The 104,047-nt window shown below is 45.9% G+C and overlaps 3 protein-coding genes and 1 long non-coding RNA gene across 6 annotated transcripts; 2 read left to right on the top strand and 2 right to left on the bottom strand.

Moving 5' to 3' along the window:
* Positions 1 to 17,466: 17,466 nt before the first annotated feature.
* Positions 17,467 to 33,491, bottom strand: LRRC3C (leucine rich repeat containing 3C). The gene is made up of 2 exons (XM_053361518.1): positions 33,393 to 33,491; positions 17,467 to 21,985 (listed from the first exon to the last, which is right to left on the bottom strand). The coding sequence occupies exon 2, from the start codon at positions 21,876 to 21,878 to the stop codon at positions 21,096 to 21,098; it is 783 nt and encodes a 260-aa protein (XP_053217493.1). The 5' UTR covers positions 21,879 to 21,985; positions 33,393 to 33,491; the 3' UTR covers positions 17,467 to 21,095.
* Positions 32,664 to 37,378, top strand: LOC128399786 (uncharacterized). Its single transcript, XM_053361519.1, has 2 exons — positions 32,664 to 33,738; positions 36,406 to 37,378. Exons 1-2 carry the CDS (start codon positions 33,193 to 33,195, stop codon positions 36,418 to 36,420), a joined length of 561 nt encoding a protein of 186 aa, XP_053217494.1. The 5' UTR covers positions 32,664 to 33,192; the 3' UTR covers positions 36,421 to 37,378.
* A 9,621-nt stretch (positions 37,379 to 46,999) lies between these two features.
* On the bottom strand, positions 47,000 to 68,404 carry LOC128400190 (uncharacterized). Its single transcript, XR_008327318.1, has 2 exons — positions 68,179 to 68,404; positions 47,000 to 47,280 (listed from the first exon to the last, which is right to left on the bottom strand). It is a non-coding gene; the product is annotated as an uncharacterized LOC128400190 (long non-coding RNA).
* Positions 68,405 to 68,646: 242 nt separating this feature from the next.
* ORMDL3 (ORMDL sphingolipid biosynthesis regulator 3) lies at positions 68,647 to 91,802 on the top strand. 3 transcript variants are annotated; one of them, XM_053361053.1, is made up of 5 exons: positions 68,648 to 68,828; positions 80,220 to 80,274; positions 84,373 to 84,564; positions 88,716 to 88,867; positions 90,929 to 91,802. In XM_053361053.1, the coding sequence occupies exons 3-5, from the start codon at positions 84,391 to 84,393 to the stop codon at positions 91,062 to 91,064; spliced, it is 462 nt and encodes a 153-aa protein (XP_053217028.1). In that variant the 5' UTR covers positions 68,648 to 68,828; positions 80,220 to 80,274; positions 84,373 to 84,390; the 3' UTR covers positions 91,065 to 91,802. The 3 variants fall into 3 exon arrangements, with proteins under 3 accessions (XP_053217030.1, XP_053217028.1, XP_053217029.1); XM_053361054.1 differs by having other exon boundaries at positions 80,217 to 80,274; XM_053361055.1 differs by lacking the exon at positions 80,220 to 80,274 and having other exon boundaries at positions 68,647 to 68,828.
* Positions 91,803 to 104,047: the final 12,245 nt, after the last annotated feature.

The raw sequence follows: 104,047 nt of genomic DNA, 5'->3' as shown, positions 1-104,047 counted from the left end.
GGTGGGTTTTCAGGGGGAAAGCTCTGGAGCAAAAAGAAAAGGGGGGGCTTAACAACCCAGTTAGAAATTACTTTAGACAGTGAGAGGAGATGGAGGAAACACAGAATGGAAGCCAAAAGAAGAAGAATGAAGAACAAGGAGGAGGAGGAGGAGGAGGATGAAGAGAAGGAGAAGAAAAAGAAGGGAGAAGGAGAGGGAGGAGGAGAAGGAGGAGACGGAGATAAAAAAAATGAAAGGGGGTTCTATATTCCTCATTGTGATTGAAAGTAGAGTCTGTGTCTGGAAATGTTGAAGGTGGAAGAGAGAGGGAAATCCCTAAAAGGAGAGTCAGCAGAAAAAAATTAAAAGATCCAGCCCTACTATTAGGTAGAGGGAAGCAGTGGGTGCCTCACACCTTGTTCTGTGCCCCACTGAGCTCTCCTTGCTGCCTTGAGGTGAAGTGAAGGATACTGCCCCATCATCCCCAGTGTTGAATTACACTTCACCTTCTGTCAGGTTGGCTTCAGTACAAGGAAAGGAGCAGGCGCCATCTTGGCCTTTGCTTCAGGCAGCCAAATATGGGGCCAGCCCTGACCACCAGGTCACTGACAGCGCAGAGAAGCATTTGTCAATTAAGAAGAGGTGTGGTTTTTCTTTCAAGCTGTCCATGTGCTACAAAATGCGTACAGGCAACAGGGTTACAAAAATCTGCCTGGGCTGGCCCTGTTTATAGGCTGATGTAAACACTAATACAGTGGTACCTCGGGTTACAGATGCTTCAGGTTACAGACTCCGCTAACCCAGATATAGTACCTCGGTTTAAGAACTTTACCTCAGGGTGAGAACAGAAATCATGCGCCAGCGGTGCAGCAGCAGCAGGAGGCCCCATTAGCTAAAGTGGTACCTCAGGTTAAGAACAGTTTCAGGTTAAGAACAGGCCTCCAGAACGAATTAAGTTCTTAACCTGAGGTACCACTGTAAGATAAAGGCTGATTTGGAAGAAAGCACATGAAATTCAAAAGGAAGGTAGTCAGCTTGCCCACCCTGCCTGATGGACTCACTTGCCTTTAACAGTCCCATCAGTCAGAGAAATTCAACAGGTGTAGCTTTCCTTGTTAAATTTCTGCCCGTCAGGTAACTCTGGCAGATGCAGGAGCGCCGTCAATGAGAGAAAAGAGGAGTCTCGGCCCCAAGAGACACCATGAATTTGTTCAATCCAGCTGCCTTTTGAGTTTTTTTCTTTCTTACTTGCTTTTTTAATGCTTTAAAAATGACAGGCTAAAATGACATGCCTGCCAGCTTCACATTAAAAGCGAAAATGTGTGACTTGGCATGGGGGAATAAGGTTGGAAGTTAAAAGACAGAGAGGGACCAGAATGAAAATACACAATTACGGACGTTTTAAAAAGTTCTTTCAAACCGAGAGTGGTGAGGTAAGCTGGGAACGAGGATCGGATTGTTCTTGTTAAAAGTTTCATTTATTCAATGCACAGAGAAGCAAAAGGAAAAGGGGGAGGGAAACACTGAGGTATTTGCTAAAGATTTCCTGAGTTGCTGGATTATATCACATCAATAACTTTGTAATTAGTAATGATTTGTCTTCAACATTTTTAGAGGTGCAAAGAACCTATCTCCGTTTCGCTCTCAGCTACCTGTGCTCCTTCTGGGTGTAAAAGTGAGGTGGGAGATTCTGGGATGTCATGAAGACATCAAATCAGGATTTCTTGTTTTCTTTCAGAAAATAGTTTTTGACTTACCTGAATCCTGAAGCCTTCAGGTTTCTTCTTTTAAAAGGGGCTGGGCTTCCTTGGTTGACAAGAATAACTCTGGATTCAGCAAGGTCAACTGCAAGTTTCCTTCTCATGAGCTTGCCAACAACAGTCTTAAAGGAATTGTGAAGTGAACTGCTGGACGCTTCATTTTCTGCTAATAAAGGGAAGTTGGGCATCCTCTTTTAACCCTCCTTATGAGTCACACAAACCGCTAGGTATTGGCATGTTCAAGTAGCTAGAGATCAGATGAGTGATCAGTTGAGGTGAGAGGGTTCACATGTGCCACGACCTGCCTTGAAGTCGTGCCCTTTTACCTGTACACAGAAATCCCAAACAAGTGAGGTAGAACGTATGGGTCTTCTGTAGTGACAGGAAAAATACTCTGCACATTCTCGGTAAAACTTAATTTCTTTATCATTGATTCGGTTGCCCTAGGGCTTAGCGCTGGCAATAAGCAGAGTGGGTTCGAATTAAAATGTCAAGAACCAGCGTGGGGAAGTGGGTAACAGAGAGAACCCTACACAATTATTCCTGATTATTACAACCGCTACTAGTACAAAATGTGGCAGAGTGGCTATGCTCTGTTCCAGACCCTCCAAGTATCCCTATTTTCCAGGGACTGTCCCAGATTTACAGAAGCTGTCCCCATTTCTGATTTAATCCCGGAAAATCCCACTTTTTCTTAGAACGTCCCTATTTTCGTCAGAGAAATGTTGGAGGGTGTGGAGTTATGTAACCCCCAAAACAAGGAGATAACTATACCACCTTTAGAAGACAACTGAAGGCAGCCCTGTACAGGGAAGTTGTTTAATCTTTAATTCTTTATTATGTTATTATATATGTTGGAAGCTGCCCAGAGTGGCTGGGGCAACCCAGTCAGGTGGGCAGGGTGTTTCATTTCTCTGATGAAAATAGGGATGCCATCATTTCTCTGATGATTTCGTTCCACTGATTCCTCCCAGTGGTCAGTCAGCATTCTGAACCATAGAATTTTATTTTATTTTTGTATAATTTTTCTTAAATTTTGTTTTACATTTTTGAATATTCAATATTTAACATCCTTAAAATATCAATGATTTCCCTTCTTCTCTTTCCATGGATCATTTTGCAAAACATAAACCCCTGCATATTTTATAGAAACTAAACCGTTCAGTATTCCATTATTACATCCATCAAAACTTATTTACACTGTTGAATTTATCTTAATGCTGCCCACATTTTCAAATGTATGCAGTTTCCCCCATATATTCAAGAAACGTTTTCCAGTCTTCTTTAAACGTTATGTTCTTCTCGTTTTCTTATTCTATATGTTAGGTCCGCAAGCTGTGCATATTCCATCAGTTTAAGTTGCCATTCTTCTTTGGTTGGGACTGAACCATAGAATTTTAGAGCTGGAAGGGACCACAGGGGTCAGCTAGCCCAACCTCCTGCAATGCAGAATTCTTTTTGCCCAACATGGGACTTGAACCCACAACCTCTCTTTAGGTTTTTTGTAATTTATTGCAATTTAAAGAAAGTTGGCATTTGAAATTTAACAAAAATGTCCAAACTCCTTTTTTTTTTTTTAACACAATCCCACACAGGATAAATCGGTGGACATTGTCTCCCATCTTTGGTTTAAGGAAAGTTGACAATACCAGGCCAAGGATCAGAATAGACTATACCAATCTCATTCACATCTCTGGTCTGCCATGCATCAACTGTCTTTGTTGTCATACTTGTTCCTGCGTCATCCATTAAGGGATGCGGGTGGCGCTGTGGTCTAAACCACTGAGCCTCTTGGGCTTGCCGATCAGAAGGTCGGAGGTTCGAATCCCTGCAATGGGGTGAGCTCCCGTAGCTCTGTCCCAGCTCCTGCCAACCTAGCAGTTCAAACGCATGCCAGTGCAAGTAGATAAATAGGTACTGCTGCGGTGGGAAGGTAAATGGCATTTCCGTGCATTCTGGTTTCTGTCACGGTGTTCTGTTGCACCAGAAGTGGTTTAGTCATGCTGGCCACATGACCCGGAAAGCTGTTTGTTGACAAACACTGGCTCCCTCGCCCTGAAAGCGAGATGAGCGCCACAACCCCATAGTCGCTTTTCACTGGACGTAACTGTCCAGGGGTCCTTTACCTTTAACCTTTACCCTCCATTATATGATTATGCAGGAGCGCAGTTCTTTCAGTTTGCACCGAGTGGGGTCAGAGAGTTGGGAATGCTGCCCAAAGTTTTTGCACCAATCCAGAAGCTATGGGCAACACCTGGCAAAGATGCACATACACTGAACATCCTAAATCACTCCCCTGGAGCAGATGGAGCACGACAGAAATGGCCTGCTGCTCTTCACATGCTTCAAGTGCGCCATTTCCCCCTGGGAAGACACAGTATCAATCCTGTCTTCACAAACTGAGCGACTGTGTTTATAGTAGATCTTGGTTAGCAGACCATGCCCTACATGAGGTTTCCTGCCTGAACTTCTCCTGCCACTGGCAGCAGGTGAGCTGGGGGCTGAGGCAGGGCCAGCCCACCCATGTGGCAAGATGAGGCAGTCGCCTCGGGCGGCAGATCTAGCCTCTTCCATGCTCACTGACTTCCACCATGGCTGCCTCTGTCATGAGGGGCAGCATCAGGGGGTTGTGGAAGAGAAGAAGGCATATGGCAGCCTATGTTGGAAGTATAGAGTTTGGCGAATTTCCTCTAAAATATCTCAAAAACGTCTTCTCTCTCTCTCGATTTTGCAAAAAAAAAAAAAGCAGCTCAACTTTTATGTCCAGATTTTCACTTTTAAACTATGGCAATCCTAGTTTTGCGTGAAGTGGCCAAATGTCCTGGGCCAGCCCTGGGTTGAGGGGAAGATTTAATGTTGATTTTTTAAAAGCTAAGCTTTTCTTTCGATCCATCTGCATTCTGATCAGATGCAAACTGTACAGTACATACGAAAACATGGGGCACTACTTGCTAACACAGAAGAGCTTGTAGGGAAACCCAGGATAGTTGTTTCCATATGGGCAAGTTCTGCCCTGTGTCTGATGGTTTCTTAATCAACCCCTTATATTGTCAGGTAAGTAGAGTGGCAGGCCTGCCCCACACCCTGACCCCCAAGTGGGTCTCCAGTTCCCTAGGCTTGGCTCCTACAAAACGCAGGAAGCCCACTTGGGATCAAGTTTAAAACTTCCCTCAGGACAGGCTTTCAAAGCTATAACTGGAGAGCCTAAAAGAGCAACAGACTCCCTCGAACCAAAGCCTTGTTGGGAAATAGAGTTCCTGACTCACATTTCTATTGCATTCTAGAAAAGAGCATTGATAATGAAAAACACACAGGAATTTATTTTACGTTCCTCCTTCCATATAAATCTGAGATACCCCAAGATGATAAGGTAAGTAGCGCTCACCCTTTAAAATAACTCGACTGCCTGCAAGCTGCACATATTCTGTCAACTTAAGCTGCCAGTCTTCTTTGGTTGGGACCTCGCTCGTTTTCCATTCTGGGGCTAACAAAACACGGGCCGCAGTAGTGGCATACATAAATAACCTTTTTTTGACACCTGGGAAATTCAGTCTGAATTATCCCCAACAGAAAGAACTCTGGTTTTTTGGGAAAGTACTTTTAAACATTTTTTTCAATTCATTATTGGAAGATTTGCCAAAACTCTCTGACCCTTTTACAGACATAAAATATAGAATAAAAGAACAAGAAGAACATACGTTTAAAGAAGATTGGAAAACGTTTATTGAATATATGGGAAATAACTGTGTACAGCTGAAAACGCTGGTAGCATTAAGATAAAATCGACAGTGTAAGTAAGTTATGATGGATGTAATAATGGAATACTGAATGGTATAGTTTCTACTGTAAAATATGCAGGGATTTGTGATATGTAAAATGAACCATGGAAAGAGAAGAAGGGAAGTCATTGATATTTCAAGGATGTAAAAATGAGTATTTAAAATTGTAAAACAGAAATTTAATAAAAATATATATACAAAAAACCAACAACTCGATTGCCCTCAATTCCACACGTGCAGCTCTTGAACAAAAGCCCTGGAAGCTACTGGCAAATCCCCACACTCAGCCTCTTTTGCCCTTTACACGTTGTAACCATTCCCACACAACCTCCAAATGTAGTCAAACAACCAGTGTAGATGGGCCCCTGAAGACACTGGCGGAGGAAGGGGGGTGCGGCCCACCACGGGTGCCATCCCTGGGGGGGGGAGACATCCCTGAGGGGGGGGACTCTAGGGGGCTAGCCCCATCCTTGGGTGCACAACATGTGCGCCGTTCCAGGTGCCAGAGCAGCTAGCTCTGCCTCTGCCTGAACACGAGATCTTGAAAGTCTTGAATCCCCTTTAAGTACATGGGGGTAACCAAGGGAGGGTGCAGTGGGGACAGCTGCCCCCACAACAAATAAAACAATAGAAATACTTAACTAACTGACCAATCACGTCGGTTCTGCCCTCCCCGCTAACAAAAAATCCTGGCTATGCCCATGTTTAAGAAACAGATCTAATACAGTATAGCCATATGGATTATATATCATATTTTGCTTAAGACAGGATGGCAAATCCTAAATCACAGGCTAAAGTACCCGTGACCATTAGGTCCAGTCGCAGACGACTCTGGGGTTGCGGCGCTCATCTCAATTTATTGGCCGAGGGAGCCAGCGTACAGCTTCGGGGTCATGTGGCCAGCATGAGTAAGCCGCTTCTGGCGAACCACAGCAGTGCACGGAAACGCCGTTTACCTTCCCGCTGGAGCAGTACCTATTTATCTACTTGCACTTTGACATGCTTTCGAACTGCTAGGTTGGCAAGAGCTGGGACCGAGCAAAGGGAGCTCACCCCGTCACGGGAATTCAAACCGCCGACCTTCTGATCAGCAAACCCTAGGCTTTGTGGTTTAACCCACAGCGCCAAATCACAGTCGAGAGGGGAACAGACTCAAAAGGGCACTTCAGGCAAGGATTTTGAGTTCACCTTGGGTGGAATTTCCTCAGCACTTTACATGTTGTTGTTTTTAAATGCCCTGGAACTTGTATAACTCAGTCATGTTTACGCAAACTCCTGAGTGTAACCAGGAGCAGCAGTATGTTCGGCTCTCCTATTTCCTAGAAACAAGTCTTTCCCTTTCCATCGCTCCCTCTCCATTATACGTGCCAATATATGGCAGGGGTGGTGGTGGATAACTTTTCTTGTTCCTGTGGATATTTCTATGCTTATTGATTCTTCACGGGTGCCTTTTTTACATACCTTACAGGAGAATTGATTCTGTACTTTTGTTTTTAAGAACATGCTGCTGCTATTGGTTCTCTGGCTCCGTTCCTGGTTTTTGCACAAGTTTTCTTTTAGACCTCACGAACCTGAAAGATTTATGTTCTTTGCACATTGCCACTGCCTCCTGTGAGGAGCAGGAGGGGAGAAAAACTGGTTGTTGCCTTATTCCTAGTAATGTGTGCATCAGCTTAGGCAGCAGTCCTGTATCTAGTTGGCCATCATGCCCACGTGTCCAAAGGACCATAAAGAGGGTTCGTGATCTGCCTTCCCACTCCCTTTTCATACACAACAGCTCCCTGCCTGCTATTGCTGCTGTCTTCCAGAGAAAAGCTTTGTTTTCCCTGGAACTGTCTGTGCACTGGAAAATGTCCTCTGCTTTGACTGTTTTAAACAACTTCTGAATCTGGCAACAGGTGGTTTTAAACGGAAACTGCTGTTATTTCCGAAGTCACATTTCAGCTTATATTACGAGTAGATTCAGCGCTATTTTTCTAGAAGAAGAGGTCCAAGAACTCACCATGAACATCTTCCTTGTTCTCTTATAATGGCAATGAACTAAGTACCGGCAAGTACCGGCTGAAAAAAGCCCTGCATAGATTATTTTGAAACATTCAAGGTTCAGCTATCTTTTGCTGTTGTTGTTCTCAGCTGGAACGCTGTGTTAATTTTTGCCTTATTGCTTTATTGCTTCTTTGCTGCTATGACCCACCCTGCTGCTCTCACCTGTGCCTGTAAAAATGGTCTTAGTAAGTTGACAGCTCTAAGCAGTGTAGCACCAAGGATAACTGTGCATTTGGCAAACTGATTGTGCTTTAACTCGGTTAAATGGGGGTGGGCGGACTCGCATTCTGCTCTGCAAAGCTCAGAGTGTACCAGCCTTGGTGATAAGAAATAGTTCAGGCTTAGTAACTGCATAGCAGCCGGGACAGAACAGTCAAAAATTGTCTATGCTTCGTATCTGAATGGGTTACACACACACACACACACACACACACACACACAGAGCAGACGGGGAAGGGACAAGCTGGAGGCTGACAACTCCAGAGTACCGAGAATTCCCCCACTTTATAGGCAATCCCCTATTTGCATGAGAGTTGTGTTGCGGATCATCATGCGCGATGGTGCAGCACGCATCAGCCTGCTATGCCCTGCTATGCCCCACCCCCCATTCTGCCCCCTTTTCTGGCCACTTCTGGGTTGCCATGATCAGATGCATGTAAATCAGTTGTTGCCTATACAGTGGTACCTCGAGTTAAGAGCTTAATTCGTTCCGGAGGTCTGTTCTTAACCTGAAACTGTTCTTAACCTGAAGCACCACTTTAGCTAAAGGGGCCTCATGCTGCCGCCGCACCGCCGGAGCACAATTTCTGTTCTCATCCTGAAGCAAAGTTCTTAACCCGAGGTACTATTTCTGGGTTAGCGGAGTCTGTAACCTGAAGCGTATGTAACCCGAGGTACCACTGTATTTCATCTCTGTATTCATTTTTGCACAGTCATAGTTTTGCAGGCTGAAATCTGTGTATGAGCTTTACTAAACCTTTCTGGATAGAACAGACTCTCTTTAAGTATTGTGTTCAGAGAAGTTTTTAATGTGTGACATTTTAATGTATTTTTAAACTTTGTTGGAAGCCGCCCAGAGTGGCTGGGGAAGCCCAGCCAGATGGGCGGGGTACAAATAAATTATTATTATTATTATTATTATTATTATTATTATTATTATTATTAATGCACAAACCTGTGTTCTCTTACTTTCCCCTAGCGCAACTGAACAGAATGCCAGGAGATAAGATATGACAATACAGAACAAAACACTAGGAGATCAGCCAAGCATCGTAAGTACATTATATCCTGGGTCAGGAACATAACAAAAATATCAACACAGTGAACTGAAAGCAGACATGGGCAAGACCACTAATAACACAGAGCAATGAGTCAGAAGACAATGAAGACAGTGAAATACAGTTAGGTGTATGCACATATTATCAGAATGAAAGGATTAGAGTGGGCCAAAGGATCTCTGAGTAGCTTAAAAATGACAACAGCATGTTGGAACTGCTTAGCGGTTCATTATACAAAACATCAACAACAAACAACCTGCTCAGGATGGGAGAAGGCTAGTCAAATTTGTAACTGAAGCCATGCAAAGGTTGAGGGGAGAGTTGCTGACTCAACAGGGCTACCACAAAGGAAGGAATTGTGCAATAAAATGGAGAACAGTCATTCTGTTTCCATGATGCAAAGGCTCTCGCAATTTTCTCAGCATTGCAAGTTGGCACCCTGAATAACCCTCAAAACTCAAGAACCCTGAAACACCCTGAGAATGTGATGAACCTTGGGGCAGTGATAAAGTTAGAGAATGGTCAGGAACAGGGAACACAACCCTCTGAACCCCCAGCTCACCCCCAAACCCACTTGTCAGATACAATTTCTAGTTTGGGGAGGGGAAAATCATTTTGACCTGATTTGGGTGCTATACATCCTGAAAGACGTAATTCTTGGCTACTTTCCAACACAATTGTAGTTCTACTTCATTGAACAGAAAACTTATATTATGAAAAAAGTCGCCCTCTACCAGATCATGTGAATGAACTCATATTAACCGAAGCCCTCAAACTACCAGATGCATGAGAAGCAGTTGGGAATGACTTTCACTATACTGGTTTTTGATGGTCAGGGTTAAGCCAGCATGGGAGGAGTTGCCATCGCAGGATCTCCAGGGATAGGACTGAAGTTTCTGCTTCAGGTGGCAGAATCATGGAGGCAGGTATGATTTATGATCAGGGGTTTCAGCCTCCATCTGCAAGGATCCCGCCACATTAGAGTTTTCACCTAAATAGGCATCTGGGGTTGTACCTTTTGAGTAGCTTCTGCCCAGATTGGGTTTGTTTTGAACCCCATGCCTGGGACAAATGATAAATTTAGCCAACAGAAACTAAGGCTGTCGTTCCAACTCCAGTACTCTCATTTTAAGGTTTATACATGTCAAAATAATTCATACTTTTGTTATTGTTTACATGTGTAGCACACAATCAGTAGCCCAGAACTCGAGGCAATTCTGTGGTTTTATTTCTTATTCGTAATATACATTTCCCCCCGCCTTTTATTTTTAAACTCTCCAAGCTTTCCCTGTTAAGTCTAAGAATATGAGCCAAACTAATCATCCCCTTTACATCCTTCATTTGTTAACAGATAATGATAACCACTATTTCTGTTCCGGGCACAATAAGGATATTTGTGATAAATTCTGCATCTAAGATTTCTTCTGCTTCCCACTACCTCTAGTATTTTCCAAAATGGCTTAATTCTAGGGCAACAGGATTCCCAGGACCACACATGGCCCTGAATAACTTAAGCAGTTTTGTCCAGTATACTTGAACTTTACCAAAATAGAGGTGCTGGCCATGTTATATGCTCATATTGCAACACCCCTTTTCTTCTCATGCTACCTCAGCACACTCCTTCCTCCTCCCCCCACATTACTCATTGCTGAAGATCCTTCCCCTTCTGCAGGGTTCTGCATTTGTTTACTCTTCCACAGGGACGGTGGGTTTGTCAAATTCCACTTCACTCTGTTTTCTAATCACGACTAAACAACTAAACAACAACAACAAATTTCCATTCGTCACATGCCCACATCCATTTGCAAATTCTTCATTTAAAGCATTGTCATGAAAATTCATCAGCATTTTAGTGTGAAATTCTCCTAAAATACAATTTTTGTATGTAATTTTGCCTAACGTACACTTTAACTAGCAAATTTCCCCAATATAATGTATTTTTGTCTGTGGTTCTCACTAATATATGTGCTCCCATTTATTGATTATGATCTCATCTTTTTTTCATTATCCCTATCACTTTCCTATTCACACAAAAAAGTCCATTTTGCTTTCTTATGGAGGATTCAGCATGCCAGAGTACCAAAAGGCTTTAATCAGCTTTAATTGTACAAAGCAAAATTTATGATTTGTGACTGATTCCATTCTGCAAAATACTGAAATTCTGGAGGTTATCAGAGATCAGCTTCTTGAGATTCAGGAAAGCAACTGAAGATTGAACTGTGATACACATGTGTCCCCACTGAAAAGATTGTCAAAAGGCATTTCAGAAGTTGAAATAGGGTCAATGACTTACCACGCAGGTCTTGTTATCCAAACACAATGCATTCTCAGGAAATCATTTGTTAGGCAAACGTTCACATAACAAGTTGATAATTTCAGCTGATTCCTATGAGGAAATTTCCACATCATTCCTGATCACAGAATTTTGACCCCAAAGTGATGAAAAACCCCAGGCATAGGGTCTGAAACCTTGCAAAACCCTCTGAAACCTTGCAAAAATCTAACAAGGAGGGGGGGGAAATGCTCTCTTATTTACTGAATCTCTCACCCTTTCCCCCCTCTCACCATGGTTTCTGGTGAAACGGCTGACCAGCAGACCAGTAAAACGCACAAAGTAAGACTTGTTTAAGGTTACTTATTTGTTTACAGTAATACGCTGAGATCTGTCTGCTTGGATATCTGCGGTGTGTATAGTGAAGTTTGGGTACTAATTTATCATGTTTGGATAAGTGAATTTTGTATAACAAGCATTTGGATAGTGGGATCTGAGTGCATTTGAAAACTGGCAGTGCTGCTGATCATTAGGGTCAGTTTTGGCCATGTGCATCTATGGATAATACAAACTGCTCCCACAGCACAGCTGCAACCTCCTTGATTGAAAAGAAAACCCTCAGGTATTCCAGCCGTGTCTAGTCCACCATATTTACTTGATTTCAAGGGGGTAACATGATATATAGGTGGCTCTGAACATGACCTCGTTCACAAAAGCCCAACAAGCTTGTTGTTGTTTTATTCATTCGGGGATAAGGTTAGATTACACACTGGCACCTGAAAGTGGGATTATGGCGTCTTGTTTCTAAAAACCTCTGTCCTCCAAACTCAGCAGAAGTGGGATGCAAGGAATGGCTGTAGCTAAACAGAAGCTTTCAAAATGGTTTAGCTTCCAGGACCCACCAGGCCCCAATGAGAGCTTCTCTGAAGAGGAGGAGAAGCTGGGTCCTTCCTGAGGTGTCCTCTAGGAAAAAAAGGTGGCCCTGGGGACTCCATAGCCCTGGAGGCACAACAGTACAGTGGTACCTTGGGTGACAGACGCTTCAGGTTACAGACTCCGCCAACCCAGAAATAGTACCTCGGGTTAAGAACTTTGCTTCAGGATGAGAACAGAAATTGCGTGGTGGTGGTAGGCCCCATTAGCTAAAGTGGTACCTCAGGTTAAGAACAGTTTCAGGTTAAGAATGGACCTCCAGAACGAATTCTTAACCCGAGGTACCACTGGATACTGGATCTGCAATGCTGAGGACACATTTGCCTTTTGCTGGGGCCTCCATCCCAGCTCTGAACACACACACACACACACACACACACACACACACACCTATCGCTTCTGCCCTGTGTCCCCTAAGCTAGTCTTCTGCCCTCATGTGTAGTAGCCAGTCAGGCTAGCTTCTGCACTTAGAACGGGAAGGGGGAGCACCATTTTGGCAGCAAAACGGGCCAGCCATGCATGCACATCAGACATGACATGAGAACTCTAAATGGCCTGAAGAATGCCACCATGGGAGTTTCCAAACATCCTGTTTATGGAGCATCCCAATTTGCTGGCAAGAAGGTTAGATAATGTTGGCTATTAAGCATTCCTTCCAATTTCTCTGTGAGGCGGGTTAGATTTCTGTTCTCATCCTGAAGCAAAGTTCTTAACCTGAAGCACTATTTCTGGGTTAGTGGAGTCTGTAACCTGAAGCGTATGTAACCTGAAGCGTATGTAACCTGAGGTACCACTGTATAAGTACATTGGTACCTCGGGTTACAGACGCTTCAGGTTACAGACTCCACTACCCCAGAAATAGTACCTCAGGTTAAGAACTTTGCTTCAGGATGAGAACAGAAATTGCACAACGACGGCACGGCAGCAGTGGGAGGCCCCATTAGCTAAAGTGGTACCTCAGGTTAAGAACAGTTTCAGGTTAAGAACGGACCTCCAGAACAAATTAAATTCTTAACCCGAGGTACCACTGTAGTTATGGAAGCAGGTAGGTGCTGGCTGAGGACAGAGTTTAGTGGGGCAGTGCCCCATTTCCCACTACAGTATATTATTTTTGTTGTTGGGAAGTTGAGGAATGACGGAGAACAGAGAGGGAAGGACCAAGGGGGAGAACGATGGGCATTTACCTGAGCTCTCGGCCCTTACTTTGGAGGATAATTAGTTAGGTCTGTGGCCTCTTTTTGTGCTTAGCTTTCAGTGGGGTGGGTAGGATTTGTCCTTTTCATATGTAATTATGGACGAGCATTTTTGGTTCTTGTTTTATTGCAACTTTCCATCTAGTTATTATTATTTATTTTTTAAAGTTTCTGTTCTTTTTTGTAAAGTCACTTTGAGACACTTTGGCGTAATACAGTAAAAAATTAATTTTTTTGTCTCTGTATTGCAGGTTGCAGCTGGCTTTAAAATGTCTGAAGAAGACTACTTTAAGGAACAAAGTGGGGATAAGAACCAAGAATCTACTGGCATGCCTTTTTTTGTCCACTCTTTCTTGATTTATAATCATAGAATTGTAAAGTTAGAAGGGACCATAGGGGTCGCCTAGTATAATTCAGGCTCAAATCCACAACTCTTGAGATGGGAGAGTCTCTACCGACTGAGCTATCTCCCGCTTGAATTAGCATGAAATGTCCAAATAGACACAAGATTGCCAGCGCAATCTTCTGACCTGAAGTGTGCTTGTGGTGTGCTTGTGAATCACTGCGTGAGGAAGTGAGATGGGCTAAGAGTTGCACTGAACCTCTACAGAGATGACTGGAGATTTCTGTTAGGAGCAACCCAAGCAGCTCTTCTTCTGAAATATCGCCTCCATCAGATGCCTCCTGTCCCCGAGGTGCTTCCATTCCGGCTGGTCAGGAGAAGGACTAACATTTAACTTTTAAGAATTGGTTCCCAAGTTTGCTTTCTTCCACTTCCCAACCTCTTCCTTTCCCCTTGTGTGTCACATATCTTTTTGAGCTGTCAGCTTGCAGGCAAGGACTGTCCTGTTTTAAATTGATTGTATATTAAGTCGCACAGGGAGCCTTTTCTGCTGAAGGGAGAGGTGTGCGAAGGCTCTAAATCAGGCCTGGAGTTCAAACCTCAGGCCTGGAGTTGAAATGAATTAAAGCAGTGCTCCTCAAACTATCTGATGTGGTGGACCTCAGCCAGCCCAGAGTGCCAGGGACTGGAACCATATTTGGTCCCTGACACGTTCCACCCAACCTGGGCTGCGGTGGAGTTGCTGTGTACCAGCAGCCATTGGTACTACCCTTCCCCTAACACCCCATTGCAGAATACTCCCATAAAATGCCAATCTGGAAGGACCCTAGGTAAAACCTTCAGCCTATCCAGCTCAGCATTTATCCCAGGATGGCTTACTTGTGACCCTCCAAATGTTGGAGGGCTCCAACTCCCACCAGCCCCAGCCAGAATGCCCAATGGTCAGGGAGAACAGGAGATGGGCTTCAGCACCATCTGAGAGCCAGTGTGGTATAGTGGTTCTTCCTCCTCCTGACTTCCGGGTTGGCGCCATTGTTTAATGGCGGATTCCCTCCGAGCTCCGGAGGGAATCGGCTCCGTAGCGTCTGGGTCTGGCCGCTGTGGCGAAGCGGAGACCCTTAAAATCACAGGCGCGAAAGCCTGTGAACACAGAGACTCGGCGGGCACCATTTGCGCCCCCCCAATCCGTGAAGGAGCCTTTTTTTAAAGGCTTCGGAACGGGGACGGGGTGAGGTGTGGTGCTGAGAGTACTCCCTCGTCTACGGAGTGAAGCCGCAAGCCATTGACAGAGAGCGCCAATTTCTTCTTTGGATCGATTGGACTTTAAAATATCAACCCGTGAGTAATACGGAGATTGGAACTTAAAAAAATTTTTTTTTGGATCTGGAACGAGAGGGGAGTGGTTAAAAAGGAAGTCCACCCCCCCCTCTTTGTAAACAATCTAAAGCAAAGGACCGGGCAGCTAAGGTCGAGAGAATCTGTTTTTTGCTTTTTAATATAAGATCTTGACTTCACGGTTTTGACATTATAAGAAGATTTACTGGAGGATAAAAGAATTTTGGGAGCTGAAATTTCACACCCCCCCCTAGACCCGGGAACATCCCGTGAGAAAGCCTGCTGTATTGAAGAGTTTGACAGCTGTCAAGTTAGCTGTCAGTCAGCTAGTTGTCTGCTGGAAAAGGAGAACATTGTTTCTGTTGCTTCTGCTGGTTTATTTGTTATAACTTGCTGAAAATAAGGAGGGCTGATACAAAATAACTGGACTTTTGGTTTTGAGCTGAAAGGAATATTAAGGAACTAAAATCCCCCTAGAGGGGTCTTAGTGACATTACATTACAAAAATGGCTGGAGGATGGAAAATTCAAGTAGAATTGGACAGAGCATTTGTTCTCCTGGGAAAGTTACAAGATCAGTTCAATGTTTTGTCTACAGAGGTTTCAGTACTACGCTTGACAGTAAATAACAGGTTTGATCCTGATAAGGATTTGAAACAGGAAGCCCATTCAACTGAACAAATAAATGAAACTGAAAGTTTTGACATGATGGAGCAATATGTTGCTTTAGAAGAAAATGAAGGAGGAGCTGGAATTCTGCAGAAGTCAAAGGAGAGCTGCAATATGAGGCCTGACATGATGACAAAAAAGGATAATAAAAATTTGATGTGGAAAGCCTGGCCTGAATGGGAGTTTGAAAAATGGAGAGATCTCCTTTGGAGGAGATCTGAAGACCTGAGGATTACAAATTTGCTGAAGGTGAAAGATGGAGCTTTGGGGACATGTGGATTTGAAAGAAATATGAAACAAGAGTTGGAGTACCCCATAGGCTTTGCTTTCAAGTACGGAGGTCTGGCTGGAAGCAATATGGATCCTGTTGGGCCGGAGCCTCTCCGAGTCTTGGGGTTTAACATCAAGGACTATCAAAGAGACCGGCAGAAAGGAACTGAGAGAGATATAAGGGCCTCGGACGTGAGATCTCCAGGCTAAATAACACAAAGACTGATGGATATTGGTTGGGGACTGGAACCGGGAAAAGGGTGGGTGGAGGTTGGGAATCCAAAGGGTACATAAATATAATCTGTTTTGTTTTTTATATTTTGCTAGTTGTATGGAAACTGGGAAAATCGTGGAAGGGAAATTTCGGTCGACTTTAGGAAAAAGGTTTAAGAATAATTAATGAGGTATAAGTATTGATGTGTAAATTTAGATAAGGTAAAAATGGTTTTTTAAATTAAATAGAAATAAGGCTGGTAAAAATAAATTGAGGAAATGGAAAAAAGAAGTAAAGTAAAATAACAATATGTTAGAACAAATGTTCAGGTTAAAGTGGAGAAATAAGTTAAGGATTTGCTGAATTGACAATTTAAATTGGAATACAAGAAGGGGAGGTGTGAGGAGGTCTGAGAAATAAGGTTAAGGAAAATAAGTATCTGAAACTTTATGTGTTTTTTTTATTGTTGTTAAGTTTTGAATTTTATGTATTTCTGTGTTGTTTTTATTTTGTTTATTTTTTGTTTTTGATTGTTATATGTTTGTTGAAAATACCAATACATATTTATTTAAAAAAAAAATAGTGGTTCTTCCTCCTCCTCCTCCTCTTCTTCTCTGGAGGGAGACAAGTTCCCTTTTCCTGGGCTAAAAACTGACAGAGGGCAGCTCTTCAGGGTTTCGGACATTGTTATGGGCTGCCTGGATGCAGAAGAGAGGCACCAGCTGAGGAACTCCCTAGAGAACCCTCAGGGGAAGAAGGCTCAGAGCCAGGGGATTGGTGGTAGGATGTTGATGATGATGATGAGTGGTCAAAGGGAAAAGACTAGGGGGGGGGGGGGTTCAGAAGCTAGAAGGACAACAGGGTTTAGTGAGCAGGAAGAGTCTGTGGCAGAGAGCAGTACAGACTTTCAGACTGAAGTGGAGGCTGGAGAGAAGAGTGGGGTCAAGAGGTGGCTGAAGAATCCAGGGAGTCTCCTGCTGCTGCAACCAGCTCCCTTCCCCGCTAGTCTCTGAGAACGTGCAGAGAAATGAAAAGGACAGAACAGAGATTAGTTGTGCAGTTTGAGACTGCATGGGGAAAACCCAGGAGAGGAGTAGCGCAAGACCTGCTGGGAAGGGTTGCTGAGACCACTAGGCCTGAGCTGTATTTTGGTTTACTTGAATAGAGTTAACATCACCGGCATCAGTGACTTATTCCTTTAGTGCTGACCTGGATCTGACTCGAGCTTTGCCAGCCCTACCTGAATTGAACCCGTGGTCTCCTGCAAGCAAAACCCATGCTCTGCCCAAATGCCTTGAACCACCCCTGCACAGATCCCCCGTGCAACCCTTGCGTGGAAAAGCACATTTTCAAAGACACACACGCGGACACATAAAGCAGCCAAGCATCTTCCAATGTAGCCTGTTGAATTTTTGTTTATTTGCCTTTTTTCATGGGGAAAAACCTGAAATAAATAACATTTGGAGGGGGGGCAAAACAAAACAACAAAACAACCAGGAAAGTTTTTACTTATTACCAGAGTATTTCTTCCTTCCTTTTCTCCCCCTCTCTTCTTTGTGCGCATGTGTATAAGCTTTTTCCACGGCTGCTTTGGTTTTCCCAACGGCAGCTCCAGCCGGCTGCCGACGCTACGATGGAGGGGGGTCCTACTGCATACTGGGAATGTAGAGAAGAGGTACTGAGTTTGAAGAGGTCAAGGTATAAGGCTGCTGATCAACAGAGAAAGAGAGAGCGTGCGCATTAGAGTCTTCCTCCTCACCTCTTGGGCTCCCTCAATGCATGGTCACAGTGGAAGGTCAGTTGACTTCTGGGTCCTCTGCCGAGAAACATTCGGTGACCAGCTGCCCCTTTTAAGTCTGATGGTAGGCTATTGCAGTGCGTTCTCTCTCTTGATAAAAGAAGGCGTTTCGGCTTTTATTGGTAAAGGAAACGGAAGGAGGGACCTCTTGAAGAACAAGGGGAGTATTTTGCTACAAAGTAGGTGGGACTTGCAAAAATAATAATAATAAATGTTCCCCCCCACACACACACAGAAAGGCCTGCCCTGGAACACCAGGCTGAAAAGCTCTGGAGGAGGATGTCTCTCAATAAAGGGCACTTGAGAGAATGGCAGGTGGATGTGATCTCTATGTCTTGCCCGCGCTTGGGCCAGAACAGAGTTATCGTATGGTCTAGAAACCTGGCAGGGCGTCATTCCCCCCCAAGCAGGAACCAGGTAGGCACATGAGGAATACAGGTGGATATCCAGGTCACATCTGCAGTCTGGGGTGGTGCGCCGCAGATGTGCCCCCTTGCCCACAGCTCTTTCAACACCCTCGAGGTTTGGAGCGAGTAGAAATAACTCTCCCAAGCCCAGCATACCTCCCTAACGTCCTCCTTAATTTACTTCTTCCAGCGTTTGGAATAGTCCAGACAAAACAACCCTTTGATGTGGCACATTGGTGTTGTATAAAAGGTGATGCAGTATTGGCTAGCAGGAGACATCAGATCAGATGATGCTTTCCACTGGCCCTGCGCGATCGACCGGGGCCAGTGCAGGCAATCCCCTTTTGATGCTCTCTTCACTCACAGGAGCGGTCCTCCCCATGTGGGAACTGGCGGATCTCCGCTCCCTGTAAAGGTATTACTTCAGACCTCCACAGACCATGGAGGATGACGCAGCTGAGATCTGAGGTCTTGATGAAACAAGGAGTTAAGGAGCTGGCAGGTTTAGCGTACCAGCAAAACGATGAACAAAGCCACATTTCAATGACACTCGCTATAGAATCCCGGGCATAATTTTGTACAATGGTTTAATTCATTGGCTGTTAGTTGCCCTGAGCTTCCAGACTGGAGGAAGGGCAGGTTATAAGGATCTTGGACAAAATAAATAAAACTATTGAGTTCCACGAGTGGAGTTGGAAAAAAAGCATGTGCTCCGTTTTTATCACTGTTGTTCACAACAAGCAGGCAACTTCTGTGAGTGAAGAAATAACAAAAGGGAGACATGTGAACTGTTCCCCGCCCCCTTTTGTTTTCCCGGGTTCATAGTTCTGGTTCTGAGAAATGGAAAATAACAGTACAAGAAACCTTTGGAGCCCAGGTCGATTCTTGTCAAATTTGAGCCTAAAACTATTTTCGTTTTTTGAAAGAAAAAAAAAGTCTCAAAGAACATGACCCCGTGATTCTAGTCTATAGATGTGTCTTCTATTATCTCGTGCCTTACTACTGATCCAAGTATTTATGCTATTGATCCATAAGTCCATATGCATTTTCATTCTGATAACTGCCATGGCTCAACGTGAAGCATTCCAGCAAAATGGATATCCAGCTATTGCTACAGCACATATAAAAAAGTTGATCCGTTTGGAAAACCAGCGACGATATGCGTTCGGGTTTTTAAGATTATTATTCTTAAGTACATAAAACTTAGCAAAACAAAAATTGCAATGTTCCCTGTTTTTTGGGGGGGGATGCTGATAAGATAGTATACATTTCTTGGTAATGCGGCACTTTGCCTGTAGGTGCCAAAATAAATATTCTCAGCTACTTGTTGGTGATTCCCAGTTAGGAATTATTCTGTTTGGTGTGTGTTTTTATTATTATTAGTTTATCAAAATGGCAAAACCTCTTGTGAATCATGGGAATTTTTTGGAGTCCCTAGATGACTACAGTGATGATGCCGCCATTAGGTATAAGAGAAAACGGGTAAACACAACTACGCCTCAATCCAGGGGATGCAATCAACAGTAGAAATAGGTTTCCCTGGATGTGAATCTATCACATGGCAGGTGCGGAAAAGGCTGCTGCGGAGTCGACAGGAGGGGGATGGACAGGTGGACGACAGGCATCACCCAGCAAGGTGCTGATCCGTGCAGGTGAACCATATGCTACTCCTCAGAGGCCCCTGCAAAAAAATCAGCTTAGCTTGGAGAGCTAAACAGTGTCTTTGCCGTCACAGCCTTCTGCTGGTCTGCCATCTCCTGGATCGAGGGTGTTCATTGTGCATGTTTTCTTTGTGTTCCTTGAGAGTCGGTGTGGGTACGATTCCTGCCCCCACCCCCGAATTGCATGACTTGAGCTAGTTAAGATTTTTCCATCTCCCGGCAGGCCAGAGAAATAATCTTAACAGCAGCAAGAACTGTGAGAGAATGGCTTAAAAGTTCAAAACATTGATTCTCCCCCCCCCCCACTCCATGCTGAATGTTTTAATGGATTCCTGCAAAGAAGAAAATGATTAAAGGGGGTGGGGGGAAATCCCAATAAGAAGAATCTGACAGGGGAACTGGTGGTGCTATTAATGTGCGTTCAAAGAGAACATTCAGCATTAAGGGGATGCTGCAATTCATTTCATCCCCTCTAATCTTGCACATTAATAACAGGCTCAAAACGCCTCCCAGCACTTGGTAATTACTGTATATTGTTCAGAGCTGCTTTGCGGGGGGTGCTTTCGTACTTCAGGCCTTGAAATACCCTCTAAAGTCTGGCGCACACTTACTGAGGAGTAAACAGCACTGAACCCAGTGGCACTTACTTCTGGGCAAACGTGCACAGGATCTTAACAGCACACCTACAGAACTCCACTAAGCTTGAGCTTCGCCTAAGTCTCACTCCCAATCCTTCTGGAGCATTGCATGATGGGAATATATCCCAGGATGCAGTTCTCCAGGTTTTTGGTACTCTATATCATGAGAGAAAGAGGTGGGGTTTTTTGCAAAGTGTGTGTATGATGGAGTCTCTATGGCAGGGCTGAGAAGTAGTTGATTCAACCTGGCACTAACCCCTGCCTTGAAGTGTGCCGAGTAATTCAACCTTGACATGATTTTTGTTGCTCATTGCTCGAAAAGAAACTCTAAGGGAGGCCTTCTGTATAAGCAAGGCCCTGCCTCCCCAAGTCGTTTTCTTTGTTTGTTTAGTAACAGTCTCTTCAGCCATTGTGCATTCCAGCATCTAGTGGACATGATCCACATGAAGGAGATGTAGAATCTCTTTTATCTGCTTACGATTTTCTTGAGGATGCGGGGCAGAGGGAGGGTTTCGTTTTTGGTCACACCACAGTGCTAATCGTAGACGACTCTTCCGACTTCTTCTGCTTGCTGGGCAAGGACTTGAGATATTCTAGGTGCCTCCGGGCGTCTTCTTGGTTCTGCCGGACGTAGTAGATCAAGTACGAGATCACCATGGCGAACCAGCCGAACATGGTGACCAGCATGGCGATGTCTGTGGTCTTCTTGTAGATATTGCAAAAGTCTATGTCCCCGACCAGTTGCAGAAAGGGCTTGCCGATGTGCTCCTTCCGGGCCGAGGCGTCGCAGATGATCCCGTCGGAGGTGCCGGCCACCAACTCCACCCTCTCGATGAGCTGCTGCAGGGTGCAGTCGCAAAGCCAAGGGTTGCTGGAGAGGTTGGCTTTGGCTTTCAGCGCACTGAAGACATCCTTGTTGACAGACACCAGCTTGTTTGAGGAGAGGTCCAGAGCGTGAAGGCTTTCTGACAATCCCCGGAAGGCCCCGACCTCCACGCGGCTGATGGTGTTGTGCGACAAGTCGAGTTCCACCAGAAGGGGCAGGTTCTGAAAGGCGTCGTTAGGCAGGAAAGAAATGTGGTTGTAATCCAGGTACAATTTGTTGGTGTCGTTGGGGATATCCCTGGGGATAACGGTGAGCTGGGCCTTGCTGCAGCGGAAGGTTTTGAAGCCGTCCTCGGTAGAAGGGTAGCAGCCCTTGGGGAAGGTGGTGGCGGAGTGGAAGCAAAAGGCTATCAGGACAAAACTCTGGAGGAGCAGCCACATGGCAACCGAGTGGTAGAGGAGCCAGTCCAAAAAAGGCATGGCGGGGCATCTGGGGAGCCACGGTGAAGCCGCTCGGTCATCAGTCGCTTGGTGGGCGTCCTTTGCCTCTGGGGGAGCCTCCGAGGCTGCGGCTCGGGGATCACTAACTGAAAAGACAGAGCAAGGGCAACACTGGAGCTGAGGCAACGTTTCGTCATCACAATGAAACACCACCACCACCAAAACAAAGTACAGTCGTACTTTGGAAGTCGAACAGAATCTGTTCTGGAAGTCCGTTCGACTTCAAAACATTAGAAACCAAAGCACGGCTTCTGATTGGCTGCAGGAAGCTCCTGCAGCCAATCAGAAGCCTCGTTGGATGTTAGGGTTCCAAAGAACGTTCGCAAACTGGAACACTCACTTCCGGGTTTGTGACACTCAGGAGCCAAAACGTCCGAGTACCAAGGAGTTTGGGATCCAAGGTACAACTACATGTGGTCCTGGTTTTTTTGACATGGGTGCGGACCAGTGTTACAGTATACGAAAATGGCACAGTTTGCCCCAAATGAGCAAGCTGTGGCCCTCCAGATATTCACAGAATTGTAGAGTTGGAAGGGACCCCAGGGGTCCTCTAGTCCAAGCCCCTGCTGGACTCCAACTCCCATCAGCCCCAGCCAGCACGCCCCATGGTCAGGGATGATGGGAGCTTTAGTTTAATGGCATTTAGAATTTGTTTTTATAACACTGTATAAAGGTTAAGATTAGGTGAACTGCAATAATAATCATGTGATGTTTATAAGGTTTTTTGTTTTGGTTTTTTTACATGGGTGCTATTTTATTTTTCTTCTTCTCAAGTCTTATTTTACCCAGTGCTCTTATAATTATATACCGTATTTTTCTGTGTATAAGACGCCCCCATATATAAGTCCTCTTTTGGGGGACTCCAAATTAAGAAAACACCCCTCAGCATTACCCGTGTATAAGACGAGCTCCAATTTTAAACCTTATTTTTTGGTTTAAAAAAACCTTAGTCTTATACACAGAAAAATACAGCACTTCTTATTTTTCAATAAAGTGTTTACACACACACACACAGGGGTGCATCTCCACTGCAGACAAGATATCAGTCATTACCAGTCCTGAAGGAAACCTGAGAGCTACAATTCTGGAAGCAAGGCTAAAGATCTGAGGTTACCAGAGCACCTTCACTGAACTGCAGTTCTCATGGGACATGGCAAGAGACTGCTGGGCCAGAACAGTGATCTACCTAGTTCTGCATCCTGTTCTCTCGGTAACCAACCAAATGCCTGTGGGAAGCCCACAAACAGGAACCTGAGTGCAAAGTGCAAGAGCACTCTCCTGTCCTGTGGTTTCCAGCAATCGGTCTTCAGAAACACACTGCTTCCAGCCAAGGAGGAAGAGCGTAGCTATCGTGTCTAGCAGCCGTTGGAGAGCCTTGTCCTCCATCACACTTGGGGACCACCACTACCTTCGATGGAAGCAAATTCCATGGCTTAACTATGCATAGTGTGAAGTACTTTATCGCCCCCAACGTGCGTCATTTTACCTCAGAAGGGTAAACAGAGGACTCTCCTCTGACCGTCCCTTCAAATAGAGTATTGTCTTCTGAGAGGTAGGACACATGGCCACCTTCAAAGGTGAAATTAGAGGACAGCTTCTGCTGAAGACACCAAGGCACAGGCAGGCTGGGAGGGGAGGAGGTCTTCCCGCAAGGTCCCACACTATTTAGGGCTTTAAAGGCCAGCACTTTAAACTGGGCTCAGAACTGAATAGGAAGTCCGCCATATTGAGGCCAGAGATCTTTAGAGCACTCCCTGCTCCGGCACATCAATTGCCGGCTTGTGTCACTTTCTCATTTCCTCACCTAGTCATCTGAGCCACTGTTTCTGGATCATCAACAGCGAGGGCACTGCTTGTCATCTGCTAAGTGGTGGAATCCGACACTCTGGTGTGGAATTTAGCCTCCCTGATCTTGCAAGAGACTTGCATTCAAATACACTTGTGTTCAATAAAGATCTTTTCCTTTTTTAAAAAAAAAAAGCACACATAGGCACAATTCATTGCTGCTTGAACTTCCTTTTGTGATTAAGATCCTTGTATTTCTTTAAAAAAATGTTGGGGGTGTGCCAAGTTCTCAGGTCCAATTTCAATGTGGCACTGTTCATGCTGGGGTTTTAAAAAAATCAAAACTTGTCTGAAGTCTCATGTGTCTAGGTGTTACATTTAAACTGGGTCACACCTGAACTTATAAGGAGCATAAGCACAACAGTGGCGTGGACCATGGAGTTGTTATAAACAATGGGCTTATAGGGTGATACTTTATACAATGTGCCCCATGAGCAGCAATTGTGTTATTAAAAAAAAAAAAAATTCAGCACAGAGCTGCCCACAATAACTAGAAAATGGCCAGAAACAGTCCTGGAAGGAGAAAGCTGTTTTGGAGTTTCCCACTCCCTCGGCTGGGCATGAGATCATCAAGGTGTCTGTGTCAGAAACATAATAATAATAATAATAATAATAATAATAATAATAATAATAATAATTTATTTATACCCCGACCATCTGGCTGGGTTTCCCCAGCCACTCTGGGCAGCTCCCAACAGAATATTAAAAACACAATAAAACATCAAACATTCAAAACTTCCCTAAACTGGCCTGCCTTCAGATGTCTTCTAAAAGTCCGATAGTTGTTTATTTCCTTGATGTCTGATGGGAGGGCCTTCCACAGGGCGGGCATCACTACCAAGAAGGCCCTCTGCATGGTTCTCTGTAGCCTCACTTCTTGCAGTGAGGGAATTGCCAGAAGGCCCTCGGAGCTGGACCTCAGTGTCTGGGCTGAATGATGGGGGTGGAGACACTCTTTCAGGTATACAGGACCAAGGCAGTTTAGGGCTTTAAAGGTCAGCACCAACACTGAACTGTGCTCAGAAATGTACAGGAAGCCAATGTAGATCTTTGAGGACCGGTGTTGTGGTCTTGGCGCCCACTCCCAGTCACCAGTCTAGCTGCTGCATTCTGTTTTTCAGCGAATGGGAAACAGACAGGGGCTACGTACATACAACGTACATTGAAAGTTGAGTTGCCTCAGAAAGCATGTTGGGTTACAGGCTGTTCCCTTGGTGGTCCTGAGGTGAGCGCAGTGGACTTTGGAGAATTAAAGCTATACCTCTACCTGTGTCTGACCTGTCTATTTGTAAGGAAACGCAAATACTACAAATACCATAAACTCCCTGTGACCTTTTGCTGGAGGTAACTGGTGAACCCAGGTGATTGCTACGTCCCCAGAACTTCTCACCAGCCAGGTGAGGCGAGCATGACAACATTGCTGTGAGATTGGGGGTCTGGGCAGGGCCAGAAGGACTACCTAAAGCTGGTCAGATCTGCTGGCCAGGCTCCAGACAGACGTCTCCTTCTATTAAGGGAAGCTGCATTTTAAGGCGTCTGCATAAGAACTAACAGTCAGACAACTGCTTCCTGATATAGTGCCACTCTGGATGGTTCTGTATATGAAAAACCAATTAAAGAACGGGTCAGACTTCCCCTTCCCAAATAGGATTAAAATGTAATCCAGGAGTGTGAAGAAAGACCGCCGTTTGAGTGAGACTAAAGAGGGAAAAGAAATAGAGAGCTGAGTTTGGGCTCTGTGAGCAGAGGCAGATTTGGGGCACTGCAACCAGTTCCCCCGCACAGGGCGCCAAGAGGATGCCTTCCTGCCTCCTTCCCAAAGCCTTGTTAGCGATTGCTCGGCTTTGGGAAGAAGACAGGGGGGCTCTAAGATGCGGCCAGAGCCTGGTGCCTCCTTCCCAAAGCCTGGCACCTCGCTTAGCGGTGCAAGGGCTGGGGCGTATCAAATTTTGACCTTGCACAAGGCCTTGCCAAGATCTTCCGCTGCTGTTAAAAGGTAAAGGTACCCCTGACCATTAGGTCCAGTTGTGGATGACTCTGGGGTTGCACACTTATCTCACTCTATAGGCCGAGGGAGCCGACGTTTGTCCACAGACAGCTTCCAGGTCATGTGGCCAGCATGACTAAGCCGCTTCTGGCAAACCAGAGCAGCACATGGAAACTCTGTTTTACCTTCCCGCCAGAGTGGTACTTATTTATCTACTTGCACTTGATGTGCTTTCGAACTGCTAGGTTGGCAGGAGCTGGGACCAAGCAACGGGAGCTCACCCCATCGCCGGGATTTAAACTGCCGACCTTCAGATCGGCAAGCCCTAGGCTCTGTGGTTTAGACCACAGCGCCACCCACGTCCCTTTCCCCCCTGCTGTTAGCTAACAGCATTTAGGTATAGTGGCTGCATCTCTCTGGAAACCTACTGTGGGATGCGAGCCACAGACTTTGACCGTGTGGCATGTATATAAAATGAAATACAGTCGTACCTTGGATCCCAAACGCCTTGCGAGTCGAACCTTTTGGCTCCCAAACACCATAAATCCAGAAGTGAGTGTTCCGGTTTGTGGACGTTCTTTGGAACCTGAACATACAACATGGGTTCCGATTGGCTGCAGGACCTTCCTGCAGCCAATCAGAAGCCATGCCTTGGTTTCTGAACATTTTGAAAGACAAAAGGACTTCTGGAACAGATTCCATTCGACTTCCAAGGTATGACTGCATTACAAAGCCCCAATAAGCCTACAGTGACTGCCTCCTAAAGGGAACCAAACCTGGTCAGCACCGCTGGACATTCCCACTGCTAGCAGAAATGGGAATGTCCACAATAATATCTACAAGGAACCCCTTTCAATCCCAGCAGATGACCTGAGATTGCCCACTCAATGGAAGAGCTGCCTGCTCCTTTTGGCTATGAGAAATTGGGAGCAAATTATTTCTAGCCATCTCTCAGATAGAAGGCCATAGGCAGGACTGGCACTGAGGCATACTATATTGGGAACAAGGGTGGGAGGAGACCAGGAGACCTCTTTTTGTCAAGAGGCTGCTGTAGAGGCAGCATCGGGAGAGCTACTGAGGAGGTGCATACCCTTCAACATTTCTCCGATGCAAATAGGGACGTCCTATTCCATACCCTCCAACATTTCTCCAGTTAAAATATGGGCATCCAGGTGGCAGGTCTGGCTTCTAAGGAGCTATTGCTGTTACCGTGGCGGTGGCGGCAGCAGCAGGCAATGTGTTCCTCAGAGGCCAGATCTGCTGCCCCTGTGGATCCTCCTGCCTGAGGCAGCTGCCTCACCTTGCCTCATGTGTGGGCTGGCACTGACCCCATAGGTCACAGGCAAACAGCACCCTGAACTCAATGTCCTTTGGTGCCAGCCAAGTCACTACAAAAGCGTGCCAGTGTCAGCCGCCAGCAGTGTGCCCACGTGGTGTCAGCAAGCTGAGGTCACCAGTGTGAAGTTCTGCAATAATGTTCTCCACCCAGTGTTGTCATTTAAAAATAGACTGCAACTGGGGAGGGAAAGACGTCGGGGAGGAGGGGACTAGCCGAGAAAGGAAACCTACTAGGAGAAGGCTTCAGACATGCTGGCATCAGATAAGCCCTTTTGTGCCCACATGTCAACATCAGCTTTCGCCCTGCAATGATTATGCAATGGCTTGGCACCATGCTCAGGGTGGAAACACCGCAAGGCATATCTGATGTGGAGCTGCCTCCTAATGCAGAACTTCTTCCATACTCATCTCACATAACTACCGGGACCCAAATGGAAGTGCTTCAGAATGGGTACAGCAGCCAAGTTGCGGCTGGAGAGCAAGCTTGCACCCCCCCCCCAGCCATTGCTCTTAATGTATACAATGCTCTGCCTCAAGGGAGCAGTAGTGAGCCCAGTCGTAGAGAAGTCAAATTTGACCAAGAAGCCATTTGACCATGGACAACTATGGTCCGGTCTCTAAACAGCTTCTCAATCTCCAAGGAGTTTGGGATGATACTGATGGCTTGGGTCCTTTCCAGTCTGGGTTCTGTCCCTTGGCTACCCAGGTGGATGGCATATGTCGGCGAATGTATCAGGGCAGTTAGGCCTCTCGGATCTCTCTGTAGCTCTCAGTACCCTTGACCATGGTATCTTTCTAGGTTAAGGTTACCAGATGTCCCCGTTTCCCGGGGACAGTCTCCGGATTTACAAATCAGTCCCCGTATAAAATCCATTGAAGTTAAAAAGTGTCCCCGGATTCATTGAAAAAAATCTGGTAACCTTATTCTAGGTCAGGATTAAGTTTAAAAGGTACAGTGGTACCTCGAGTTAAGTACTTAATTCGTACCAGAGGTCCGTTCTTAACCTGAAACTGTTCTTAACCTGAAGCACCACTTTAACTAATGGGGCCTCCTGCTGCCGCCACCCCGCCGGAGCACAATTTCCTCCTGCACTCCACTTTAAGATTGTTATAAGCTACATATTTTGGGCTTCCAACACCATGCCTACATTTCACTTTCTCTCCATGTATCCCCACCCCACGGACTGTTTAGCTTAATAAGCAACCTGAAGGAAAGTTCTGGAGAACTTGCTCTGTGATGCCTAGTAGCCATCGGCAGCCGTCTCCTCCATGAATTTGTCTGATCTTTTAAAGCCATCTAAACTGGTGGCCGTCACTACCTCTTGTGGGAGGTAATGCCACAGTTTAACTCTGCACTGTGTGAAAAAGAAGTATTTTCTTTCGTCTTCCAGCATTCAGCTTCATTGGGTGGCCCCAAGTTCTAGCATTATGAGGGAGAAAAACTTGTCTCTGTCCATTTTCTCCACATAATTTTACTCTTATCATATCACCTCTTGTCTCCCTTTTCTCTAAAATTATTGTTTCTCAAACTTGGGTCTCCAGCTGTTTTCGGACTACAGTTCCCATCACCCCTGACCACTGGTCTTGCTAGCTAGGGATGATGGGAGTTGTAGTCCAAAAACCAGCTGGAGACCCAAGTTTGGGAAACACTGCTCTAAATTAAAGAACCCCTAGATGTTGTAACCTTTCCAAGGCTTTGACAAGCATTGTCTCAGATATTTCTGTGCTGTATTTTGCATTCATGGAGGTTAAAAGTATGTGGGGTTGCTCTTTTTTAAAAAAAAAAAAAGAGGGAAAGGAAGAAAATTATTATACTTAGGAAACAATTTCTCTCTCTCCAAACAGAACATGCCGTTCTTGCTGTGATCAAAACTCTGCTATCGGTGGAAGGATAGTCTTTCCAAATCTAGGATCAATAGGGCTTCTGCCTATTTCAAAAAGCCAATTATGCCTGGTGGGTTTTCTGAAAACAGTCCTCCAGCTCTGAGGAGCTATAAAAGGTCTTGAGCCTGTGTGTTTTATGAAGGTAATTTGGTCCGGATTTCCATGAAACGAGCCAAGCAAAGATGTTTGGGTCTTTCCCTCCCTTTCAAGCAAATGGGTCTTCTGCCAGGAAGGCAATCCCATTAAATGGTGAAAGGGATTCACTGAGTGTTTCCAGGCTCTGCAAATGACGAGTTGCTTTCCCTAAGAGAGAGAAGAGGGTTGGGAAAGCCCTGCTGGCAACAGATCGGCCAATTAAAGATTCAAAAGTACCGAGTTGCACTGCTTTGGAACAGAACGAGGAATGAAGTCACAAGGATGCAGCCTCAGCCATTAAGGTGGGTTTCTGTCTAGGAAATGGTACCAGTCTCCAGATATACAGCCTTGCCTATACCTGTGGGCAAGACTTGTAGGCAAGGTTTCAGATCAACATCCCACAGACCAAAAACAGGACGCTCCTTTTTCCCCCCATCCTGAGCTCTCTTGAGCAATTGTTAGTTCGTTATTTCGTTACGGTGCTTTGGTGTGAGCCAGCTGACTTGCACCAGAGAGCCGAACCGAAAAAAACCCTGGACATTTTGGGATCCAGTACAGAAGCCAAGATGGTCTTCTGTAATTCCGGGGTGTCTTGCTTAAATCGGGACTGTAGAGTGGCATGGGATCAGCCCATTCTCACAATAGCAAGGGCAGGCTTGTGATGAGTCAGAGGTCACATTGTACTTCAATGCTAGCAGAACAGTGTCGTCCATTGCCCCTGAGGGCAGTAGGCTCACTAATGGCACTGGGATAAGGCCATGTGGCACGCATAGGCCTGAGCCCACAAAGCTTTGCTACTGTTCCCTGGCCCCCAGGTTCTGCTGCCTTCCTCTGCCTAGCAATAGGGCCGGCCCTGAACTAGAAGGCCTTCTCCACTGGGGCAACTGCACACATGGAATCTCTCTGCCAGGCAGGCTTAAAGGTAAAGGTAAAGGGACCCCTGACCATTAGGTCCAGTTGTGGCCGACTCTGGGGTTGCGGCTCTCATCTCGCTTTATTGGCCGAGGGAGCTGCGTACAGCTTCCGGGTCATGTGGCCAGCATGACCAAGCCGCTTCTGGCGAACCAGAGCAGCGCATGGAAACGCCGTTTACCTTCCCGCTGGAGCGGTAACCTATTTATCTACTTGCACTTTGACATGCTTTCGAACTGCTAGGTTGGCAGGAGCAGGGACTGAGCAACGGGAGCTCACCCCGTCGCGGGGATTCGAACCACCGACCTTCTGATCGGCAAGGCCTAGGCTCAGTGGTTTAAAGGTGCCAAATTTGATATCCTTTTGACAGCAGGTAAATAATTGTGCATTCAGCCAGACTTCCTAGCACAACTCCCAAGATTATTTCACTCCTGATGGTTTCTAGCAGTGCATCTGTTGTTCTAAAAAAATCACTTTACTTGGGTTTTACTATTCTGCATGATCTCAGTCTTTGCTCCAGACTGTTGCGAGTTGTCACTCTTGAGAGTTGTCGCCTTAAATTAATGGACAAAAATATGTTTAGAATGAACAAACGAATAAATAACTGTACTGAAAAGTTCAGAACTTCCATCTTGGAAGTTAATTACAGCACGACCTTATGTATGTGTACTTAGGAGTTAAGTCCCATTAAATTAAATGGGGCTTACTCCCAGGTAAAGCTGGTGTAGGATGGCAGCTTTGACTACTGAATGAGCATCGGGTAACTTAGGTTATATCTACACCGTGCGTTTAAAGCACACAGCTACCTCACACATAAACCTGGGAACTGTAGCCTGTCAAGGGTGTTGGGAATCGTAGCTCTGTGAGGGGTCAACTGCAGTTCCTGGGATTCTTTGCGGAACACCCTCTGCTATACGGTGTAGATGTGGCCTTAAATAATAGGATGCCTAAGGTCACCATGGAGTGTCCTTTGTCTAAGGTGCAAACACACACAAAAAAGCACATTGTAACTGCAGGGTTGGCCCTGCCATTAGGCAGAGTGAGGTAACTGCCTCAGGCGGCAGCTGCTGGCGGGCAGCAGTATCAGGCCCCACCCCTCCCCATTGTTCCTCCTCTGCACACTGGAGCCCTCCTCTTCTTGGAGCCCTGCTGGATCAGACCAAAGGCCCATCTAGTTCAGCACTCTTGGCACTCTCTTCTCACAGTGGCCAACCAGTTGCCTATGGAAAGCCCGCAAGACTTGAATGCAACAGAACTCTCCCAAGCTGTGGGAAGAAGCACTTTAATTTTGCCTGCCCTGAATCTTCAGCTTCATTTGGGTTCTGTGTGTGCTGCCAACCAGGCCAGTCATGCACCCCAGACTACCCCATGGCCAGTGTTGAAGCAAGATTCAACAACCAGCCGAATCATTTTCTGAACTTGGAATGGGAGGAAGCCATCTTGTCCTTTGCCTCAGGCAGCAAAATAACTTGAGCCACCTCTACAAGCATCATGCAGGAACTGTGACATGCATGTTATTTTCCCAGCGAAGGTATGCAGTCCCAAAAGCCCGTCTAAGGAATGCCTCTATTCCCCCAGGGCATGCCAATATTTACAGGCATCTTACCACTGCAGATTGCATGCCTCTGCCATTTTTTAAAATTAAAGGAAAACCCTAACTTCAGACGACACCTTAACTGCACATTTTGGTTCTCCAGAACGGAACAGTCTTGCCACACACCCCTTTTTTTCTGTTTGCTGCTGTGGCTGCTGCCACCACACACTCTCTTAAAGACAGGCATAATCAGCAGCCGTAAAGTCCTATTCATTTTCCAGAAAAGGGAGAAAGAGGTCTATCTTATATGGCTATATGCAACCTGTGAAGGCCTATCCTTGCAAAGCAGCACATTAACAGTGAAGAGGGGATTTTTTTGTTTTTTTTGGCAGATGAGCGTGGCCAAAATTTGAATCAGAGTTGCACCATGTGATTGTACAAAATCTATCATACTAAGCTGCAATCAAGCTCTGGAGGCAGATAAAAACCATTATTTTTTTCCAGGGGGAATTTAGCAATAATTTCAGGGTTGTTCATTTCCTGCTGTTTCCTTGATTTTTAAAGAGTGTGTGTGTGAGAGGGGGGGGGGATCTTGATGCAGAGCCAGAGGAAATATCTACTACTCTAAGATCTGAAGTAAGATATACGTACTAAGAAACCAGCTAGGAAAGAAACTAATTCATTCTTCGTTTGTTAAGTGGAACTGAAACTTACAGAAGCATGAAAAATGCCATTTCCAAAATTCTTCTTGAAAAGGATGCAGAGAGGTTTCAAGTACTAAAATCCACCATGAAAAATGGCATTGTCTAGATCCAGTTGCTGCATAGATTTACATTCAAGATGATCCCAGTGGTTTTTACACGCAGGCTAAGTTTCTCCCCCAAGACCAACGTCCTTATTTCCTCACCTTTTAAAACTTGTGCTTAAGGAATTGCAACCTCTTGCTTTTTTAATATATATTTTCCATGGTTTTATATACAGATATACACGATATAATGGTATGAAACGGAGAGCCACGAGAGGGCACCAAATCAGCGGCTTCATACCTAAAGCAAAGGGTCTTTCATTTCTCCCTCTCTCTCTCTCTCTTACACACTCACGCGCATATACACGTACACACACATGCACAACCCACCCAGGCAGAATGAGAGAACCAAGCTTCAAGCTGAGTACAGAACAGGATCCTGCGTCGTGCTTGGGAGCCAAAATAAAGTGAGCTGTCGGATGCATGTCTAACCATGCACCTTGGGCAATGCAACCGAACGCCTTACCTGGGAGCCGGGGGGGGTGGCGGGGCCACCACACACACCCCTTCCCCGCCCCTTCTGAAAACCCAGCTATTATTTTTATTAGCGCCCCCCAGGCTTTCGGTTTGGAAAAGACCTTTGCAACCGAATTTGCAAGCCCGTTTTAAATTTGCAATCCCCGTGCCTCTCTCCCGCACGAACGCTGAAGCAGAAGAGGTGTAACCAGGCTTCTGCAAGGCTGCAATCTTAACCGCACACACTTTTGCCTGGGAGTAAGCCCCGCTGCACACAACGGGGCTTACTTCTGAGTAAGCATGCATACGGTGCACGTTTGCCTTCTCTCTTAAAAAAATGAATGTATAAAGATTTTGCATGGCAAGGGGGGAATGAAACCAGAGACAACTTTCCACGATGCAGGCAAAGTTGCAGCACACCATCTCTCCCTGCAACTCCGCTCCTCCTCCTCCTCCTCCGCGCGGGTCTCCGGATCTCGATCCCGCTTCGCCCTTCTCGCCGGAGGAGCCATGGCTGAGCTCTCCCGCCCCGCTTCCCGCGCTCGCCTTCCTCCCGCTTCTAACCCGGGGGGGGTGGAGGGCTGGGATCCGGCTCACCTTCCGCCGCTCGCCTCCCGCCGCTGGCCGTAGCTGCCCTCCGGAGCCCCGCAGCCCGAGGGGGGAAGCGGGAAAGGCGAGCCGCGGGGGGAGCCGACCGAATCCGCCACGATCCCCTTCCAAGCAACAGGCATTGCGGCTTTCCCCGCTCGGCTCCTCTCCCTTCTCCTCTTGCTCGCTCTCTTTTATCCCGTTAATCCGCAGCAGGCTCCGGAGCTTGCCTCCGAATCCGAAGCAGGAGACGACCCCGACCTCTCTCTCGCGCAAGAGCTCCCATCACGCCAGGGCAGGACGCGTGAAGTTTGCCAGCTTCTTGCCGCCACGCGTGCGAGCCAGGAACGGGCGTGTGAGTGGGTTGGGTGCGCGCGCGGGCGGGCGGGCGCGGGTGCACCTTGGGCACCTAGAGCAGCCTCTGGCTAGCTGGGAAGAAATCGCAGGCAAAAATGAATTAAGGGGGGGTGGGAGGGAGGGAAGTCACCGATCAGGGGCTCGATGCCCTCCCTGGTCTTTGTAATGTGCGAGTGCGTGCGCCTGCCTGCTGGTTTCCCTGCGCGCCACTGTGCGTTTGAGCCGGCGAGGGCGAGGGTGGGTTCCCCGCTTCGTCGCTGAGAATGATAGCTCTCCTTTGGGGATTGAAAACCCCGCCTGGAAAGAGGAGTGTGCATACACACACATACACGCACAGCGCTCTGTGCAACCTGGAATGTTTGTTGTTTCAAGTTGGGAGGCAAGCAAAGACGCTCCCTGCTAGTTATTGGCTATTTCTTCCCCATCTTCCCGTTTCTACTGATATCCCAAGTGGAGACACAAACCCTACTAAGTTAACAAGCAAAGCGGACCGCTTGGGAAACTCCGTACTGAAAAGGGATCCTGAGACGGCGTGGCTTGCGTCTGCTTTGCTTGCAGAATTCCCCTGGTTCAATGAGCAGCATCTGCCCGTAGGGCTAGGAAAGACCCCCTTCCTGTAACACCCCCCTCCCCGCGCGCGCGCGCAGAGCTGCTGCCTGCCCGCGTAGACAACACTGAGATAGATGGACCAGTGGGATAAGGCAGCTCCCGATGTTCCTAAAGCATGCCTTTATTGGGATTGCCCACCATAAATGACCAAACGAATCACAAGTCGCCCTTTAGTGATGCAAAGATGGTTTGAATGTGTGAAGAGAAAAGCCAAACAAAATACTAGAAAGACAGGTGGGGAGGCTGACATTTGGACGTGGGGCCTGAATAGTTGGTCTCTAGGAAGCTCCCCAACTGAGAGTGGGACTCTTGTGGACTCTGGTCAACAGGAGATCACACCCAATTCACCCACAAACCTTCAGTTTTAGGGCCTAACTGCACAAACAGTTAACCTCCCCCTCCCCAAATTGCCTTGAAGAGGTACAGTATGTTGGAGTGGGATCCAGCAGACAGATCCCAAACCAAAATGAGCACTCGGATCCCTGCAGCATTTAAAAATAGCCGCTTTCTGCAGCTTGCCATTTTGACAGGTCCTGGACTCAGATGGCATATCTTGTTTCCTTGAAGCTACCTTGAAACTAAGTACACCTCTGGGAACCATCTTGGGCTCATCTTCCAGTCTAGCTGGCGGAGGAAGGGGGCCCATCTGAAGCAAGTTGTTTTGGCAGCGGCCGCAGAAACTAATAGACATCGATCATGGGAGACAAGGTTACAGGACTTGGAGCACAGGGGACGGGGAAAGTCATTTCCCAAACATTACTTTGCTGCAGCAAGTCGTCCCCGTCCCCCAGCATCTTTGCAATATTAGGAATGTGCTCAAGCTAAAAAATAAAATAATCATTTAAACTAACCCCCACTGAGAACACGGCCCAGCTTTTGATGTCTGATGCATTGTGTGTTCTTTTATATTCTGTTGGAAGCTGCCCAGAGTGGCTGGAGTACAAGTAATTAATAATTTTATTATTTTTATTATTACTGCTATTATTATTACAACAACTGTCATGTTGTTGTGCTCTGGTGTCAACCAGTATTATAACAGTATTCTGGTGCCTGTACTGGTTTCCTGTTCCAGGCTCAAGCAATTGCTTTCAAGCCCACAGGAAAGGAATAACCCTCTTCTTTGTATGGCCACTTAGGACACAGCTTTGCATCAAACTCACATATACTAATTTGTGTTAACAGCATGGATGCAGATTTAGAAATAATGACTGTGGTATGAACAGTGAAGGCGCTGTTCCCCAAGCCTACGTCTGCCCTCAGCCAGCCCCCACTTGCTGCCTTCTTACTCGCATCCAGTCTAGGGGGAAGGGGTCCTTGTCTGCCAGCTTCTTCCTCCCGAGTCCCAGTGTTGTTGCCCTTGTAGAGACTCAGCAAGGAGGAGGATGGGGGACAGAGCTAGAATTAGTTCCACCTCTCATTGGCTCTGGGCTCTGGTTCCACTGAGCAGTCTGCATCCCTGCATTCTGCTCTGACCATCCTCAGTGGGCAGCGGCCACCGCAAAATGTGAATAGAAATAATAGGATCATAGAACTGCAGAGTTGGAAGGGACCTTGAGGGTCATTCTAGCCCATGGGTAGGCAAACTAAGGCCCGGGGGCCGGATCCGGCCCAATCTCCTTCTAAATCTGGCCCACGGACGGTGCAAGAATCAATGTGTTTTTACATGAGCAGAGTGTCCTTTTATTTAAAATGCATCTCTGGGTTATTTGTGGGGCCTGCCTGGTGTTTTTACATAAGTAGAATGTGTGCTTATATTTAAAATGCATCTCTGGGTTATTTGTGGAGCATAAGAATTTGTTCTTCCCCCCCCCCAAAAAAAAAATATAGTCCGCCCCCCCCCCAAGGTCTGAGGTACAGTGGACCGGCCCCCTGCTGATAAAGTTTGCTGACCCCTGTTCTAGCCCAACCCCCCTGCGACGCAGTTGTTCGAACCTGCAACCTTGACGTTATCAGCACCACGCTCTAACCAACTGAGCTGTCTGCGAAGCATCTCAACATAGCTGGAGAAGACTGTGGCCAGACTGTGACCTGCTGTGTTCCTTCTTTGGTTGTCCAGGTTGGGAGCAGTTGATGGGGACCCTCCAAGGTCCCTCCAGTCAGGGTTCTGGACTGGATAGCCTTTGAAACAGAGGATGCCTTCAAAGGAAGGCCCACCCTCTAACTGCCTTTCAAATGCAGGATTGTCCTCTAAAGTAGAACATGCCACCATGCTACTGCTTTTATGTACCTGACAAATAACTTGTGGGAGCATGTGATCATTGAATTGTCGACTTGGAAGAGACCCCAAGGGTCCTCTAGTCCAGCTCCCTGCAATGCAGGATCCTGCCCACGGCCATCCCTGGGTGAGCTCAAACCACCAACCTTCTGGTTAACAGCAAGACCCACTGACTCACTGTGCCACTAAAGCAATGTGGAAGCCTTTATGTTTCAAGCCCTAAAAACCGCTTGAGATTGGGCAAGCTCCAGGACAGTCTCCTCTTGCATTGAACCTGTCCGCACTCTGCACTCGTCAGGAAACTTTATTCCACCCAGTGAGATGCAGAGGATGAGGATTTGAGACGGAGCCTTTTATTTTATTTTTAGGAATGCCTGGTCTTTGGAACTCACTGCCAAGGGAGCTTCAAGCAACTGAAAAATTGGTGTCTTGCACCAGACAATGTGATATAAAAGATGGAAGAGTCACCCATGCTCATTTAAAAAAGAAGGATCCATATGTCTTGTTGTTGTTGTTGTTGTTAGAGATGTAGGTGGCAGGAGAGATGCATTTCTGATATTTCTATTTCCCGCCTTGAGAATCCCAGTAGAGGGAAAGGAGAGCAAATATAGCACTCCTGGTTTGCCTCCACTGTTAGCTTTTGCTGAACAAATAGATCAGCTTCTGTGGCAACTATTTGTGGGCCACCTTTAAGATCAATTGTGCTCATGGGCATTAGCGACAGGGCCTTCTCAGTGGTGGCTCCAACCTTATGGCACTGCTTTTCAAGAAAGATATGCATGGCTCCTTCATTTTCATTTTCAACGAAGCCTTACAATACCATCAGTTTTGCTCAGCAGGAGCATGGATAGGGAACCTATCCAATGGGCTGGACTGCAACTCCCATCATATATGATCCCTTGGACATGCCAGCTGTGGCTGATAGTAAATCCAGCAATAACCTGCTGGAGTTGCTATACAGTGGTACCTCAGGTTAAGTACTTAATTCGTTCTGGAGGTCCGTTCTTAACCTGAAGCACCACTTTAGCTAATAGGGCCTCCTGCTGCTGCCGCGCCACCGGAGCCCGATTTCTGTTCTCATCCTGAAGCAAAGTTCTTAACCCGAGGTAATATTTCTGGGTTAGCGGAGTCTGTAACCTGAAGCATATGTAACCTGAAGCGTATGTAACCTGAAGCGTATGTAACCAGAGGTACCACTATATATTGAATTTTATTGACCTGGAAACTAGTTGATTTTTGAAGTTTGTTTGTAAACGATAACGTGCATCTGTTACTAAATGCAAGCCTCCTTGGGAAGCCTATAGTCTTGAAAGACTGGGTTAAGAAAAAGCTCTAAATCAGGGAAGGCACAAAAGAGAAGCAGCCGCGCAGAATTGAGCACCGTTTCTAGATTGATAGCAAAAGTAACCAAAATGGAAAAGTGGCCGCAAGAGGCTTGGCTATCCAGGTCGGAGACATTTTTATTTGTCTGCAACTTTTTGAGAAGGAGAAAGAGCAACTCCTTCCTCCATACTCCAGAGAGCCATTAATCACTTTTGCACATTCTTAAACAGTAATGGCATATTTAACTTTTAGGGTGGCTGGTGCTGCTTGCTCTACTTCCTTTGGGTTGGTGCCCCCCCCCCACGCTGCTCTGGGAACATGTGGGCAGGTATGTGTTTCAGCCACATTTTATTTATTCTTCAATATTTATATACCCACACAAGAACAAATGTTTCTGTGGGTGGTTTAGAAGTTTAAAAAAAAATAAAATAAAATGAAACCGTAAATTACAATATCAAAAGAAAATCTAATACAACATAAAACCTGCCACTGAATAAGACCTTAAATTTAAAAAGAATTTAAAAAGAAGCAGCAGGGCAGACATCAGTACAACAGCGCTAAAAAGTACCAGATGATAGATAGATAGATAGATAGATAGATAGATAGATAGATAGATAGATGATAGATTTGTGGGATTAAGCCTGTGGCAAGTAATGTGGCATGGCCCACACTACTGTTGTAGCACATGAGGCAAAAAGGTTTACATGTTACCAGAGCATTGCGAGAGATGGCGCAAGCCACACTGAAGCAATATGGCAGGCAACCCCAGCCACACAACTGAGGCAATTGTAGATGAAGCAAACCAGGTGAAGGGTGAAGGGTGAATAGGACAATGCGAGCCTGTGCAGGTCTACTCGGAGGTAAGTCCCATTTAAATCAGTGGGGCTTACTCCCAGGTAAGTGAGTGCAGGATTGCAGCCTGAGGTTTAATAAATCTGTGAGTTATGTGTGGAGAAAATGAGGAGCAGACACACAGCACTCACCTCAGAAAACCTGCGGACAGCTGTAAAAATTCATAGGCAGTAGAATTTTTAAGAACACAAGAAACGCATAATTGGTTTATAGAACCCATAAATGGCTTTTTAAAAGGATTAAACAGATAGATGATGAGCTTACGGGCAGCTACTAGCCACAAGAGCCAAATTCTCCAGCTCCGTTTTCAGAACTGGCAGGCAGTTCTAGGTGCCAGAGACAAGCAACAGGGAATGGCTATTGATTAACACCAGTGTGTGTGAGAGAGAGAGAGAGAGACACAGAGAGAGACAGAGAGAGCGCTTCTGTTGAAAGCCTTCCCTTCAGTCTGTCTGAGTGGGAGTCTTTAGCCAAGAGAGCTCTTCCCAAACCACAATAACCTGCTGAGGGGCTTCTCTCTGGCAACTCTTCATACACAGAGTAATGCGTTCAAAAGTCTCCATGTTCAGCAAGGTGCCTCAGACAGCAAAAAGACATCTCGGCCTGCCCTGGACATAGCCAGCATGAAAGCAGGCCTGAAGGACTGCCTCTCCCCATATAAACCATCCAGGACTGTGTGTTCATTATCTAAGACTCCTTTTTCATGGGTCTGCTCCATGTGAGGTCCAGAGGGTGGCAACATGAGAACAGGCCTTTTCTGCAGTGGCCCCCCGTTTCTGGAATGCTCTCCCCAGGGAGGTTCGCCTGGTGCCTTCATTATATACTTTTAGGAGCCAGGCAAAAATGCTCCTCTTCAACCAGGCCTCTGGCAGATTCTACAGCCTTTTAAATGTGTCTGTGGTAAGGGTGGTTGTTGTTTGGCCGTTTTGTTTTACTTACTTACTTGTTTTTAATCCTGTGTTTTATTCTGTCAACCGCCCTGAGATCTTTTGATGAAGGGCAGTTTATAAATCTAACAAATAAAATAAAATAAATGATGTACCTGGGCAGCTGGTATAGCCTAGATAGAGTCCTGAGGACCGGCCACAGAAGCTTGGAAGGGTACATTCTGTTTCCCTGCCCCAGGGCCTGAGGTTCTCTACCTTGGCTTCTCTGTGATAAAGGCCATCTGGTCTAGGGACCAATGCCATCTTTTCTGGCTGGTACCTTTCACAGTTGCATAACAGACTGGGATTCAATCAATGGGGCTTTCCCCATCGCTCTCCTAAAATAGCTACTACGCCTGTTGGGTTTCTGCCTGTGGTCCATACAGGAGACAACCCTGTTTTATGCATCTGGTGTAGACACCAGTCCACAAAAAATCGATGCCATAATAAAATCTGATAGCTTTTAAGGTGGCACAAGACGTTTCATTACTCTTTGCGTAACAAGCTGGGCATGAACCCAAGGCCTGGCTCTGCCATTAGTACAATGCGAAAAAGCTTACTCTTCTTAGCGTCAGTACCTGTTCTGCTCCAATTGGCGATCTGGCCCCCGGAGATTAAGTGGGTTAGTTTTGCATTCACCTGCTGAGAGCATCTGTGCTTTAATTAAGCCTCATGTAGATGCATTGCAGAGACGGATGAGGGCTCTCACCACAAGCAGCCTCTGTTATGGCGCAAGGCATGCCTTCTTAAATTACACTGCCACATTTGTGTAGACAGCAGAATCAAGGCTCTCTCTTCAACTGGCCTCATTACCATACACATAATATATGGGCCCAGCGCTTGTGCAGGGAACACCTGATGCTGTAACATTGTCAACAGTACGACCGGATGGGAGACCACTGGAGCTCCGCATAAATCCTTCTGAGCGTTACCAAACAAAGGTGGGATACAATAATAATAAACCATACATATATACATAAGGTCATGCTTCACTAATGGGGAGTCTTTTCCCCTATCCTGCTTCTAGGCATACATCCCTAAGTATTCACAGGTCTTCTGTTAGCAGAATCAAAGCTCTTGATTAGCTTGATTCGCGTGAGAGTCATTTTGGCAGTGTCAGTGGCTTGCCCGCCCCAATCACCAGCAACCCATGCTACACCACTGGCTGTCTTGCATGTTGTGTGTATGGTGATGCAAGGTCTGTGCTGTCTCTGCATTCAGAAGTCTATTGACTGTTTCTTTCTCTCTCTCTCGATGTGCCATGTGGGTGCCTTTGTGCCAGCACATAGTGGTGGACTGTGGCAGTGTTTTAAGGGGTGTGTGTCTCTGGTTTACCTGCTGCTTTGGGGTTTTGTGGCAGTGTTTCCCCCTCTTCCCTTCCTGGCTGGCCATGTGCTGGAAACAGTGGCCAAATCTGCCTGTATAACGGTGACCAGGTCCAAGAAATAAGGCGAGCACAGGATTACTCTGGACGTACCTGGCAAAAGTAGCACAAGAGAACCATTTGAAACTGCCCATATTTCTACAGAGTGATGGGGCAAGAGGCCAGGGCTGGCCCAAGACATTTCAGCTCCTGAGGCAAACCCCAATATGGGGAGCTGTGCTTCCCACCAGGGAAGAAGGAATGAGTGAAGACTGACACCGGGAACAAGCAGTGACAGAGTGGCAGTGGGGAGAGAAAAATGAAACAAGGACCTGCTGCCCCGGGGACCTTATCGCCTGAGACCATCACCTCACCTGGCCTCATGGGTGGGCAGGGGACATTCCATGGACATTCTGCTGGCTTCTGAGGATGCTTTACACAGGCATTCCCTTGATCTTTTGACCAGAATCTCCTCTTTTTTAATTACTGTAATGTGTGTGTGCGTGCGCACACATTTTAATTATGGATTAAACTATGGCTTTTAATGGGATTACTTCATTGTGTATTTTAATTATAGATGCTCGTATTTTAACGTCTATGGAATGGGTTTTTGAACTTTGCAAACTATCTTGATCTTATATAAACAAACAAACAACAACAATAAAAATAACCCAGGCATTCTGCGGAATTGTGGGGATTTAAAAAGGCGATGACTGGTGACGTGCAAATATAGAAAGGGCTTTCTATAAAGCACTAAGCCTTAAATCTGGAGCTGGTCCTGAACTGAACCTCACCCTCTGGTACCCCTCTGCAAAGATGGAAGAAGTTCATGCAAACATCCAGCTCAGAATTCTGTCCAGATCAGAGGCTTGCACACTTCCGCCAACCTGTAAAGCTTTCCAAATATCAAAGTATCACTTTACTTATTCCGGATTTCTCATTCTTTGCTGTACAAAGAATGCGGTACAATAAACCTTGACAGGTGCTGTAGAGTCAGCATTGTTAGAATCAGTACTACAGGCAGGTGTTTGGAGCGGGGGAGAACTTAAAGGCTGTTATGACAGGTGGCAAGACAAGGGAAATGTCCTTGTTGTTTGTCCCGACTGCTTTTGGATAAAAAGGGCCAATGCAATTCACAACAAACAATGCAATTCGGCAATTGCTCCATTTAACAAAGCAGCCAAGTTCTTTGTAGGGTTCAATGGCTAGCAGCTGTTGCATTCGGAGATCAGATGTGTATTTCCACTCCTTTGTGTATCCTGAATCCAAAGTTCACAAGGAAGGGAAGCGAGTCACCTCTACCCCCAATCCATCGCCCAGTTATTTGCTGGAGCTGCCGTCCTGCAAGGAGAAGGGAGTGTAGGGTCTGCAAAATCCTCCAGGGGTCAGCATGCTTCAAGCCGCAGCTGCCTGCTGTCCCACAAGAGCCATTCTCCTGTGTCACCCTGCCTTGGGTAGCCAAGGGTAACCTTCTCCCTTCCTCCATGCATGGCAGGCTGTGAGACCAAAGACGAATCAAGTAGGATGGGGCCCATCAAACTGACCAATGAACCAAGAGGAAAATCCAATATGGCAGAGAGAAGTGGGCAGAGGTGGTGGTAGAATGAGAACCGACTGAAGAGGCCTTTGGGCACCTGCTCCTCTTCTGAGTCCAGAAACTGTCCAGAACCGGCAGTTGAATCTTACTTCAATGTTGGCAATAGACCAGCGTCCTCAACTGCACCCAAGGACAGCAGGCTTGCTTTGTGGGTTCAAGCTGTGGCACGTGCCCCATATCTGCCTGCAGCACTGGGCAGCCATGAGTCCTACCTTACAGAGGACTGTTTGAAGGAGCTCCCCATTGGAAGGGCTGTCCGGTCTGAGGCTAGTTTAAAGAACCCTAAGAAGGAAGAGCACATCGGAGGCGCTAAAGCACACTCAGCAGGTCACCTGTTTGCAGCTAATGCTGGAGATGATCTGCGATGCCGCTTTATATTGTAATAGTTATGTCTACATTTGCATTTTCTTTTCCCTATAATTGTTATTAAATTTTCTGTTTTACATTTTAGGATATTCACTTAAACCACCTTAAAATAACAATGACGTCCCTTCTTCTCTTCCCATGGTTCATTTTGCATAACATAAATCCCTGCATATTTTACGTAAACTAAACCATTCGGTGTTCCATCACGTATTACATCCATCAAAACTTACACTGTTGAATTTATCTTAATGCTGCCCACATTTTCAAATGTACACAATTTCCTCGCATATATTCAATAAAAATTTGCCAATCTTCTTCTTGTTCTCATATTCTATATGATAGGTCTGCAAGCTGCACATATTCCATCACTTTAAGTTGTCATTCTTCTTTAGTTGGGACTTTGCCCATTTTCCATTTTGGGGTTAACAAAACACGGGCCACAGTAGTGTCGTACATAAATAACCTTTATGGACACCTGGGAATTTCCATCTGAATTACCCCCAACAAAAAGGATTGTGGGTTTTTTTAAGTACTTTTAAACGTTTTTTTTCCAGTTCATTATGAATTATTTCCCAATACTCTTTTACCCTTTTACAGGTCCATCACATGTGATAGAACATACCCTCCATCTCATTGCATCTCTACATTTCCATTTACACCTCTCATCTGCACAGCTGCCTCAAGCAAAAACACATTTAAGATGGACAGGGTTTGAGTCAAGGATGACTAGGAGGTAAACCTATTGTTATGATCCCAGAGGGCAGGTCTGGGACACGTGGACTGATCACAAAGACTGCCTCACCCACGTGGGGTCACAGCCACCCCCTTCCGAATAAATGTCTCAGATGAACCTGAAACAAGGAGGCTTTCATCTAAGAGGAGATGTTTTCCAGAAAGGCTTGTATTCCTAATGCTTCTCCTATGAGAAATTAACTGCAGCAATTTCAGCTCTGCCTGTATTGTGTTACCCAACTCCTTACCTGCCCCCTTGATTCTACTCCAGGAGAGCTCCTGCTGCTGTAATTGACCTAGGTAAGGTTTCAAGAGTTTGATCTGGAGCTCCAGGTCTGCAAGGGAAGGAATTTAATTCTCAGAGGGAGACGCTGACAGAATACTTTCGGTTCAGAGTTTTCCCTGATTAATTTAGAGTGGCCACTTACATGCATTGCCCGCCCCCCACAAAAAAAAGATAAAAGAGGACACAGGTTTGCATATGTGCATTTATATGCATTGATGTGAAATTAAAAATAATTCCTGCAATTTCAATTCTTGCAGGAACAAGTCCTGTTGGGAGGTGGTGGATAAGTTTAAAAGCTCAACCTCGTTTACCACAACTATAGAATTGTAGAGTTGATAGGGAGGGACTGTGAGGATCATCAAGCACAACCCTCTGCAATTCAGGAATCTTTCATCCAGCATGGAGTTCAAATCCACAACCCTGAGATAAAGAGTCCTTTGGTCTACAGGCTGAGATATCCCTCAGGACAATGCGTGCTATATATAAGTCATTTCATAGGTAATGAAATCCACACAAGAAGAGTAGTGAGATTCTTCTTGCCTATACCACTTCAGACTGCAGGTGGGGACTTCTGTGTCCTGACGCTCCTACATGTGCATATATCCTTGAAGTTAACAAAATCAATATACTGTTACAGATCTAGAGCTGGCGAATGTTGGTAAATTAGTAAAATGGTAGAATTCAGCTGATACTTGGGGTACTGAAGGGAAAATACAGGCTGCAGCAGTTCTCCTGGACTGTGCAAAAAACACAGAAATTCTAACTAACCTGGCCCGGCTAGTTGAGTGGTCAGTCTTGAACACATCAAAGACAGATCCTTAGGTCTGTGCAAAACAAGTGGTTGCCAAGGTGACTGTGGAGGGCGTGATGTCACACAAGAAAAATGCGTCCCTTTTAAAACAGAGAAGGGGAGGGGCCCCTTAGCAAAGGTTATTGGGAAGGGTGGGAAAGGAGGTGCCAGAACTGGAGGCAAGAGGCTGTGTCGGGCAGAACCGTAGTATTGGCAGGCTGAGGCAGAGGTGTGCAGAATGCCTTGGGCTCCAATGCTGCGTTGCTGTGCGAAAAGAGCTCCCTCTTGAGATATAACGCTGCAGACTCTCTTTCTCCACCTTGGCCCAGGTGTCTAGAGGTGCAAAATAAGCCCAGTCTCTGATAGCTTCCTTCCTGTCTTCTTTCTTGCACTCTGACTAGGGGCATGTCACTGCCTGTCAGCTTCTGCCTCCTTAGTCTCAGTGTCGCTCTTGTAGAATTCAGTTGGGAGGAGGATGGAGACAAAACCAGGATTAGTTGGCTCGGCCGGTCATTGGCTCTGGCGCCACCTACTGTTCGCCTCCCTGTCTTCGGCCCTACCAGTGCCAACCCATCACTACTAAACTCTGGAAACAGGGTGATCTCAGCAAGACTGTACCACTTGCCTAATCTGACCACATAAATCAGCTTAGTCCTATCATAGTTAAAGAGCGCTCCCTCATTTCAGAGCCTTGCACTGAGGGATAATGCTGTACAGCCACAGAGAGATGGAACATGGTAATTGAATTTATTTTATGCGTTTCTAAAAAAGCACGCTGCAAGCCTGTCATATTTCCATGCCCTTTGGCTGCACTAAGACACTAACCTATTTACTGGGCAGCTGCCCGAGATCTCGCCTCAATTAAGAAGAACAAAACTTGACACTTTTGAACAAAAGACTAAAGAGCAGGTCAGTTCTGCAAAAGGAGGGGCCTGTTTGTTGATGTCTTTGCCTGCAACGGCCTCCGGTCTCTTGTCAGCTGTGTTCACTTTTCTTGCTTATTTTCAAGGTCTACAAGAGCTTACGCTCCAGAAGAAAAGGGGTGTGTATGCATGTTGTATCACCGCTGAGAAAAATGGCTCCACATTTACAAAATGTTTTGAAATGGGAGGAAGACAAGGGAGCAGAAGAGAAGGGGGAAATGGGATACCACACCTGTTTTTGGCTCTGGGCCTACCTATCAGCAGCCGCCAATACCCCCTAAATACCACCAAGGCAGCTACCTTTGACAGAAAAAAAGAGTTTCCCCCCTGTCTGTTATATATAGTTAAGTCACTAGGTGGCACTGGACTTAGTTGTATTGAGGCGTACTCAAGGATTTCCTGTGTCTGAGTTTCCTGTGTCTATCTGTTCTGGATGAAGAGTCAAAATCTGGGGGTTTTCCCAGGCATACCATTTGTAGCGCTATAGTTGCTAGGTTTGCGGTTTTCTTCCAGATTTTTCTGTATGCTTCCACATGACATTGTTATCATTCCATCACTATTCCAGAATATTGCCTTCATCATCAAACTGTTTTTTCCTCTTTTGTAAAAAAATTCTGAACCTTTGTGTGGTTCTCTTCTCACAGTGTGTGGAATATGTTTTGCGCAATTTCCCATTTTTATGTCAGGTGGGGAGGCTTGCGGTTTGAGCAACTTACGTTTTACACCATTTCCTCAACTTTTTTTTTCAAATGCGGCCTGTTATTGCATTCTCCAAAATGGTGGATAGCTCCGACTCACCCAGTGAACTCAAGGGGTTCCTGCCAGCTATTTTTTCCTAATCTTCGACTGGAACAGAATTCTGGAATTCTCCCTGCTCAAAAAAGAGACCCAAGTGAAAAGGGCTGTCAGGAACCTGTGCACATGCTCATAACTTGGACATTTGCTAGTTGCTGGAACAAGGGGGCAGAAGGGATGTAACACACCCTGTCATTGGTATGTATGGAAGAAAGTTTAATCACCCTTTGAAAAACAGCAACAAGCAGCTGATGCGGTGCTCCACTACTATTTTGCTCCAAAAAAAATCAGAACAGAGAACTCCTCCTCTCTTTCCCGACTGGGCTTCAAAAATCTTGTAGAGGTTTTTCAGCACATACTGAAAACAGAAAAGCTTATCTATAAATTACTCTAAGACCAAGATTGTGATTTTTGGCAGATACACTCCTAGGTATAGATGGTGCTTGGATCATCAGGCTATAGAACAAACTCACTCATTTAGATACGTGGGTATACTCGTTAATGAAACCCCATTGGACACTTGGCAGTATGGAGGCAGTGAAAGTCAAAGCGCATAAAACCATAGGGGCATTGATGAGGGAGGGCAGCTGATTGAACCTGCCCTTAAAATATTTGGTAGCAAAGTGCATACTCAGGTACTCTATGGTATTGAAATACAGGGCTCTGATCTCCATTACAGTTTTGGAAACTGCAGGTTTTTTCTCTCTCCAGAAGCTGTAGCCTCTATCGTCAAGAATATCAGCAGCTCTTCTTCATACAGAATCTGGGTGGACAACAATTAAAACAAGAGCAGACTGCACTCCGTTAAAGATTTTTTTTTAAACTGCTACTATGCCTAATGAGCGCATTCCTGCTCTGCGCTATATGGAATTGGGTGGAAAGCAGCTTGTCAAGATGTTTTAGACTATTATCATTTTCCAGAACTCAGCTCTGCTTTGACCTTGAAGAAGTGTCAACTAAGGGATTGTCTCTTCTGGATAGAATCCAGAAGGGACCTGCAACTAATTAGAAACACAATCCACTCCCCTTAGTATCCAGTCTTGAGAAAGAGCATTTTAGAGCTTGTTATGTGACCAAACTCTTACCAGCTTCCTTAAGAAATGCCTTTAAAAAAGGTAAAGGACCCCTGACAGTTAAGTCCAGTCGCAGACGACTCTGAGGTTGCGGGGCTCATCTCGCTTTACAGGCCGAGGGAGCCGGCGTTTGTCCGCAAACAGTTTTTCCAGGTCATGTGGCCAGCATGACTAAGCGCAACAGAACACCAAAATAAGTTCACACAAGCAAGCAGGTACACTCCAACAGAAAAGGTCCAGTTTCTTTTGAGTGACAATAATACCTTCTTAACACAGAGAGTGGCGGCCTGGGCAGGCCAGGTCGTCCTCTTATATACCTGCTGGGATTGACAAGGCATCTGACCCTCACCTGAATCTCACAACTCTTCTATAGCTGCCTCTGATTAGTTATCATTTAACTCTTGGGGGAAATAATTAGCATCACACATCATGTGCAAGGAAGTTGCCAAAGCAATTAACCAACTAGAAGGATTACTCTTAATAGCACCAGTTTTTCTATAACTTGATATTGCTGCATAGTTTTGATGAACGGCAAAAGCATTTTTAGTTGGCTTTCTGTTGCCACCCTGGAACTTTTCTTTATTAGTGCCACTTTGTTTTGTACGATTCCTTGCAAATGAAGGAAAACAACTTTTCTGCTTGTATATGTTGATAATATAATTTTGGTTACTGAGGACAAACAAGGTTTTACAAAAACAAGATTGAGTGCAGGCCTGGCCAGGACATAGGTGTCCTGACTGTGACAAAGGTGACCTGTGTGCTTGCTTGCTTAACAGCTATTGGGAACTTCAGGGTCCCTGCTCTCCCTTCTTATGGTCTTTGTACTGGGCCTGGAGACTCCAATAGAGAGCATTCCATGTCAAGAAGGAGGGCAAGTGGGCACTCTATCAAATGACAGGGCAGGAGCTACATGGAGCAGGGCCTCTTCAGTGGTGGTGCCCATTGTATGCCTCACTCTTCCCAGACCTGCTCTCTTTTGGCCTGTATTTTGGAGCTTTATAATTTAGGAAGACCATGGAAGAACTGGTTGACAAGTCTTATCAGTTGCTGACATATGAGCGGATTTTATTTGCTGCTATTCTGTGCTTCTGGTGCACCAGGGTTTACACCAGTGTAATAGAGTTGGCCAGGATGCCAGAAGGGATACAATTTATGTGCTTTCTCCATTATCTGCACAGCAGGGGGTGTTCAGTCATCAGTGCAAAGGCTGAGCTGAAGCGTTCCCTGCTGGTTACCTGCTTTCAGCAATAGGGGTCGCTATTTGGTAGTACCCAAATTCTAGAGCTCCCTATTGGTGGCTCTTAGGTAATTTAAAAAATACAGAGTCCATTCATAAAACACAGTGTTCATTCATAAAGCAGTTACATAAATCTCCATTGCTACATATTGGTTGTATATTTCAGCGGTTGAACATACAAGTTTATGGCCATGCTGTAGTGTAGTGCTTATGCGACTGTGAATAAAAGGTGGCTGGGCTCATTGTCTCAGGGTTTGGGGGGGCCATGCTGTAGTGTAGTGCTTATGCGACTGTGAATAAAAGGTGGCTGGGCTCATTGTCTCAGGGTTCGGGGGGAAGAGGTTACAAAACTGATTTCCAATAAGTGCCCCCCCTTTATTTCCATAACAATTCCTTTAGTCTATACTCTGAATGGTGACACCAAAGACCTAGAAGGTGCAGGGCTTGTCTTTTTTTTTTAATTAATATTTATTAAAGTTTTAAAGGTTACAGAAAGAAAAAGCAAAAAACACCATTTTAAACAGAAACAATACAACACATCTCAATAAAGAAAAAACAAGAATGAGAAAAAGAAATAAAAAACAAGAAAAAATAAAATCCATTAAAAAAGCAAAAAAGAAAAATACGGCGCATCTTCCCATAACTTATCTTTCATTAGCTTATTTCCTTGACCTCCTCACACCTCCCTTTTTTGTATTCTAGTTCGATTATCTGTTTCAGCAAATCCTTTCCATCTTTTCAAATTTTTGTCCTGTAATTTATCTTAATATAATGTATCTTTACTTTCCCTCCTTTCACCAATTAACAGTCAGTTTTTCCCAAATCCTTTATAACATTTCTGCTAAAGCCACATAACATCATTCCAACATCCTTCTAACATTCATTAATTTTGCAATGTTTCTGTAAATAGTCTTTAAATTTCTTCCAATCTTCCTCCACCGACTCTTCTCCCTGGTCTCGGATTCTGCCAGTCATTTCCGCCAGTTCCATGTAGTCCATCAACCTTCATCTGCCATTCTTCCCGGGTGGGTAGATCTTGTGTCTTCCAGTACTTTGCAATAAGTATTCTTGCTGCTGTTGTGGCATACATAAAGAAAGTTCTATCCTTCTTTGGCACCAATTGGCCGACCATGCCCAGGAGAAAGGCCTCTGGTTTCTTCAGAAAGGTATATTTAAATACCTTTTTCATTTCATTATAGATCATCTCCCAGAAAGTCTTAATCCTTGGGCATGTCCACCAAAGGTGAAAGAATGTACCTTCAGTCTCTTTACATTTCCAACATTTATTATCGGGCAAATGGTAGATTTTTGCAAGCTTGACTGGTGTCATGTACCACCTGTATATCATTTTCATTATATTCTCTCTTAAGACATTACATGCCGTAAACTTCATACCTGTGGTCCATAACTGTTCCCAGTCAGCCATCATAATATTATGTCCAACATCTTGTGCCCATTTAATCATAGCAGATTTCACCGTTTCATCCTGAGTATTCCATTTCAACAGCAAGTTATACATTCTTGACAAATTCTTAATTTTAGGATCTAGCAGTTCTGTTTCCAATTTTGATTTTTCCACCTGGAAGCCAATTTTTTTGTCCAAGTTATATGCCTCCATTATCTGGTAATAATAAAGCCAATCTCGCACTCTATTTTTTAATTTTTCAAAACTCTGCAGTTTTAATCTGTCTCCCTCTTGTTCCAAAATTTCCCAATATTTCGGCCATTTGGCCTCCATATTGAGCTTTTTCTGAGCCTTCGCTTCCATTGGTGACAACCACCTTGGGGTTTTATTTTCAAGAAGGGTGCAGGGCTTGTCAGTGCAACCCCTGCACAGTCTCATCAGGGCTGACCTTAAGGCAATTGGAGCAATTGGGCCAAATTGGGCCCCGCGGGCCGCTCCTAAGGGGGCCCCTGCACCAGGGGAATCTAGGTGGATTTTATTTATATCTATAAGATTTTGCAAACTTTGGCTGTGAAGTGGGGCCCTACAAAAAAAATGCAAGTTGCACCCCACTGCTTCAAATTGGGCCCCACTGGCTAATAGTTGCTGGGCCTGAGTTGCCCTGCCATTGCATGAAGTCTTGGGTTTGCAATTTTGGGAGAGGGGAGACTGCAGCACTGGGGAGCGGGTAGGCTGGTGAGGCGTGCTAGATTTAGAGGCCCTAGGCTTCAGCCTACTTAGCCTATACATAAATCCGGCACTGCCCCAACAGTATGGTATCTGCAAAAAATCTCAGTAAATATTCCCTCAAAAATCCATGGTGCACTGGCTTGACCTCTTCCACATTAAGCGCACCCTCTTAAACATGCCCAGATGTCACTGGGTGCCAGACTGGACTCCCTTCCTCTCTGAAGAGGAGAGGTGCAAAGAGCTTCTTTCTGTGTGTGTGGTAGTAGTGCTGATGTAGGTGCCATTTTCCCATTGAAGGGGAGGGTCCATTTTGTGGTCCTGTCTCTTTTTCCGTTCGTCTTGGTGTGGCGGCCATTTTGTGTTATAGCCCACACACTGCCCGGTGCTGTTTCCTGACTGGCACTCACACACTGCCCAGTAACCATTTTCTGGCTGGCACTCACGGCACCTTCCCAAAATTCAAAATGCGCCATAGCCCTAAAACGGTTTGCAACCCCTGTCTTAAAATATGTTCGGTGATTGTTTCTGCGGGCAGCATATTCCACAATCAGAGGAGGCCCTTTCTTCCCACCTAACCTCTGAAGATGGAGACACTTAAGGAGACCTTAAGGCGGGGTAGGGGTGGGGAACCCAGTCAGGTTCATATGTGAGCAGGAGACCCTTCAGAAACAGGGCTTCACAAACCAAATAATGAAAAAAGCTTATCTAGAATGGCAGCAAATTATTCTGCACACAGCGATATGCGTGTTTCCCTATCAACAAGGGATGCAGGTCGTACACTGCAGATTTATTTTTAGCTGCAACTACAGCAGAGCAATGGCAGCCCCAGGTGTTTCCTTTTCAGAGCCTTGTTAGGATTTCCCTCCATTCAGGCACTCGCACTTTCCCACCAGGAGCTATTTTTAGAATGTGCTGCCCTTTCTGGTGGTGCTGGTAGTGTGTGTGTGTGTGTGTGGTGTGTGTGTGTGTGTAGGGGAGTGCTTAACGTTGGGAGGGAGAGTAAGAAGCAAACTCATTGGGGAGAAACATGAAAAGCTTGCTTGATCTCCTCTTGGAAGAAAATCCCTCGTTTCCAGGCAACAGGGAAACACTGGGGTCGGGGAGCAGGGAGGGGGGATATTGTTCTGAGATGCTTAAACATTTCTGCAGAGTCTGAGCTTGGGAAGGTGAATCCCATTTTGCAGGGAGGGAGGAGTTGCTTGCAAAGATAAGCTTTTCAATTGGAGAGCTTAAGGGTTGTCGTTTTTAAACATATGCACAGATACACACACTCGGCGCCAGGGTTACACCCCCCCCCACCAAATAATTCCATGCCTGAGAATGGAAAGTCTAAATAGCATCATCCCCAAAACACAGCAGCTAATCCCGCAGGAAGGTCTGCTGCACAACGCTTGCTTGAAGGAACAGAAGCTGCAGAACAATACTACCACACCCCATGGGTCATGGTGTCTCCCACTCAGTGCATGAGTGTACACTCCCTTAGGTGACTGCCCCCATTACCTAATACTAAGGCAGGCTTTGTTGAATTAAGAGGACTGGAGCGGTGGGAGGCACAAGCCAAGGGAACCCCCAAGGAAACCCCCAGGGGACAAAGGCTCAGAGCCAGGGGATTGGTGGTGGGACTCCGAGGAGAGGTCAGAGGGAAGAGAGTGGGGAAGGAGGTGCTGGATGCTGAAGGGGCAGCAGGGTTTAGTGAGCAGGAAGAGACAGTGACAGGGAGCAGTTCAGAATCTGAGGCTGAAGCAGAGGAAGGGGGTTAAGAGGTTGCAGAATAATCCAAGGAGTCTCCCTTTCCTGCTGCGACAAGCTCCCCTCTCCCCTGGTCTCCAAGAACATGCAGGATAATGAGGAGGGCAGAAAAACTCGATTGACGTTTGCTCCAATTCAGCAGTAAAGAGTGTGGTTTCCCAGGGAAAGCAGCAGGACAAGTGGAAGTGTGGAGAAGCCTAGAGACAGCCTGAGATATGGTACTGTGATGGGATATATTGCCAGGTCAAAAATTATGAAATGGGTATCACAATATGGACGTCAAACTAGTTTTGGGTGATATATCAATATATCGCCCAGCCCTACACTGGACCATAGGAACATCGATAATAGGGAAATCTAGGTTTCCGTATACATCTTTAACATTCAATAAATATATTCAAGCATAATGTACGATTCAGCCTCAGTTGTTCTCCTCACAGTAAGAGAGCTGCAGCCTGTGCTTCCGGCCCCCCGTTGTTCCAGATCTCTGGGTCCCAGTAAAGGCCCCCACCGTGACACCTGAGTCCTGATAGGAAGTTTATTCCTGAGCCCAGACCACCACGTTTGGGTGGTGAACTCTGTTTGGGTTAGTGAGTCACAAATTGTGCAGGGCTGGTCAGAAAGCTCCCCTTTCTCACGAAGATGAGGGGAGAAAGCTCTTTCCCATGGTGCTTGCTCTGAATGTCATCAGTGGTTTTCCTTAGTGAGAAGTCCCTCTTCTTATGAAATAGTTCTCCAATGAGGGATTAGAACGTGCCTTCCTTCCGTGAGAAGACCGTGGTCTTTCCACTGTTGTGAGGGAAGGGGAGAAAAAGGGTAAACTGCCTCCAGAAGTCACAAGGAAAGATCTTTCCTAAACACCAAAGTTATCCCAAAGCAGAATGCCAGGAAAAGAGGGGGAGAAAATGCCATTGTGCCCTTGTTCTGGCGTGGGCTCAAATCTCCTCTTACAATAGTGATTACACGAGTCAAAAACAGTAGCTTTATGCAACTCCCAGGCTGCAGAATGGGTAACGTAGGCTGGTTATCCAAACACAAGGCGGCACAGGAAACCATGTCAAAAGGCTGTAGTCACCAAATTTCCCTTTGAAGTAATGATGCCAGTGCCATTTTCCCAAGATACCTAAAATGGCAGCCAAAGGTTTGGAGGTTAATATTAGGAAAAATCAAAGGTATAACGAAGGCACACTGTTAGATCCTTTTATCGTTTTGTTAGGGGGTTTTAAAGAAGAAATTGGACTGGAAACAAAAAAAGGGAATTAATTTATTCTCTGTTAATGGCAGCCAAAGTTTTAGCTGCTCAGATTTGGAAAAAGGAAAAAGAACTGGGAAATCTTATGTTGCATGTTAACCTGGCCAAGTTAAATTACTGGAGAAAAAGTGAAGAAAATCAAAGAGAAATATTCAAGATGGGCTATTTTGATAATTTAAAAAATTATTTTAAGAACAGTATAGATCTTAAAATAGATTGATTTAACAGAGTGTTAAGAATGAGGGGCTTGGTTTTTTTATATATGGACCAAGGAATTTTATGGATTTAAGTGGATTTTTGTGTTCGACGTGAATTTATAGGTTTTGACAGCAAGCTGAATTATCTCTTGTCTCAGAATATTCTGGATGTTGTATCTATTGCATTTATATGGTTTGTTAAAATTGAATTTAAAATAAAATAGTAAATACAATAAAATAGCAGCCATGGTTATCTCCAAAAACAAAATGGCAGCGCTGAAGTCACACCAGGTCATGAGCAGCACTGAAAAATGCCCGGCATCTTAGGAATGAGCAGGTGGAAAGCCTGCTCTAAGATGGGCCACTCAGAATTGTCTGAGGCTCAAGCCTTGAATTCAGAAGCCAGGGCTTACCAAGCAAGAGGGCTTAGGAGACTCAGCAGGCAGGAGCATGGGTCGGAGTTGATTTGAGAGCCAAGCCAGAAGGTCATGTGCTAAACAACCATCAAGCACAACTTAACCTGTGAGCAGCAAACTACTGTTGACCTGACAAGGTTCTCAGCAGCCTTTGGACCTCTTAAATTGTTTCCTACCTCAGTGAGCAAGACCCAACAAAGGAAACCTGTTCCCACTGTACATCTCCAACACCTTGGCCTTACCTGTGACTATGCCTGATTCTCCAGCTTGAGTGCTGGAGTAAACACGCCCTCCCATCAGGTGTCAAAGAAATAAACAACTATCTGACGTTTAGAAGACATCTGAAGGCAGCCCTGGTTAGGGAAGTTTTTAATGTCTGATGTTTTAATGTATTTTTAATTTTTTGTTGCAAGCTGCCCAGAGTAGCTGGGGAAACCCAGCCAGATGGGCAGGGTATACATAATAAATTATTATGTTATTATCAGAAACAAACCCATACCGAATACACCCACCCACCCCAGAGTCATATACAGAAGAAAAGCATTTCCCAGTCCCAATAGATCACAAGCAAAATATGAGAATACAAATCAAGAGGCAGTTTCACAGGTAGTAACACTTTAAAATGGGTGGGGGGGTTAAGTGTGTGTGTGTGTGTGTGTGTGTGTGTGTTTACATTTCCCATCGTGTCTGGAACTCAGACCTACATTGGCTCCCAGTACGTTTCTGAGCACAATTCAAAGTGTTGGTGCTGACCTTTAAAACCCTAAACAGCCTCTGTCCAGTATACCTGAAGGAGCGTCTCCACCCCCATCGTTCTGCCTGGACACTGAGGTCCAGTGCCGAGGGCCTTCTGGCAGTTCCCTCACTGCGAGAAGCCAAGTTACAGGGAACCAGGCAGAGGGCCTTCTTGGTAGTGGCACCCGCCCTGTGGAACACCCTCCCACCAGATGTTGAAGAGAAAAATAGCTACCAAACCTTTAGAAGACATCTGAAGGCAGCCCTGTTTAGGGAAGTTTTTAATGTTTAATAGGTTATTATAGTTTAGTGTTTTGTTGGAAGCCACCCAGAGTGGCTGGGAAAACCCAGCCAGATGGGCGGGGTATAAATAAATGTATTATTATTATTATTATTATTATTATTATTATTATTATTATTATCCAAAAATGACATTGGAGCAGACACGCACATAGATGAAAGATGGAAACGTTTACACTGAATGGTACACTCAGTTTGATATGAGTATAAAAGTCTGCATCTGTGTACAGATTGTGTAAGGGCAGCTGAGCGGGTGGAAGCTTCCAAAGTGTTTGTGATCCTTCTCAACGGAATGACAAGAGGAGGCAACTTCCCAGTTCTCCCAGCCTTTTCTCACAGGCACTGGTTCCTAATCCAGTACAGCCAAGACCTCTTGGAGATCAAGCGAACTTATTTATTTTTTCTAATGCAACTGAAGGGACCAAACTAAGACACGTGTTCCAGATGAGAACTTGGGAGATCGGGGTTCAAATCCCCCACTTGGCCATGACGAAACTCAGTGGGTGACCTTGGGCCGGCCACTGCTTCTCAGCCGAACCTGTTGCGGGGATTAAATGAGGAGGAACAGCCATCTGCATCACCTTGAGCTCCTTGCAGGGGGGGGGGGATAGGTGGGCTAGGAATGCAATAAATGAGACATTTCACTGGAACCATCTGTGTCTGCTAATGCCTGATATCTCTGGCCCTTTCCTCCAGCTGTGCATGGCATCCCAACCCCCCAAGTATTTAATCCTGCATTTCTCTCTCTCTCAAACAGCTCTGCTTAAAGAGGTCTCCCGGCTGCACAGGCACGCATCCATCAGCCTCTTCGATTTCCCATCCACTTTCTTCTGACAGGCTTGGGTTTCCCTCCCTGCAAAGGCAATCCTCTCTCTCTCTCTCTCTCCTGGTCCGCCTTCCTCAGACAGACCCTGAGCTTTGCATCGCTTTCCCGTTTAATTACAGTTAGCTTAAAACAAAAACACAAAAAACAGTCTGCTTTCCTCGATGACCGCCTTCATTACCAAGCCTTGGAAGCCCTCTGGCAGCTGCCCACAGATAAATCAGCCTCCCCCCCCCCCCCACCGCCCGCCACTCCACATCCCCACAACCCACCCCTCTCCCCCCCGCCCCTGCCAAGCGAGGCTGCAGTGCGGTAGGATTTGTGCCGCACACCTTCTCCTTCCCACCCCCCCGCCGCCCAGGAGTGGAGCCCCCCCCCCTCATTCTGCATTCAGGCCGGGTGGGAGCGCGTGGGAGGCGGGCAGGGAGGTTTATAAATAGTCAATGTCGCCGAAGCAGCTCTTGCTAAATATAGAAACGCCTATTGACCCAGACAACAAAGCAGCTGCTGCTGGAGCAGCGTTGACCTCCCGGGGTAGGGGGCTGGTTTGGGGGGGGCTGGGAGAGGGGAGCACAACAAGGCCTTGGCTGTAAGGCGAGAGGTGCCACTCAGCCTGGGAGAAATCTGCAATGTCACTGCAAAGACTGCAAAGAGCCTTTATAGCCCTTAAGGACTACTAGCAAAAGCGCGTTGCTTTGTTATGGCAATCCAAAGTCTGGCATGGCGCAGGGCAGCTGGGGAGATCCGGGGGTGGGGGTGGGGAGGCTCTCTTCTCCACCACCATTTCTGCCACAGATCCCTCCCCACACTACCCCACCCCATCGAGCGGCCTTGGGGAAGTTTCTGCAACCTCTATTTCCTCCCAGATCCCTTCACTGGGTGCTCTGCAAAACAAGGCCCTCGGAGGAACCTACAGGCGGCTTTGCTTACTGTTGTGTGTGTGTTTCCGCCCCTAGGTGGCTTTGCCCAAACTCTGCCTCTTTGCACCCTTGCGCGCGCCCCACCCCCGAAATGCTTGTTAAACATTTTGGAGAACGCACCCCAGAGACAGGGAGCCGTTGGAGCTATGCTACGAGTGCTAATGAAGACTTTAAATATGCATCGACGTATCTGCCTATGAGTTGAGAAAGAGCAGTTCTGAAGGCCTGCTTTCTCTTGGTTTCAGGTGATCCTGCCCATAAAGTAAAGGTAAAGGGACCCCTGACCATTAGGTCCAGTCGTGACCGACTCTGGGGTTGCAGCGCTCATCTCGCTTTATTGGCCGAGGGAGCCGGCGTACAGCTTCCAGGTCATGTGGCCAGCATGACTAAGCTGCTTCTGGTGAACCAGAGGTGCGCACGGAAACACCGTTTACCTTCCCACCGGAGTGGTACCTATTTATCTACTTGCACTTTGACGTGCTTTTGAACTGCTAGGTTGGCAGGAGCTGGGGCCGAACAATGGGAGCTCACCCCATCACAGGGATTCGAACCGCCGACCTTCTGATCGGCAAGTCCTAGGCTCCGTGGTTTAACCCACTGTGCTACCCGCATCTCGATCCTGCACATAAAGTACCCCAAAAGCAGGCATAGGGAAACTCGGCCCTCCAGATGTTTTGGGACTACAACTCCCATCATCCCTGACCACTGGTCCTGTTAGCTAGGGATGATGGGAGTTGTAGTCCCAAAACATCTGGCTGGCCAAGTTTGCCTGTACCTGCCCAAAAGGAACACGATGTGTCCCCCACCAGAGCTACTACCCCTTCCCCTAACACCCCATCCACCAGGTTAGGGAATACAGAATTGTAATCTAAGCCTCTCTAAACTCAACAGATACACACATGCTTGATACTGTGATACAATAAGGTCTTGCATCCGAACATAGCCATACATAGAGCAGCAGTAGGCCTGCGGATTTCAGTGGGTCTGCTGAATGGACGCCTTAGTCAGGATCCCATCCTATATTTTGGGGCCAGTCGCGCGCATGACTTCACCGAGCTCCCTTATGCTAACATCAGGCAGCTCCTGTTGTTCCCTAGGTGTTTAACCGCCTGAAAGACCAGAGAGAGGCATCAGCTGAACGAGGGGAGGAAACGGAGGAAAGCTTCTGTAGCTTCATCACCGCGTCTCCTCCCTCCTTCCTCGAAGGAGCAGCTGGAGATGTCAGAGCGAGGAGCATAGCTCAGCAGACTTCTTTGGAGAGCAAGTGGGAGCAGAAATCCCGGCATCCCCCTCCAGTTTCCTCCTCCACCGCCGCCTGGTTTCCTCCACGGAGGGGGTGGGTAGGAGAAAAGCCTGGCTGCCTAAAGGAGATGAATATTTATGGCGGTTGAAAATAGCTCCGGCATTCGGTTTCCCCCTCACGTGCTGAGCCAGCAGGGATACTGCTAAATTGGATGTCAGCGCAGAGAAGGGATTCTGCTCATTCAGGCAGGAGAGCGGATACAAAATAGATGCGTGTGTATGTGTGTTGTGGAGATATATCTCTTGAGTGAAAAAATCCTTGAGAAGCCCTCCCTCCCGCAAACCGCCTAGCAGCATCCGGACACACACACACACCCCTGGATCTCTATGCCATGATAGACGGCTGCAAAGCTTTGCTCAATATCCCCCTCCCCCGCACGCCCACCACCATCCTTCCTCCTGCGACATTCCCCCAGCCCTCCTCCAACACCTAACTCGTCTCCTTGGCACCACTGCAGGGGTCCCAAGACGCAGGTGGGTCTGGGGACGGGCAGGTGGAGCCGGAGCGACAGGACTCCGGATTTGGATCGCCCCAGCCCCCGCCCTACCGAGCTCTGCAAGGGGCAACACAGAGACGGGAGTCGGGGGGGGGGGAGGAGGAAGCTCACAGCCAGTGTCCTCCCCCCCCCCGCCGGGCTGCTTGCAAGGAAGGAGGTAGGCAGACAGACAGACAGACAGAAAGGGGCTGGCGTGGGGAAGGTCGAGCCTGGTGGGGCGAGTGCCCCCATTTGCCCTTTTGGAACAGCCTCCCAAAATAAACCAAAGGAAAAGATTAGTCAGCAAGATGGGATGGATGCAATATGGTCCCTTGCAGTACTGGGGAAGGGGGCATCCCCGCCCGCTCCCCCCCCCGATTTATCAATACCACTCCAGATATTTGCTTGCCAGCATGTTGGCTCCCCGGTCCCATTTTTCTTCTCTGAAAACGAGAACAAGCTAGATCATCCCTCCCACCCCCTTTTCTAACTCACATTTCTCAGGTGGCGTGCAAAAAAAGCATTGGGGGACGACGAGGATCTCCCCACCCCTTACATTAAGGACCTGAGTTACCTGGGGCCAAGGGGAGGTCTCTCTTACCTGCTAGATCCCCCACATCAGCTACTATATTTAAAGGTGGGGAAGGAAGGAGGGCGAGTCAAGGGAGAGGTCTTTCTAATTTCATTAAGGGGAATTTCAACCTTCCCCCGCGTCCCCACAAAAATATTGTATGTATTTTGGAGCGTTGCATCGCTGCATCACGGCCAGGTAAGATACCTCCCCCCACCCCCACTCCGCTGCCGGAGATCTCAGAGGGCTGGGTTGGAGATCTGCAGCCAAACCCGGGGGGTCAAGAGCATGCGGCGAGCAATACATCAAGGGCGCTTTGAAAAGGCAATCGGAGCAATTAAATGGCGCGGCCGCTTTGGCTCCCGGTTGCGTGGCACGTCCTCGGCTGGAGCTCCTCGGGATCTCAAGGCAGACGCACATCTAACAATCTGGCAGCTCGCGGGCTCCAGCATTGCCAACTGCAGCTGCGAGGAAATCTCTGCGAGAGAGGGACTCTCTCTGCACTGGGAGGAGATGACGTCAGCCCAGGGCTCGAGAACCAGGCCCGCGGTGTAAGCAGCATCCCCTTGGCGCCAGCATCCAGCAGAAAATTGGTAGGGGGCAACGCCACCTATCGGCTAAAACCGGCATCGCCCGGCGAATTACTTTGGAAAGGGAAGCTTTAATTCACACGCGACACACAGTCGTCTGAAGACATGGCATTTGCTGCAGCATTTGCACCACTATTCTCAAGCGGGAGGAGGAGGAGGAGGAAGGAGAAGAGACAGATGCCATCAAACACACGCAGCAGACTTGGCGTAATCCCAGGTGGTCTGCCTCCATGTGAGGCCCTTTCACACTTTCCTTGGGGTCCAATACAGAAACATGCAGCAAACAAGCGTGTCCGTATGAAAGGTCAGCCATGCAACCCTTGATTTAGGCTGGAGGTGCAAGGGGCTTGAAAGACAGAAAGAGACAATGCTGCTCACAACTTCCCTGGGAGTTGTTTTAGATGGGAGTCTAAGCCAATGTTAACTTGTTGTTTAGTCGTGTCCGACTCTTCGTGACCCCATGGACCAGAGCACACCAGGCACTCCTGTCTTCCACTGCCTCCCGCAGTTTGGTCAAACTCATGCTGGTAGCTTCGAGAACACTATCCAACCATCTCGTCCTCTGTCGTCCCCTTCTCCTTGTGCCCTCCATCTTCCCCAACATCAGGGTCTTTTCCAGGGAGTCTTCTCTTCTCATGAGGTGGCCAAAGTATTGGAGCCTCAGCTTCACGATCTGTCCTTCCAGTGAGCACTCAGGACTGATTTCCTTCAGAATGGAGAGGTTTGATCTTCTTGCAATCCATGGGACTCTCAAGAGTCTCCTCCAACACCATAATTCAAAAGCATCAATTCTTCGGCGATCAGCCTTCTTTATGGTCCAGCTCTCACTTCCATACATCACTACTGGGAAAATCATAGCTTTAAATATATGGACCTTTGTTGGCAAGGTGATATCTCTGCTTTTTAAGATGCTCTCTAGGCTTGTCATTGCTTTTCTCCCAAGAAGCAGGCGTCTTTTAATTTCGTGGCTGCTGTCACCATCTGCAGTGATCATGGAGCCCAAGAGAGTAAAATCTCTCACTGCCTCCATTTCTTCCCCTTCTATTTGCCAGGAGGTGATGGGCCCAGTGGCCATGATCTTCATTTTTTTGATGTTGAGCTTCAGACCATATTTTGCGCTCTCCTCTTTCACCTTCATTAAAAGGTTCTTTAATTCCTCCTCACTTTCTGCTATCAAGGTTGTGTCATCTGCATATCTGAGGTTGTTGATATTTCTTCCGGCAATCTTAATTCCGGCTTGGGATTCATCTAGCCCAGCCTTTCGCATGATGATAAAACAGCAATGGAATAGCAAGCTCTGGACTGGATACACAGTGAAATAATCACACCAAGACTTTTATTGTGAGACAAAGAGATCTCTTATCAACCTGAGATAAGATTAATGCAGGTAATCATAGGGATACTTGCTTGGGAGCAAGTCCCATAAAACTCAGTGAGACTCCAGCTGTATACACAACGTATATTCAAAGCAAATGTCTTCCCTGCAAAAGAATCCTGAGAATGGTATTTTGTTAAGGGTACTGGGAAATGTAGTTCCATGAGGGCTATACTATTACTCCCAGGATTCTTTGAGGGGAGCCATGTGCTTTAAATGTATGGGGTGTGTTTGCATGTGTTACATTAATAGAATCAGATTCTAAAACATCTTGGGGGGGGGAATAAAATCTGCTATGATGTTTGACGAGACTCCAGGAATGATTCATGTTCAAATGTTTGTACTTCCCCCCCCTTTTTTTTGCACCCTTAGAAATATCTGGGATGAATGTACTCAAAAAAACAGCGCCAGGAGGATAGTCATTTCCTGTTGTCTTACAAACTATATTAACCATATTCAAAGTGCTCTCTCTCTCTCTCTCACACACCCACACCCACACACCACTCCCCCCCCAGCGGCGGAGCTGGCAGGTGGGGTGGAGAGGGGGCGTGGGCGTGGCTGGCACGCATCCTGGGGGCGCCCCCGCACCCCTGTTCCTCCGCCAGTGCTCGCCCCACCCAAAAAACAAAAGGAGCAATACAACATTAGAAGCAAACCCTTCTAGCATCATTCCTAGCCTAAAGTAGATAATGAGGTTAACTACATGAATGCAATTAACTGTGCATATCTTTTGTCATGTAATTAGTGGCAGAGGGGAAGCCTGAATAGTAGGGAGTTTAAGTCCTCCTCTCCCTGTCCTAATCCTTACTTACAACAACAACAACAATTGCCTATCTGAGGTTGCTATTTGCATCCAGGGAAGGCTGCAGTGGCATTTAATGCTTGTGGTGAACAATTAAAAATACAAAACAACAACTGCAGTATTCAACATGAGTAGGGGCAGGAGTGGGGGGAAACTTCCGAGTTTCTCCCAAAGTTAGGAACACATGGAAGTGGGGACAAGGCTATGACACAGTGGCAGGCAGTAAGTGGAACCCCTTTGTTGGTCACAGGGCAGTGCAAGCCCGCATAAGAGTGTTTAGGGGTCAGGACATGCTCTGACCTGTTGCCATGAGTCCTTTGTGGATCTTGGCTGTCCTGCTTTGAAATCGCTGCAGCTGCCGAGTTCCTACAAAAGCTTCTGACGACAAGCAGAGTGGTTGCTGCTTCCAGAAGCTGGGCCATAGGTTAAAGAAATTACACGAGCATTTTACTACTCTTTCATAAATCCACACACTTCCCATTCACAACTGGCTGTTTTTCACGCCAAAGCACTTGGTGAGTGTTCAAGGGCTGAAGCTCAGGAACAGGAAGGCCTGGAAGTCCACAAGCAGCCTAAAAAAACAAGGTGAACTGTAATTAAATGTACCTGAAGGAGGAAATCAGACCCAAGTACCTATTTCCTATAAACAGACATGCCATTAAGGTATTGGAAGCACTTACAGACTCTTTCAACAAACCTCCATGAACATGTAGCCTAAATTAACCACATTAGTTAATTACAACAAGCAAACAAGCAAGCAAACAAACAAACCTAAATCACATTTCCTTTTTCTCAAATCATCATGGCTGTACCTTTTCCTGTGCATGTCCCATCCTAGGTCTCACTACAATGAAGCAAGTGGTGAGATTTCATGACACCTTACATTTACCCCCCCCCCCCCCGCAAAAAAAAAATATCATGGAAACTGTAGTTTGCTAGGGGGTTCTGGGAACTGTAGCTGTAAGGGGCAAACTACAGTTCCCATGATTATTGGGGAGGGATGTGTGGGATGTGTTCAGAATATATAGTGAGAGCCAGTGGGGCATAATGGTTAGTGTGTTGAACCTGGGAGACTGGGGTTCGAATCCCCACTCAGCCATGAAGCTCACTGGGTGATCTTGGGCCAGTCACCATCTCTTAGCCTAACCTACCTCACAAGGTTGTGAGCATGAAATGGGGAGGAGGAGAACCAAATACACTGCCTTGAGCTCCCATGAGGTTAAAGGTGGTATATAAATGTAGTAGTAGTAGTAGTAATGATAATAATAATAATAATAATAATACAGTGGTATCTCAGGTTAAGAACTTAATTCATTCTGGAGGTCTGTTCTTAACCTGAAACTGTTCTTAACCTGAGGTACCACTTTAGCTAATGGGGCCTCCTGCTGCCGCTGCACCGCAGCTGCATGATTTCTGTTCTGATCCTGAACCAAAGTTCTTAACCCAAGGTACTATTTCTGGGTTAGCAGAGTCTGTAACCTGAAGCGTCTGTAACCTGAGGTGCCACTGTAATAATAATAATAATAATAATAATAATAATAATAATAATAATAATAATAATAATGTGTATGTAGCCCAGGTCAGTGAAGGAAAGGGCCTATTGAACCCTTGCCCCATCCTTTAACTCCCCCCCTTGCTTTTTTTTCTTGGCTGGACTTTTTCTTTCTTTTTTAAGGATACTGGAGAAAAAAGGTAGCTGGTGAGAGGTTAGGGACTGAGGAGGATTCCACCCCATCTCCTTTCCTAATCCCTCTCAATATGAAATTCCCACCCACACCAGCTTAATGCCTTTCTTATATAATTTTTTATTAAAGAATTTTTTTATAACAACAGAAACATAACAATACAATACAATAAACACAACAAACAAACAAACGAAAACAGAAACAAGTACAATTTCAGATCTTATTTTCTTATACCTTACTTCTCCGACTTCCTCATGCCTCCCTTTTCTGTATTCCAATTTCTAATCATTTATTCAACAAATCTTCCCTTATTTTAATTTTAGTTTGATCTTCCTTATTCTCCTTATCTTATCCATTACTAATAGTAACCGTTTATTTTCTAGTCCAACATCATTTTAGCTTTCATTAATTTTGTAATATTTCTTTAAATAGTCCTTAAATTTTTTCCATTCTTCTTCCGCTGCTTTTCTTCCCTGGTTTCGGATTCTGCTCGTCATTTCTGCCAGGCCCATGTAGTCAATCACCTTCATCTGCCATTCTTCCAGAGTGGGTAGATCTTGTGTCTTCCAGTACTTCGCAATGAGTATTCTTGCTGCTGTTGTAGCATACATAAAAAAAGTTATATCCGTCTTTAACACCCCTTGGCCGACAATACCCAAGAGAAAGGCCTCTGGTTTCTTAGGGAAGGTATATTTAAATACCTTTTTCAGTTCATTATAGATCATTTCCCAGAATGCCTTAATCTTCGGGCACGTCCACCAGAGGTGAAAGAATGTACCTTCCTTTTCCTTACATTTCCAACATTTATTATCAGGCAAATGGTAAATCTTTGCAAGCTTGACTGGGGTTATGTACCACCTATAGATCATCTTCATAATATTTTCTCTTAAGGCATTACATGCCGTAAATTTCATCCCGGTGGCAGCTTAATGCCTTTCTGGCATGATCCACCAGCCCAGTAACCACCCCATCTCATTAGTTAGCCCCACAGAGAAGACTGTAGATTCCCGTAAAGAGAGAACAATGGTCTCTGCATGCCCTCAGCAAATCGCTTCAACAGGCTCCTGCGTTTCAGTCAAAACCAGTCTGAGCCATGGAGCCAGTGGCACTGTTTGGAAGGACATTTTTCCCCCTGTAGGGAAAGGGGAATGAAATGTCAGAGAGCAGCTGGAATAGTAGCAGGTGGGGGGTGGGGGGGGCTCTTCTCATTTCTAGGAAGGCCCCAGGATTCCTCAGCTGCTTCTCTCCAAAACATAGCGGGGTTTGGTATTCTCCCTGCGTGAATTCCAGCAAATGAAAGGCAGGCTTCTCTGAGGCGCGACACTGTGAGGTGCAGACAGGGAAGAAACAGCAAATAAATTACCAGCGGGTATTGGATGCCATTCAAGACCAAGGTGGTGAAAGATTGGCTAAATGAGGCAAGCGAGGACTAAGAAGAACGCCACAACCGAGAAAGCTGCCTTGTGTTGAGTCAGGCCAAGGGTCTTTGAAATCTCCTGAGAAGGCCTTTCTCTCAGTCCCCACCATCTTCACAGGCACATTTGGTGAGGACACGACAGAGGGCGTTCTTAGTGGTTGCCCCCAAATTGTGGAACTCCCTTCCATGGGCGGCTAGGCTGAACCCCTCTCTGCTCTCCCTTCCCTGGCGGGCAAATACTGTGGCACCTCGGGTTACAGACGCTTCAGGTTACAGATGCTTCAGGTTACAGACTCCACTAACCCAGAAATAGTACCTCGGGTTAAGAACTTTGCTTCAGGATGAGAACAGAAATTGCATGGCAGCGGCGGGAGGCCCCATTAACTAAAGTGGTACCTCAGGTTAAGAACAGTTTCAGGTTAAGAACAGACCTCCAGAACGAATTAAGTTCTTAACCCGAGGTACCACTGTACTCTTTTTGTTCAAGCAGGCCTTTGGCCGCTAACTCAGCTGTTGTGGCAGGGTCTTCTAAGGGTGGGTATTGCTTTGAAATGGTTTCCAACGTTGCTTTGAACAGGGTTCTTTATTCAATTGCTTATTCAATCTACCTGGGGATGATGATGATATTTGTATCCCTCCCATCTGACTGGATTGCGCCAACCACTCTGGGATGCTCAAGAGAAATCAACAAGTTCAGCTTTTCATCACACAGGCCAGAGGTTGCCAACACCAGAAGAGTCTTCCCTGGCACCCAAAGGATTCCCCATGCCCCACCAAACCAAGGCTTGAAAGATTCATTTAGCTGGGAGTCAAGAGAACAGGTTGGGGGGGGGGTGCTAGGTTAGGATGCATGGGCAGTGTCCACAAAACTTTGCAAGTGTGCCACAGGTTCAGAAAAGTTTGGCAACTCCCAGCAAGGGCAGAAATGGGCATGATCACCTCCTGACACCTGCAAGTTTAACAGCTGCTGAAATTTGTTGTTATTTAGTCGTTTAGTCGTGTCCGACTCTTCGTGACCCCATGGACCAGAGCACACCAGGCACTCCTGTCTTCCACTGCCTCCCACAGTTTCGTCAAACTCATGTTCGTAGCTTCGAGAACACTATCCAACCATCTCGTCCTCTGTCGTCCCCTTCTCCTTGTGCCCTCCATCTTTTCCAACATCAGGGTCTTTTCCAGGGAGTCTTTTCTTCTCATGAGGGGGCCAAAGTATTGGAGCCTCAGCTTCACGATCTGTCCTTCCAGTGAGCACTCAGGGCTGATTTCCTTAAAAATGGATAGGTTTGATCTTCTTGCAGTCCATGGGACTCTCAAGAGTCTCCTCCAGCACCATAATTCAAAAGTATCAATTCTTTGGCGATCAGCCTTCTTTATGGTCCAGCTCTCACTTCCATACATCACTACTGGGAAAACCATGGCTTTAACTATACGGACCTTTGTTGGCAAGGTGATGTCTCTGCTTTTTAAGATGCTGTCTAGGTTTGTCACTGCTTTTCTCCCAAGAAGCTGCTGAAATAGGGCCAGGTTAAAAAAAAAAAAAAAGGTTGGCAGTCCTGTTTGCTTGTTTGTTACTAGTATTTTCATGCTGCCTTTCCAGACCAAAGTCCTCCCAAGGCAGATTATGTACAAATTTAGAACATGAACTACAGATAAAGATCAATTAATTAAGATGATAAAACTAAAGCAATAGCCTAAAGCTCTCTCTACGGTCCAGCACGTCAAGTCCAGTAAAACAATTCAAAACCGTTTAAAGCAGAGACTGCAACAATTTAAGCAACATAGGTTTTGGCACACCTCCTTTCACAGAAAGCAAGAGTGAAATTAAAGGGGTTACAAGGCCTGTTTGAAGGCTGATAAAGATGGGAGCCACACAAATGTCCTCTGGGAGGGAGTTTTGCATGTATGGGGCCACTCCAAGAAGGCTCTGGGCCACTTCAGACTGGTGGGGTTTTTTTTGTTGGTTATATACTGAAACATGTCACTGATGCAACAACAGAGCATTCGTGGTGGATTTATAGTGGACTATCCACACGAATCATTCTGCTTTATTGGTTGCTTTGCAATGGTTCCCCAATGGTACCACCTTATTGCCATCTAGAGGGTGACACCTGCACTAAAGCTGAAGGGAAAGCCCCACAGAAAATCTGTAAGTATAAAAAGTATAAAAAGTCACAGGATTTCAGCAGGAAGCTATGGGACATGTACCCATTGGAAACAAAGCACTATGTCTGTCTTGGAACTTTTGCAAGTGGAAATAGTATTGGGATTGTGTATGGCCACACATCACGAATGTCTATAACCTCACATGCATAAATCATCAGAAATGTACAATAAAAAGGACGTCTGTGCTGGAAGTGTTGGGATAGAACTCAGCTGATGTCTCTGTACTGGGGAGAGAGCACAGCGGAGTCTCCAAATTTCCTAGGCTGCAATCGTCTCTACTCAGAATTAAGTTCCACTAAATTAAATTGGAGCTTACTCTCAGGCAAGATCGCAGCTTTAGATACCTCCTCAGTGCCTATCCTGCCTCCCCTCGCCTTGCCACGGGGGCTGGGAATCCCGCATTTTCCTCGTGGCATGTAGTTCCACTCAAACAGTGCATCTTACCTCTTTATAAAAACAATTTGAGCGGCTCGATTCCATCAGCCGGTGACGGCGGGGAGGCCTGGTTCTCACTGAGATGTTAAACCTGCTGCACCTGCCCGCGTTGGGCTGTAACATTACAAAAAATAAATAAATATAATCGCTGTGCGTTAAAGAAAAACCAGCATGCCAGGGGCAAAGACTAAAACACAACCCTATAATCGACTGGAGGTATCATCATCATCATCATCATCATCATCATTTTGTACAGGGGATCACAGACAGTGCAATCTAATAACTGCACCGCCTGCACAGAAGTAATCCCCAGAAGTTAGTTGAACGGGGAAAGGCGACGCAGGTTTGCAGCCAGAAAACCCTGCAAGCCTCCGCCGTGCCCGTAGCTCATTGGAAGGAATTTGGGACTAGCGGCTCCCTGGAGAACTACATTTCCCAGCATGCTCCACCGTCCGCTGGTGATGATGTGTCCGGAGAGGCGGTGCTTGAGAGAGCTCCTTGCTGTGTTGTCAGCTCTTGGGAAGAGAAGTGTGAGCTGCGGGGAGCGGGGCTTTCGAGGGAGAGGAAGACCCCCCACTTCGTGAAGCCACCCCCACCGCCGTTGCCTTTCCAGGCAGCCCAGATCTGGGGGCCACGAAGGAAGGAAGCCGTCCCTGCTGGTAAATGAAATGCATGGGGGGTGGGGTGGCGGTGGGGCAGAGAAAGGGATCCGGCTGCTCCAGCCAAAATCACAGCTTGGGGGGCGGAGGGTGCTTGTAAACATGCCAAGGAAGGAGTGGGCGGCCAAGCGAAGGAAGTTTTAAAAAATCTGGGCCTGGAGGGGGGAAGCACCTTGGAGAGGAAGGGATGCAAATATATGGTAAATGGGAGGAGGTTCTGCACATTTGCTTCGGGGAAACGGTGTGTGGGTTAAGAACAGCTGCTGTGGGTGTTGATAAGGGAGACGGTGTACGTGTGAACGCTTTGGAGCGCTGCTCTCGTTCAGAGAAGCTGGTGGGTTGCTTTTAAAATGTAGCCTGGGGAGGAGAACTACAGAGTCTCTGAAGTTGGGAGTGACGTGCTTGCTCCCCCTTTGGACATGCTGGGCCTAATTTAAGAGTGAGTAGAAAAGTCTAACCCAGCAGAAGCAGGTGCTGAATGTTGTGGGTTCGAGATACGCACACACCTTTCTGGGCATCTGAGCCCACGATTTAGTTCAGAGCCTGGGAATTGCTAGTGTCGGCCTTCTTTAAAACTCCTGCACCGAGCTTTGCTGCTGCGTTTTAGCATGTGCACCTGTTTGGCTTAAGCCAAGAAGAGTGAAGGTTGTCGGGAAAGCATGAGGGGTTAGGACACAAAGGGGAGAGGGGATGGAAATCTCCCCAAGTGTCTGCAAAAAACAAGCAAGCAAGAGCAAGTTTCACTGAGGTCACATCCACACCAAACATTTAAAGCACTCTCAAACTGCTTTAACAGTTGCGCCGCCCCCACAAATAATCATGGGAATTGTAGTTTTTAAAGGGTGCTGAAAGTTGCTAGGAGACCCCCTTACAGAGCTACAGTTCCCAACATCCTTAACAAAGTACAGCCCCCAGGATTCTTCATGAGAAACTATGGCTGCTAATTTATGGCATGGATGTGACCTAGATGACTATGTTGTATTCTAGAGTTTTGGAAAGTTTGTTTGTACAGAAAATGTGTACAGCTCTCTGTAATGTTGTTGGAGGTGGGGGAGCGTATGTTTGACTTCCTTGGAACACCCAACTTCTATATAGGACAGGAAGCAGGTTTGGGCACAACACCCCTGCCCTTGGACCTCTTTTTCACCATCTCTGATATGTCTGCTGAAGCAGCCAGCTCCATCAGCTCAAGGCAGAACTCCTTTTCACCCCGAGATTCATATGCTGATGTGGTCAAAAACCCCTGTGGTGCTATGGATAAAATTGAATACTGCCCTTGCTCAATGTGCCTCCCTTCCCCATGATGCTTTTCTGCAGCAGAACATAGTGGAACATCTTTTGTGGTTTTTACTAGGTTCGTGTCCTCCAAGAGCAAATGTAGACTGTATTGAGTTTGTGCCATGAAAGAGTGAGGTCACCTCCAAACCATATACTTTAAAAGTGCTCATATGTCACTTGAACAGTCATGGTTTCCCCTGAAGAATTCTGGGAACTATAGCTTATTAAGAGCGCAGAGATGGGAGACCCACCACAGAGCTACAATTCCCAGCACTACAGTTTCCCAGGATTCTTTAAGGAAATCCATGACTGTTGAAGTGGCGTATGAGCGCTTATAAGTACATGGTGTGCAGGGCGTCTTCGCTCTTGGATGGCACACCAATATATGTAGGGTTGTAAATGTGCCCAGCAATGTAGGGCAGTAGAAACTAATAGGCCAGCATTGTGGTGCCTTAAGAGGATTTGCATTGCAAAGAAACTAACCAAAGCAAATTGGAATCTATTTGCAACCCAGCAATGGGTTGGAGAATCTGGAGGCAAACATTGCAATTTATATGCAATATCTTTAGCCGAAAGCCCTAGAGCAGGAAAGGATCGGGAAAGTGGAACCCTTAGTGGAACCTCCCTACAAATCTGACCTCTTATCCATATTCTCAGTTCCAAGAGAAGCAGGACAAATGTTGACTATATATGGCAGAAATGTTATTTTTGGGAACTATTTGCAGGAGTTCCGCCAACAAGAGACCGGTCACAATCGCTCTCACCCAGTCCTCCTTGGATCTTGCCTCAGTTGGAACGTTGCACATTGTTTTCAAACCATTGTGTTTATGTGGAGGGGGGATTTGAACAAAAGACTGGGTCCAAAAAAAGCAAGGGGGAAAAGCAGAGATGGTTATTTCAGCTGTCACTTAGTTTGGATATAGTCTTGCAGTGGAGTAAGGTGGCAGAGGGATGCGGGTGGCGCTGTGGGTAAAAGCCTCAGTGCCTAAGGCTTGCCGATCGAAAGGTAGGCGGTTCGAATCCCCGTGGCGGGGTGCGCTCCCATTGCTCAGTCCCAGCGCCTGCCAACCTAGCAGTTCGAAAGCACCCCCGGGTGCAAGTAGATAAATAGGGACCGCTTACTGGCGGGAAGGTAAATGGCGTTTCTGTGTGCTGCGCTGGCTCGCCAGATGCAGCTTTGTCACGCTGGCCACATGACCCGGAAGTGTCTCCGGACAGCGCTGGCCCCCGGCCTCTTAAGTGAGATGGGCACACAACCCTAGAGTCTGTCAAGACTGGCCCGTACGGGCAGGGGTACCTTTACCTTTACCTTTAAGGTGGCATAGGATATACTGTGGCAGACTTCAGGAAAGCAGATCACTCCCCAGTGTAAAAAAAGCAAAAGGGCTATTGTCTCTACACATGCAGAATGTCCCCGGGTTCAAGTCCTGGGTATCTCCAGATGGTGCTGGGAATGTCCCCACATCTAAAACCTTGGAGAGCTGCTGCCAGCCAGTCTGGACAGGTGGTCTGACTCGTATAAGGTTCTTAAAAATGAAATGCTTCCATGCAAACAGCATATTAGCACATTGGAGACTGGGCTGGATTAGAAACTACTGTAGTTGTTTACTTGCAAGGAGGTACGGCTCTATGAAAAATGGCACCACCCGCACACTTGCAGCTCCAAAAGGAAAAAGGCTGCTGTAATAACTGTGTAACGACAGACAAACTGCCCTGTGAGGAATATGTACTAGAAGGCAACTTTATATATCTGGTAAATAAATACTGACTTGGAATTATACCCTGCCTCATTCTTTTGCTTGGGCAGATGAGGTTATAGATTTGGGTCTAAGACGTGGGAATAGGGTAATACTGGAGAGGTTTACTAAGCTTGGGAAAGATAGGTTTGGTTTATTTTTTGTGGGTTGGGGATACCCAACATGTGGTAGATGATGTGTCTATTGTTTGCTTTGGATCCTTTCAAACAACCTAATTCCTCTTGATTGACTGCAAAAGACAATGCCTATTGAGAATAAACTTGCTTGTCCGAAACTAGTCCCTCTTCATCCCCAGTGTTTGGCCATTCCTTTTACCCCCAATAAACCTTCATAATTTTTTTTATTTTATAGCTGTTGAAATCCGTTTATAATCGCATACCGTTTGGGGGGGAAAGGTTTGGAAATTGAGAATATGATGGGCTACAAGGAGGCTGCTATTTCTGGAGTTTGAAACACGATCCTAACTTCCTTTATGGAAGAAATCCTATCTGTGAATGCACTGTGTGCTGCCTTCGCTTCCTCCATGCCCACAGTATAGCTTTAGTGGGTTGTATACAGTCTTAGTCCTACGCAAGAGTAGGCCTACTGGAACGAATGGGCATGGCCAATGCTGGTCCATTATTTTCAACGAGTCTTGAGCAGAACACTGTTGGGTGTGACCCAACATGATTCTGTTTATCCAGACGTTTTGGGTTCTCTCCAGTCGAGTGGGATGGCTAGAGTCATGCTGCAAAAAGGTCACTTAGAAAGAGCCAATAGTCCAAAGAGCACCAGCCTGAGGCACAAGTGATGCTGCAATTAAAGAATCACCAGCCACCAGAATAGGAAGAGCCCTTAATTATCCTGTCCTATGGTGCAAGGATGAGACGAGCAAATAAGTGTGACTGCATGGGCAGAGGCGGTGGCAGGACAAAGGGATGGAGGAGACCTAGGGACATGTGACACAGCCACAAATTGACTCAGACCATTGGTCCACCCAGCATTGTGGTGTGACACTGCAGGATCTCACCCTGCCCTGCCACCAGAAGGGTTTAAAATTGATGGTTGAGCATGGCACTCTCTGCATGAAAAGCCTGTGTTCTGCCATCGAGCTAAGTTAAAGAATCCTCAGTCCAGGCTCCTCCAGCTCAGCCAAACTCTGGTTCAAGAGAGCTTTAAACTGCATTCAACTCTGGAGGGGGGTTTACCCAGCTCTTTGAACGGTTTGGTTGCCTTTTCCAGCGCTACGGTATCCTCTTTGAGGCGACACCAGAACTGTGCAAGGTATGTGCAAGATAAGGCATTCTTGACATTGGAAGATTCGTTTTTGATCCCTTAGAATGAAACTGGCCTGGTTCCTCGCAATGATCGGCCATAGTTTATTAAACTGAGGCTTATTAACTCGTAGCTTGTTTGACCCTGCTCAGCAGCTTAACAGTGGTTTGTTTGCCGCCAACAAACCGTAATCCAAGTGCATAGTTTGTTGTTTCGATTACAAGCGTTTTATTTGTTTTAACTAGGGTTTGGTGTTACGTGCAAACCTGGCACCCTTCCTTAACCCGTGGTTTGTTTAGCCAGACCACCCCAATCCACCCTGGATGCTCGCAAAGCTGCAAGGACATGAAAACAAAGTAAAGTTTGGAGGAACAAGCTGTGGTTAATAATTGTCTGTGGGACAACTTGCAGTTAATCATGGTTTACTGTCATCATATTGTTGCAATAATAGGGTCATATGTTTATTTCCCTAAAAAAGAAACCACCTTAAAAAAGTTACACAACCCATGTTGTTTGATTAAATTTGTATCCTTGCTCAGATTAGCTTGCTCAAGCCTAATTAAATTTGCATAGAACAGTTACATTGTGTCAATACAAAATGATCCTCAACTGAGATTGTTGAATTAAACTCCCTCAAATAAAAACCAGGACTTAAGAAATCAAAGGCAGTTGCTTAAACAAACAGCTTAGCAAATAAAGAAATCGAAATGTTAGATCTGGAGGTTTCAGTTTCTGGCTGAAGTAAGCTGCCCAATATAGTCTAGTCTCGATACTCTTGTATTTTGTTCTGGTTGGCCGAAACACAAGTTGCACAAGTTTAGCTCGGTGAGCGCAGAGGCTGAGCAAAACCAAAATACCTTCAATAGGAGTATATACAAAGACCACTTAAAACAGATTTGTGATCCATGGTGCTGTTTAGGGAGCCTGGGGCATACATGTCTCTTTCCAACACCACTCTGGAAACTACAACAAAATGTTGCAGTGTGGAGTGTTCCCTGTTGAGAATTCCAGCCATTCTATTCCCACTCGTTTCCCAAATCGTTGGTATTCCACGCTCACTAAGCATGCCTAGTTCTTATTGAAGCTGTTTCTGGGGTTCCCGCCACCCCAGGCTTTCCTTTCCTGAAGTTTGTATCAAAAGGTTTTGGGTTTTTTTAAGTTCTGCAAACTTTGGAGTTCTCCCAAGCCTGCTAATACTTTCTTCCTGTTAGCTTCAGAGCAACAACGCTCACGTCTGGAATGTTGGAAATACAGTGGTACCTTGGGTTAAGAACGTAATTCGTTCTGGAGGTCCCTTCTTAACCTGAAACTGTTCTTAACCTGAGGTACCACTTTAGCTATTGGGGCCTCCCGCTCCTGCCACGCGATTTCTGTTCTCATCCTGAGATAAAGTTCTTAACCCGAGGTACTATTTCTGGGTTAGCGGAGTTTGTAACCTGAAGCGTCTGTAACCTGAGGTACCACTGTAGAGGGAAACAATCAAAGCCCTGCAACAAAATGTTGCAGGTTATCCCTGGTAACCTGAACCTGCAGCTGAGGGGGTTGAAAAATAAAAGTTACCATCAAATACATATGCGAGTTTCTGTTCTAATTTGGTCTTTTACTTCACATGCAATGGAGAAAAATGTGGTGTTTTTCACATTTAAAAATGGAACCAGTCTGCTTGCAAGTTAATAGAGCATGAGGTTTCTGCAGGCAGCTGGGTGCTGGGCTTGCTCTTGGAGGCCAAATAGTCCCATCTGTGGCCTGAAATACAGCATTGGGTCTACTTTACAGGGCTGCCAAAAGCTGTTTTTCTCCAGCACAGCCCTCCAAGCTGCAATAGGAATGTAGCAGTGAACTACACTACAGGGTTGTTGTTGCCCAACTTGCAATGTGGGGATTAAAGTAGCAGACAGCAATGCAGATTTGTTGGAAGTTTAAGGACAGTGATCTTGCATTTGCTTTGAATTTTGCATTAGCGGTGTTGGAAACTATTCCATTCGTTGCTGCCTTTTTCTTTGGTGTGTGTGAGAGAGAGAGAAGTGAGGAAAGTGGAGAGACACACTGATACCTAGCCCTAGCTGAGTTACAATCTTGGATTTCTCTACTGGCATCTATGGGCAGTTTTCAGTTCTGTCTCTGGGGACATTCAAAAATAGCTGCTCAGCGTAAACCAGGAAGTGACCTAGCTCGACTTGTTCCTTCTGCCCTTTATATCAGGGGTGTGGAATGTTTTTGGCTCCACAGATCACAGTGTTATCAAGAGCGTCCTCGCAGGTCAAATTTGACAGGTGGGCAAACTACATGAGTGAGAATTTTGAGAATATGCCTGCGAGTTTTGAGATTGCTCAGTGGGCCTGAAGTTCCCCATCTTTCCTTTATCTGTCCCTGCAGTCATCTTCCAGCCAGTTCATTCCATCTCCCCACCACTGCCACACCCCTGACCTCTCAATATTCCATGGCATTTGGTTATGATGGGCCTGTCTAACTTCTGTGTACGCATGCCTAGGATGCCACTGTAAATGGCCATCTGTGCTAGTTTTGCATGCCAAAGGAACAACTCCTGTTGGTATTCCTTTAAAAGAAGGGACTCATCGCGAACATTGTTATTACGAGGCATTAAAAAATAGCCACTTAAAAAAAAACCCACACCTTTGCTATTTTAGAATTTCACGCAAAATGATCTCTCTGTCTCTCACTTCTCCCCCCCTCCCCAAATACACAACACATGACAAATAAGTATAAATGTGTATCTATTGAGAAATTGCTTGGATCCAGGGTCTCCTGTCCTCATTTCATGCTTCAACGCAAAGTTAATAAATTCAGTGTCTCATCTGTCCTTGTAGTTCTCTGGTTAATGTAACTTAAGACAGGAGTGCATTCATCAGGCATGCTTGCTCTGGTGCCAGCTGTTTCCAGCTGTTTCTTTCCTACCCACCAGCACCACTTGTGCTCTCACTATATGCAGCCAGATTTACCATTCTGATGGTTCCTAAGAGTTTTAATGAACACTCTTCCTTAAACGGAGTTCACTTCATATGTAGCCTTGTCGCCGTTGAAAGCTTTTAACACGATCACTTATTTATCCTTTGCAATCAGAGGCTTTAAAAATTAACCACAACAAATGCTGTCAAAATAGGCTGGGGATTTGTTTGGTTTTTCTGTTTGCAGTCCGAATCTGAACATGAACAAAAGTGGGCTGTTAAAATCTTATCGAAGAACCTGTTTCTCCCAACCCCTCTTCAAAAACATATTCTGAAATGGAGCTGGTTTAGAATGGTGAGAGGGGCGTCCTAAAAGCGAAGAGCAGGTCTTTTGGAGAAAAAAGGTGAAATTGGTGTGATATAGAGACATTGCTTTCCCATGCTGTCATCTCTGGTTGGACCAAGTTTTGAAGCTTTCTTTCTCCCCACCCTGCCCCAAAACACAATGATAGCAGGATGAGTACCCCACTGTCAACAAAACCTCCATCACACCACATTTTAGCTTGCTTTCAAAACGCACACTGTGAATGCTTGCGAGCTGAGCTGGGTACTACCAGAAAAGACCCCACTAAACCATAGCTGTCAACTTTTCCCTTTTCTTGCGAGGAATCCTATTCGGAATAAGGGAATTTCCCTTAAAAAAGGGGAAAAGTTGACAGCTGTGCACTAGACCCCGCGAAAACAAACAAAACTATAAGCTTCAGTGTCTTCAGCCGATATGGGAGAGTTCCCTTTTGGATCCCAAATATGGTTCCACGTGAGTGGAACAAACCACTGTATGCCTCCGCAAAAATAAAGGGCCCTTAGAGCCAGCCACTACTTGCCATCTCTGAATGTCTTCTTGATGGCTGTGGCAGTCCTAGAAGAGGGATGGAGGACTACCTATGGCTTTTAAGATGTTCCTGGATTCCATCTCCCATCTTCCATGTTTCTGTTAACTAGAACAACATCCTTAATGACCATTTGTACCACTTTCAGGCTTCGGGTTAGCTGCAGGCATTTATTTCCATCTTGGCCATTGACCTTGTGGTTGCGGGTGGGGTGGGGAGTGTGTTTCAGGAGTCGCAGTAGCATCTAAAAGGCCTAAGGGGTCCCTATCCTTGAGGAAAACAAGAAAGCCAATATAGATTCCCAGAATAGGTGCTCTGTCTGGCTCTCCAGGTACAGATTGAGCTTTTTCCTGTGGCTCATTTCATTTGCTAAACAGGCAACATCAGTAGGAGTACTGGGCGTTAAGGATGCAACTTCAGTGCCCTAAATCTCAGTTCAGCCCAGAGGATTTAGCTGTTGCATTTACTTAAACTGCACTGACATGAGCAGATCCATGAATGACTTTGCACAACCAACTGATCCTGATTTGTAATGGGCTTGCTCCAGATGCAAAGAGGCCTGTGATAAATCAACTTGTTTCAATCTGAAAAGGTACTATTTAGGTCTTATTTTTGATGTGCTGGACCAGAACAACAACCCTGCCAAAATGTTAATGGAGTTATAGCTATCTATAGCCCTCCTATCAGATGTCAATGAAATAAACAACTATCTTTTAGAAGACATATGAAGGCAGCCCTGTTTAGGGAAGTTTTTAATGTTTGATGTTTTATTGTGTTTTCAATTTTCTCTTGGGAGCCCCCAGAGTGGCTGGGGAAACCCAGCCAGATGGGTGGGGTATAAATAATAAATTGTTATTGTTATCTATCTATTGCCAGCTTTTATGGTCTACCCATCACCTGTTGGTCCCCAGACAGGTTACGCAGGTGGTGCTGTGGTCTAAACCACTGAGCCTCTTGGGCTTGCTGATTAAAAGGTCGGTGGTTCGAATCCACACAACAGGGTGAGCTCCCATTGCTCTGTCCCAGCTCCTGCCAACCTAGCAGTTCGAACGCACGCCAGTGCAAGTAGATAAATAGGTACCACTGCAGCGGGAAGGTAAACGGCATTTCCGTGTGCTCTGGCTTCTGTCACAGTGTTCCATTGCGCCAGAAGTGGTTTAGTCATGCTGGCTGCATAACCCGGAAAGCTGTCTGTGGACAAACACCGGCTCCCTCAGCCTGAAAGCGCAATGAGCGCTGCAACCCCATAGTCGCCTTTGACTGGACTTAACCGTCCAGGGGTCCTTTACCTTTACCTTACATACATTTTTTAAAAATACAACCCAATCAGTCTTCAAGGGCAGCCCCAAGTACAGTGGTCCAGTTAGACCCTTCTCTGCGGAGGAAGGGCCATAGCTGCTAAACCAGCTGTCGCTGGCAGTAAGCGCTTCTTGTCACCAAAGCTACTTGATGGTTCACAAGAGTTTTCAAGGATCTCTGGTATCAGTGCTTGTTTAAGCAGCATATTTTGGGGTGGATGGGAATGTAACTCTTTACATTTATTTATTTTATGCTTATTTATCGCTGCGTTTGTTTCATAGGAATTTGCAATGGTCAGTGTTTGCGGCGTTAACTCGCACTTTTGAACAACTCGCGACCCTGCCAAGCTAAACGTCGCCTGGCAACCTTGGCAAGAGTATTTCCCACCCTGGCAAGGCCACAGGTTCTTGGCTTGCCTGTCTTTCATCCCAGGATAAGCAGCGGCATAAATAAAAGTAGCATTGCTTTTCCTGGTGGGCAGAGCAGAGAGTCCATCTTATCTCAAGTGATCACCTTAAGGGTTTTCTTGCATTGTTTGCAAGGGGCAGATGCATACGGTGTGGCTGGTCCCCGCTGGGAGTTCATGCACGGTTGGGTTTGAGGTGTGGCTTTGCTGGCAGAAGAAGCCGGACTGCCATGTTTTGAATGATGGGAAGAAACAGCGGGCTTCAAGCCCAGACTAGAGAAAGTCCCACTCAAAGCAGGTCCATTGAAATTAATGGACCTAGGTTAGTCGTGGCCATTAACTTCAATGGGCCTGTTCTGGGCGGAAAACTAGCACTGGATGCAACCCAGTGGGGTTAAATACCAAAGCAGATGCAGTACAGGCGGTTTAAGGGAATGGCTGTGGCTCAACTGGAACGGCTGTAGCTCATTGGTAGAACATCTGCTTTGCATTCAGAAGGTGCCTGTTTCGACTTGTGGCTTTTCCAGGTAGGGGTGTGAGAGATCCATGTTTGAAACCCTGGGGATCTGTATACACCATACTGTTTCCTGCATTGCAGGGAGCTGGGCTAGATGACACTCGGGATCCCTTCCAACTCGGCAATTCTGTGATTCTATGACCTTGCTGGACCAGAGGTCTAACTCTGTATAAGGCAGCTTCCTTTGTGTTTCAAATATAGAGAGAGAATTCAACAGTCCTTAGTTTCAGTTTTGGTTGTTCATTAGTATTGCTAATATTGTTTTGTGGATTAGGAGTGCTGTACCTTGGTAGTCGAATGGCTTAGTTGTCGAACAAATCAGCTCCTGAACGTCGCAAACCCGGAAGCGAGTGTTCTGGTTTGTGAGCGTTCTTTGAAAACCGAACATCCGGTGTCGCTTCCAACAGGCTGCAGGAAGCTCCTGCAGCCAATCAGAAGCCACGCCTTGGTTTTCGAACCGTTCTGGGAGTCGAAGGACTCCCAGAACGGATTGAATTCGAGAACCAAGGTACCACTGTAATGCTTTGTGAATTTTATCATACGACTTTTCCTGCGTTTGTGCTGTTTCGCCTTTTTGTTGCTGTTATTGCTTTGTTAATAGTGTTTCATAGAAGGCAGTTGTGTTTTACTGATGGTTTGCAATCGTTTTGCTGATGATTTCGATAATTATTTTATACCATTACGCTGCGGTTGTGATGTTCTGTTATGTTATCACTGATTGTATATAAGACGTTTGGGACTCACGTGAGTGAAAGACGGAATAGAAATGTAAGAAACGAAACGAGTTGTTCAATAAACGCAGCAAAAGGGGGAGGACCTTCTCATTTTAACAGCAATACGGGTGCGTGGGTAAGGGGTGCTAAATCCCACCCACCTACAATTTACCACCCTGCAGACCTCTTCCCAAGCACCATTTGTCAATCAGTCCATCGCTAGTGGATGAGCCCAGACAGAGATTTGGGAGTGGGGAGTGGGGTTTTGCGTGCTGCACACCATTTTTCCTTTTTTTGTTTTGTTTTGCTTCTAACAATGTATTCCCCTTTCTCTCTCCTCCACCCCCCCACCCCCCTTTCTATTTAAGCAGAACGGGAGCTGTCTCTAGTTCCACTCTGATACGTCAATTCTGCCCTGCTGGAGAGGTAAGCAAGGATTAAAGTTTGACAGCTTATCAAACACTCTCCCATATTTGCGCAAGTCCTTGGTTGGCTGCAGTGGTATGAAACCTCGGTCAGGAAACCACTCCGTTGTGTCTGTCTTTTACGAGCAGAAAAAAAGAAAAATTGCTTCAGCAATCTGAACTTTGCTCTCCAATGCAAGGAGATGTTTTCCTGTGCAATCCCAGTTTTGAAGCCACGGGGGACGATTGAAGTCCCCTCCCCACCTAATCATAACCACAGAGCTAATAAAGGCTAGGCCTCAGGGCTGTCAGGCCCTTACCTCTCCTAACACACATTTGCCTGCTTGGGGACACGACTTTGCGCCGTGCTGTAGTCATCAGTAAAACAAAACTCCACTTGCAAATTTTTAAAAAGCCTCATAAAATGCTTTGCCGAAACAGGTTGTTAATTTTTATAGCTCGGTATTTTCTCTCTCTTTTTTAATTGGTCTTTTAAACTAACGCCCAATTGCTGCCAGAGTTCCGGGATAATAGCTGGAGCCTCTGCAAGGCAAATGTTCATGAATAGAAAGGGGCGATGGTAGTTTTTGTGTGTGTGTGTGTGTGTGTGTGTGTGTGTGTGTGTGTGTGTAGAGAAAGAGAGAGAAGGTCTTGGACAGAAGTAGTGTCTGATAATGCCTTTTATTGGCCTGCTTCATGTGCCGATCTCGGATCAGAAGGGTGCATAAAGAAATGTTGTTGCTGGTCACATTACCTGTAGAACTCCCTTTGGGAAGGAAAACTTATGCACCAGGTATCATGTTCTTACTTGCACAAAAATGTGAACAGCAAGTAAAAGGGAAGCAGACTGAGTCAGGCAATTGGTCCATCTAGTTCAGTATTGTCTGCACTGACCGGTAGCCACTCCTCCAAGGTTTCAGACAGAGACATTCCCAGTCCTACCTATGTATGTTAGAAGCAGAGAAATGCCGGGAATTGAAGCCACAACATTTCATACACAAAGCAAATGCTCTTCCACTGAGCTGTGGTCCTCCCTCCATGTACAAATTACTAGCTCAATGGGGAATCCACACTGCAGTGAACAAAATCCATGGAAATGCTGTCCAACTATTGATTTTTCAGGTGTACAGTGATACCTCGGGTTACATACACTTCAGGTTACAGACTCTGCTAACCCAGAAATAGTACCTTGGGTTAAGAATTTTGCTTCAGGATGAGAACAGAAATCGTGCTCCAGCAGCGCGGCGGCAGCAGGAGGCCCCATTAGCTAAAGTGGTGCTTCAGGTTAAGAACAGTTTCAGGTTAAGAACGGACTTCCGGAACGAATTAAGTACTGAACCCGAGGTACCACTGTATAAGAATGGGGGAAACCCAAGAAGCCAGCCAGAAAAGTGGAACGTATGAATATGTATGTTAGAAGCAGAGAACCGTGTCACTCCAAGATTATTCTTTTTCAAAAGCAATACATAATTGGTGTCTGGATAACACCACTAGAAAAAATGCTCTGTGCTTAAAAATGGGTGAGTGGGTTGTGTCCTACTGTTAAACAGGCTGATGTGCAGGTAAAGCACCTTGTTGGGTAAATTCAGCCTAGAATGGGAGGTTCTATAAATAGCTACAGAAAATGTGTCTGACTTGCATCCCAGCTGCGTAGATAGCAGCCCACAGACAGGCCAGATGTTTGGGATCTGACTGAGATTACATGAAGCTTGAAGGACGGAACAGCTACAGAAGCAAGTGCTCTCGCTCTCTCCCTCCCCACCCCTCCAAAAATTAAAGTGGCCAGGACAATGCAGAAGGCAGAACTACAGACTCTAAAACAGCTCAGGCCCAAGTCTAGATGCATTTGTGAACATCTGGTGTCCACGCTGCCTAATGATGCAAGAGGCTGGACTGCAGCTGCCTTGATAATTAGGGCACATTCGCTGTAGAGAACAGATAATTAAGACATTTTGGAAATGGGTGTCATGGGAAACTCCTAGGATAGAGTAGGAGGAAGTTAAGTGCAATGTGCATATTCTGACAGCTGCGATTGCATTGCATGAAAATTGGATGGTTGCACGGCGCTCTTTTATGGGACTGCTTTGTAAGGACTGCTGAGAAGAATTTAATCAAAGCAGAGAGTGGCTGTATATAGCTCATTGTAGGAAGACCTGCTTTGCAAACAGAAAGTCCCAGATTTAATCCTCAGCATTTCCAGGTAGGGATGGGAAAGACCTCTGTACGAAATCCAGGAGAGTCATTGGTAGCCTTTGCTAACCTGGTGTCTTCTGGATGTTTGAGACTATAACTCTTTGGCCCCAGGCAGCACATCTAGAGGGTGCCAGGTTTGGGAAGGCTAATATAGACTCCACTGAGCTAGGTGGGGCAGTGGTGTGACTCTGGAGTAAGCCAGCATCCCATGCCCATTCAAAAGTGTTGCATGGATGCTGAACGGCATTACTAAAGAAGAGGCAAGGAACCAAGGCAGCTTTCAAACTTCTTACACCTTCTGAAACCTGTGGCTGGTCCCTATTTCCTGTATAAGTGTGCCCCTAGTCATGCTCTCTGGAGAGGCTGTGGAGATGTCTTTTTAAAAATATTCTGATGCTGTGCATGTGTGGCAGCGGAGTCTGTGCCGCTGGTCCTCGCCCACCCACCCACCCAAAGTTAAATATTGAGCGGGAGATGGATGTGCCTTGACCCTAGCGCATAGAACATGTAAGTGCCGGTTGCCAGAGCACCATCCCTTCCTTGCCATCCCTTTCGCCAGCCCTCTTATCTAAATTGGAAACGTTGCCTAATGTGTGTGTTGTTCTGCCTTTGAGTTGCAGCTGTTCTGTCGTCAGAACAAGTGGATTCACTGTGAGAGCAAACATTGCTCCATCTGCTATATGCATGTATTCATTTACTCTGCAATCGGAGGCTCTGCCTTGTGCTGGCAGGTTGTGGCTAGGGCCCAAACTAGATGGGGCTAGCCAGCCCTGGTGCGGCTGATTCTTCACCCCGACCCACCTAAAAATAAACAGCTCCTGCAGGGGTTGAACCAGATTGCAGCTGTGGTGCTTTAAACCCTTTGCACTTGCTGCAGTCAAAATTTGAATTCGGCTGGGTGCGCGCATGCACTCGTTCCTTCTCTTTGCAGCAGGAGGGAGGTTTCACGTGGTGCGAGCAACAGGGATGGGCCCCCTCTTGATTTGGAGCATAACCACAATGGGGTGCACACAGGGTTGGAGATGATCTTCCCTGTGCCAAGGTCCCCCACCCCTCACTTGGCTATTTGTTGTGAGAGAGGGAATCAGCCGTGCAAGGGTTAAAGATGTGAATGACTTCATGCCCCACTTGGCCCCAGCACAACTTCGTAAGCCGGAGCACGGCAGGGCATGCCGTTCCAAGGTAAAGACTCACCGTGTGCCGCAGATAAAATCAATACGTAATGGCAGTGTGCTTATGTGATTGTGGTGACCGTCGGTGTGAGGGTTGTGGGTGTTGCATGTATTTAAGGATGCCTCGATGTGTTTTTGATTGGCTGGAGAGTTCTAAATCCGGGCTCTGCTAATGATAGGACCCTATGCACTGTCCCTGCGGTGGTATCTGTTATGTATTGAAGTCACAACTCACAACTTAATAGTATCCAAAGGAAGGGAATTACAAGATGGCCTCCCAGGTCTACGGGAAGCCAATTGAGCAGGGATGTGGCTGCCCAGATGATCTTGGTTTGCAACTCCCGTCTCCCCTGATCATTCACCCTGCTGGCTGGGCTTGTTGGGTGGCTGAAGTCCAGCAACATCTGGCACATCTGCTACTGAGCATCTATAAGGGCCGTACCCTCACTTAGCCTCATTCTGAATCAGCCTCGCCCCTTGGTGGGATAATTAGGCTTAACGATATCAGGGTTGGTTTAGGGAAACATGCAAAAACTGACCCAGGCCAGAAACAGATAGAGCCACCTGCTCCAGGGCTGGGGAACCCACAGTTCTCCGGACCTTGTTGGACTACAACCCCCATCTGCCCTAGCTGTGGCATGGATGATGGGAGATGTAGTCCAGCAACGTTCCGCAGCCCTGGTCTTTTTTCCCCCTATTTGGGAGCTTTCCCTCATCCTGCTAACCCATCTGTGTCCCTCTGTGTCCTGCTGCAGGGCCGCCGAGCTGGAGAGATGAACGTGGGCACAGCTCACAGCGAAGTGAACCCGAACACCCGGGTCATGAACAGCCGGGGCATCTGGCTCTCCTACGTCTTGGGCATCGGCCTTCTGCACGTGATCCTCCTCAGCATCCCCTTCTTCAGCGTCCCTGTGGTTTGGACTCTGACCAACATCATCCACAACATGGTAGGGGGAGCCCCTTTGGGAGCAGCTTTGAGTTCCGGCGTTGGGCACTGTAGGCAGAGGGTGCTTCTGCAGGCAGCGCAGGGAGGGGGAAGCCAACACAATTCCCACCCCCTGTACTCCCTATAACACAGGGGGTGGGGAACCTTAGGCCCAGGGCCAAGTACGGCCCTCCAGAACTCCATACCTAGCCCTTTTCTTCAGCCCTCCAAGAAATGGCCATCTAGGCTATATGAATGTCTGGTGTCTAGACCAGGCAGCAGGCAAATATCCATCTAGATGCAAGTCTGACGCTATCAGCTGGATTGTCCAGAGAGATACATCAAGTTGTCAGTGCCAAGGATGGGATTGTTGCTATGGGCATGCAAGCTGAGCAGAGAGTCACTATTTTTAAAAAAAAAACATTTGTGGATTCATCCTAAGCATTGTTGTGCCTACCTGCCAGGTGTAACAGACATTTATTTTTTATTAGGGTCTTAGTGGTGGTGGTGGTTTTTAAATCTGCATACCAACCCGCTTTTAGTCATGAAATGCTTCTAATGGAGACCTCTTTTCCGACTTCATTTATCTTGTTCTTGCAGTCCGTGTCCATTTTACAATATCTTAAAGATACAGTACTGCACATATGCCCCCCTCCCATTAATACAGGCACACAGCTTGCTCAGATTTGACAACCTCAGCATAGGAAACTATGTGGTGTATTATGCCAAGAACCAGTGTGGCGCTTGCATACTCCCTGCGCCGCCCCCATGCACCGGCTTTTAGCACTTCTATCACAATTACTTTAAACCACTTCAATGCCTGATCTGGGAAACCATGGATTAATCTTGGTTCACTAACCGAGTGTGGTTATACCACAGTTTCCCAGTTCAGGTATAATGGGAAACTATGGTTTAAATTAACTCTGGACCACTAAAGCTTGCTGCAGGAAGGGAGTGGGGGGGGTGGAGCACAGGGTTTATTAAGGATTAGTAAGCCATCTGAAAAACCTCATACATGCTTCTACGTCACCTCTTGCTTTTGTTTTGTGCAAACTTGAGAGTGTTAAGGGGAGAAAATCCTCCCTAAACCCATTCAGAGAACAAAAAGAACACCCCAGTTTGAATATCACACCAGTTTGAAAGGTCATGGCTTCCCTCTAAGGAATCCTGGGAAGTGTAGTTTGTTAAGGATGCTGATAGTTAACAACAGGAGACCCTCAACAGAGCTAGGCTTTCCAAAGTTCCCTGGAAAAGAGGGATTGATCATAGGGGGTTTCAGCAACCTGAAAACAAACTGCAGTTCCCAGCATTCTGTGACAGCTCACGGTGCTATAGTACAGTTTTAAAGATACAATGGTACCTTGGGTTACGGGCGCTTCAGGTTACAGACTCCACTAACCCAGGAATAGTACCTTGGGTTAAGAACTTTGCTTCAGGATGAGAACAGAAAACGCATGGCGGCGGCGCAGCAGCAGCAGGAGGCCCCATTAGCTAAAGTGGTGCTTCAGGTTAAGAACAGTTTCGGGTTAAGAACGGACCTCCACAACGAATTAAGTTCTTAGCCCGGTATACTGCAGATGGGGGACTAAAGCTCACAAAACAGGCTGCACAAGCAGCAGGTGTGAAAGTACAATTTGAAATAATCATAATATAATTTTAAGGATGATGACTATGGTGTGCCTTAGCAGGGGCTCATTCTCCCTCGTCCTTAACATTGGTCCATATTTCTGGGCATCTCCTCCCCCAACCCTCAGTTAACCTTAATCTGCTTAGCCTAATATCCAGACACTATCTCAGCGCAGACATGGCAGCCTGCTGGCTTATGCCCTGTGCTCAGAGTGGTGCATCATTTTGCATCTAGCCAGGGGCGGTCACCCCATCTGCTCCGCATGCAATTATTTCTTCACTTTAGCAGTAAAAACAACTGAGAGTGACAGCTATGTGCTGTTTGGCTTCCTTCCCTTCTGATATATTAAACGTGTCGCTGGCCCTGTAGGGTGTCTAGATCAGGATTGTCACAAGGGTTTTTTATAACGGTGTCAGCGTAGAGAGATGCACTTGCTGTGTTTGGTTTCCACGCAGTGGTTGTATTTTGGACTACAATTTCCCATCAGCCCCAACCACTGCTCCTGCTAGCAAGGGATGATGGGAGCTGGTAGTCCCAAAACAGCTGAAGACCACTCTGGGGTTGCAGCGCTCATCTCGCTTTATTGGCCGAGGGAGCTGGCGTACAGCTTCTGAGTCATGTGGCCAGCATGACTAAGCCACTTCTGGCGAAGCAGAGCAGCGCACAGAAACACCGTTTACCTTCCCGCCGGAGCAGTACCTATTTATCTACTTGCACTTTGAGGTGCTTTCGAACTGCTAGGTTGGCAGGAGCAGGGACTGAGCAACAGGCGCTCACCCCATCGCGGGGATTCGAACTGCCGACCTTCTAATCAGCAAGTTCTAGGCTCTGTGGTTTAACCCACAGTGCCACCCGCGTCCCAACATTTGGGTAGGCATGTCTAAACTAAACAAGAATGTCTTTGGCAGGTGCGGAAAGGAATACAGTGAAAGCGCCTGCCTTGGTATCAATAGGCAGGGAGTGCCAAACTAAACGAGTTCTTACAGATGCGGTTGCGGGTATTATGTGGCACTTTATAGAAGTGCCAATTCTGTTGATTGAAGTGGTCAAGTGGGCACATACGGTAGCCTAGCTGCTATACGTCCGGAATTCCCCAGACATATCCGGGATTCGTTCGTCCGTCCGAAATAGCTTCCATACGGAATTTCCGAAAATTGGTAAAAATGGCAATCCGAGTCAGTGGTGGTAATTTGTTGGCAAATTTCCTTTAAAAAAAAAAAAAGCCCCAAAACTTCAAAGCTCAACAACTTTGCCCACAAAAAAGCTCAACAGCTTTTATGTCCGGACTTTCACTTTTTGAAATATGGCAACCCTAACATTTGGAGTAAGATGACGTCATAGGTAAACAGGTCCCAAGGTGTTAAGAGCTTTATATACTAATAGTAACACCTTGAACTCTGCCCGGTGCCGGATCAACAACCAGGGCAGAGCCCTGAGCACAGGTGTTAGGTGCTGAAAAGGCATTCTGCACTAACTGCAGCTTCAGGGTCAAGGGCAAAGGAAGCCCCACACACAGTGCATTGCAGTAATCCAATCTTGAAGTAACCAGTGCATGAACTACTGTGGCCAGGCTCTCCCGGTCCAGGAGCAAGCCCCCCTTTGTGTATTACAAATGGCAAGCTGCCTCCTACACACCTGTGACAATAACATGTGCGTCTTAGTTGCCACTGCCCGTTGCAATAACCTAGGGCAGATTAGGAATTTCCACACAGGGCTGGCTCAAGGCATTTTGTGGGTGTGGTGTGAAATCTGAATTGGCACCCTCTCTCTGCCCTGGGTACCATTGGCCACACAGATGCCAATAACCGGTGTGGCACAATTCGTGACCTAGAAGTAGATCTGTGTAGGAAATCTGTCTTGCGTAGAGCGCCGGCCCTTTGAAAAATTATGTATGTGACACTTTGCCTCCAAAAAAGAGCAGGGAGGGGGCTGCCTCTTGAGGCCCCAGTTATATTTTTATGTGCATTACAGCATCTGAATTTTTTAGCACTGCTTTGTAGGCAGCAGAAGTGGCAACAGCTCCCCCTGCCAGCACAAATGTATGAATGACGTGTTCCATGCTAGTTCACTGCTCAATGCTTCCTCCTGCTTTTTTCTCCTTTCTTCCTTGGATCAGGTTAGCCGAAGCATTTTAAGGCTTCAAATACTGCAGCTTCTTTCCTCTGCCACGTTTTTAAAGGTCGGTCAATAGTCCTCTTTGCGGCACTGCTTCTAGTGGACTTCAGCCAAGCACCTTAGATTGAGGGTTTGTAGTAGAATAATAATTATCCTAAATTAGCACTGTATCTGCACGTTTGCCCTCTTTCCTGCGAGGCTACCCTTGCTTCTCATTGAAAAGTGGTTATTCATTGGTTGTGCAGGAATCTTTCCTTGGTTGTGCAGCACATCTTTCGCAAGGACGTTGCTGCCTTTTCAACCGGTTAAATCGGGACTCGAAACAAGAGAGAGGAAGAGATGAGCGAAGTAGCCCAGAATAGCGGCGGAATATTATTCCCCACCGCCATGTAGCCCTAAAAACACACGTGTGTGTTTGTGTTTTCTTACAGAGCATGTACATTTTCTTACACACTGTGAAAGGAACGCCTTTCGAGACGCCTGACCAGGGCAAAGCCCGGCTGCTGACTCACTGGGAGCAGATGGATTATGGGGTGCAGTTCACCGCTTCCCGCAAGTTCCTGACCATCACACCAATTATACTGTGAGTGTAAAAGAGGGCTTGGGACTGTACTTATAAGGCTAGGTGCAAATCGCTTCTGGGTCAGGCCAGAGGCCTGCCAAGCCCAACATCCCGTTCCTACAGCGGCTAGTTTGATGCCTGCGGGAAGCCCGCAAACAAGAAATGTTGCTGTTCTCAGTCAATGAGTATTCGGAGTCATGATGCCTGTGGTCCTGAGGATGGTATGAAGCCAAGTTGACTAGTAGCCATATCCTCCATGTACTTGCCTCACCCTCTTTTTAAGGCCGTCTATGCCCTAATGGCCACCCCCACAACGCATAGCAGGCCAGTTCCATAAATTAACTCCACACTGTGCGAAGAAATACTTTTCAGACCCACAGAACTCCTTCCTCCCCTTGTGCCCTTAGAGCCGTGTTTCCCAAACTTGGGTCTCCGGCTGGTTTCCCCCAACTACAATTCCCATCATCCTTGACCCCGCTGGTCTTGCTAGCTTAGGGATGATGGGAGTTGTAGTCCAAAAACGACAGTACCTTAACATTCTCTGGGTAGTGAGCAATACGATTTGCAATGTTAAAGAAAAATTCCTGGAAAAATGAAAAGCTTTTCACCTGGCATCCAAAGAATATATATAAGATGTATAAGACTGAATCAGGTGAGTGTTGGAGATGTAATGAGACTGAGGGTACTTTCTATCATATATGGTGGACCTGTTAAAGAGTATTGGGAAATAATTCATAATGAACTGAAAGAAATGTTTAAAAGTATTTTTCCAAAAAAAACCTGAGTCCTTGAAGTTGGGGATAAGTCAGACAGAAATTCCCAGGTGTTGGAAAAGGTTATTTATGTATATCACTACTGCGGCTCGTGTTTCGTTAGCCCAAAAATGGAAACCGAGCGAAGTCCCGACTGGCGACTTAAACTGATGGAATATGCGCAGCTTGCGGACCTAACGCATAGAATAAGAGAACAAGAAGAACATAACGTTTAAAGATGACTGGAAAATATATGGGGGGGAATTGTGTACGTATGAAAACGTGGGCAGCGTAAGTAAGATAAATTCAACAGTGCAAATAAGTTTTGATGGATGTAATAATGGAATACAGAATGGTTTAGTTTATATAAAATGTGCAGGTGTTTATGCTGTGCAAAATGAACCATGTAAAGAGAGGAAGGGAAGTCATTGATATTTTAAGGTTGTTTAAGTGAATATTCTGAGGGACGCGAGTGGCGCTGTGGGTTAAACCACAGAGCCTGGGACTTGCTTATCAGAAGGCTGGTGGTTTGAATCCCCGCGACGGGGTGAGCTCCCATTGCTCTGTCCCTGCTCCTGCCAACCTAGCAGTTCGAAAGCACCTCAAAGTGCAAGTAGATAAATAGGTACTGCTCCGGCGGGAAGGTAAACGGTGTTTCTGTGCGCTGCTCTGGTTCGCCAGAAGTGGCTTAGTCATGCTGGCCACATGACCCGGAAGGAGTACGCTACCCGGTAGGAGGATGCTACAGGCTGGGGGGGGGGAACACAGGTGGCGCTGTGGGTTGAACCACAGAGCCTAGGACTTGCCGATCAGAAGGTCGTGGTTTGAATCCCCGTGATGGGGTGAGCTCCCGTTGCTCGGTCCGTGCTCCTGCCAACCTAGCAGTTCCAAAGCACGCCAGTGCAAGTAGATAAATAGGTACCGCTCCGGCCGGAAGGTAAACAGTGCGCTGCTCTGGTTCGCCAGAAACTGCTTAGTCATGCTGGCCACATGACCCGGAAGCTGTACGCCGGCTCCCTCGGCCAATAAAACGAGATGAGCGCTGCAACCCCAGAGTCGGTCACGACTGGACCTAATGGTCAGGGGTCCCTTTACCTTAAGTGAATATTCTAAAAGGTAAAAGAGAAATTTAATAAAAATTATATATCCAGAGAGAGAGAGATTATATGCATGATATAAAAATGGTGTGTGTGTGTGTGTGTGTGTGTGTGTGTGTGCATGATACGGGCATCCTAGGGAGGGCATTCCATGTTTCAACTCTCAGTGTGGGCTAGTTGAGGGATTGGGGCATACGCGATTCAATTCTCTCCTCCTTTTCTTTCCTCCGCAGTTATTTCCTTACTAGCTTCTACACTAAATACGACCGGATACACTTCATCATCAACACCATCTCCTTGATGAGCGTCTTGATCCCCAAGCTACCCCAGCTGCATGGCGTACGCATCTTTGGGATTAACAAGTACTGAGCCTGGGTATCTTTTATATTCCCTTCTGGTGAGCTGTGAGAGGCCAGCAACGTGAGAACCCTGTTTCCTTCGTTCCGGCTGCGTCTTCAGGATACACTTCCACACAATGGCTCCTTTTTAAAAATTTAATTTCTTTTTAAAATGAGCACATGTTGCGCAGGATTCCAAGATCCGACAGAGAACGCAGACGGCTCAAACGATGCTTGAATCCTGGGTAGAGTTTAGCTTGGAAGGAGAGACAAGGGTTGGGGGGGGGAGCTTAAAACGTATTTATTATTATTATTATTATTTTATTTTTCAAGAATCTGAAAATAGATGCAGACAACACTGAGATTTGAAAGGTACTCATAGCTTGCTCTCTGGGTGATGGAAGACATCCAGCCCAGAAGGCTTGGACAGGTATAGAAAGGTAGGAGCCTATTGCAAGGCGATGTTTAGGATGATAGCAAATGCACTTTAATATAAAGGTGTCCCCTTTGGGGGGGATTTGTGACTTGCTCATCAAAAGGGCTATATCAGAAATTTTGAGATGCACACTAGGTATAGATTTCTTTGTGAGTTTGGAAACCTTAGCTGATCATTTATAAATACATTTTAATTATTTGGTAGGCAGTTGGGACAGATTCTCATTCTTTCTTGCAGGGGCATGAACCAGGTTTCTCCCCCCAGTTACAAAAGCAATGCTCTTCAGAGTCTTCTTTGAAAAGCCTTTGCCTATATATATATATATATATATATATATATATATATATATATCTCAAAGCTTTTCCCTCTCTGAGGTTGAGGGAGTGGGGAACTCCACATGGCAGGTTGAAAACACAACCCAGGGACAAGAAGGAAGAGGGAAGAAATGTTTTGACACTTGCCTTGCAGTGGTTGCCACATTTCGACGGTTGCAGCTGCCTCATTGCGGCATCTCTTCTGGATGGGAGAGCCAATGGCTGAAAGACCAGTCTCTTGCAGCATGGGTGGTTTATTTTGACATTGTACAATGACGGTGGTGGAGAAGACACAAGATCAGGCCAAAGGACCCAGGCACCGTTTCCAGTCTCTCACGGTTGGAAATCCAGCATAAGTTGATTAGGGTTGGTTAGGTACCACTCGTCGTTGATTCATTCGCTGATTCATGCCAGCACTGGGGTTCAGAGAGAGCTATTTTGTTGCTGCCCTCTGTGATGTCTAACTGAGATGTTTCCTGGGCGGCCTCCACCCATGTGGTTTAATGGGCTTTTGCTTTAGTGCCCCACTGTGTCAGAATAAAAAACCCTGTATTGCTCTCTGTCACCTAGAATGCAGATATTTTGGTATACGTCTGACTGCTGGTTGGTCTGCTTCCTAAACACCGGTACAGCAAGGAGGAGGGTTTTCTTCTGCTAATGGATTAGTAAGTGGGTTTATTTCTTTCTGATGCTTCTGTTGGATGGAGGGGGGGGAGAGAAACAGACTCTGAGAGCTATAATGTCATGTAATCGCCAACAGCCTTTTAAGGTGCAGGCTGCAATTCAATCATGCGGACATCAAGAAAAACGTGTGTTAAGTTTTGATCATCAGGATCATAGGTATGTGAGTTTGGTTCTTCTTGTCAATGTTGTGTCCTGTAAAAAAACAAACAAACAATTTCCCTCCCCTTATCCACCCCGCCCCAGGAAATGCACACATTGCTAGCTAGGATATGAGTTTTATGATGGAATTTAAACAGCCTGAGTATTTCCTGGAATCTGTTTCTCAGGCTTGTTAGCTTGGCAACTGAAATGTTTCCTTACCCCACTAAACTGGGGAGGCGTCTAAACATTTGAGGCCGGTGCCAATAATTCGTAAGCCGTTTTTCCAGCTTTATAACTGTTTGGGACACTTCCCTGAAAGGAGGAGGAGGGCAATTTAAACACCACCTCTGCTTTTAGCAGTATCTAGAAGTGATGGCAGGGCAAGTCCACCTGGTTTCAGTGGTGATACTGTTGGGCTTTGCAGCAAGCAGAGGTGCTGGGTTGGGCAAAGAGGTTTAAAAGCCTTCCACCAAGCCCAGTATCATTAAAGGGATGGGAGTTTCCCCCTTCTTTCTCTTCAGATGTCCTTCCCATTATCTGATTTGGTACAATCTATGTAATAAAACAGACGATTTTAGCTGAGGTTCCTGCATTGCAGGGGCTTGAACTAGTTGACTCTTGGCCCCTTCCAACTCTACAATTCTATGATTCTATCCCTATCCTTGACCAGCGGTTCAAGGCAGCTCAACAGACAAAAATAAAAGCCGCTTTACACCTGCAGCAAAAAATGTAAAGGACAGTTAAGTGGCTATCCGGGGAGGCAATGTGTACTAAAGTCCACAAAGCTTCAGGGAGAATGATGCAAGAAACAAAGGAGATTGAAAATGTGGAGGCAGAGGTGGTGAACCTGCGGGACCTCCAGGTGTCGGGGGACTACAACTCCCATAATCCATGAACATTGGCCATGCCGGCTGTGGTTGATGAGAGCTGGAGTCGAGTGGCACCTGGAGCATGTTCCCCACGCCCTCTATTGAAAGAATTACAGTGGAGCTGTGTTTGGCACAGCTGCAGCCAAACATTGCTTTTGGGCTTGTCACCTGTATGCTTTAGCAGCCTTTGTGTCACACTTGGGACTAGTAATCTTGGAATTGAAGGTCAGGTCCTGGTATACTTGGAGCTCTCCCTCCAGACACGGAAGGGAAGAGTACCAGCCCTTGCAATTTCCTGTCAGTCAAAGACCTTCTCGGTTGGCCAAGTAGAAGGACCAGGTCCCTGTTCTCTACCTTTGGTTGTCTGACAGAGCAGGACCTTATTCCTGGTTACTCCTGAGGCTGTAGTTCCTCAACCTGATGTAAGTCATCTAGCCCTTGCCCAAGCCCAACAACTTGTCATGTTGTTGTTGTTTTGATTGGCACTGACAGTTATAATTAAGTTTAGGTACGTGAGTTTGTGAATTAGGAAGGCGATAGTAGCTTCGAAATTACAGATAGGCAATATATACCACTGTTGATGATGACTGGTGTGAGCCAGAGCTTGTCATCTAGGCACAGAGAGGGAGGCAGGGTCTTCCCGGTGTAATTCTTCTCTGAGAGAAGCAAGTGGCCTTCCCTGCTCAAGAAACCTGCCAGCAAAGTGGACTAAGAGGATTAACATTGTAAGCTTTTCACCCAAATCCCAGCGCTAAGATGCTGAGCTGCTATTGACCTCCGTTAGAGCCTGTATTTTTTAACTTCCTGTCTAAGGCAACTTGAAAGCAAGGTACTTTTTAAAATATTCATGAAAAAGGAAGAAAACCAAATTTAACGAAATGTGAAAAATATACCGAGGCCAGGGAACAGACTTGGCATTGGGTTCTCAGAAAAGCGGCGGGGGGGGGGGGATAGGCATTTTAATTTTTCTTCTTCTTGAGTTCATTTCAATTATTAGCTTTTTCCAGCACTAGATCTCCCCATTCTACCTCCCATTCTTTATTCTGCAGAAGAAAAACAGCTACTAATATGTCAAAATAATAGTGGAATGTTGAACAACCACTTCCCAGTTTTCAGTAATTCAGTGGAACCAGATGAGCCCAGCTTAAAACTTGAAATTCAGCAGCGATTTTAAGAAATTTTAAGCAAACGCACAATTTTAACCCCAGGTCTTGCTTTGATGAGGCAAAAATACCAGGGGAGGGAAACAATCTGCTTCAACGTAGATTTCTGCAATAGAAGTTGTGCTCATTACTTGATGATACGTGTAACTCAATATATGGATAACTTAAAGGGCTTGTGTATTTTTTAGCGCTATTCCAATATATAGGTGGTTAAGGCCTTAAACACAGATCTAAGTTGCACTCTTCCGAAAAACAGAATGTTCTTTTGCAAGGGTATAAATCAGTACCCTACTAAAAAGAAAAAAATATAGAAAGAGCTCATTAGCACTATGTCTACACACCAGCCAATTTTCATGTCATTCATTGCTCTGCAAACTTCTGCTCCTACCGCTTCTTTTTCATTATTCTGAGGGGATTGTTCAGAGTAGCCCGTTCACCAGCCACAGTGCTCTCAAGGTATTCTAGGCCTGCCTTAGCAACCTGAAGTCCTCCAGATGTTTAGGATGTCCATCAGCCCCAGCCAACAAGGCCCAGAGCTCTAGGATGAAGGGAGTTGTAGAGCAACAACATCTAGAGAGTACCAAGTTGGGGAACCAGCTGTTCCAGGCTGTGTTTCCCGTTGTCAATAAAAGTTCCTGTTACAGTTAAACAAAGGGGGTGGGTTTAGCTTTATGAAAATCTAAACAAAACCCTTTACAATGCGAGCTGCCAGCTCACTCTTCTGGCAGTAGTTATTGCTACTAGAAAAGTGAGCTTACGTTGTCCAGGCCAAGACCATATGAGAGAATCAGCTGGCAGATTGATCCTTTACATTAAAAATATTAAATATTGTGGAAACTTTCAAAACCAAGTGGAGATGAAGAGAGCCTGGGCTGTGGTCAATCATATATGCTCATTTGCTGAGGACTTGCTCAGTCCTGGCTTTGTCAAACAGAGCAAGCCCTGTTAATATGGCGTGAAACCCATTTGTTTTCCATATTCCCCAATGAAGCTGCTTCTTGGTGCTGACACGAGAGTTCATGCAGTTTCCTTGTTGACCACTTTCTGTAACTCTGTACTGTAGAAAGAGCTGCTTTGCTAAGTCTGGGCACTCTCCATAAAGAATAAGGTTTCTGTCTACTATAAAATTTAGTAGTTGTGGTTTCTGTGGGCAGCAGAACTTATTAGAGATGATGCACCACCCTATCATTTTTAATAATTTGGAATCACTTCTATCAGTAAATTGTTCCCCTGTGTGTGCCCCTAATGGAATCTCCCTGGCAGAGGGTAGTGGACATGCATAACTAAGGATGGCAGGGGTGCGCGGAGGTATAACTGTCTAGGCTGAGTTGTGTTTTAACCAACCCAGTTAGGTCCACTGGGCCTTTTACAAGGAGCCCCAAATCCCTCCTCAGTTTGCCTTGGGAGCAAACAGAGATTGAGCCCTGCCTGCTCTTCTAAAGGAGGTGCTGGGTGGGTGGACGATAGCATGCTCCCTTTAATTCACTGTCCCAAAGGCCAATCTCTTCCACCAGCACCCTAGTAATCATTTTGAAGGGGACTCAGAATGCAGTGCACCATTTGCAATATTGTCTCTGGGCCACAAATCTCTCCCCACCCTACATGGCTTTACAGATAAATAAATGCTCTCTTCATCATCAAAGCGGTGAGTGGAGAGGATGGGATTTCCCACACAAATGTTGCATGTGAACACATTTCTCTTGGAATAATTGTAGGTACCAAGGCTGCTTTGCCCAGGATGGTATAATTAAGGTATAAAATGCATCTTGAGCCTGGTGCATCTCAGAGACTGAGCAGAAAGGCCATGCACTGTCTAGGGTTTCTGTTGTCGGGTTCTGTGATTAGTGCAGGAACAATCTGAAACATGGGCCTGTGGTGGTCAAAGCTTCAAGTTATACTAAAATCATGCTTGGCATTTCCCATGTGTATGCAATAAAAAACCTGAGGTTTCCTCCTGAAAATTACCCCTCTGTGAAGTTGTGTCCCCCCCCCCCAAGCTGCCATTATCTGCAAACAGCAGCTTCAGGCAAGAAGTGGGTTTTCAGTGATTATTGAAATTCTGTGATTTCATTATGGTCCATATCTGGAATCGTTCCCTCTCGCACACAAAATAAATAGATTGTAAATAAAAAGACACTGGGAATCTCAACACGGGATTCAAGGACTTAATGTAGCATGTTGATAGAAAGAAAATATGGAGCCTATCTGAAACAAATCAAGGTTTTCTTGTGGCTTTTGATGGGGACTCTATGGGGTCTGTGCACGCCCAGAACAATGCACAGAGCAGCCTAGAGGAGAACAACCCCTCTCCCAGCAAGCAGCTTGCATAGCATGCAGGTTCCACGGAGCAGAGTGAGTAGCTGTGTGCTTTGTGCCAAGTCTGGAGCCAAAGTGCTGGCAGATACCTAGAACAGGTGGACCTCCTGGTCCTGGTGGGCACCAACTCCCATCACCCTTGATCAATGGTGAGGGTGATAAGGGGGTTGTAGTTCAGCAGTACCTGGAGGCCTGCAGGTTCCCCCTCCCTGGGCCTAGTGCAGATGATCAGGGCAGAAGTAGTTTCTCAGTGTATCAGATGTGAAAGATTTGCAGCAGAACTGGATTTGTTATTTGATGATCATCTAACAGTCAACGGAGTTGCTAATGTCCCTACTCAAATTGCCTGCGGTTCCTTCCTCCAACCGGCACCTAGGGTGGCTTGGTGAGTAGGGAATCTGTGCCTGAACGGCTGTGCTCCTGATTTCATCCCTGCAACAACAAGGCTGTTCCTGACCATGAGAACCTCTGTAGCAGCAGAAGTAATGATAGAACGCGCAATCGCACAATGGTCCACTCAAAGATCAGTGGAAAGGAAGCAACGTCTTTCCAAGTTGTCACAAGAAAGTTTTGCTCGAAATAAGTAGAACTGGGTTGTGGGGCTGCAAATGGCCTGCTCCCACCCAGATTTTTGCACCAGGTAAAGCATAGTATCATATGGACAGGTCATGTATATGGGACCATGCAGGGAACAGTGTAACAATGATTAAAGGGTCCCTGCCAAAGGGGCATATGTAGCATTTCTGGAACTCCAGAAATGGAAGGAAAAGGGAAAAGACCAATGAGCTCTTTTCACGACTTAACAGCAAGGTGCTGTGTTTACTACAGGAGCTAATACTTGTGGGTTTAATTGCTAATTTGGCATCAATTGGTTGGTGAGGTCTAGGTTTTTCTCTTAGCTTTATAGGCTGTTTACTTCATAAGGGTTTAATTTTAAAAAAACAACAATAATTAACTATTTTAAAGGTATGGTAGTAAGCTCTTTAGGAGGGCATGGTAGCTGAGTTGTTGCCACAAACTGCATTTTATGATATGTCTGTGGATTGTTCTTTAATTGTAGTGAATTAACCTATTGTATTGATTTACCATTATCTGTGAAATATAATTTTTAGAATGTAAGTGTGAATGTTCTTTTCAGTGAGCGTTAAATGTTTTACACCTTTGTGTCGAACATAGAATTACGGTTGTGTTGGTTTTATTTTTTTTAATCTTCTTTTGTTTTCTGGATTTGCTCTCGTTTTGTCGTGTACACGTGAGAAAAGAAAACTTTCATCTGGAGAACTTTCTAAGACAAAGTGTGAATATTATTTTTATGAGTCCTTTCTACAGTATTCAAATACAAACCAATTAAAAAAAATCAGTATTCATGTAATATATCTTGTATGTATTCCTCAAATCTGTACAAATATAAGAAAAGCTCTAATGTGTCAATGAGCACTGTCCTGCTCTTCCCCTGAGTAGGGGAGGATGCCTGAAAAAGACAATGGTGTTTTGACATTGTGTTGAGGGTTCTTGGCTGCTTCCAGATCAGGGCCTTTTTGAGTCGTTTTTCATCCTAATGATAGTGACGTGGGAAGCTGCCTTATACCGAGTCAGACCATTGGCCCACCCAGCTCAGTATTGCTTATACCAGTGTATCCCAAACTTGAGTCTCCAGCTGGTTTTGAACTACAACTCCCATCATCCCTAGCTAGTAGGTCAGGGATGATGGGAACTGTAGTCCAAAAACAGCAAGAGACCCCAAGTTTGGGAAACACTGGTTTATACTGACAGGCAGAAGCTTTCAAGGATTTCAGGCAGGGGTTTTTTCCCAGCCTGACCTGGAGTTGCCATAGGAGCTTCTCAGTGCAAAGCAGATGCCCTACCTCTGAGGTAAAAACAGATGGGCCCAACGACTCTTCCCCCCCCCACACACACATTTTTTTGGCAACTTGCTTGCTCTGTCTCTCTACAAGTCAGCACCATTTAACACACACACACACACACACACACACAGAGAGAGAGAGAGAGAAACAAACAAACAAACAAACAAAATCAAGGCACAAAGCACTTGCACATTAGTACCCAATTTTTCAAAATGTGGAAAAGTAACCCATCCAACACAAGTGGTAGATGAACCTGTGAGGAAGGAAGGAATGGCAGACTTGCTGCAGCCTTATTGAATGAGATTTGTTGCTGGCCCAGAACATCTGAGGGAATCAAGAAGAGCATTGATAAAGACCATCAAAATTTCTCAGGGGAAAGGAACGCCTTTCGAGTTTCCACTAGGTTTTCCTGAAGAGCCAAATTTTGTGGTACACTCAGAGGTTCCGCTGAGGAAAACTGCCTTTCAGTCAGGCAGCCAAGACATTTTTATTCTGCCAGGCTTTTTAAGATTTTTTAAAACTGCATTTAAATCCTCCTCCTTTTTTATGCTGCCTTTCAGCAATCCTTTTAAGATATTCTTCTCAGTTGTTATTGTATATATTTGTTGTAACACACCTTGGGTCACTTTGAGGGCCAATAGGCAGCATATAAATGTTATCTTACAAGAGCCCAAGTAATTTTTTTTGGGGGGGAGGGGACAATAAAAATAGGGTTTACTTCTATTTTTAGTTTTAAATTGATAATAAAAAGTATGAAATGCCACAAAGAATGCACAATACTGTATTATATTCTTGCTCTTGATCTTTCAGGTTTAAAAGGAAGAGGCAGTTTAGAAACTGTTATTTGGTGTAGACACACCTCTCCAAGAGAAATTAATAATTGGAGCTACTGTTGTAGTTAATAGGCAATTACTTATTCCACACTAAAGAGTCATTTTGTCAACATTATTCTATGCATGGAAAATAAAAACAAATATGTTGCAATTGCTATCAAAAGGAGGCACCCTTCTCCTAGATTTCAGTATAATGAGCTTCTCAGCATGACTATATTCAACCAAAACTCTTAGGAATCAACTGTCACAATGTGAGTGAAAACTTTATAAAGGCAATGATGCTAATAAGAAATGAGACGACATACAATTTCAGTGCCTGCAATCTCTCTATCAATTGCAGGAGTTGCAGATATTAAGAGTAAATTCATTAGCTTCAAGCCACCATTCTTTAGTCTGTCAGCATAACTATCTCAAATGAGTTATGAAATTTGAGTGAACAGAGTTAGGTTTAGGATGATTCAAGTTCCAGGACAAAATTCTACTCCAGCTCAAGATACTGTATACCTACGCAAATTTCCTCACCATCGTGCACCTAAATGATCACGACAAAGTTCAAATGCCTCCTGTGAAATATGCTACGGTTTGAATTCTTCAGAACTTGTCAGCTTTAAGGGAGAAAATCGTAAAACCTCGGGGACAATATGCCGATATTTATAAATAAAGCAAATCTTCATTTTTTAAAAAATAATAATGTTACTACCCCCCACCATTAATAATAATTATTATTTATTCCCGGGGTTGACAGCCTTGAGCATGCTCAGTTCCAAGTTTTCTGTGGAAACTTTTGGACCACCAGGTGGCAGCCACATAAGCATATCTTACAACCACCAGTAAGGCAGATCCTCCTCGCCTGTCACTTCCGGTCCATCTCACTCACCTTCCAAGTGGGCCACCAACTTCTAAGAATGAAGAAGCAGCTGCTGTGTCTGCTCTTTTTCTACACACACACACACACACACACACACACACACACACACAGCTATGGCGCTCTGCCTCTGCCGAGTCACTGCTGTGGACCATATGTGCGAAGCTCTCAGACCTCACATGAGAAACCCCAGATGACCGATCCCATTATAGTTGGCCACTGGCCATGCCCATTGGAGCTGGTGAGACTTGTAGCCCAGTTACTTCTGGCAGGCCATGGGCTAGCCTCCGCTGTTTGATACCAAACAGAGGGTCCCTCCTTATCCTGTATCCTGTTCCCACTACCCAGGCTCTTCCCCTGGTGCTGCAAAGAAAGAAGGATGGAAACTTGACCCAGAACTCTCCTTTTAGGAAAGAGGATGCACTGCAACATTTTGCTGCCCAGCCTGCTACCTCCATGTCCATGTCATTTTCAGTAGGCCTGGTCAGTTCTGCGCAGAGCATTCTTGCACCAGACATAAATTTTCAGTTGTGCTGGTCTTTCCCTTCTTGTTTCCTGGCGGCGTCTTGTTTTGCTGCATACGCAAAAGACAAAATCAATCTTCCATCTTCCAACACGGTATGAGTTCTATTTTTCATCATCTCTTTCACAGTGAGGCAATGAAATAAAAAATATACATGAAATGTCCTATCTATAGTTCGTTTGTTTGTTTGCTACATTTTTATCCCACCTTTCGTCCAGGGTGGTGTACATAGTTCCCCACCCCCCATTTTATACTCACAACAACAGGTTAGGTTAGGCTGGGCTGAGAGAGGCAGTGATTGGCCCAAGGTTCATGGCCGAGTGGTGATTTGAACCCAGGTCTATCCAGCACTCTAACCACTGCCTTCAGGCCGTACTTCTGTAATTAAGGAGATAATTTTGCTTAGTTCACAGACCAGAATTGTGAAATAGGGTGTTGCAATATCAAGACAAACCACCTTATTTCCCTATAAAAATTACAGTATGGGAGAATGTGAGCGAACGTTTCAACTGAGCCACTTTTGAAAGGACAAAGTGTCAGATGCCAAGGCGGCTCAGTAAAGCGACCTCCCATAATTGCTGATGGCAAAGCATTGGGGAAGTGCTATATGAAAACAAGCAGTGCAACAGAATTTCTTTCCTGTTTCATAACATTAAGAGAATGGCTGGGAAAATAATGCAATTGCAAAATAATGCTATTTTACAGCAATGATTCACGTCTTCTGTATCACTTCTCCCTCACACTTTTTGCCAGCTGACTTGCTTTCTTCTTCCTCTGTACTAGTCAGACTCTATTTTACACCATTTGTAAAAATTTCATAACTTAGCATGGGGGGGGGGGGAGTTGATTCAGCTCACATTTAAATCCGAATGCTGTATATCAAATTTGCACTTTCCAAAATAACATGATAGCTGAGTTTTCCAACCAACCACCTTTCCCCCCCCCAAAAAAATGCATCATATTAGGCGAAAGTCTTTGCAAAAATGTGTACACAAATGTGTAATCACACAAAAAGTATGTTGATTAGAAGAAATTCACACTAAAACAGGCCTAGGCAAACTCCCATCATCCCTAGCTAACAGGACCAGTGGTCAGGGATGATGGGAATTGTAGTCCCAAACATCTGGAGGGCTGGAGTTTGCCTATGCCTGCACTAAAATGTTGAAGTAGTTTTCATAAGGATTTTTTTTTTTTTAAGAATAATCGCAAATGTGGAGAAATGTAATTAAGACTTGTAAAATGAGAAACAGAGAAGCAAAACTGACAGATTGTTGCATCCGTAGGCATGACTCACAAATGTACAGTACTTCACCTAATTTCTCAGACTGTTTTCTCATGTTCCCTTGGAAAGTTGAGAAGCCCTTGCAGAAGGCTGAGGAATGCAGAGCTGCCACCAAACTCTGCTGAAACTTTGAGGCTTTGAGCATGCCATTTTAGTAGCATGTCTTTTAAAATTCATTCTTAAATTTCCACTAAATGCATTTTTTGTTTGTTTTAGTGCCATCGCACAAGTATTTTTAAATGATTTTGAAAGGCTTATGTAATAAAACCCTTTGCCACAAATGAAAAGACTGGTTAAAAATCACCTAAATTTGCCATAGGTAAAGGTAAAGGGACCCCTGACCATTAGGTCCAGTCGTGGCCGACTCTGGGGTTGCGGCGCTCATCTCGCTTTATTGGCCAAGGGAGCCGGCATACAGCTTCCAGGTCATGTGGCCAGCATGACTAAGCCGCTTCTGGTGAACCAGAGCAGTGCACGGAAACGCCGTTTACCTTCCCACCGGAGTGGTACCTATTCATCTACTTACACTTTGGCTAGGAAGGTAATAGTGGACCGCAGGGTTTAGCCAACCCAACGTGTCACTGAACATATCAAAACTGTGTCTTTTTGGACAGAGGAGCAGCACTGAGGCAGCCAATGTCTGCAGAGTTTGCACTGCTTTTCCATTCTGTGATTCCAAAAAATGAGATATTGTGACTTGCAAAACAAAAGAAAATAAAAAGCAGCAGAAGGAAAACAAAAGAGAAAAAATGATTTTATGACCATACAATGTGGATCAACAAAGAGTAGCCATTCTAAGACAAATGTCTAGTGTGAAAGCCTCCTTTATTAGATAAACAACAGCTAGGTTGAAAACAATGGTTATTGAGAGAGTTGGCAGGGACCTGATCGATCTGTTGTTGAATGATGTACACATGCATTCCCCCCCCCCCCATTCTGCTGTTGCCTTTGGCCAAATAGGCATTGGAAGTTGGTGTGGGACTACGAGAACCTCTCTGACTGGAGGCAAGGCTGGGATGAACCAAATCTGTCAGTACCATGATAGAACCTGGTATATTACTTTCCACTCTATTGGGGGGGGGGGCGGCAGACCCCTATCGTCATTAGCTAACTCTAGTAACCTTGCACAGCAATTCTTTCCATGAAGTGAAGCAAGATTTTTATTGTAACTGCTATAATCCTTTTTCTTACCAGAGCCAGAAGGAAGGATTGTGAAATCACTGCTACGGTTGATGGTAGCTCAAAAGCCCAAGGTTTCATCAGTGTGGGAAGGGGAGAAGTGGAACTAAAATGCACAGCATTGAGATAAAGGTTAACACCAGCTTGGTCTTACTTCACTGCTACTGCTGTGATTGATGGAAGTATATAATTCCTACATTTCATAAGCATGGAAAGAGTGAAACCACATTTCACAGTTGAAATCATGAGGGTGGGGTGTTTCGAAAGCCTGGTATCAGCACACTGTGCCATAAATGCAAGCCAGAACTGGAAGAGCAAAGCAGAGAGGCCAAGACAATGGCACCAGTTTTCAAAAGTGATCTATTAATTCCATCTACTCCAGAGCTCTCGGTCATACAGCACATTCAGGGATATAGTTGCTGAAGACAGTTACTGCATCAGCCTAGTAGCACAGAGGGATAGCAGAGAGCGGCAATGGTGGACTGCTTCTTTTGGCTTGCTGCAGACATTTTGCCCCCAAATATCTCTTTCCTTAAAGTTCCTA

Source organism: Podarcis raffonei, chromosome 13, assembly GCF_027172205.1.
Source record: "Podarcis raffonei isolate rPodRaf1 chromosome 13, rPodRaf1.pri, whole genome shotgun sequence".
NCBI lineage: Eukaryota > Metazoa > Chordata > Lepidosauria > Squamata > Lacertidae > Podarcis > Podarcis raffonei.
This window is presented reverse-complemented; position numbering and strand designations above follow the sequence as displayed.

Bases quoted from the DNA above. Each gene is read 5' to 3' on its own strand.
- LRRC3C (XM_053361518.1), bottom strand. From the start codon at position 21,878: ATGCCTTTTTTGGACTGGCTCCTCTACCACTCGGTTGCCATGTGGCTG.
- LOC128399786 (XM_053361519.1), top strand. From the start codon at position 33,193: ATGCAGGCAAAGTTGCAGCACACCATCTCTCCCTGCAACTCCGCTCCT.
- ORMDL3 (XM_053361055.1), top strand. From the start codon at position 84,391: ATGAACGTGGGCACAGCTCACAGCGAAGTGAACCCGAACACCCGGGTC. The intron at 84,565-88,715 runs GTAGGGGGAGCC...GTTTTCTTACAG, and splicing joins CCAACATCATCCACAACATG to AGCATGTACATTTTCTTACA. The intron at 88,868-90,928 runs GTGAGTGTAAAA...TTTCCTCCGCAG, and splicing joins ACCATCACACCAATTATACT to TTATTTCCTTACTAGCTTCT.